This window comes from Lactuca virosa, chromosome 1 (assembly GCF_052849685.1).
Source record: "Lactuca virosa cultivar CGN04683 chromosome 1, Lactuca_virosa_CGN04683_v6, whole genome shotgun sequence".
Taxonomy (NCBI): domain Eukaryota; kingdom Viridiplantae; phylum Streptophyta; class Magnoliopsida; order Asterales; family Asteraceae; genus Lactuca; species Lactuca virosa.
This window is the reverse complement of record NC_136426.1, coordinates 179,959,098-180,102,771: the sequence shown is the minus strand read 5'-3', so window position 1 is coordinate 180,102,771 and position 143,674 is coordinate 179,959,098. Positions and strand designations below refer to the sequence as shown.

Sequence of the window (143,674 nt, the reverse complement as noted above, 5' to 3'; positions counted from 1 at the left end):
CAAATCAGAGTATAACGATCCCCGGCAAATATAGGGACCGCCGTCTCTTTCCTGATCTGGCCCCAGGCTCCCGAATACTCAATCCAATAAGGCTACTCAAGCCTAAGAAGTCTCCTGTGTCATGCTCTAATCAACAAATAATGCGGCTCCCTGCCGCACCATGACACCCCCTTACTAACTAGTGAGTACTACGGCTCCCCGCAGTATCACAACACCCTCTCGCTGACTAGTGAGTACTACGGCTCCCCGCAGTATCACAACACCCTCTCGCTGACTAGTGAGTACTACGGCTCCTCGCAGTATCACAACACCCTCTTGCTGACTAGTGAGTACTACGGCTCCCTGCAGTATCACAACACCCTCTCGCTGACTAGTGAGTACTACGGCTCCCCGCAGTATCATAACACCCTCTCGCTGACTAGTGAGCACTACGGCTCCCCGCAGTATCACAACACCCTCTCGCTGACTCGTGCATGCTGCAGCTCCCTGCAGCCTCACCTCACTTTCTTTTACCACCCACGGTCTCAACCTCAAGTCGGCTCCACACGCTGCATCCATTAACCCACGTTCCACGGCCCGACATAGATAGGTGCACACATACCCATCCAAAAGTAAGTGTCACTACTCCTGACGGCAATCGACACGACAATTTCTTTTCTCGCTGCAATCCTCATTCTTTAATAATCTCATTTAACATCAACTACTCGATATGCTTCCCCGGATACTTTGGTACACCAACACAGAATCTCACGATGTCTTGTCCAATCCAGTGATCTTATATTTACAACCCCGTTCTTGGATACCGCATTACTCTTTCGGAACCTCTCAACCGATCTTCCTCTCGCACCACTTGAACCTTCAGAGTATTCCATCTCCCAACTTAAAACATCGAGGCATCGATAATGACTCCGAACATGTTGTCGAGAACCCGAAACTTCCCCTCTACTGGTCACTAATCATACGGAACTACTCATCTCAACCTTGAAATTGGTTGACGAATCAACTGTTGCCCCTTTCAGGGGTATAGATTACAATCTATACCTTCACTTGCAAATCTCAGCTATTGAATTCGCAATCCAGCGACCCGATCGCACTCGAACTCGACATATGTTAACCCCGAGAAGCACAGGCCACGAAGAATCTTCCAATTCACTCATCCTTTCTCAACACATACCACATGCATTACCTCCCTCTGCACCTATCCTCGGTCACCAATAACCCTGGACTCATGAATCCACACAGCGGGTCTCTATATCCATATCTTTAACCTCTCTCGAACAAATCTCTGATCCCCTCAATAAAATACCTTGTTCTCCCCCACTTAGGGTTCGAACCATCACCAATTGGCGCACCAACAATCTATCCCACTGACTGTTTCCACTAGTAACATCACACCTACTCTTGGAAGGTGCTACGCAACGCTCGATGATCTCCTCGGAAGAGATCCAGCAACTTCCAATACCCTGAATCTCAGATGAAATCCTCAGAACTTCCCATCATGACTACCTCTAGTTAGTCAGAATCTCACTCATTCCATCACCGGACTTCCCAACTGTCCAGTGTTAACCCTGATCTGGAAATAGTGAACTGTCATCCTCCTCATCCTCGACTCCTCAACCCACGCCCCATCACGTCTCTCATGATAGGAGTAGAACCCACATTACCACTCTCGATACCCATCCAAGACAATAAGAGCCACCGCCCTGATATACCCCTCTTGATCGTTCGACACTGCAGCTAACACATGCCCTACTATACTCAGTCGGGTGCATCCTGGTCCTTGACCATCTCGGTCCCCACTGACGACCTGATAAAGCTATATCTTTACCTCGCGGCAGGCCCACTACCATATATTCTGATTGAAGATCACCCTCAGTGCAATCCCACAGAGCTCACCCCCAAACTCAGGAACCGAAATCTCAACACCTCTTACGTCTCCCACAGGTAACGGAATTAGCACTACTCAGGTCACAGAAAGTGACATTTCCACTATCGGTCGGTCACCCGGCCCAGACCGTATTCTTCCATAACGCACCATCCCTACTCATCCCTGAGTCTTGCGACTCCAATTGGCATATCACCAACAATCCCTCGGAGCTAACTCTATTTCCCTCTCCAGGGATGCTCCACTAAAACTCGTTCATCATGGCCTTCTGGCCCCAAACTCTTTCACATCTGATTTCAGTCTAGACACTCACCACGAAATAACCGGTAAAACCAGAAGCACTAACTGCCACATGTCATGGTACTCAAACCATGTGGCCACCTCTCGATCCGCTATGAATCATGGTACCCGTACCATGTTATCTCCTCTTAACCTACTACGAATCATGGTACTCGAACCATGTCCTCTCTTCTCAACCTGCGTTAAATCATGGTACTCGAACCATGACGTCACCTCTCGATCTGCTACTTATCATGGTACTTGTACCATGACATCACCTCTCGATCTGCTACTTAGATCCTCCGGAATACTCCTGCATCGGGTATGGGTCCTCTACTTTCAGTAGTACGGGCCCATACTACCTGCCACATCTACCCATACTCTCTACACGGACCATCCCAGATTCCCTAAGTAGCTGCTCAATCTTCTCAATCGCCAATCCTAACCCGCGTGCTCGCTCCCCAGCGAAATGCTCTACTCTGTCAGCATACTCATCTGACTAAGGTCACATCCTAGGCTCTTCCTAGGCTCCCACACTTCTCCGCCATCAGCTGCTGAGAAACTCCTACGATGTCAGTCATCTACCTCCTGAATATCATCACATTCACTTGGTAGATGGCTCCCATCATCGGGAATTCCACAAAGCACGAAACAAGCAGCATTCGGGCATCGAATAAACACGTAAAACCCGCTCTAGGTGATAACTCCACTTGCTCTACTCATACTAAAAAGATATCACCGAACTCTGCAACTCTACCCCTCGCGGGTATCTAGCTACTCTCTTGATAGGCTCCACAAATGCTCATCTAGGCATTTCTCCTAGATTACTCCTTTACTCAAATCCCTCTCTACAAGGATTCCTGTTGGACACTCTCACTCAACACGTACTCGAAAGTGCATCACAGATAGCAGCAACTCCTAGGCTAAGGCATCACAAATCAGGCCATTCTAGTCCTAAATATGAACACCTAGCCTACTCTAGCATGCATAATATCTCATAATATCTCATAACACATAACGTAGGGGTATTTTGGGAAATCATCGTTCGTGCTCTGGCTGATTGTACACACTGCTCTGTCTCGTTTTCTCTTAGAAACTCTTGCTCGTTTTTAGAAAAATCATTTATTTTGAAAATTTTCCTCAATTCCTCAGTTTGAGTCCAGATATACCCGAAGGTGCATCCAAATCCCTCAAACCAAGGCTCTGATACCAACTTGTAACACTGTAATTTTCAAGACAATTTTTCTTTTGAAAAACATATGATTCTCAATACACATTTCATAAAACATCATTTGTTTAGTTTACAAAACACAATCCCTTCTTAATTACTTAATAATCTCGGATCCTCGAAACATAATTCTTTCACTGGTGTGTACAATCAAGCCGGTGCCGTCCCGAGATACTGAGAAAAACCTGAAACACATAACACATAACACGGTAAGCACGAAGCTTAGTGAGTTCCCCAAAATACCACATACAACACTTACGCCACTCGAGGCTACAGTACGACCCTCCGGTCGATGTGTCTCAGCGGGACCTTCCAGTCTCGTAGCTCTTTGGACCCTCTGGTCCGGTCATAGCTCGTTGGACCCTCCAGTCCGGTCTATATCGTTGGACGCTCGTTGGACCCTCCAGTCCGGTCTATATCGTTGGACCCTCCAGTCTGGTCTATATCATTAGACCCTCCGGTCCAGTCTATATCGTTGGATCCTCCGGTCCGGTCTATATCACACATAGCATACATATAACACAAAGCACATAATCTCAACATACATATATCACATAAGACCCTCCGGTCTGTACATAGATACCACTCTAGGTAATGTATAGTGAGAAGACTCACCTCGTATGAAGTCGGATAAACTTTCATGCTCGACGTCCCGACCTAGCCTCCTCCTATCATCCGAATAACATTCCTGATCAATACCCTCTCATAGTCTCATCTCTGAAGATTGGGTAGAAGGCCATTCTACCCCTCCCTGAACTCTCTTGAATCAGCTTGACCAAAACCCTAAGGTCAACTGAAGTCAACGGTCAAACTTTGACCCGACTCGTCGAGTGCACATGGGCGACTCGGCGAGTCCATGCGGGTCCTCTGTATCCTTCTAGCCTCACTTGGCACGTCGAGTCATCCCTTTACTCGACGGGTTACTCTGGTCACGAATCGCGGGGCAACCCCGACTCGACTCGTCGAGTCGACTTATGAACTCGGCGAGTTGCTTCCATGGCAACACTCAAATGACCTTCTGAGGTCAGATCTGCTTCTCTAACCTATAGATCTGCCCTTCCCATACACAATAACCACATAAAGGTCTGACCTTTACATTCATGCAACATACATAGGGCTCCTTTTGGTGAAATCATCTCTAAAAATGCAACCTAAGTTCATTTCTTCCATGGAACAACATAAAGCAGGTTGGATAAGGCTCTCTGGACCTCAAAAGGTCCAGATCATGAGTCTAACACTCAAAGGGACAATATACTCATCATTTCAAGCCAATAAAAGGGTATAGAAAACCCTAAATTCAAGGATCTCCTACTAAACAGAAGAAGGGATCGATTTACTACCTCAAAGTTGTAGATCCAAGCTGGAAACCCACAGAATAGCAATCCCCTTGACCTCCTCTTGCTAGAAACACCTTCTTCTTTGCAAAACCACACTAACAAGGATCAAAAAGGCTCTCTCTCTCACCCAACTCGCTCAAGCTCTCTAGGGTTTCTCTCTCTGGACTGGTAGCCGCAAATGAGGGCTATAAGGACCCTTAAATAGGGCACAGGCCCAAAGATTTAGGGTTTCTGCCGTCAGCACGGACTCGTCGAGTCACCTCCCCGACTCGTCGAGTCCATTCATTAATCCAGTCAGCAAATCGCGATCCTACTCGACGAGTCTAGGCGTCAACTCGTCGAGTCCCTCTCTTTAACTCAAAATAAATGAATAACATAGAATACCTGGGAATTCCAGATGTTACGTTATGGTTTTAGGTACTTTCTGTTCTAAAGATAAGGGGTCGGCATGACTTCACATTATCCCCCAGAGTTTTCCGCATTGGCAATTAATGGTATTACTATGATGTTTAAATGATATACTCACTTTGATCGGTTTTGGAATAACTCGTTTGTATGATTTATTGTTTTAAAATAATAATAATAATTACCTTGGATTTTCGGGACGTTACAATGATCCTCCGTTATATTCGAAACACCAAAATCTTCTGATTCCAAACCATCCACTCCCAAAGCAACCATAATTATACCAGAAAGAACACTTCGACAATGGACAACTCAGGAAGTAACCCAATAGCCTCTTTGTATTAACTTTTTTTATGTCTAAAAATTCGATCTAAAGTTTGGGTTAATCCACTTACTTTCGACCTAAAGAGGGCTGGAAAACGAGGACCTACATAAGTTTATGAAAGAATTCAATGTCGTTTGTTTCGGGATGAAATTGCATACTTTCATAAAAGATCATATCAAGTTAAGGGCATTTTTCATTCTTACTATAAGATTTAACTGAAGAGTGGCTATATGACCTCCCTTCCGGATCTATTACCACATATGAGCTTGCTAAAATTTTTCTCAAAATTTATTTCCCGAAACCGAGAGTTCCCAGTGTACGTTGAGAGATCTATGGTATCAAACAAGGAAAAAAAGGTTCTATGCACTTACTAGGTGCGTTTCAAAAGTTGTGTGTATGGTGCTTACAACATGGAATCAAAGCCAAAACATGCCTACCTATGTGTGTGTGCCAAAACATGTTGTTTTTTCCTTTGTTTGTCGTGAAATTACCGACGTAAGGCTTGTGGTTGTCTTATTATGTTTGTTGTAAACAATGGTTTTGAAAAGTATTCAACTAACAACAACAAGATAACCGTCACTAATATTATGTCATCTTCTATGAGGAAAATAGTGATGAAAATATTTTGCCGCCAATCCCAGGGTCGGCCCAAGGAGTGTTTAAACTTTGCCCATGAACCGGGCCTACTGAAATCTAAGGGCCCAAAATTTTCTTAGCCTTTGTATTAGCCTATGTTTATTTTTTTACCCCGAATAGTATTAGGTTATGTATCAGCGAAGGAAAGAAATGACACAAGCAAGAATCATGAGCGGGAATTTGAACGTTTTGGGGGGAAAATGTTGCTTAGGTCCCTTCAATATTGACATATCACATACAGTGATTACAATTTAGACATGGGAACAAATTAATTATGCCAACAAAATAGCAAATCATCATCGAGCTCCTTGGTAACGGTCTTATTCTTTCATTATTTGCTTAAAAGCAGTAAAATAATTCATATGAAACCCTTCAAACTTCGAAAAACATTACAAAGATTTCAAATGCATCGAGTTCTTATTTATTTCTTCTTACTTTTTTCTTCATAAATCTTTAATAATTTTCATAAATCTTCAAAATTAGATTGAAATCAGAAGCCTTCAATCGTCAGTAGGAGGTGTTGAAAATCAGAATTCGTGTATTAAGGAGTATAGACGAAAATCTAAAGGTGTTATACACTTTTTTATCTATATGATACATATATGATATTGTTTAGAGGTTGTATGGTAATAATTTATATTTCTTTTTTCTTGAATTTAATTTTTTTGTAAAAAGAAATCAAGATTTGAAAACCAAAAGGTATTACCGTAAGTCTCACCTCAAAATTTGTAGTAAATTTTGTTTTTCCCTTTCATTCATTCATTATGATTCCTATTATTCTTGATATTAGAATCAAAATCTATCAATCCAGCTTCTAGGTTTCGAAGTTTCTGATTCTTGAATTGTTTGGAGTTTCAAAAATTAGAAGCAAATGAGACTTTCTCCTACTGATAATGTAATATAAGATTCCGATTTCTAATTTTCTCTTTATGATTTGTATATGATTTTTATTGGGTTTTAGAGGAAACATGTATTATAATTTTACTACTTGAGTTTCAGAATCGAAGAATCTTTTGGATAAAGATATTTATAAAGATCTTATTGAAAAGATTATTTCAACAAATATTATAAAGATGACTATTTTAGGACCTATATTTTTATTAAATTGGACGGACCTCCGAAATCTCTCGGTCGGCCGTGGCCAATGCATTATATGATCACCATTGATACTCAACTTATTGTATTGTAGGATCGACAAAATAACCTGTTTTAACCGAGTTTGGTTGTTTCCCATTGTGATAACATATAAATTGTTAAGAATTAGTTTTATAGATGTTATTCCTGTAATGTATTAATGGTTTTATTTGTTCAATAATTAATTCTAATACGTATTATTTTTTAAGAAATTGAAAAATATATAAGAAAAATACATGAGTTGTCTTTTCTTTAAAAATAAAAAAATTAAAAATTAAAATTAAAATAAAGAAGTTGAGTTATAGGTGAGTTGTCGCTCTTAAAAAAAGTTAAAACAATTAAAATAACTAAAACCTATAAAAAATTAGGAAATATTACTTTATAATACAGGTCTCCGTTTACCAGATAAAAATCAACAATACAAAAAAAATAAAAAAAAATGATATGAAAAGAACAAACTTAAGAAAAAATAATTATCTTAAACCAAACAAATAAATCTTTAAATTTCTATCGATCATATATTGCTGTGACAAAAAAATAAAAAAAATTTCAGGAAGAAATACTAATCATTTTCTTGCAATTATTTTTTTTTCAAAAAAATAAATAAATAATAAAAAGTCAAACTGCTCCGACGATGGAATTTTTGCGATCAATGCAATGGTTGGAAATGAGGACATAACAATGGCGGATTCCACTATGAAGAAGAAGAAGAAGAATTCAATAATTTCTAATCTTGTCATCTTACTATTAGTTTATCTTCCTCTACGCCGTTTAACTCCCTCCGGAAACCACCACCTCTCTAATTATCCGACTGTTAATCTATTTCTCCGACTTCAATTCCATCTCCACCATGGCTTCACAATCTGACTTAATGCTACAAAACCAACAGGTAACCATTGTTATTCCTTCAAACTTACTCTTCCAACTTATTATTGTTATCGATATAATCTATCCATTTAGTGCATATATTAGTTAATCAAGTCGTTTATGAACAGGAAAAATACATTCGAGGTCGTGAAAACCCAGTTTTTGATGGATTAAGAGGGAATACATCTATGAATCACAGGACATCTATATTCGACTTTTTAGGAAGCAATGGTAAGCAGAAAATGTCACGTTCCAACTCTGTTATCGGACATGCAGGGTGTAAAGGTGGAATTCAAGAAAATGCATCATCATACAGTTCATCAAAAGGTTCACAATTCGACATTAGAGAAGAGCCTTTCGGGTTGTCTTTTTCTCGAAGTCTTGATTTAGGTTCATCTCAGATATCAGGTTTTCACTCAAAATCTAGTATCGACATGAGTGTTGCAATAGATTTTGAAGCAAATGGTGTTCATGGTGATCGAGAAGAGGCCTTGATTGAAAAATCATTTAGTGTTAGTAAGATGAAACAAGTTGTCCATGGAGTTTCACTTCCTCCATCTGCAGCATCATTCTATTATCGTGGTTTACCAAGTATGGATGTTGTGGAGTCTTGTGAAGGTATTCAGAGGCTTAATTTGTATCTGAAAGCATGCAAAGATGCTGTAAATGCTGGTGTTCCAGGACAGTTTTTGCGTGCTGTACTTGGACACTTCTCAGGTACTCATTAACATTGACAGAACATGTTGTACCGATTTTGATATTTATTGGACTGAGACTCATGACAGACTCATGACAATATGACAGATGCTGTAACTTTTTTTTTACAAAAAGGTTTAAATTTCTTTAAATCATAAAAAATAACCCTACTAAGTTTGTCTGAGTTTTTTGCATAAAATGTTGTTTTGCGTTTTAAACATCTTTGTTCTTAAATAAATTGTAAAAATGGCAATTTCAACTTAATTTGTGAAAATGGGTCATTTTGGGTCTTAATGGGTTGCTCTATTTAGATCTGTACCTGAAGAATGTTGTAACAGTGATGTTAAAATGACAATAATGCATAATTATTGGCAGAATTTTATGAAGCAACGGATACACTTTTTAAATGGTTAAATTGTGGCTCAAACTATAGGCTAAATTGAAGTAATCCCTTCAACTTTTAGTTAGTACTAAACAAACCCTAATGTGTTAACTAAATAACAAATTAGTCCCTTAGATGTTCAAAAAATGAAAACCCAGTCTCTCAACATTTAGAGGGTTACAATCAACCCTATGCTTTTTAAAATTACTAGAAATCCCCTGAACTTACAAGAAATGACAAGTTGGTCCCTTTGTTATCCAAACAATAATTAAGAAAAGGTGGTAGACAAGAAGGGAAGATAAATGAGACATGTTTCATAGTACTTCTTTCTCTTTCTTTTTATAGATTCTCATTTATACAATCACACAAATCATTTAAAAAAAATTGTTGCAATAATATGCAGATGCTGGATCTTTTATTTCAACAATCATGTATTCATTCTACTTGAATGAAACAGACAAGAACTCTCAGTTTTGCACTGTGCCTATTATTAACATTAAAAGGGCAGACCTTAAAGCTCATGCTGAGCTGGAATGGTTACTTACTTCGTGTAATATTGATCAATCATCAATTCTATTCATTAATGAGGTAAAGTTTATAACCTTTATATATTTATAAAGGGCAAATTAAATCACTAATATGACCAAAAATGGTAGACTCCATTTAACAAATCGATCACCTTTGACCCATATAAGAAAGGGCTTTTGACATAAAAGTCCTTAAGTTTGTTAGGTTTTGTTGATTTTGTCCCTGTGACAATTTTTTGTTCGTTAATGTCCAAAATTTGCCAAGTTTTTTTCATTTTTGCCCTTGCTACCTATAATAGTAGGTATCCATGGACAAAACTGACAAAATTTAACAAACTTAAAGACTTTAAAGTCAAATTTGGAAAACATACTTAGGATAAAAACATATAAAATTTGTAAACTTAAAGGTTTTTGGCAAATTTGAAAAACATACTTGGGTAAAAACATAAAAAATTTGTAAAAACGACAAAAATGAAAAAAAAAAAAAAAAAAAAAAAAAAAAACTTGGCAAATTTTGGACATTAACGAACAAAAAATCATCACAGGAACAAAACCAACAAAATTTAACAAACTTAATGACTTTCATGTAAAATGCCCTATAAGAAACAACCACCTATTTTGCAATATGGATTTTGTGAACAGTGAAGTTGCTTCAGAAATGATCCCCCACAAGTAACCTTAAAAAATAGCGAAATCGCATTGCAAAATATGATGTCTTTTCCAAAAGAAAAATATATTTAAAATCTTTTAAGATTTTATGAGGTGGGACCATTCTTAAAGTGATATTGCATTTCACAAAATCCATATTGTGAAATGGGTGGTCATTGTTGGTATAATGGTGAATAGGTGGTACATTTGTTAATTGGGGCCTACCATTTAGGTCACTTTTGTGATTAGCATATTTTTAGTATCTTCAGGGTTCACACTTTCACAGTATCTTATTTTATAATAAATTAATAATATATTTTATTTTACATTTTGCTTTCTAAATGAAGGTTTATCTTCCCTTCAGTTCTTGACTATCAAGTTTTGTGTTTATTATTTGTGCAGATTGACCTTTCATATTATAACTTATTTGGAAGTCTTAAAGTTGTTTTACTGAATGCCGATAAGCTCCCAGAGAAACAAGAGGTAAAATATATTTCAATCTCTATTATTATTTATGAAACAGTCAATTTTTAGGAATACCTACTTTGGCCTTCTTTGAACAGGCATTAAAGGAATCTTTAGTTGAAATATTCAAGGGCAGAAAGGTCAGACTCTTTTTTATTACATTGTCTTTTATGCTTTTTAAACATCTTTCATGAATTTTGATTTGTTTTACAGGGTGGTTTTGGTGATCTTTCAGATGATATTGTTAAAGAACAGGTGACCATAAGTTTTGAACTACATAAATTTTTAAGCCTTTTTTTACATGTACTATCATAATATAAAGTGTAGTATGCACTATGCACATATGTTTTGAGGGTAACTATGTACATATAAGAGTCTAATTCCATCTTATGCTAATATATTAACAATTGACGAATAAAATTTTGATGGTGTTTCTAAATGGCAAAATTGTAAAAAACAGCAACATAAGTTACCTTTTATGAGCAATGTACTTTATTTTTTACCCAAAATAGCAACGTTCTTAACATTCTTCTACCAATTATAGCCATTTTTATCCATTTTTGTTTTTGGAAATACAAATACCAAATTTTATTTATTTTTGTAATTATGTTCTTCTTAGGTGCAAAAAAAGGGAATTGAAAGGTATGAAAAGAAAATTAGGTTTGTATATTTTGCAATTTTTCCTTTCTAAGGTTAAAAATTGTAAGTATGTTGCTATTATGGGTTATATGAAAGGTACATTGCTCTTATCGTAAAACACAAAGTACATAGCTATTTATAACAATTTGCACTTGGGTTCATCTCATAAAAGATCATATATTTTGTGTTTTTTCCAGATTAAACGTCATCTTTATTTTTTTCACGAAAAAGACCTTATATTTTTTTTATTTTTTCCGAAAAAACCCTCAACGTCTTTTTTTTCCCAAAAAAAACCCTCAACCTTTTAAATGTTTCCAAATAAATCCTCAACTTTTTTAGTTTTCTTGAAAAACCCCTCGCATTTTACAACTTTTTAAAAAAAATGACTAAAAGGGTCAGATCTGAAAAAAATGAAAAAATGCAAGGTCTTTTATGAGATTAACCTTTTGCACTTTCTAAAAGTATGGAGAAATATGTTCTTTGGCACCACAGGAATGTTCATGTTGTGCCCTTATTGCTGAAAAGTTTGCATCAATATCACCTGAGATATTGGCAGGGAAAGGTTTCTCTCGCCTTCTGGTATGAATTTCTTCTACAATCTTTAAATTTTATTTAATTTTCTTATTCTTTTTTTGTTGCTGCTATCTACTATATACGCAATTTTGTATATAGAACTCAAAAAAATTCTTTTTCTTGGAAATATAAAAAAGTGTACCTTTCTACTTGTTGCAGCTTTCAGGTATCCTTTTGGATACTGAAAATTTGACAAGTCCTAAGTGTACTTCAGTCGACAAGTACATGTCAACTTTATTACTTAATGGAGCTGGTCGATTTGGATGCAATGGTCTTTACAAAATATGTAAGCTTAAAATATTCATATATTTATAAGTTTCATTTCACTTTCTGTGTTTTCCTTTTATGTTTGTTGTCTTTTATTTTCTAAGGATTGTAATTAGTGAAAGTCAAGTTTTCTGATGTTATTGCTTATTCTTGTTAGTGAGTGACAAAATGCACAATGTATCATACCTTAGTGTTGGACAAATCTTGAAGAAAGACTTCAGAAAGTGGACAAAACCAGGTTTGGAATATATTCTTATCTTTTTAGTAAATACTAGTATTTATTTTTTTCATTGGTTAAATGCAAGAATCAGCTATTTAATTTCATCTATTTGTGTAGCATTTTATTTTTGTTTTAGTCTACTACAACATTATACTTGCAAATCTTTTTTTTTATTAAGGCATTTACTTTGAAAAATCAACCCAATTGTAGTAGTGAAATTTCTTATTAAGGTATTTCTTTCTCATCATGTGTTGTTTGGTGATGTCAACTTATTGAAGTAGGTAAAGCTGAGAGTGTAGGGATGAGTGCAGTTGGGATGTCTATTTCTCAGCTTCTTTCACATGATGAGACTTCAATTCAAGAAATTATCCTCTTCCAGCGTGAGTATTATTTCATAATGTGTTATTAGCATTAACTTTTGTAACTTTATATTTAATTTTTGATATTGTACATGAGAACTTAAAATTGCTTTATTTGTTTCTTGCATTCTTCTCTATACTTCATGATATCTCTTGTTTGTGCTTTACTACTTTACCTCCATGAGAAATAGCAAATTGGAGCAAATCCATATTGTAATTTGCTTGTTTGTAACGAAATATTTTTGTTTCTCTTTTTTTTGTGTGCAGAAATGAATAAACTAAGCCTGCTCATAATTATCTCGGGTTATCACAATCTTCATAAGAACTTCAAGGTTAGGGGAGAAATCCTTCTTTCTCTGATTTTGTCTATTAAGTTGTTCTTTATGCATTGAGTCAAAAAGAAACAATCATATATGGTGTTGTTCTTTTAGCTTTTAAAAAAAAATTGAATTAAAGAAAAAACTTTGTTGAGCAGTATGAACTTAAAGCTTTTAATTTTAACAAAAAACTCTTAATACGAAAGCTAAGCTACTTCAAGTAGCTAGCTTCAGGAAGCTTTTAGGAGCTTTTAGCTTTTTATGTTTTATATCATTTTGACATCTTTCAAAAAAGCTTACAACTACTTTTTAGGAGCTTTTAGCTAGTTTTTATGTTTTATATCATTTTGACACCTTTCAAAAAAGCTTACAACTACACAAATAAAAGCTATTGTTTCAACATCCACCTAACAACTAATTTTGCCAAATATACCCATATAGCCTATGGATTAAATATTTCCCCTATCAAACAGGACTGAACTATATGAGCTACTTTTTATGAGTATAATAATATTTGTTTTCCACTTTTATAATAAATGTAAGGAAATGCTTATATCTGCGGAATCTAAGGAACTCATGGAAGACCTGCTTCATTTCTTTAACAATCATCCTCCACGTCTATTGTTTCATGTATTGTATCAATCAGGTCCGATTACTTCTCTTTTTTATTTAACTGTGATTTTATGTTTTCTGCTTTAAAAATGGAGCAATGAGGAAAAAAAAAAAAGAGAATAATCATATCCAGATGAATGAAATTGACCATTCTTGAAGACATTTTATTCCTTTTAGCTAGGGATGTTTTTTTTCATTTAATGATGGAATAGAATGGAAAACTTCAATAAATCCATTTGTATTTATGTAATATCTCATGAGTCATGACAGATCTTTTTTTTAGTTTCATAGTAGTTTTAAATACTTTTAATTAAAATTATAAAAAAAAAAATCTATAAATAACTAGAAATTTTTTTTCATTAACTTAGTTGTGGGTATGATGGAATCAGGAAATGAATGGAATCGATCATTCAATCAGAATGAAAAAAAAAATTTGTTTGTTTTGTTCGATGAATAAAACGGTTCATTCTTAAGAAATGTAATTTCTTCGGTTTTGTTGCTTTTCATACCTAAGCTTCCATCATGAAAATTTTTAATATAACCCAATTTTAGGCATGTGACTTTTAATAACATGTCATTTTTTTAAATGCTATAGTTAAAACAAAATTGTTATTTTGTTTTTTATAAATAACTAGAATTAACTTGTGATGCAGGTCTATGTGATGAGATGAGAGCATTTTCGATGGATAATATTACATCATTGACAATCATGGAGCAGCTCCTAGAAGATTTTTGTAGAGAAGGGAAGTTTTTTAATTATCAACCTATTAAAAGTTTTGCTGTTACAAGATAAACAAAATTCTGAAATTATGGTATTGGCTAAGATTGTATGTATATTTTGTGACATGGGCGGGCATGATTGAAAAGTGTTGCCTTTTTTTTCTTCATTTTTCATAGTTGGAATATATAAAAATTGTGAGAATTCTTTATAAATGTAAAAAGAAGATTGTGATTGTTCACCATATTATTGATGTCTAATTGATTTAATTTAGAAATGACCAGGTTTGGAAAGCAGTCTTCTTGCATGCTAGCTGATTCAAGATATCGAGAGAATGCTATAAAAACTAAGGTTGAGTTGATTTGTAGAGTGTTTTTGGCAAGAACGGAATTTAAAAGAAATGGAATTTGAAATAATTGCAACTACCTTGTTTTTGGTCTGCATTTGAGGGAATTGGAATGGAATATAATGATAAACTAGTATTTAAGTCATTTTGCGTGTTGCCGCGGAGAACTTATTTGAAATTAATAAAAACAAAAACTATAATTGAGAAATTAAATAAGAGATCACTACTACAAAAAAGCTATAAAACCCGGTTAATATGGCTAATAGAACCCGGTTTTGCAATAGGGTTATATGAAGGCGAGTCCTATGTGAAAGTATAAAAAGAACCCGGTTTTGCAACCGGGTCTCATTTGCAATTCGTATATAGAATGTGATTTACATCTATATATAGTATGGTGACGATTATATCATGTCACGGGGACTATAAATGTAACAAAATAAAGTTTCGATCCAAACAACATAAAAGTTTAGAACGTTTAAATAAAAAGTAATATTAATAAAAACTAAAATTATAAAAAATTATATTAAAAACATAACTTAAAAATACATTAAGAGAAAAAAACATAACTTGTAAAATAAAGATAATTTAACATTAAAATTATAAAAAGAAAATTGTTAGATAAAAAATTTTGAAGGAAGAAAATATAAATATGAGAATTTGCTATAATCGGAACCTAAATTTTGTTAGCTTATATATTATTAGCCCACTTGCTTATGGGCCCTTTAGTCTGTAGCCCATTAGGGTTTTGTCTAGCTAGTATTTATATCCGCTTTCTTCTTTGTAGTCTTTATGTTTTTCATTGAGAACCCTTGTATTTTCTCTTTATTATAATCATATGACAACTCTATCATGGTATCAGAGCGGAGGTTTGATACGTTGTTAGAAGCCTTTATAGGGTTACTGTAGCAGATTCGTTCGTAGCAGATTGATGTGTTGATTCGTTGTTGTTGTTGTTGATTCGTTCGTTGTTGCTGTTAATTCATTCGTTGTTGTCAGTATTCGTTGTTACGTTGATTCGTTGTCGCTGTTGATTCGTTGTCCGATTGATTGCTTCCGATGGTTTGTTACTCCTTTCATTCTCAGATTGTTATACTGTTATTGTGGTTATTTATTCGTTGCCAACATGACTGGAAAGGATGATTCCCTTCAGTCAATTAGTACTCGTCTAGATGGAAAGAATTATACGTATTGGAGTTACGTGATGAAGAACTTCCTTCGTGGGAAGAATATGTGGGGCTATGTCATTGGGACTAAAGCCAAACCCTTAGTGCCTCAAACTGAGAATTTTGATTTATTTGTAACATCCGGATTTCTAGGTACTGTATTTATCTAATTATTTTTGAGTTTTGGAGAGGGACTCGGCGAGTAGGCGCTTAGACTCGCCGAGTAGAGCCGCGCATTGTTGGACTGGATTAATGACTGGACTCGGCGAGTCCATACGTGGACTCGGCGAGTCCATACGTGGACTCGGCAAGTCCACGCTGTTTAATGAAACCCTAATTTCTTGGGTTTGGGACCTATTTAAAGGCCCTTAGGGCCGTCACTTGCGGCTACCAAACCCCAGAGAGAAACCCTAAAAGAGCTAGAGCGTTTGTGAGAGGAAAGGAGCCATTTCTTGATCTTTGTGATTGATTCTTACAAGAAGGAGGTGATTCCAGCTTGGAGGGGACCAAGGAGGTTGTGCATCTGGGGATTTCGAGCAAAAGACTTCATCTTTGAGGTATTATGTCGCCCCTTTATCTGTATCCATAGATGTAGAGTTTTTATGTCTTTTATTGGAAGGAGTTGTGAGAATATGGCCCCTATTCACTTTGAGACTTCGGATCTGGACCCATAGTGGTCTAAAGAGCTTATTTCAGCTTGCTTTATGTTGAGCTATGGAGGCAATGAGCTCAGGTTGTTGTTTTTGGGGCTAAATCACCAAGTAAAGCCTCCTAGGCGTCACATGAGTGTCAAGATCCAAGCTTTATGTGATTATCAGGCTTGGGAAGGTCAGATCTATGGTTCTAAGGAACAGATCTGACCTCAGGAGGTCAATTGAGTTTGTGCATGACATGAACTCGCCGAGTCCAAGGGCAGACTCGGCGAGTAGGGTTAGGGTTTCCCGTGAATCACACAGTGAGTGACTTGCCGAATTGGGGGAATGACTCAGTGAGTCAGAAGGGGGATAGAGGACTCGAGTTCACGACTGAACTCGCCGAGTCACATTTGTGCACTCGGCGAGTCTGGTCAAGGGTTGACCGTTGACTTTTGTTGACTTTTTGGGTTTGGTCAACAATGGAACTTGTGGACTGTTTGAAGGGTAAAATAGCCTTTTAGCCTTCTTAGAGGACATGTGAGAGTCTAGTCTAGCCTAGAGAGTCGTGATTGATTGAGATGATTATGTTATGTGTATAGGCAGAGGTTAGATCAGTATATGCACGGGCGGGATATTATCCGAGACATCCGAGGTGAGTCTTCTCACTATACATTACCTAGAGTGGTATTTATGTGTAGACCAGAGGGTCTTGTATGCTATGTGTATGTATGAGATTATGTGCATTGTGTTATATGTATGCTATGTTTTGTATAGACCGGACCGAAGGGTCCAACGATATAGACCGGACCGAAAGGTCCAACGATATAGACCGGACCGAAGGGTCCAACAATACAGACCGGACCGAAGGGTCCAACGAGCTATGACCGGACCAGAGGGTCCAACGAGCTACGGGACTGGAGGGTCCCGCTGAGACATCGGACCGGAGGGTCGTATTGTAGCCTCGAGTGGCGTATGTGTTGTATGTGGTATATTGGGGAACTCACTAAGCTTTTATGCTTACAGTTGTTGTGTGATGTGTTTCAGGTACTAGTGAGGATCGCGGGAAGGCACCGGCATGATTCGTACACACGAGAGAGGATTTATTTATATGAGATCTTGGGACATGTTTTGTGATGATACAGAGATTTATTATGATTTTGTGATTTTTATATGGTGGAAAGTATGTTTTGAAATGAAAAATTATTTTGAAATATTGGGTGTTACATTATTGCTTGATGCTTGGGAGACTGATAACTCCAAGGTTATCATTTGGATTAATAACTCTGTTACTCAGTCCATTGGTATGCAGTTGGCTAAGTATGACACAACAAAGGAAGTTTGGAATCACTTGGAGAGACTGTATACTCAGTCCAATTTTGCTAAACAATACCAGTTAGAATATGATATTCGTGCCCTTCAACAGAATGACCAGAGTATTCAAGATTTTTATGTTGCTATGTCTGATCTGTGGGATTAATTGGCTCTTACTGAATCTAAAGAGTTAAAAGGTTTTGAGCCTTACATTGCTAGGAGGGAAGAACAACGCTTGGTCCAGTTCTTGATGGCTTTGTGTATTTTTTGGGTATGGTATTGGACAGAAAGGATACCATTGCTATGATCCTGTGAGTCAGAAGTTATATGTTTCCTAGCATGCCACCTTTTTGGAACATATTCCTTTCTACTCAATTCCTGCTACAGCCCACAATGTAACGAAATTCGATCTTCTGCATATTGATCCTTTTAATAAAGAGATAGAGGCTCGAGATCCATCTACGCCACCTGATCCTTCAGCTCATGATACACCCACCTCTTCAGAGAGTTCCTCAAGTTCCCCTATTCCTGAGCCTGCTCCTCCGATTGTTGAAATTGAGGATCCACCTCCACCACCACCCTCAGGAGATCTACTCGTCCTGTCAAGTCCATCAAGCTTCCAGATTTTACTTACTCTACATATCCAGGACCATTTTCTTCATTTATAGCCAGTATCCATCATCTGTCTGAACCTGACTCATATAGAGAAGCTGTTTTAGATCCTCTTTGGCAGAATGCTATGGCTGAGGAACTCACTGCTCTTCATCAGACTCATACATGGGATTTGGTTTCTCTTCCTCCTAGGAAACATACGATAGGTTGTCGTTGGGTGTACAAGATAAAAACAAAATCTGATGGGTCTGTTGAGCAGTACAAGGCCAGGCGTGTAGCAAAAGGGTATTCTCAACAGTATGGTTTTGACTATGAGGAGACATTTGCCCCAATTGCAAAGATGACGACAGACCGTACTATGATTGTAGTTGCATCCGTTCGACAGTGGAAGATTTTTCAAATGGATGTCAAGAATGCTTTTTTGAATGGTGATCTCCATGAAGAGGTTTATATGACTCCGCCCCTAGGAATTCAGCACCGGTCGGGTGAGGTTTGTCGGCTTCACAAAGCTTTGTATGGTCTCAAGCAAGCCCCTCGTACTTGGTTTGAGAAACTCTCCACAGTGATTACCTCTCTTGGATTTGTCCAGAGTAATCACGATGTTGCTTTGTTTGTTAGATGCTCGAGTGTAGGACGGATTCTTTTATCCTTAGATATGGATGACATGATTATTACAGGTGATGACCACGGTGGTATTGAGTCTTTGAAGCATGATCTAGCTCATCGATTTGCTATGAAGGATTTGGGCTTGCTGCGTTATTTCTTGGGTATTGAGGTAGCTCAGTCTAAGATAGGATATCTTCTTTCTCAGACTAAATATATATCTGACTTGTTTACACAGGTGGGCCTCTCTGACAATCAGACTGTTGATACTCCCCTTGAAACCAATGCATGTTACTCTCCTACTGATGGTGTTCCTTTGTCTGATCCGAACCTTTATCGCACTGTTGTGGGAAGTTTGGTCTATCTCACAGTTACTCGTCCAGATATTGCCCATGTTGTTCATATTGTCAGTCAGTTTGTAACTGCCCCTACCTCTATTCATTGGGGAGCTGTTCTCTGTATTCTGAGATATCTTTGTGGCACTCAGTTTCAGACCCTCTTGTTTCCCTCGACATTTTCTCTTGAGTTACGTGCATATAGTGATGCTGATTGGGATGGTGATCGCCATGATCGTAAGACCACCACTGCATTTTGCGTATTTCTTGGAGAGTCTCTCATTTCGTGGAAGAGCAAGAAACAGGACGTTGTCTCTAGATCTTCTACGGAGGCTGAATATCGTGCTATGGCTGTAACTACATGTGGATTATCTGGTTACGGTGGTTGCTTGTGGATATGTGAGTTCATATTTCTTCATCTACTCCATCGCATTGTGATAACAAAAGTGCGATACAAATTGCAAAGAATTCTGTTTTTCATGAGCGGACAAAGCACATTTAGATTGATTGTCATTTTACCCGGCATCACCTGCAGCTCGGGACCATATCGCTTCCGTTTGTTTCATCAACTTTGCAGATTACGGATATTTTCACGAAGGCTCTATCAACTTCTCAGTTTCGGTTCTTATGTGACAAACTCTCAATGCTTATTGCAGCAACATTGTGAGTTTGAGGGGGAATGTTAGTCTATATATTATTAGCCCACTTGCTTATGGGCCCTTTAGTCTTTAGTCCATTAGGGTTTTGTCTAGCTAGTATTTATATCCGCTTTCTTCTTTGTAGTATTTATGCTTTTCATTGAGAACCCTTGTATTTTCTCTTTATTATAATCATATCACAACTTTATTAAATTTATATTTCTGGAGAGACTTTTCTTTTTATATTTTGTATTATATGTTTGAAAACTAGGTTAAAACCTGTGGAACCCACGGGTGTTAATTTTAAATAGAATTAAAAAATTGATTATGCAATAAAATAATATATCGTTAATTTAAAAAAACTTATGAATTGTAATATTGTATTTTTTTAATAACTTTGTTATTTGTAAGTATTTAATTATACATATAAATCCACCTATCTTATAAAAGTCAAGAGTTTGTATAATGCAACATAATATCACTTTTGGAGCATTATTCTTATTAAATACATGGAAGTTGTGATGCATTCACAAGGCAAGCTGTAAAGATTTAATTTGAAAAATAATACGAAACAAGTATTTTCTTTATTTTTACTTTTTTTATAATGAAGAGAACTTGTAAATCGTAATCAACAACTTTAAAAAAATCAAGATTTAAGCGGCATACGCCTCGATGGTGTCTGGTTGCTATCAATTCACCACTCATAATCAGTCTCATTTTTTTGTTTTTTGTGCTCATTGTTTTGAATCTGTGTTTCTCAATTATGATTCTCATTTTGCCATTCGACTCTTTTCTCTTTATGTTTCTTCTTGTCTTTTTTTTTATATTTCTTTATCTTTCTTCTTGTCCCTATTATGACTAAAAAACCTAATGTATATTCTATCTCAGATATCACTAACCATCAGCAACTAAGCATCAATCTGTTAATGAAAAAAAAATCAAAAGTAAGCTTTCTTGAGAATCAAAATCTGATCAGTTTCATTCAGACATTTTGTAAAACATCCAACCTGCAAGTCAAATCTGTTGGGAAAATTAGGGTTTGTGGTGGAGATCTGGATACCAACTTGGATCGTGATATCACTTTCCGAACTGATATTTCTACCCTATGCCTGGGTTACAAGAAATTCAGCCTAGGATAATCCAAGTGGACACTTACGTTTCTAGGCACAGAAAACGTAAGCCAATATGCTAAAGTATTCTGTGAATGTGTGATGAAAAACGAGAGCTAAAGAACGTAACCCCTTCTGGAAAGGAAGAGTCGTTTATATAATAAACACGATTAGGGTTTCATTAGGGTTGGGCCGTCATTAGTTGCTTTAGAAGCAAGTAATATTAATCCAAGCGGGACCCCAACCAGGGGCTCTGCCCCTTGGACCCCGCTAGGGGCGCTGCCCCTAGACCCCGCCAAAGGGGCGCTGCCCCTTTGGAAACCCCAGACCCGAGGGCGCTGCCCCCGGACCCCCGACTAGTCGTCAAAGCGGCTTATGACTCGATCTTATACATGCGTGCACTCCGCACAACCCCGTACATATATTAGAGTACAAATCATGAAGCCCCTTAGCTCACATGTTAGTTCCAGTAACTTAAAATGACATGGTGACACTAAAATCACCAACAAAATCATCATATTCTGATACTTAAATTAATACACATTCTCCATTCTAATATGCATCTCCAAATTAGCAGATGAAACAAAACTGATAACAAGCAAATGGCTGAAAAAATTAAAAAATATATTGATAACAATCTAGATAATCGTTCTCCAAAATCAAAGCAAACATGAAGATAAAAATATATATATATAATAAAACCAAATTGTTTTCCCAACCGGCTTAATTTCCTTACCGGAAAGACATGGCAAAGAACTTGTTGAATTAGGATATAATGCGGATAGAGACACAGGACATAATTAAGAGAAAGATAGAATATTTCAAATTGTTGCTAACAGTAACACATGAGCCACAATTGAATGTCTGTATAACCAAAATGTCAATTGAATGTCTGTAGAACGAAGAGGATTCAGCGTTAAATGAATGTCTGTATAACCAAACTGTCAAAATATCAATAATAAGATATAGAATATTTATTAAAAAGAAAATGGAAATCTAATTTGGTCATAAGAAACTAACAGTTTTGGCTCCACTAATGGACTCTCTATCTGAATCCACAACTCTTTGATGCAAACGGTTGTTATGAACATCTACATTTTAGAATTTAGGTTCTGATTATTCACTATGTCATGATTTTCATTTTCAGAATTTTGTTCCCCAAAACCAGTAGGTGGCCTCTCATTAGCTTTTCCCTGTTTGTTATTGTGTCTCTTCTTCTTTTCATGCTCCATGAGTTCAAATTTGTTTCAGGACCAAAACTAAATACTTAGAGGTGAGTTGTCACTTTGAATAAAGTATTATGTCAATATCTCTTTACCTGCATACATTAATAACCACCATTTCAGTGAAAGAAAAAATAAGAAAAATCGAATGATTAATTAATTAACTCTTACCTCAATACCGGGGGGTTGATGATCATCCCACACACGATTGTTTCTCCAATCTTCAAGTTGCTTCTCGATATTGATTTTTGTATCTTTCAATTTGAACATTTTCCTGTTTGTGCCTTCTTTTTCTGTTGGCTTCTTGAACTTTGACTTCATCAAATATGGTAAAATGTTATAGGTAGATAAGATAATTATATGATTTACAGGTTTTCAGAAGAATATATTCACCTTCAGATGCTTCTTAAATCATATGTGAAGATCTAATTTATCAATTAAGTACAACTAATTTCCTGATTGGTAATTGCAGATAGATCAATGAACCAGATTCATGTCAAATCCATTGGAATCCGACATCACAAAGACATATTCATACTATCAACGATGAAGCGAAATACACGCAACTCGTTAAACTTGACATTTCAAACAATTAACAATACATTAAGCAAAAATTAGGTTATTGAGGCTACTAATTCAGCCGAAAAGAATCAAAACAAAGGGCATTTCAGTTACCTATGAGTAGAATTAAATATGTCCCACATGAAATAGCTTAAATATTAATAACATTGTACTCTAAATGTACAATGTTGTAATTGGGAGGCTTTATCTTTCTTTTATACACAAACTGCAACACAAACAAAGAGTGAGTTCTTATAAATATCAACAAATCAAAAACAACTTAAATGATTTCCTCAGGTTGAAGTTCATATAATGAATCCGTACAAAGAACCAAGTGTGTTGTTACATGACGAAATTGGTTTTATTTATTAGATTAGGGGATTCTATTTGTGTAAATTTGTGGTTGACTTTTTGAGAATATATCTTGTATAAACGTGAGTTGTGATTAGATAATATTATTTACTAACTAATTAAATTCCAAACACATATGTAAAAGATGCCACATTTATAAAATTTATGGAATAAAAATCACTATACAAATATTTTTAATCAATTGCCGATATATAATGTTAAATTTAAATTCTAGCATTACTACAAATAAGTTACATTTGATTAGGGACAACACTATATTATCATATTATATATTTAAGTCTCGATTTAATGTACATCTAAAGCTTTTCATTGATCGGTCTTGGTTGAAAAATAAATAATAGCTAACTTTGGCGAAGGTAGAATGTTAACCAAAGCATCGCACAAAAATACTTTATTAAGGCATGGAGTATAAATTTCAAATTTGAAAGCACAAGCCTAAAACACATATCTATCACAACTATATCAGTCGATTGCCGCTTAGTTTAATGCAAATTAAATCAAAACAAACAATAAATTAAAATTATTCTCCAATTGGGCCAGACACAATGTCTTTCCTTTCAGGGTTCTCTATGATTACTCATAACTCATGTTAATAGTAGCATATAATATATATAAATTAAGTCGTTATGGAAAATTTTATTTTCTTACTTCTTGAATATTTATAAACTAAAATCAAACTCAGCAATATCTTAGAATAATCTCACCCCAAATTCTTAAAGTTTTTCAACTTATTTGCTCCACATATTTTCCTCTTACATGCCATCTTTCTTTTGAAAGTTTCTTTCTGTTTTAATATAAAACATGGGAAAAAAAGGGAAATATAAAAGTGGATTTACAAATTTGTTAATTTATACAGTTTTTTTTTTTTTTTGAAAAAATCAGCATACATCATGTTTCCACATTAAGAACCTTTTCATATTGTCCTCTCATGGAATTGGTCGATGCCAATGGCCCTCCCTGGAAATAGCACATCAATGATCTGCATTGACATAAATGTAAGATAAATAAACATACACAAAATTATAGATCAAAGAAATTATAGTTGAAGAAACAGAACAGATATCAATTACATAGTTTTTGCCACTCACATTGTAGTTTCAAGTGAAAATTACATAATTGAGTAGCTTAAATTCAGTTCAGTTCAAGTATTTCCAATCCATTACTAATAAATATTGGACATTTTCAAGTTATGTATGTGTTTAAAGAAATAATTTATACCTCCAATGTCATCTACCATTCCCCTACATATTCTTCTACCATTTCAATCATATTTTCAGCATCACCCTCCTAACTAATAGAATTACTTTGTTCATAATTAAAATATATTAAAATGGATATAAATCATGCACGATTCAAATAAAGTAGCCGCAATGATTTACCTGTTGCATAAGACTTTCTTCTTCTTTCTCTCTCAATGGCTACTACATATCACAATGCTTAGAACAACCTCTTTACCCTTCTTGAGTCCTGCAAATAGATACAATGTAAAGAGGGATCACAACAGGAGGAAGAAAGCAACTTATTTATTATTAATAAATAACTTTGAATCAATCTATTAATGCATCATTTACCTCATCTTATGAGCAAAAAAGAAAAGGGAGCTTTTAATGCAGACCTGAAATCATGCTTCATAATGTACTTTCAGCTACAACCATTTTTTGAAAGAGAAATGAAGTTTTTCTTTGTTACCGATGACACTTTCAGCTATGTCCATAAATGCCTTACAGAGGGGTATAAAACATATGGAAAATCATATGAAAGTGGCATTTAATCAAATACATGTGCTGCATGTGCCTCTTGATCCTGAAGCATGTATGATGTAATTAATGAAATTACACATATCAATAATCCACAATCTGCATATCATCAATCATCACAATCTTGTTCCCAATAGCGTAATTTATAGAACATAATTAGCATAGTAAAAGAAATAATACTAACCTCCATTTCATGCAAATATTAAAAGATTGACATTATGCAAATATTAACCTCCACTTTAATAAAATAATAATAAATAATAATTAATAGAACTCACTGTAATATCATCATCAATTGTCTTTGAGATCCCATCTACTACAATTTGAATGTGACACCTTTCAACCATTCAAAAATTATACCAATTAAAAGATTGAATTAGCTTCTTAGTATCCGATTGCGGTAAGGGGAATTAGAAATAAGATATGGTTTAAGCATTTCAAATTGAATAGGAGTGACTACCTTTTGAGATTGGATAGGGAAAGAAATGGTTTCTGTGAGATTGATGGAGAAGAAGAACTCAGAAAAAAAATAAACGCAACAATTAGAAGAAGAAGAGCAATAATTACGTAATCAGAGGCGCAACCCTAAACCGACACCACCATCGCTGATTAAATGAGAAAATAGTGAGAGATGGTAGCATAGAAGCATCGACACAGGAATATAGTTAATGGTGGCTCTTTTAGGGTTTGTAGATAACGGCGACATTGAGAAAATGGAATGCATGGGCAATTTGGGAAATTTAGTTTCATCATATGAGAGGGAAAAATCAATTTGGGGGGCTTCGGAGAATGTTACGTGGCAAAAATCTACTTATTTATTAGATTATGGGATATGTAAGTTGATCTTAGTGGTTTTTACTTTGGAAATAGAAATGGCAAATAAACAGTAGATTACGTGAGTGGCAATCGACTTTCCAAAATAATATGTATATAATATTGAAAAGGTTTAAAATTGTTCTTATAGTTGGAAGTTTTATTTTATTTATTTCATTGTACATATTAATGAAGTATGTTGGTCATTTAATAAAAAAAATGGAATTGGATATTTCCATATAGGAAAATACATCCAACATGGAATTTAGGAATTTGACACTAATTATGTCCATTTAACAACCAAACAAGTCATGTAATCCGATCGAATTTCGTTGTACCAATAAACCAATAATGTCTTAATTAATAGAAGTGTGTGATTATAAGGGGGTGTTTGGCAAAAATGTTTATTGCTTATTAGTTTATTAGTTTATAAGCTAATAAGTTTTTTTTTTTTTGGAAAGGGAACTTCCCTAACGAGGGTTTCCGGGCCAGCTTTCGCGTATCGACTAATCCCCCGCTGCAAACATGAGGCTTTGCCTCATGCCCTGGAGTCACTGCAGGCGAACCTCCATGGCCATAAGGGTTGAGTGGTGCCAGGAATAAGCTTCTTTGCCAAACACTCTAAATAATACACTTCCTTCTAGCACAGATGCATAATATCATTAAGTTATTATCATATTTTATAAATTTTCATTTAATTATTCAAATCTTTGTTTATATATTTGGCCACTAAACTTTGAATATATGTTTGACTATTGTAAAATTTTGATAATCTTTTGGCAGCATTGAAAGAAAATGACGATAAAAGTATAGTACAAAATTCATTACCATGGTTATGTTCAACTCGTGGTTCAGTACAAAAGTTTCATATATATTTCGTAACAATTGATTCTCTCTAGTGTTAATATTGATGTTGACTGAGGAGCTTAGTCAGATCCATAACATTTTTCATGTCTTTCATCTAAGGAAGCGCATTGATGATGTGACTTTAGTGGTACCATTGGACAATATTCATGTAGACGAGCGCTTGAACTATGTGGAAAGGAAAATCATAATTTTGAATAAGAAGACTAAGACCGTGTGTACCAAGGTGGTTGGATTAGTAAACGTGCATTAGTAGCACCGTAAGGGTTCAAAGTAGACGTAGGAGCTAGAAGATGAGATGTGAGGTCATTACCGTGAGAATTTTGTATTTGCAGATTTCACATGTTCAAAAAAGGTAATATTGCCTATAACCACCAGTAATATTACCCTTTTTTGAACCGGTAAAACAAACGCAATGATCAAATATGTACAAAAAACATGGTTGCCTAAATTTGAACATGAAACAAAATATGTTTCCCTTTTAAGTCATTAATCATAGAAAAAAGTCATAAACTAAGCCAATTATAGTTGTAGTTAAAAGTATATTATTTGTTAATTGACGCTATGAAGTAAAAAAAATCTAATATAATTAAATATTTACTAATAATTATTAATAAAGTTGAAAAAAAAACATGTTGTTTAAAATCAATAAGTCGCCTTATTTAAAATAAAAATAAAAAACTAGACTATGTTATAATCATATTTTTCATTTTCTCCGCTAGAGTTAAACTGATATCACAAAATGAATGCAAATTGAATGAGCCAAGTTACAAGTTCAACCAAATTTGGATTTTAAGTGAATTTTTTTTAGTAGGAATTAAAGTGGTTAGGTCATGTTAGGTGACTTGTTGATATTTTTTAGACATTTGTTGATAAAGAGAAAGAAAGATATGAAAAAGATATATGCATTAGATAAGAGAAAATATATATCCCTAAAACGTGTCATTGATAAGAGAGACTATGACCGACTAACATGAAGGCCATGTTTGATGTACAAACTTAAAAGGTAGTTGTTAGCTTAAAATCTAGTTGATAGCTGAAAAGCTAGCTGTTAAATAAAAAACTAACTGCTAGTTGAAAAACTAGTTGATAAAAAATAACGTTTAGTAAAACTAGTTGAAAAATATAAAATTACATAAAAAAACATTTAAGAAAATGTGTTGTTTCTATAATTAATTAAGGATATATTTGTAAAAAAAAACAAAAAAAAAACAAAAAACAAAAACAAAAGTTAGTTTAAGTAGTTTTTTAAAAAAGTAGATTATAAAATTTGCTTATAAGCTACTTTTTAACTTGCCAAACACGACAACATAAAAAAGCTCGAAAAATAAGCTAGTTGTGGTGCGCCAAACACAACCTAAATTAATAACATAATTATATATTGTAGATTATATATGAAAAAAATAAAAAACTACATCAATAGTGTTTAAAGTGACTATAAATGAAATAATAATGACTACTCTACACTAATGCAAATAAACACATGTTTATTTTTGGTATATAGTAAATCAAAGTACATATCTATAATATTCACTGTTAGTATCATTTTAAAGGTATTGACCACACATTAGTATATACTATTAATTCTCAAAACCTTAGCTACAGTCACATTTTCTCTCTTTCTTACTTGCACACGGAAGTCTTCTCCTTTCTTATTTTGCCACTGAAACTTCTGCTTTGCCTGATGCTTATCTTCTTTTCCTCAAAGTCGGTTTCCGCCATTGTCCACCAATACGGTTCGTTTTTCTTTCTTCTTTACTCTTTCTTCCTCTTCCGGATCCCACCGCCACATCTCTCTTCCTCCACTCAGAGTGTCGTTCTAACTCGTCTTTCGATCCTTCTTCTTCGCACCAATTCTCTGTCTCCTTCCAACTTTCTCCCTCTAATCCCTATTCGTCTTCTTCACCCAAAAATCTATTTATGTCTTAGAGTCCCAGAGACAGAGTGAGATCGGAGAGAGAGAGAGTGTGTGTGTAACACCCCGTTTATTTATTTAATAAATAAATAAATTAATGAACGAATAGTAGTCCTAAAATAAATGATTATATGTAAAGGATGGTCTCCAAGAGCTAATTGTCACGATTTTAGTCGACGACGGGTTCCGGGTGTGTTCGCTGCCACCGTTATGCTCGATCAGTTGAAGACAAAAGCGCCGCTAGCCGGTGGTCAACGCTGCTTCGGTCCACGACGGCCTCCGTTCATCCTCCTCATTGTTCTACTGGTGCTATTTCTCAGTCCGGCCGCTGCTTCCGTATGGTTCAAGTATGTCGCTCTTGTGGTCGTTTGCCACCCCGAGGGGTTGTTGTGTTCGTAGGTTTGGGACTCTGTCGATTAGGAGCCATAAAGAACCACCATGACAGCCAGCCATGGTGGCTGTCATCGCAAATCCCCCCACCTGCCGCTAGTTCTTCTACTTCTAACATCGCCGCCATGTGCCATCTGGTGGTTGTGAGTTGTGTGGGTGTGTGATTATGCTTGAAGTGCGTGTTTAAGTATGTGTGGTTGTGTTTCCATTCGTTATAAGTGTGTTTGGGATGTTTGCGTCGCCGGAGAGCAAGTGCACCACCATGGCAGCCAACCATGGTGGTTGCCGCCGGTTATAGCTTTTCTGCCGCCGTGTGCCACCACCGGCCACCACTGGAGTGGATGTGTGTGTGCTTATGTTAGTGTGTGTGTGTGTGTGTTTTTGAGATTCGGATTGTAAAATGTTGTGACATCCCCAAATTCACGGCCAGAAAAGACCGGTTTAATTTATGCTTTTAAAATAATCTCAGAGTAATCCTTTGATTAAAAGAATTGCGGAATTTGTTCTCAGAACGAAATATGATAAAATAAGATTTACCAAGGCATTTCTTAAAGAAATGTATTTTTATTATATAACAAAACTCGGGATGTCATGTTCCGATACAGACCAAAAGCATAAACGGAACATTATACGCCTTACAACAGTTATATACACTACAGGCCTATAATCAAAATATCTTGATAAGTCGTTCAACTTATGCTCTCGCGCCACTACCTGTAATACAAAGAAAAGTGAGTGGGTCAGGCTTGGGAGCCTGGTGAGCATATAGGATTTTCAACCCACAATAAATAAATTTATTAATTTCATCAAACAACAATAACCCGATTACCTATTCCCGTTATCCTCACTTTACGTCCCTAAAACAACTATCACAAGGGACCTAGTCTAAGGATTTTCATCGGGGCGACAACACTGCTTGGGGAGTTTCCCAGCAATTTATGTCAAATAAGGCAACCATGTGGGGGATGGAGTACAGCAAATGAACACCCAAGCTCATTAACACCTACAGGTTGCGAGCCTGTCAGCGTTCCACTGGACTGTCTAGAAAGGTCTGTGGTCGTCATTCATACTCTGCTAGATGACTATCTGGATCACAATAACATCGAGGCCTCTCATCATTTTATTTCATCACACATCAACTATCTACCCATGTTTTATCCAACATATTTGTAGATAAAATACATATACAGTTTAATTTATTTAAAAATCTGTATAAATCATTCTTTCATTATCCATTGCAAATAAATAAATAATATATAATCACATAGCACGTATTTTATATAAAATACTTCATATCTATGTGTAAGATGAAAGTGACTATACACTCACTTGATTTAACGATAATCGGGCAGCACTTCGTTTCCTAAAACAATTGTTTCTAATAAAACCGGGAGTTTTATTGAGAAACCGGGCTCTGCGAGGGTTAGGCTTCAAAACCGAAAAGATAAAATTTTCTGGGTCTTAGGGCACTTCGGGGCGTGTTTCGGGTGTTGGAAATGATCTCGGGGCTTCGGGGGAAGTCAAAATAGTGAAAGTATGAGTTTAGGGGTAAAAAGTGGCAAAAATCCAAACTTACCCGGAAAGTCTCGCAGCCCTCCCTTTTATAGGGTGCGAGCTTCGGATCTGAGGTCTAAGAAGCGAGCACGTGGCAGCAGATGCGAGGGGCTCCAGATGGCTCGCATGCGAGGCGGGGTAGGTGGCGGGTGCGAGGCTCGGATGAGAGGTGGCTCGGTTCGGATGAAGGCACGCGTCCGAGTTCGGAGGCTACAGCGCATCGGTGACTAAGCTGCTTCGGACACGAGGCGACACACGGCCTGCTTCGGTTGGGCCTCCCTTCGGTCGAATCACAATCCAACACGGGGCATGCATGCGAGAATCTGGGTGACGTGGCTGATCCGGATAAGGCTTATCCATGCGAGATTCCTCGAAATTTGTGCCAAAATCTTATAAAAATCCATAACGTTCGCATACGAGCTCCATTTTTGACGTTCTTTATATGCACGCGTAGAGAAAATTATGCTCTACAACTTTCGTTTAGACTTCGTCAGCTAATTTTGATTTTATTTTTAATATTATTATTTTTAACAGACCGGGACAGGAAAATCCGTTAAAAATTCATAACTTCTTCATCCGACGTCCGTTTTCGTCTGTCTTTTTACCGTTGAACTACTATTGAAGAGACCTTCGATTCTCGTTTAGATTGTGTCGGATAAAATAACTCGATCTAAAATTCGAGTTTTTAGTTGTCTACTGCTAAGCTGAAACTTAGAAAAATCATAACTTCCTCATACGAAGTCAGATTTGGGCGTTCTTTTTACGCATACTCTCGGTTTAACGAACACTACAACTTTTATTTAGATCACCAAGGCTAAAAAGTAGTTTATCAAAAACTCACTTTTTATGTCATTCGGCGTCGTGCTGGTTTTGTCGCGGAACTTCGACAAGTCATAACTTCTTCGTTATAACTCGGATTTCGATGAGGTTTTCGCCTAAATGTTTCTAACGAGATTCATTACAACTTTATCCTTAGATATCGGCTTTATTTAATATTTATTTTTGACGCTTATTTTTTATTCTTAATTCATTAATCATAATAATTAAGCAGATAAGCACATAATATTCACATAATTCTTCTTTATTATTTCAAAATGAGTTACAAAGGTTAACCTAGACTATTACGTCAATATTAATGCCTAGCCTAGAAACACGGGCGTTACAATTCTCTCCTCCTTAGGAAGATTCCGTCCCCGGAATCATACATCAGCAAACAAATGCGGATAGCGACTCATCATATCACTCTCCGTTTCCCATGTGAGATTTGGCCCATTCGTATGTTTCCAACGCACAAGCACTAAATCGACCTTCTTGCGTCGCAACTTTTTATTCTTACGATCAACGATTGCCTCTGGTTCTTCAATTAACCTCTTGTTTTCATCCAACCTTAATTCAGAAATTGGAATTATGTTGGGCACATCTCCCGTGAACTTCCTCAAATAACACACATGAAAGGTGTTATGAATACCCTGTAGTTCTTCTGGTAATTCTAGCTTGTAAGCTTGATTCCCGATCCTCTGAAGAACTTTAAATGGTCCAATAAACCTTGGACTCAACTTTCCCCTTTTACCAAATCTTATAAGTCCCTTCCACGGCGAGACTTTTAAGTAAAACCGAATCTCCAACTTCGAATGATATCGGTTGTATTTTCTTGTCAGCATAGATCTTTTGACGATCTTGAGCAGCTAACATCCTTTCCCTAATCACTTTCAACTTTTTAGTAGTCTGATGGACTATTTCAGGTCTCATAAACTGCTTTTCCCCAACTTCCAGCCAACATGATGGCGTTCGACACTTTTCTCCATACAAAGCTTGGTAAGGTGCCATCTTGATGCTTGAGTGGAAACTATTATTATAGGAAAATTCTACCAGAGGTAAATGTTCATCCCAGTTACCTTGGAATTCCATGGTACATGCTCTCAGCATATCTTCAAGTGTTTGTATCGTTCGTTCGCTCTGACCATCAGTCTGTGGATGGTAAGTTGTACTCAAACACAACTTAGTACCGAATTCCTCTTGTAGACTTCTCCAAAACCTTGAGGTGAAACGGCTGTCACGATCCGATACAATCGTTGAGGGAACACCGTGTAGCCTCACAATTTCCTTCACGTAAGAATTCGCAAGCTTATCCATAGACCATTTCTCGTTGGCTGCTATGAAATACACACTCTTAGTGAAGTGATCAACGACCACCCAAATCATGTCGTGACCGTTCTTTGTTCTGGGCAGTTTAGTCAAAAAATCCATGGTGATGTCTTCCCATTTACCCATGGGTACAGGTAAAGGTTCTAAACTCCCATACGGTTTCTGATGTTGTGCCTTAACCCTAGCACATGTTACACACTCGGCCACATACTTAGCAACATCAATGTTCATCGTCAGCCACCAGTAGTAGGGTTTTAGATCCCTATACATTTTTGTGCTGCCGGGATGAATCGAGTACATGGTCTTGTGAGCTTCTTCCATCAGAAGTTCTCTTATTCCTCATGTCTTATGTACCCAAATCCTATCTTGGAATACCTTCAACCCTTGGTCGTTTGTACCGAACATTAACGTTTTTCCTAAACGTTCTTCCTTTCAGTCATTTTTCTCTAAAGCTTCCTCTTGAGATTTCTTTATACTTTCCACAATTGTCGAGACAACTTCAATTCTCAACGTTCTTGGCCTTTTCATTTCAAGGTTTACCTTCCGACTGAGAGCATTAGCAACAACATTTGCTTTACCAGTGTGGTAAAGTATATCACAGTCGTAGTCCTTGAGTAAATCTAGCTAGCGTTGTTGCCTCATGTTCAATTCCTTCTGATTAAAGAGATACTGAAGACTCTTATGATCAGTGAAAAGTTTGCATTTAGTGCCAGATAATGCCTCCATATCTTTAAGGCGAATACCACCGCTGCCAACTCCAGATCATGAGTGGGGTAGTTCTTTTCATTCTTTTTCAACTGTCGAGATGCATACGCTATCACCTTTTCTCTTTGGGTCAAAACACAACCCAACCCAACACCAGACGCATCGCTATAGACAGCGAAGTCTTCAACTCCGTCGGGTAGAGAAAGAATCGGTGCTTCACATAATTTCTTCTTTAGCAACTCGAATGCTTCTTTGTACTTATCACTCCAAGTATAAATAACTCCTTTGTGGGTCAAATTTGTTAATGGAGTAGCGATCGAAGAAAAGCCTTGGATAAACCTTCGGTAATATCCAGGTAATCCTAAAAAGCTTTGGATCTCGGTAGGACTTTTTGGTTGCTCCCACTTCATCACAGCTTCAATCTTTGCTGGATCAACCATTATCCCTTCTTGGTTAACCACATGACCCAAAAATTGGACTTCTTGAATCCAAAAATCACATTTGGAGAACTTTGCATATAACTTCTCCTTCTTTAAGACTTCTAACACTTATCGCAAGTGTTTGCCATGCTCCTCTTGGCTTTTCAAGTAAATCAGAATGTCATCTATGAACACTATCACGGATTTATCGAGGAATGGTTTACAAACCCTATTTCATCAAATCCATGAATGTTGCTGGAGCATTGGTTAGCCCAAATGACATAACCAAAAACTCGTAGTGTCCATATCGTGTTCTGAATGCAGTCTTCTCGATATCCTGCTCTCTCACCTTTAGCTGATGATATCCTAACCTAAGATCGATCTTCGAGAAATAGCTCGAACCTTGCAACTGATCGAACAGGTCATCAATCCTTGGCAACGGGTACTTGTTCTTTACTGTTGCCTTATTCAGCTCTCTGTAATCGATTCACATTCTCATGCTCCCGTCTTTCTTCTTTACGAATAACACCAGAGCTCCCCATGGTGATGAACTAGGTCGAATAAAACCTTTTTCCAATAATTACTGAATTTGTGTCATTAATGAATAGTAGCGTCTCACTCAAAAACCATTAACGAAAAGTTGTGAATAACTCTTAGCCCTAACTTAATTAATATTAAGTGCCAGGCATAATGAATTTCATAGTATAGCATTCGTAAAAGTCGTGTATGGTTGCTGTATTTATAAAGGTATAAATTACTCGCTTTTATAGAGAAATGTAGTTCAACATAACGATCTTGTATAAGTGTGTAAACCCTTATGCATAAAAGTATTCATGTATAGAAGTCTTGAAACTTTGAAATACTTTAAACTTGTATATGTGTGTAAAGCCTTATGCATAAAAGTATTCATGTATAGAAGTCTTGAAACTTTGAAATACTTTAAACTTGTATATGTGTGTAAAGCCTTATGCATAAAAGTATTCATGTATAGAAGTCTTGAAACTTTGGCATACTTTAAACTTGTATATGTGTGTAAAGCCTTATGCATAAAAAGTATTCATGTATAGAAGTCTTGAAACTTTGAAATACTTTAAACTTGTATATGTGTATAAGCCTTATGCATAAAAGTATTCATGTATAGAAGTCTTAAAACTTTGAAATACTTTAAACTGGTAGTATGCATATCATATAAGACTAAAAATGAATGTTTCAAATTAAAGAACATATGTATGTATAAACTTTATGCATATAAACATATAAATATACATGTATAGTAATATCTTGAACCATTGAAATACTACACAGTTTCATAACGTACTTGTTATAATATAAAAATCATAAAACTTATACTTGTTATAATATAAAAATCATAAAACTTGTACTTGTTATAATATAAAAATCATAAAACTTTGTATCGTGTAGTATTTATTATGTGAAATGGTTATTTCACAATAAAACAATAAAATAATCGTAATACGTATACGAAAAATATAAACTAGTTTATTGGTAACCATATAGTAAATTATTAAATAATAATATTTTTATAAACTAGGTTTTTCGCATAAAAAGGTAATTTGTATGTATAAACAAAATATATTGGCACATGTATTCCCCCCCCCCCCCCCCGGAAGTAATTGAAATATTAAAAAGGGGCCGTAAGCACTCACCCTTGAAGCGTGAGTTCGATTTGTGCGATATTTGGATTCCTTTGGGGAACTTTTCGTGAGATTTGTTACGTGACATTCCTTGTTCTTAAGACGAACCACCGAGTATATTTGTATTTCCTAATGAACCAAAGGGTAGTTTTGGTATTAATTATTAAGTATATGGTGGTCTTTATTAAAATGAATAAACTCTAGGGTTTGATTTTGCCAAAATCATACTTTAGGGACTGATATTGAGAATTATTCTCAAGACAGGGGTTAAACATGTGCATTTGAAACTGATTTGGGGTTTTAGGACTGATTTATTAGGTTTTTCTGGGGGAGGGACCATTTCTGTTTAATATAAATACAAGTTTGATTTAGCTTTGACCTTTGACTAGGTCAAAATCAAAACCCATTTGTTTATCGGGGCTCCAAGTACGATCCACATAAGTGGATTGTTAGGTGCATTTTGTGCACCTTTTCGCACAACCTTTAGCCCTTTGTATGCATGTTTTTAGCATAATTGTTCATTGCTTTTATTCCATTTCATCATATTTAGGTTAATTTCTGGAACAAACTTATTTGCACTCTTTAATGACATTTTCAGGTAAACCGGAGGTTGGAGCGCACTTTTGGAGGTGCCGGGGGCATTGGTGAAGATTGCGGGATGATCGGGCGTAAAACGGAAGAATTGAGAAAATCAAGTTTGGACTCAGAGTCAGAGGGCAACACGGGGCGTGTTGGGTTTGGCCTAGAAATCCAACACGGGGCGTGTTTGACCATCCCAGGCATTTTGACCTCACTGAACACGACCCGTGTTCATTTACTCTATATTGACACGGGGCGTGTTGGTCCATTTGAATTTTTTTTAGCATCATACTTTAGACTTGGAATCGAAGTTGAAGGGTGTGTTTTCACTTAACACGACCCGTGTTGATTTACTCTATATCGACATGGGCCGTGTTCAACTTAAAAACTGCTTTTTGGCAGTTTTTCCCTTTTTCCTTATGTCGGGAATTGGGTCATTTTTTACACACACAGAGCATACCAGAGCACTTTTGGAGAGGAGAAGTCAAGGGTTTTGGCAAGGGTTGTTCGTGAATCATTGGGAAACATTTTAATTTCTTCTTTGTAAGCACTTTAGACTTAATTTCATCTTTTAAACTTGTTGATCTTGTTCTAGCCATGTGTGGCTAGAACCCTAACTCCTCCAATTTCATGTTTTGACTTTTTGGTTGTGAATCAAATCATATGACCTGATGTTTGTGTTTAATTTCTATCTAGTGAAACTGATTTTATTTTAATCGAATGTTTTGTTCTAATAATGATTCTTATTGGCCATTTGAATTAGGGTTACGTCATTCAAGTTATTCATTTTGCAAAATCCGTAATTGTTTTGTGAATTGAACTAAGTAACAAGCATTAAATTGATTTCTTATGAATGAATTTAGTGTAAATCTTTTCACACATTCTTACGCTCCCGAGCTTGTGAGGAGTATTGGGTGTTGTTGGGAGCATTCACAATAAGCTTAATGCAATCTTTTAATCTAATTCTAAGAGCTTGTTTAGATTATGTTAGTAAGGTTAGGATTAATCAAAGAGCTTGTTTTGATTGATTAATGTGGTGAATGGAAAGTGTTACAGCTTGTTAACACTTTCAAGTACCAACTTAGATAGAATGAAACAAATGCCTTGTCATCTTTGGTTCACATTGCTGGATTGTCATACATGAAGTTGGAGTCCCTACAAAATCTGAACTTAATTCATTCGTTTAGTTGTTTACTTGTGTTTTAAATTTATCTGTTTAATCATTGCATTCAAAACCCCCCTCTTAATCTTTTGTGAACAAATACCTTACGCAAAACAGGTATAGACTGATTGTCCCGTGTCTCTGTGGATCGACCCTGCTTGCCCTGTACTACCTTTCTAGTGCAATATAGTGGGATTATTTTGGAGTATATCGTACCCCTATATTTGTTGGTTTTGACACGCCTAAAAAATTGGCGCCGTTGCCGGGGACACGGTGTTACTAATTGTTTATGCCTAGATCTTTTCGTACAGGTACACCACTGCCAATTGACTCAGAGATAGAGAAGACTGCAAAGAAGTTAAGGAAGCAAGCCAAGCTTCGTAAGAGGCAACCGGTTTCCGGTACTTCTTCATCATCCAATCCCCCGGTCATCAACATTTGGGAGGACATACCCCTCTCAAGTGTATCAGCCTCAGAAACAGAAAGCCCATCACCCTCACCACAACCATCCTCACCCATAAATACCACTTCACCCTCTTCACCTGTTCATAATATCCTAAACACTTCACCTACAGAAACATCACCCACTTCTCAATCCATGGCAGACAACCCTGGAGGGAATCAACCACCTCCAAACCCACCACCCGAACAAACCCTCCGCCAATGGTCAAGACAAGAGGTTACTCAACAACCTCTTTGCATCACATACCCAACCGCCACCAAATTGGAACTAAAATCCGGCCTCATTCACTTACTCCCAACATTTAGGGGCCTGGAAAATGAAGATCCTCACAAGTTTCTCACAGAGTTCCATGTAGTATGTGTGGGTATGAAACCACACAATGTCACGGAGGATCAGATCAAGCTTAGGGCATTCCCCTTTGCAGTGCAAGACGCAGCCAACGACTGGCTCTATGACCTCCCACCGGGGACAGTGACTACTTGGGTAGACCTTGCACGGTTGTTCTTGGATAAGTACATTCCCGAAATGAAAGCTTCAGCCCTACGGAGGGAAATTATCGGGATCAAGCAACACAAAAGAGAAGCTTTCCACACATATTGGGAAAGATTTAAGAGACTATGTGCCCGTTGTCCAAAGCACGGGATTACTGAGTATCAGCTCCTACAATACTTTATTGAAGGCATGACCCCAATGGAAAGAAGACTTCTCAATGCTTCTAGTGGCGGATCTTTACCCGATAAGACCCCAACCAAGATCTGCAATCTAATCAAGAACATGGCTGAAGATTCCAAACATTCAAGCCATGATGAAGAATGGTACACGGATGCACCCCGAGGTGTAAAGGAAGTTCAAACTCCTCAGATTGAAACTCAATTGTCCGAGCTCACAAAAGTATTAATGATGTTGGCCAAAGACAAAGGTGTGCAGCCCACACCCCGCCCATGCGGTATTTGCACTCAAGTGGGGCATCCAACCGATATGTTCCCACAACTCCAAGAGGAAGATTATGGAGACGCAAAAGTCATGGGAGGCTATTCCGGGTCAAATCATAGGGGTTATGAGTAACCACGAGGTGATCAGAGATGGAACAATAATCAGGGTTGGGGAGGAAACCAGCAAGGAAATTATCAGTCAAATCAATCACATCAATACCAACAAAGACCACCATTTCCTCAAAATCAACAAAAACCACCCTTCCAACCTCAAAATTACCAGCCAAGGCAGCCACAGCACCCTCCTCAACAAGCGGGTTCATCAAGTATGTCCTTAGAGGACATAGTGAAAAGCCTTGCCACAAGCACTCAAAGCTTCCAACAAGAAACCAAAGCAAGCATAAAAAGCTTGGAGCAACAAGTGTCACAACTTGCTCAATCCGTAAGTAAGATGGAATCACAAGGCAAGCTACCATCTCAAACGGAGAAGAACCCGAAACACAATGCTTGTGCCATTACTTTAAGAGGTGGGAAGAGCTATGAAGGTCCAAAGATGCCGGATGAAGAAGAGGAAGAGAAAGAGATAGAGGTGGAAGAAGCTATCAAAGAAGAGGAAAGGAAAAGTACTTCCAAGTCAAAGAAGCCCATAGAGACCGAAGTGAAAGTCACACCAGCTCCATTTCCTTCAAGGTTGGCAAGCACCAAAAGAGAGCGGGAAGATGATGAAATCATGGCCATGTTTCGAAAGGTTGAAATCAATATCCCTCTTTTAGATGCTATTACACAGATTCCTAGATATGCTAAGTTCCTCAAGGAACTTTGCACATCTAAGAAAAAGCTTAAAGGAAATCAAAATGTGAAAGTTGGTGAAAATGTCTCAGCCGTGTTACAAAAGCGGCTACCAAAAAAATGCAAGGACCCGGGTGTTTTCACGGTTCCTTGTAAAATGGGTAACCTTTTTGTACCACGTGCCATGCTTGATCTTGGAGCATCAATCAATGTTTTACCCTATTTAAGCTATAAGACAATGGGAATTGGTCCTTTATCAAAAACCGGAGTTATCATTCAACTTGCCGACCGGTCTTTGGTACACCCGAAAGGTGTATTGGAAGACGTGTTAGTGCAAGTTAATGAACTTGTATTTCCCGCTGAATTTTATGTTTTGGATATGGGTGATGAAAACATCCCACAATCGAACTCCATCCTTTTGGGGAGACCTTTTATGAGTACCGCAAAAACAAAAATAGATGTAGCCAATGGTACTTTGTCTATGGAGTTCGATGGTGAGGTGATTAACTTTAATATCTTTGAAGCCATGCGTTATCCTAGTGATATTCATTCTTTAAACTTCATAGATGTTATTGATACATGTACTAATTATTGCTTTGAGATGTCAAGCCAAGATGTGCTAACCACCATCTTGAGCAAACACTTTGATGAGACAGGGATTAAGAATTTGGCTGACAAGTACACATTGGAGGATGAATTGATTGAAGTAATCAATTCCTTGGAAAAAGCACAACCCATGAGAGTTGAACCACCCCACATGAAGCTAAAAAGTTCCAATCCGAAACTTCTCCCATCCATAGTACAACCACCGATTCTTGAGTTGAAGGCTCTTCCCGACCATCTCAAGTATGCCTATCTTGGAGAGGAAGAGACATTACCGGTGATAATTTCAACTAAGCTAGCACGAGAAGAAGAAAAAGAGTTGGTTGGAATTTTGAAGAAGTACAAGGAGGCTATTGGTTGGACCATTGCGGATATAAAAGGATTGAGTCCATCATTATGCATGCACAAAATACTGATGGAAGAGGACTTCAAGCCAACCCGTGAAGCCCAAAGGAGGTTGAATCCACCTATGATGGAGGTGGTTAAAAAAGAGATCATGAAGCTCTTGGATGCAGGTGTAATATACCCCATTTCTGATAGTAAGTGGGTAAGTCCCGTGCAAGTTGTCCCGAAAAAAATCGGAGTCACCGTTGTCAAAAACTCCGAGGGGGAATTGGTACCCACCAGTGTGCAAAACGGGTGGAGAGTTTGTATCGATTATAGGAAGTTGAATGCTTCCACCCGCAAAGACCACTTCCCTTTTCCATTCATCGATCAGATGTTAGAACGATTGGCCGGGAAATCCCACTATTGTTGCCTTGATGGTTTTTCTGGTTTTCATCAAATTCCGGTTGCCCCGGAAGACCAAGAGAAAACCACATTCACATGTCTCTTCGGCACCTTTGCGTATAGACGCATGCCCTTCCGCTTGTGCAATGCACCCGCGACCTTCCAAAGATGTATGGTGAGCATATTTTCAGAATATGTCGAAAATATCATAGAGGTTTTCATGGAAGATTTTACTGTTTATGGAAATTCTTTTAATGAATGTTTGTAAAACCTCACCAAAATCTTACAAAGGTTCATTGACACGAACTTGGTCCTTAATTATGAAAAATGCCATTTTATGGTTGACAAGGGCTTGATACTTGGACATGTGGTGTCACAAAAAGGTTTAGAAGTTGACAAGGCCAAAACAGATGTTATTAAGAGCTTACCACACCCGACAAATGTTCGGGAAGTGCGTTCTTTTCTTAGCCATGCAGGTTTTTTTCGGCGGTTTATAAAGGATTTTTCCAAGATCACGGTGCCGATGTGTCAACTTCTACAAAAGGAGGCTGATTTTGAGTTTGGTGATGAATGTAAGAAGGCATTTGATCATTTGAAAGACTTGTTGACATCCGCCCCCATTATTCAACCGCCAAATTAGGATCTTCCATTCGAGATCATGTGCGATGCTAGCAATACCGCGGTTGGGGCGGTTTTGGGACAAAAGGTTGACCGGGCACATCATGTCATTTACTATGCATCAAAGACCCTTGATAGTGCACAAGGCAACTACACCACAAAGGAGAAAGAGTTGCTTGCTATTGTCTTTGCTCTAGAGAAGTTCCGAAAGTACCTCCTTGGAACTAAAGTGATCATATATTCGGACCATGCAGCCATAAAGCACTTACTTACAAAGAAAGATTCGAAGCCGAGGTTAATACGGTGGATGCTGCTTTTGCAAGAGTTCGATATTGAGATCAAAGACAAGAGTGGAAAGGAGAATTTAGTTGCGGATCATCTAAGCCGCATTGTATCACCCGAAGATGGTATACCAATCTGTGACACATTTCCAGACGAGCATCTATTTGTAGCCAAAGAAGCACCATGGTATGCAGATATCGTCAATTATTTGGTCACAAGTCAATTTCCCCCAGATTCATCCCGTTGGCAAAAAGATAAAATCAAGAAGGAAGCCAAGCGATACATATGGGACGAGCCGTACCTTTGGAAGTACTGTGCAGATCAAATGATCCGAAGGTGTGTGAGCAAAAAGAGGTACAATCTATCCTTAATTTTTTCCATTCTTATGCTTGTGGTGGTCACTTTGGACCCCAAAGGACAGCTAGGAAAGTTCTAGATAGCGGATTCTTTTGGCCTTCTATATTTCATGATTCTTATGTGTTTTGTGCACATTGCGAAAAGTGCCAAAAATCCGGGTCCTTAAGCTCTAGGAATCAAATGCCCCTTACTCCCATTTTAGTGTGTGAGATATTTGATGTATGGGGTATTGACTTTATGGGACCATTTCCGCCGTCTTTTGCTTGTTCATACATTGTATTGGCGGTGGACTATGTGTCCAAATGGGTAGAGACTAAGGCCACCCGTACTAATGATTCCAAAGTTGTGGTAGATTTTCTCAAGGTACAGATTTTCTCACGGTTTGGCACACCAAAGGCGCTCATAAGTGACCGCGGGACCCATTTCTGCAATAGGATGCTTGAGGCTGTTTTGAAGAAGTATGGGGTGACACACAAAGTCTCAACAACTTATCATCCTCAAACCAATGGACAAGCCGAGATCTCAAACAGGCAAATCAAAAGCATCTTGGAGAAAACGGTCAACCCAAACCGCAAAGATTGGAGCATAAGGCTAGATGATGCCTTATGGGCATACCGTACTGCCTTTAAAACCCCCATTGGTATGTCCCCATATAGGCTGGTGTTTGGAAAAGCATGCCATCTTCCGGTTGAACTTGAACATAAAGCTTTTTGGGCTATAAAGAAATTCAATATGAATGAAGATGAAGTGGGAAACAAAAGGAAGCTAGACATTCAAGAGTTAGAGGAGATTCGGAGTGATGCGTACGAAAGCAACATAATTTATAAAGAGAAAACAAAAGCGTACCATGACAAAATGATCTCCCGGAAGACTTTTGTGCAAGGACAAAATGTGCTTCTTTACCACTCAAGGTTCAAGTTAATTCCAGGGAAGTTAAGTTCAAGATGGGTTGGTCCTTTTGTGGTCACAAGGGTGTTTGACCATGGTGCGGTGGAAATCACGAGCAAGCAAACCGGTAAAACATTCAAAGTTAATGGTCATAGATTGAAGCCGTTTTATGAAGGATTAGAGGTGAAGAATGAGGAGGTTGATGTGTTGGAGAACCCCACGTACCAAGATTGAAGCATATTCGGGGGCAAAGTCGAGCCAACGACTTAAAACAAGGGCAGCTAACCGGGAGGCAACCCGGGGGTATTTTCGTCATTTTTCTTTAAAACATTTCGTTCTTTGCATTTTTATGGTTTTTAATGTTCCAAATGTGTTTTGTCATTGTTTTCAAACCAAAAAACGGACCTTGGGATGCAAAAGCATTTCATTTCAATGAGAGGGAATTTTTAAGTTCAAAAAGTGGGGAATTGCAAACAGAGAGCAACACGGGTCGTGCCCCACTGAGCCTAAATTTAACACGGGTCGTGTTCATGACAAATGTACCATTTTTCATCCAGAGAGCAACACGGGTCGTGTTGGCTTTTGGCCCAAAGTGAACACGGGTCGTGTTCATGAAAAACTGACCTTGACCCATACAGAGAGCAACACGGGTCGTGTTGAGTTTTGCCTTATGCTCAACACGGGTCGTGTTCATGCTTCAGTCAGTATAAAAACCCCCAACACGGGGCGTGTCAGTTTGGCCTGTGGGAACACGGGTCGTGTTCTCGCAGCAGACCTGGTGGTTTTTAATGAAAAAAATCGAGACTTGGCCTCATTTACCCTCACAATCACCTCATAACAGCCCCTCTCTCCCAACAAAAACCCAGGTCCGATTTTCATCAAAACCTTTCAATTTCTACAAGATTTTGGCTTGCATCTCCAAAAAGGTTTGATTTTTATCATCTATACTTCATCTTCTCCATCCTAGACATCATTTTCTTGCATTCTAATGGTGGATTTGGGGGTTTTGACAAACCCTCGATCCGAAAATCTCATATGATTTTGGTGTTTTTGTGCCTTAATCTTCAAAAGGGCAAGCTTGGGGAGGTTGAAGAAGGTCTTTCACATCAAGAACAACACAATCCCACGCACGATTCGGTAAATTCCTTCAAACTCTTCACTTATGAGATTTGTGTTCTTGAGTCAAATTGCTTGCAATTGTGGTCAAATTGGACTTGATTCTCAAGAGGAAATCATTCAAAACCAAATTTCCCGCGAAATTTTGGTGGTTGAATTCCTGTTGACTGGACCCGTCAACAGTTGACTTCTTTTGACTTATTGACCGGTTGACTTTTAATTTGTCCCAAATTGACTATGGAAGGTGAATCTTCTAAAAGGCTTAGGCGCACCAAATCATCCGCCCGCCGTAGTAGGCCTAGGACCCCAACCCCATCACCTCCACCTAGGTCCCCATCACCACCACCCAACCTGGCTCATGGTGGTGTCGTGTGTCTTGGCCCAATTCAAGAGGGCAAATTTGAGGCATTCCTTCAGCGGGGTCATGCCATCCAAAAGTTTGCGCATGTGCCATCCCTTAAAGAATTGCACATTTATAAACAAGTCCAAACCCTGTTTCGCAACATAGGATGGCACGGGTTATTGAGGGCCCACGAACTGAGTTACAAAGTCCAAATAGCTGAGTTTCTATCCTCAGTTTATTTGGACCATAGGATCCTCTACTTCCGTCTCATGAATCAAGATTATGAGATTTCCTTGGATCAAATTAATGCCATTGTTGGGGCCCCAACTGAAAACACATTTGGCCCCACTGACCCAATTCAAGGATACTTTGATTTGACATGGTGGACCCAACTCACCCATTTACACCCATACGTCTCTAGCGCTGCTAAAGCCTCATCACTTATCCATCCCGTGATGAAGGTGGCCCATAGAATCATTGCTTCGCTCGTCGCCCCTAGAGAGGAGCGAAGCACCATCAGCGCGCTAGAGCTCAAAATCCTTTATGCAATGGCTCATCCCGAGGACAACCTCGTTCCTCATTATGGTAAATTTTTGTGCCATAAACTCATCCGCCTGAGCACATACCGATCGGGAAGGATTTATTGCGGGGGTATTGTCAGCATGCTCGCCAAGAGCGCCCAAGTCCGAGCCCCATACCCCGGTCCCCACCAGCCACTGCCGGGTGAGCCTTATCTCACCACTGTTGTCCTTGAGTCCATGCGACTATTCTGTTCGGCAGCGGATGGCACACACCACTGGACCATGGGTCAAAATCATGATCCAAAGCTCCTCATCACACCAGAAAACAAAGGCATTCTTGATCTCCGGAACCCCATTCACATGACCGATTGGCAAATCATGCCATACATCTTCCCCCATTCATACTCCACCGAGGTAGATGAGCAAAGTGAAGAAAACGAGGAAGGCGGTGATGATGATGATGAAGAGGAGGAGGAGCCCCACCATGCTCCTCCCACCGGTGGTGCCAGCTCATCCCATTATGTTGCGCCCCCGTCTTATCATCAGCAGTATATGGATGAATTCCAGTCCATCCATACCCGCATTGGCACCTACCAGCAAGATATTGCAAGCCTCACTCAGAGTTTCTCTTCCTTCACTACCCAGTACGCTCGGGATCAAGAGCGTCAACGCAAACATGAGGAAGATTTTTGGGCTTGGACCCGAAATTCCGGTTATTATCCTCCTCCTCCTCCTCCGTTCTAGGTTGTTCCGCCCTCTCCGAGTATCGGGGACAATGCTTATCTTTAAGCTTGGGGAGGGGTAGAGTTGTACATTAGGTTTATCCATGCATTTCATGTTCATATTCATGCATAAAAAAACTCAAAAAGATTTTAGCCTTCTTATTTTCTTTTTCTTGCATTCTGCATTTTAAAATCTATAAAACCCAAAAATATTTTCTACTTTTTGCATCCCGTTTTCATTCATTGTGTTTAAAAAAAATGTACGAGATGATGACACTCTTTACATACAATAGCTCCATGAAGTGGGAAAACGAGAAATCAAATGAAAAAAAAAATACCCGAGGCGACCGGATAGTTACCGGAAGTGTAGATTCAGCTGCCATAACTAGGGGACCCAAACACCGTAATTCGAGACCCTAGCCTTAGATAATAAAAAAAAAGAAATTATATTGAAACGTTTTTTGGGCGGTAATAACAGCTTTAGGATGATTTGCTTCTGAATGTTTAAAAAGAATCTTTATCGGCAACTTTGGACCCACAGAACACGGACCTATTTGTTGACACGCGTCACCCTCGCGGTGACAGAGAGCTTAAGTATCAGATCCACACAGTCAAGAAAGAAGGAAGGGTACAACTGTCATATCTAGTACCCAAATCAGAATTTCAAGTGCCAAAACGAAGAAATCTCAAGAAATTCCAAAAATGAAGATTGAAGAATCCAAATTCAAAACGAAGTACAAATCAAAGTTCAATCAAATCAAAAGCCAATTCAAAGTCAATTCTGGCAAATGAAGAACTGTGTGATATGATACTTGTGGCTCTCGAAAAAGTGAAAGCATAGGAGCTGGGCCCCTTCGGGTGGGCTCACTGTTTCAGCGAAAGCTGATTCGCCGTGACGGGTTCTTAAGGATGCGTCGATTCTGATTCTTGGCCATCTAGTCTTAAGGACATGAGATCCGGACTATGTTATTTTCGCCCATAAAGCTTAGTAAGGTATAAAGTTTTAATAAAACTAGGGTTGGATTATTGGGTTACACCGTTTCGGGTCTTCCTCACTTTGGGAGTCTGTGATATATGGAAGGAAGCAGGATGGTTGCCTAGGTATTAATGATTGGAGCAATATTGATGTAAAGTCTGATCGTACTTATATAGATTATTTACTTGTGCCTTAAATTTCTTTTTGATACATTTTGTTTCTTTAGTGCTTCTGTACATATTTTTTCTTTTGCTTTTTTCATTGTTTGCATAGCATGCATTCATCCCGAGTCCTTAGAACCTTCCCGTCCCCTTTTGTTCTAAGTTTCTTTGTGTCATCTAGAAATCGTCCTGTTTCTTGTTCTTTCTTGAGGACAAGAAAGGTCTAAGCTTGGGGAGATTTGTTAGGTGCATTTTGTGCACCTTTTCGCACAACCTTTAGCCCTTTGTATGTATGTTTTTAGCATAATTGTTCATTGCTTTTATTGCATTTCATCATATTTAGGTTAATTTCTGGAACAACCTTATTTGCACTCTTTAATGACATTTTCAGGTAAACCGGAGGTTGGAGCGCGCTTTTGGAGGTGTCGGGGGGCATTGGTGAAGATTGCGGGATGATCGGGCGTAAAACGGAAGAATTGAGAAAATCAAGTTTGGACTCGGAGTCAGAGGGCAACACGGGGCGTGTTGGGTTTGGCCTAGAAATCCAACACGGGGCGTGTTTGACCATCCCAGGCATTTTGACCTCACTGAACACGACCCGTGTTCATTTACTCTATATTGACACGGGGCGTGTTGGTCCATTTGAATTTTTTTTAGCATCATACTTTAGAGTTGGAATCGAAGTTGAAGGGTGTGTTTTCACTTAACACGACCCGTGTTGATTTACTCTATATCGACACGGGCCGTGTTCAACCTAAAAACTGCTTTTTGGCAGTTTTTCCCTTTTTCCTTATGTCGGGAATTGGGTCATTTTTTACACACACAGAGCATACCAGAGCACTTTTGGAGAGGAGAAGTCAAGGGTTTTGGCAAGGGTTGTTCGTGAATCATTGGGAAACATTTTAATTTCTTCTTTGTAAGCACTTTAGACTTAATTTCATCTTTTAAACTTGTTGATCTTGTTCTAGCCATGTGTGGCTAGAACCCTAACTCCTCCAATTTCATGTTTTGACTTTTTGGTTGTGAATCAAATCATATGACCTGATGTTTGTGTTTAATTTCTATCTAGTGAAACTGATTTTATTTTAATCGAATGTTTTGTTCTAATAATGATTCTTATTGGCCATTTGAATTAGGGTTACGTCATTCAAGTTATTCATTTTGCAAAATCCGTAATTGTTTTGTGAATTGAACTAAGTAACAAGCATTAAATTGATTTCTTATGAATGAATTTAGTGTAAATCTTTTCACACATTCTTACGCTCCCGAGCTTGTGAGGAGTATTGGGTGTTGTTGGGAGCATTCACAATAAGCTTAATGCAATCTTTTAATCTAATTCTAAGAGCTTGTTTAGATTATGTTAGTAAGGTTAGGATTAATCAAAGAGCTTGTTTTGATTGATTAATGTGATGAATGGAAAGTGTTACAGCTTGTTAACACTTTCAAGTACCAACTTAGATAGAATGAAACAAATGTCTTGTCATCTTTGGTTCACATTGCTGGATTGTCATACATGAAGTTGGAGTCCCTACAAAATCTGAACTTAATTCATTCGTTTAGTTGTTTACTTGTGTTTTAAATTTATATGTTTAATCATTGCATTCAAAACCCCCCTCTTAATCTTTTGTGAACAAATACCTTACGCAAAACAGGTATAGACTGATTGCCCCGTGTCTCTGTGGATCGACCCTGCTTGCCCTGTACTACCTTTCTAGTGCAATATAGTGGGATTATTTTGGAGTATACCGTACCCTTATATTTGTTGGGTTTGACACGCCTAACATGGATCCATTTACAAAAAGGGATCAGGACTTTTACCCCGTTTCTTTGGTTTGACCGGGTAAAGGAATACAATCCATCCCAATTGAAGCCACGAAGGAAAACAGAGGCAGTCGGGCAATAGAACGAATACGGCTGAACGAGAGAGGAACACGAGGGAAATCGAAGGTGACAATCGGGTGGGGTCTTTGATCCATCGTGTATAACCGAACTCAGTAGCAATCGCCGATCCCACGTATGGAACCACCAATGCTTGGATTGGTTGGGGAAGAAAGAAGAAAGTGATGGCAGGTGCGGTGGTCGATGGTTTTATGGGTGTTTGGCTGTTGTTGATTGTAAGAAAGAACGAGGGAGGAAGGAGTTGCAGCCATCGACGTGGGTGGCGACAATCAGCATCTTTGATGCGCTCCTCTTTCCTTTCCTTCGTCGCCAATAGTCATGTTTTGAGGGGATATCAGATCCTCGATCCTTGACTGATCGAGATGGAGAAACAAGAAGGGAAAACGACCATTAGTGGGGATGTTTGTGGTATTTCTTATCAGATCGTAAGAAGGGCAGCCACCGGGGCAGAAAAACTCAATGGAGACCAGGTAGCAGCGATCGGCGGTAACATCACCGCTTCCTTCCTCTTCTCTGGCTGCAGTAGACCGGAAACAAGCAACAACAGCAACAGTCGACGGTGGCTAACAGGTAAAAGAAAGTTCTTTTTCTCTTTTCTGTTGTGGATTGAAATCGATGGGGGTATTTGGGATGTTTTTTCTTGATTATTTTGATAGAAAATTGATGAATGAGTAACTATTTGGGTGTTTTATGTTTTACAGTGGATCGATGGGCGTACAAAAATGGATGTTTTGGTTTGACAGGACAAGAAAATAGACGAGAAGTGTTCTTGTGTTCTTGACTGGAATCAATGCAGAATGAAAGGAAATATGGAGGTGTTTGGGTGTTGATGTGAAATCAGTGGGGGGAAGAAGAAGGATTGAAAGAAAATTGAATATAGATTGGTGATTCATTGCAGTTGTATTCAAGGAAGGAACACGTTTGAGTGTTCTACAAGGTTGAAGAAGAAGAGTGCAGGGTATATTTTTATCAGTTACAGCTTGTATTTGTACGATGATTGTGTTGGAGTGTTAACCTTCCCTTTTCCTTGATTGACAGAAGAAGTTTCCTTGATTGAAAGAAGAAGTGTAAGTGTGGTTTTGCTTAGGGCGAAGCTTGGAAGAAACATAGAAGTTGTCTTTATTTATTTATTTATTCATTTATTTGTATCTATTTATTTATTTGTATTTTGTAGATTGAACAAATGTATTTGGTTGAATTTGGGTATATATTGATGTATATTCATGCTATATCTATGTATGTATTATGAGTTTGTTACATAACTTGTATTTTACATGTATATAAATTTAAACTCATACGTTAGGAATATAAAATTTATATATATATATATATATATATATATATATATATATATATATATATATATATATATATTTAGTGTTGTTATATAAGATTTAATTATATAACATATATACATTGTGATTATACTATTAATATGGATTATTTTGAAGTTGCATAGGACACCAAAAATATATATACATTTATAGTGGCCTTGCCAATATATATCTTATAAACATTTTCACAAAAATAACTACAATATATTTTTGTATATATTTATTTATCGTGATGTATACCTCGATTCTCATGTCCTCGTAGCGGTTCATATAAATTTTCTAAAAATGTCTGCTTAATTTTCAGGTCGTGGTGATTCCAAAAATGCAAACGGGATTGAGTTTTGTTATACTGATCTTTGTGAAAATACGTTTAAAGTTCCGCGTTTAATTAAGCTGATTTTCGACTTTTATAAATATTTTGTATAAAAATATTTCAAATATGAAATTAAATATTAGGCTATAGTCTGAGTCCAAAAATGCTTTCGGAATCTCTATTTGAGGTGTGCAAGTTCCTCAATTGAAAGAAACTGTTTTAGTGGTTTTTAAGAAAATCAGTATTATGATGATTCTTGATTCTTAAAACAGTCGTATCTTTTGCATACGAACTCTGTTTTGGACGTTCTTTATATTTTTGGAAACAGAGAAACACGTACTACAAGACTTGAGTGTTTGTTTTTCTCACAACTGCTTAATGCGAAATTTCAGTTTTTCAGACGCATTCCTAAGGTTGCAGTTTGAGTTGTTAGATTTGTTTGCCAGATTACATATTCGTAAGTAAGATATCATCTTGTATCTTATAATAGTTGAAATAACTCATTTATTTTATATTATATGAACTAAAACTCAATGAATTAGATTACAAAGAGATTTACTGTGAACTTGACCTTTCACAGTCTGTGACCTAAATTCCGGGATGTCACATCTTTCCTAAAATAAACTAGTGCTCGTGTCTAAAATATGGTAGACACTCATCTCACAATCATCACTTAGCATTCTAAGTTTAAGTCTAGAAATCCTACAAATTCCTAGTTCACTTAAACTGATGCTCTGATGCCAACTGTGACATCCCCAAATTCACGGCCAGAAAAGACCGGTTTAATTTATGTTTTTAAAATAATCTCAGAGTAATCCTTTGATTAAAAGAATTGCGGAATTTGTTCCCAGAACGAAATATGATAAAATAAGATTTACCAAGGCATTTCTTAAAGAAATGTATTTTTATTATATAACAAAACTCGGGATGTCATGTTCCGATACAGACCAAAAGCATAAACGGAACATTATAAGCCTTACAACAGTTATATACACTACAGGCCTATAATCAAAATATCTTGATAAGTCGTTCAACTTATGCTCTCGCGCCACTACCTGTAATACAAAGAAAAGTGAGTGGGTCAGGCTTGGGAGCCTGAGCATATAGGGTTTTCAACCCACAATAAATAAATTTATTAATTTCATCAAACGACAATAACCCGATTACCTATTCCCGTTATCCTCACTTTACGTCCCTAAAACAACTATCACAAGGGACCTAGTCTAAGGATTTTCATCGGGGCGACAACACTGCTTGGGGGGTTTCCCATCAATTTATGTCAAATAAGGCAACCATGTGGGGGATGGAGTACAGCAAATGAACACCCAAGCTCATTAACACCTACAGGTTGCGAGCCTGCCAGCGTTCCACTGGACTGTCTAGAAAAGTCTGTGGTCGTCATCCATACTCTGCTAGATGACTATCTGGATCACAATAACATCGAGGCCTCTCATCATTTTATTTCATCACACATCAACTATCTACCCATGTTTTACCCAACATATTTGTAGATAAAATACATATACAGTTTAATTTATTTAAAAAACTGTATAAATCATTCTTTCATTATCCATCGCAAATAAATAAATAATATATAATCACATAGCACGTATTTTATATAAAATACTTCATATCTATGTGTAAGATGAAAGTGACTATACACTCACTTGATTTAACGATAATCGGGCAGCACTTCGTTTCCTAAAACAATTGTTTCTAATAAAACCGGGAGTTTTATTGAGAAACCGGGCTCTGCGAGGGTTGGGCTTCAAAACCGAAAAGATAAAATTTTCCGGGTCTTCGGGCACTTCGGGGCGTGTTTCAGGTGTTGGAAATGATCTCGGGGCTTCGGGGGAAATCAAAATAGTGAAAATATGAGTTTAGGGGTAATGTCAAGGAAGCCACGAGTAAATGGTTTTCTTACCATTTACTCTAACCCATTTGGCAATTGTGATGGAATAAGCTTGCACTGCTGGGAGGTTTAATGAAGATGAGGTTCTTTTCTTTCTTTTTCCTTTTTTTTAATTTTATATGAAGTCATTTATTGTTTTTCTTTCTTGCAAACATTTAATTATGTTGATTATGAGAAGAGTCGAATCTTCTTTCAACAACTCATATTTGATGTCAGCTACTGTCACTCTATGGTAATTGAAAATTAAAATTTTTTAGTAAATAGTAACAAACTTTTATATTTGTTCAAATACATATCATAAACTTACTGAACATTCAATTTTGTTTCATTGTTATGAAATTTTTTATTTTTGTTTGTTGAATGTGGCAAGTTTATGGAAAAAAATTGTTAAAATAGTAACCACGTTTCAATTTTGTTATGATATTATGAAAATGATGAAAACATTAAAGTGATTATGTGGCATGTTTATTGAAACTATATAATGAAACTGTTTCAATAAACCTGTCACGTCAACAAAAAAAAGTTTATAACCATGGAACAAAAAATACAAAATATCATAATACTAGAATAAAATTGCAAGTTGGGTGGCTAATGCTTTCGAAAATTAGTTTGAGGTACTCACTTGAACAAAGTTTAAATTTGGTTACTTTTTAATGAAAATAGTTTTGCTTTTTTATATTATTATTATTATTTGGGTAGTGGCTAATGATTTGAATTTATTTTTTCATTATTGAAGCAACTTTGTGTACTCCGTGGCATTCAAGCAGTGAAAAAACATTGATGTGAACAAATTTCATAAAACTTATGATACATTTGGATGAAAGTTAGCACCTATATTAGTCCAAATTGCATCCCACATCAGGTAATGCCAATTGTACCCCTATTGACCTGCAATTTGATCGGACCGGTTTTACGAATGCGGGACTGATTCAGGTATTAACCGGGTAGGATCAAAAACCATGACTAATTTGCTTTATATGGTAGTCACTTTCCAACATATGTGATTGCCAGTTTTTCTCTACAGTTTCACTCTCTGTTTTTCAACAATGATTTCATGATCAGGACTGAATTGTTATACATTAAAAAAAAACAATGATTTTGACTATTTTAACACTTAAGAATTTCAAAAGTTTTCATTTTCATTATACTACCTTTTATCAACCACTTATTTATCTATATTGTAATATAAACTTATTATTTTATATTTATAAATTAGATCGGCCTTTTGTTTTATTAACTTTTACTTTCTGTTGAACAGGAAAGGGCTTGCATAGGATACCATTGTTAGATAAAAAAAACAGACAATATTAGATGAAAAGGGATTTATAAAATATTTTAAGATAGATAAGGCTAATTGTCTAATTGTTGTGTTTTTGTTGCAGGTCGGAGACAATTGGTGTCGCTAAACTAATCAACTTCCCAAGTAACAAGTGAAGGATGGAAGCATCCAAAGGTGAATCTAATTCCATCTAGTTATATATAGTTTGTTATATATTTCTATTAAATTAAGTTAATATAACAATTTTAAATACAAGTGGTTTCATATTATGTTATTTTTTTAATGGTTTACACCACAAAAAGGGAAAACACCAACAATAGTATGAAAAAAATCATATACAAAAAAGGGTTAATGACTAACATATTTTGTTCCGTGTTCATATTTAGGCAGGGGCGGCCCATGGGCCTCGGCAAGCTGGGCGACCGCCCCGGGCCCCCAAATGCCATAGGGCCCCCATTTTATATCTCTTATATTAATTGTATAGTATTAGCCCATTAGGTTTAAGCTTATTGGACTGATTATTATTGAAGCCCAATACAACAATACTCTGTCTCTTAGTCTCTTATCAGCGTGCGTCGTCAACCAAAAAGAAAGCGGGAGGAAGAGGAATCAGGAACGACTGGGCGTGCGAGAGTGCCGACTTCCAAGGCGCAATTAAATCTTCAACGATCGGCTATGGAAAATCAAAATGTTTTCTCCAGATTCTAAGGTAAGCAATGGTCTCAATAATCAGATTCTTCTATTTCTTCTTCAGTTTCAATTTTTGAATCGATCTCTTATTTCTTCCCCAATTCTCCCTTTTCTAATTTCCGATTTAGCGATTTAGTACATCTGATTGCTTCTCCTTCTACCGATTTCTTCCCCAATTCTCCCTTTTCTACCGATTATTGCCTTCTATTTTCGATTTTCAAGTTTAATTTTTTTTTCTGCTATAGAACTAGACCATTAAGAATCTGTGAAGACCACTTAGTCGTCACAGTCTCACAGACGAAGACAAGATCACTCGAAGAAGCATTAATCCCACTTAGTCGCTGTCTCGTTGTCTTCTCGGTTGTGAATCTTCTCTTTTTTTTATCTGTAAGTTCTAATTTCTAGCATTCATATTTCTTATTTTTCTGTGATTTTCTATTTTTTTATGAATCTGATATTCATAATTTTATGCTATGTAGAATCAATCCAGGAAAATGACCTTCTGATTGTGTGATTGTGAATCCCTGTAACTCACTAACTCTGATTCTATAACTGTAAGTAGCCTTCTCGGTTTGTTTTAGAGATAATTTATTATTCATTTGCTTAATTTCAGTTATTTAATGTTAATATTTCTTTAGTTTTTCTTTGATATGTTTATGTATTAGGGTTTAGAGCATGTTTTGGCTTTTTTATTTTATTGTTTTGTATTTTATTGTTTTGTATTAATAGTTGATAGGTTGTTTGGCTTACGGGGTCTGTCTCGAAGTCTTTTCTTTCTATAGGTGGGAAATCCCTAGCCTTCAATTGTATTATTTTTTTTAATTAATAAAATTTCCGGAGGTGCTGCCCTCTTATTTTAAGAAAAAAAAACAATATGAGAGCCCCAATTTTGTTTTTGGCCCCGGGCCCCATTTGGTCTAGGACCGGCCCTGTATTTAGGTAAGAATTTTTTTTAGATATTTGACCATGAACTTGTTTCACATGTTAAAAAAATGTATTATTGCTTATAACGATCGGCAATTTTATATTTTATTTTAACATGCTACGTAATTTCAATAATAACATGTATACAAAAAAAACATTATTGGCTGAATTTAAATACAAAACAAAATTTTTAAGTCATTAACCTTTTTATATGTCTAATCTTTGAAACCTACTATTTTCACAAATGCCATTTGCGAAAAAAAAAATCTGCGAATTTCATCAAGACGAGATGATTTTGGAGATGGTCTATCAACTTTATAGATGTCGATCGCAATAATTTAACTAAAATATTAGTTATTTTTTAGAACATTTTTTTTTGATATTCAAATATATTTGTTTATTATTATTATTATTATCGATATATATTTAAATAGATTCATTGTAAAAGACAAGAAGGTTGCAAACATCTTTCCAAAAAAAAAAAAAAGTTCGGTTTTGACAAGAACATATTTGACTTCATTATCGTTGTTGCGACTCGTGTATGAAAGCATTAAATAACACATCCATTTACACCGCCCCCTTCGTGACCCAACTGGTCACGGAGCACGTTCTCATCACATCCCTCTTACCTTCCATTCCAACGCAAACGTTAACAGACACGCTCAATTCACAATACCCATCAGGTAAAAGTTCAAACCTTTGGATCCTTCATCGCGATTTCTGGTCCATTTCGTTGACATCAATTTGATTATACTTCGTCAAATCTTAATTAACTTTCGCCTATATCCGTGATTGCAACTCTAAACTCTTCGACTTTGAAGGATTCAAGTTTTGTTCAATTTCAACTACAAACTAGTTCGATCGAGTTGGATTTGGAGAAAGAAGGCGCGACTTTGAGAATCCGTTGTGGATTGATTAAATCTGATATTGCTTTTGAACTTTTTCTGGATTTTGGTGTGGTGTAGAGCTGCATAGTTAGAGAATTAAAAGTTCTGTTTGGTGATTGTGGTCTGTATTCTGTAGGCAAAAGGATGAGTCACCATTCGTCTGCACTTGGGAAAACACCTTCTGGTATGATTCATATACTCGATTGAGCATTTTGATTTTTTACGCCCTGTTATCAATTGAATTGTCCAAAAATTGTAGTATAAAATGATAAACTAAGGAATTCCAATTTCCCCAAAAATCGGAAGAAAACCATAAACCATTTCTAGATTTCGCTCCTTCTGTAGATTGCTCTTTTAGTATGGAATCATCTGTTAATGTCCTTACTTGCTATGTGTTATTATATATAAGATATAAGATACAATAAAGTTTATATTGACTACTAACTTTTGGGGAAAATTGGATTACTACACCATAAAAAGTACAATTGTTATATCTTATGAATGTAAAATAAAAGGGCATTCAAGTAATCTTATGTAGACGAGGAGGGCATTGATGTCTTTTTCACGCACAAGAGATCAAGAAACAAGTCTCTTTCCCACCTTCTAAATACTTGCAACTTTTGTCCCATTGACTTAAGAGTCTGAGTCCTATTCATGTATATTTAGCTTCTTGAATATTAACAGTTGTTTTAATGGCTGATTTATTAGATTATATAACTCTTTTTGATAATGTAGGCAACAGAAGATTAAAAGATCTATTGCAGCAACGTGATAATCGAACATGTGCTGATTGTGGTGCACCTGATCCTAAGTGGGCGTGAGTTTTTTTTTTTTTTTTTTTAATTTTATAACTATTAGAGTTAATTTAAATGTAAGAAATAGTAATGTACTTCTATTTGTTTGTTTATTATAGCTATAATTGAGTTTATATTTCAATGTTCAATGCTTTAATAAGAAAAATATAATCAAATTCAATGTTGTAACACAAAGAAATAAAAATATGATGCTCTATAATAAACAAATAAATGGAAATAAGTTGCTGTTTCTTGCAATTAACCCTATCTATTTTCCTCAATTTACACTCCTCATATTTACATTAGAAATTTTATAATGACAAAAATGTCCATCTTATTTTACCTCCTTATAATATTCAAAATTTCAAATATTTACTTGGTAAAAGCAAAATGATAAAACTTTTAAACTTTTCTTTCCTTCCCTTAATTCAAGAACACTAAAAACTGTCAGCTTTTCTTCTCTTTCTTTCCAACTCTAGAACATGAATAAAATAATTAGTTTCCTTTCTTTTCCTTTTTTCCTTTATTTCTTTTCCAGCTCTTTTCCTCCAAAAGAAAATTAGAGAACACAATGTTATTATTACTTTGTTAATGATTACATGTCATCTACTTTATGCACATAAAGTTATATATCACTCTTTCTCATCTAATATCTGTTCATTTATTTTAAAGTCCGTAAAATATTCAAATTTGATTCTATATGTAGCATGTTTATATGCTTGACATATTTTCTAACTTTAAAAGGACTGCTATATACATATAATTGTGTTTTATATATTATATAATACCAAATAACTATATACATTTTCTCTTTCATTATTATATTCTTGCACAAAACTCAAGGACCTCATTATATTTTCAAATTCACAAACACTTGAACAATATTGGAAATGGTTGGATTATAATTTATGAAGAAAAATAAATCTTCTTTCATGGAATTGTATCAAATAAATAAAGAACATAGCCTACTAATTTATTTTTCTTTCTCTAGATTTTCAAATTTCAATACCTTAATAAGAAAAAAAACCAACAATACAATGTTGTAATAAAAATTAAAATAAAGTAGGATGCTCAAATAAACAAAAAGACGAAATTCAATTACTATTTCTTTCATTTATCCCTTCTTTTTTTTATACATAAACAGTTTTCTACATTTTTTTTTCATGTATAATCATATGAAAATATTTCATCATGACTTTCAGGTCGGCTAATATAGGAGTGTTCATATGCTTAAAATGTTGTGGTGTTCACAGAAGTCTTGGTGTTCATATTTCCAAGGTTACCCCTCTCCAAATAAATAAATTAAATACATTCTTGAACCTAATTTTAATGATAATAATCTGAATTTGACAGGTTTTATCAGTGACATTAGATTCATGGAGTGATGCTGAAATTGATGCCATGATTGAAGTTGGAGGAAATGCATCTGCAAATTCAATCTATGAAGCATATATTCCTCAAGGAATTTCTAAACCTAGACCTGATGCTACTCAAGAACATCGTTCAAATTTTATCAGGTGGACGATTTTGCCCTTGGCATCTAATTCATGCCCTTTTGTTCATCTCTTCACAATTTATTTTTTTGCCTGAAAAAGACTTTGTATTTTTTCATTTTTTTGAGAAAAGCCCTCAACTTTGTATTTTTTTTTTCCGAAAAAGACCCTCAACCTTCTAAATGTTTCAGAATAAACCCTCAGCTTTTTTAGTTTTTCTTGAAAAAAGCCTCACATTTTACAAGTTTTTTTTGGAAAAAAAAATGACAAAGGGTTAGATCGGAAAAAATGAAAAAATGCAAGGTCTTTTTCAGACAAAATATAAATTTGAGGTTTAATTCAGAAAAAACACAAAATATAAGGTCTTTTTTGAGATTAACCCTTTTTGTTATTATAAGAATTGTACTTTGAATCTTTTTTCTTAAACCCATTTTATAATTGTCTTCATTAAGATCTTAAATCTTCACCAACATATAAAGAAATCAAATTAGGATGCTATAAAAAATTCACGATTTAAATTAAATTTCAATACTTTTTTTTTTTTTTTTTTTTTTTTTTTCTAAAAAGGCTTTTATGCAGAAAAGTCCTATTATTTTGGGAAAATTTTTGATAAAGTCCTAAATTGTTTTTAACAAAAAAGTCCTGATCATTTAGCATTTTGCCTAAATTAACGAAAAAATCTTTTTTTTAAAAAAAAAAAAAAAAACAGGAAATGACAGATTATGTGATTTTCACAAAATAATGAGACTTTTCTGTTAAGAAAAAAAGATTTAGGACTTTATTGAAAACTTTCCCAAAATAATGAGACTTTTCTGCATAAAACCCTTCTAAAAATACCTAGAAACTATATCTTTTGTTATAATCTTATGGGGAAATCTACAGAAAAGTCCCAAACTTTTGGGAAAAGATTCAATAAAATCCTAAAAAAAAAAATTTAACAGAAAATCCCGATTATTTAACATTTTGCCCAAATTAACGAAAAAGTCATTTTTTATATTTGAACAGGAAATAACAGATTATATGGTTTTCTCAAAATAATGAGACTTTTCTGTTAAAAAAAAAAACAAATTAGGACTTTTTTGAAACTTTTCGTAAAAGTTTGGGACTTTTTTGTAGATTTCCCTAATCTTATGTGGGTTATAAACTTTTAATGGGTTTCTATTATGGGTGTCTTATCTATATTGGTCAACTCAATCTTTGACCATTTTCCATGAAGGTCAAAGTATGAGCTTCAAGATTTCTTGAAACCAAGTTTAAGGATCTCATCAAGTAATTCTAGCTCTCTAAAATCAAGTTTATCAAGAAAGATTATGGACAATGTTCCAAGTAATGTAAGTTTATTAAAAACTTATACATGTCATAATATATTTATGAATTTTTTCCAATGAATTATTATTTTATCTATATTTATGATTATTAAAAAATAATGACAGAAAGGCATGGTGGAATTCATTGGAGTCTTGAAAATCACAGTGATAAGAGGAAAAAATCTTGCTGTTCGTGACATGCTTTCAAGTGATCCATATGTTGTCCTTACTTTAGGACAACAGGTCAGTTTCCATTTATACCCCTGCCATAAATTGAAAATTAAAAATATAGATATAAACAATATTCAAAGTACTATTAAAAGATAGGGTTAATCTCATAAAAGACCTTATATTTTGTGTGTGTGTGTGTGGGTGTTTTTTTTTTTTTTTTTTTTCTGGATTAAACCTGAAGTTTATTTTTTGCCTAAAAATGACCTTGTAGTTTTTCACTTTTTGTGAAAAAGCCCTCAACTTTGTATTTTTTTCCTAAAATACCCCTCAACCTTCTAACTGCTTCCAAATAAACCCTCAATTTTTTTAGTTTTTTTTTAAAAAACCTTCACATTTTGCAATTTTTTTGGAAAAAAAGGGAAATTGTCAGAAAAGTCCCAACATTTTTGTAAACGTTTCACTTTAGTCCCCCAAAAAAAATTTTGAACAAAAAAGTCCCGATTATTTGATTTTACACGATAATATGTCATTTCCTGTTAAAAGAAAAAAATGACTTTTTTGTTAATTTGAGCCAAAATAAAATAATCGGGACTTTTATGTTCAATTTTCTTTTTTGGGACTAAAGTGAAACTTTTCCGAAAATAAGGTCTTTTATGAGATTAATCCATATATAATATTTAAAATACTATTAAAAGATATATACTTTTTAGCATTCTATTGAGTTGACCACTTAACAAATTTTTGTAGTGATTAAATCATTATACATTTTTTGACCACTCAAAAACCATTTTTCCTGGTTTTAAAAAGTGTTAAAATAAGGGTTAATCTCATAAAAAACATTATATTTTGTATTTTATCCAGATTAAACCTCAACTTTATTTATTTTTTCCTGAAAAAGACCTTAGATTTTTTCATTTTTTGATCCGAAAAAACTTGTAAAATGTGAGGGTTTTTCTGTACAAAACTAAAAAAGTTGAGTGTTTTTCCGGAAACAGTTTGAAAGTTGAGGGTTTTTTTTGGAAAGAAAGGTAAGTTGAGGGTTTTTTCGGACAAGTTGAAAAAGCATGTTTTTTTTTTCAGGAAAAAAAATTAAAGTTTAGGTTTAATCTTGGAAAAAAACACAAAAATTAAGGTCTTTTATAAGATTAACAGTGGCTAAATCGATAAATTATAAAAGTACCTTGCAAAAATATATTAAAAAAAAAAGTAAACAAAAGCATAATGTTTCAATCACTACATAAGTGGCTAAATAGAATATAAATTTTCTTTTCTTTTTGATACTTTTCACATAGAGTGGTTTCTTATGTTTCCTTAAACCAAGAGTAAATTACACAAGTGGTCCCTATGGTTTAGGGTAATTTGCGTATTTGGTCCCTAACTTATTTTTTTAACTCGGAAAGTCCCTACTGTTTGTTTTTGTTACGCGCTTGGTCCCTGTCTTACCTAAAAAAAATTATTATTTAAATAGGGAAAAATGGTGGGGTAGGTAAGGTAAGATGAGGGGGGTGGGGTTGGAGGTGTGTTTATTTAAATAAATTAAAAAATCAAGGGCAAAATAGTCTTTTTAGGTAAGATAGGGACCAAGCGCGTAACAAAAACAAACAGTAAAGATCTTTCGAGTTAAAAAAATAAGTCACGGACCGAACGCGCAAATTACCATAAACCATAGGGACCATTCATGAAATTTACTCTTAAACCAATAATATTATATTTTAATTAATTAATTAATTTATTTTGGCTGGATTAATTGAAATAGAAGGCACAAACAACTGTAAGAAATAGCAACTTGAATCCAGTTTGGAACGAGGAGCTTATGCTTTCTGTTCCTCAGAATTACGGGCCTGTTAAACTGGTAACTATATAATTTAAATTATATTTTTTTTTATTCATATTTTTTGCTGACGTGGGAAATGAATAAAATGTTTCCTCAATGAATGTAGCAAGTGTTTGATCACGATACATTTTCAGCGGATGATATAATGGGGGAAGCGGAAATTTATATTATGCCATTAATAACATCCGCAATGGCATTTGGGGATGCGGGAATATTAGAAAATATGCAAATTGGAAAATGGCTAAAATCACATGATAATGCACTTTTGGAAGATAGCATTGTCAATATTATCGATGGGAAAGTCATACAAGAGGTTAAATTAAAACTCCAAAATGTTGAATCCGGTGAAATGGATCTTCGAATAGAGTGGACCCCACTTGACCAATAATAAATAATTGTGTAAAATATTCTAACGTTTTTATATGTTTCTTGGATTTCTAATACTTATCTTGTTGTATTTATTGGTTTTGGGTTCTTTACGTTATTATGAAAGTTACGTTTGATTTCTCCGTTTATTTTAAAGGGTTGGATGTGGATAATGACGATTTATTCTAATTTCGTTACATATAGTTTATGGTCCATGTGTATGATGGTGATGATTTTTTTTTTATCCAAATAAGTTTAAGTGTTTTATAATTAAGTTTATCTATTATAACACATAATATAGTAAAAAAACATTTTCTATTATACTTAGTTAAAGGTTAGTTTGATTTTTTATATAAATTTTATTATGTAATATGTAGTATAAATTTGAATATATCATTGAGATTGTTTTATTTTATCTATATAATGATATGTATATGTTTCAATCCAAGATATATAAATCCAGTTTATCTTTATGTTGGTAAAAGTTCACCGGTAGATTTTTCTAAACATCTGCGAAGTGCTTCTGAACTTAGTTCCCCGGTAGATCTGACTCAGTCAGCGACTATTAAACAGCTCATGAGGTGCCATGTTGAGGAACTGCTCTTGATAACTAATGTGAGGAAGTGTTTAGGCAAGGTCTATGGTAAGCTCTACAAACCCTTTGCCTTAGCAAACCTTCTACTTCTAACTTTAGTCGGCCAAGTCAAAAATGTTTCTTTGAATAACTTTTACATGAATAAAAGGCTAAGTTTAACCAATAACCATTTCTAAAAAATAATATTAAAAAATATATCATGATCTCCTACTCATAAAACGAGCTAATCAAGAACTTTGTATATCTCATTTACTTCGACACCACGAGATACTTCCAATTAATTTGTTTTTCTAGCATCCGATGGTCCAGAGATTGAGTGGGCCATCATCACAGACAGCGAACAATTATCTATAATCCTATATTTTATGAAATAGTTTTCTAAGCATTTGGAGTTTTGTGACAAGTTAACGAATATACATATACATAATAGAATAAAATAAAGACTAAAATATAATAAACTGACTTTTTCTAGCCTTCAACTCCTTTTCATATAATAAGGATTTAAGATTGTCTAAAATATGTTAGTCCAACTTTGTAGACTCCTCAATGTTGGAAATTACTTTGGTAATTGACCAATAAAGCCTTTATATACATGGCCTATAGTAATTCTTAAACGTTTCTACTTGAAGAACAAAGAGCTATCTGCCATGGCAACTTCCTTAAAGGTGGCTGTAATCGGTGCTGGTGTCTCTGGACTAACGGCTGCTCGTGAGCTTCAAAGAGAATCCCACCAAGTTGTGGTGTTTGAAAAGTCGCACCAACTTGGTGGAAATTGGGCCTATGATCCACGAGTAGAATCCGATCTTCTTGGACTCGACCCAAATAGAGATATTGTTCATGGATCTCTTTACAACTCTTTGTGCACGAATCTTCCTCGTGAGCTCATGAGTTTCACCGATTTCAAATTTAGTGAGAAAATATATCGAGATGCGAGAATGTTTCCATGCCACAACGAAGTTCTAATGTTCTTGGAAGATTTTGCAAATAATTTTGAACTTATCAAATTGATTCGGTTTAATACGTTGGTAACCCAAGTTGAGGTAATAGACTCGGGGATCACCAAGTTTGTGGTCGAGTCAAAAACAAGTGGGGTGAATAAGGTAGAGGAATTCGATGCGGTTGTCGTCTGTAATGGTCACAACTTTGAACCTCGATTGGCTACAGATATTCCATGTATATATAACATATAATAATACTTAGAGCATCTCCAATTAGAAATCGATATAGAGATTGGATATTTAAAATCCACATCAAAACTAGCATTTTAGTATTGGAAACTATGCATATTTTTGTCAAATAATTCAACCATTCAATATGAATTAAATTCTTTGATATTTAATTCAACCAACTAACCCAAATGCATTGTATTCCTAAGTTTATAGTTAAACTTTAGATCTTTTTTATTTATTACCATTTTTTATAAATATTAAATAATATTTCATTTTAATGTTCGATGTTAAATATTAAATTTTTAATTATAATATAATATATTTAGTATTTCTTATAAGTATGTAACAATTTATTATCTTTCGTATTTTTGGACCGCTCCCCTTGGAGAAAGTTATGTTTTTAGTTTTGGGTTTTTGTGATACTGTGTTTTTTTAAATACTCATTTAATTTAGTTAGTTTCTATACCGTTATATATTATTTTAATTAAATGTTTTTTTTCGTGTAACATTTCATTACAAAGAAAATTAAGTGATGCTTGTGTAAAATATGGAAAATTTAGATGAGGGACTTTTATAATATAACTTTTCAAAATGTTCAATGATCGTATAAAATTGAAGTTAATTTGTTTTTGTTTGAGAAAAAAATTATTATAAAACTATGAATGCTTTTATTAATAAACTCACGACTTTTATTTACTACTACACTAGGTGTAAAACCAGTGTAATACACGGGTTGATTAAAAAAAATTAAATATCAAAATATAAATAATAAGTATTTTTTTAAAATAAAATTTTAAAATAAAAAATGAAGAAACGTATTAATTGCAACTTATTATTACATTTATTACATTTAATACTTTACATATATATAATAAATAAGTATATAAGTATTTTGTGGCTTTTTTAATTTTAAAAATTGAAAACCTAGAAATTGACATGTGGATATTATATATTTTAAAAATATTATAAACTGACAAGTGTCAAAACTCATGAAAGATTGACAAGTGGCAAAATTATTTTCATTTATTATGGAGGATAGAAGATGCAATAGTTTAGTTTACCGACTTGCTTGCTTATGTTTCATAAGTTTATTTAGAAATTTGTTTTATTAATTAATAAATATTTATAGTGTTGCAGTTTGGAACAAGGTTGTTAAGATCGAGATCATATATAGGATCGTTTTTTGTTTTGCAAGATCGTAATCATAAGATCGAATCGGATCGTAAGATCGCACCCAAAGCATTTTAAAACATAAAAAAATACATATTCATCGATCAATTAACTATCCAGTTAAGAATAAATACTTTAAAACATAAAAAAAAATACATTTTTAATATATTATTTAACGATAAACAATTCAAAAAAGGTATTTTAAGTAGTCAGTCTAAAAAAATATTTGCTTTCAAATATATATATATATATATATATATATATATATATATATATATATATATATATATATATATATATATATATATATATATATATATAGGCTTAGGTTATTATATTCAAAATAATTATTGTGTTATTATATGCATAAATGTGGGCCAATCATTTTACTTATTCTAAGAAAGTGATTAGTACATATTATTGAATTAAATATAGTTGAAAAATACCATCTAATTTAACTAGAAGGGTATTTTAGTCAATTAACATAGATTTAGTAAAGGAAATTTGCATATTTTAAGGGATCATATATTCTATTAATTTTAAAAATCTGATTTTACGAATTATAAGGTTTTTAATTCGGACATTCTGACAGAATATGTTTGAGTATGTTCAAAAATAAAAAAAAAATTCTTGAACCATAAAATAATAAAAATATTCTTGAACATATTTTCTTGATCATGACTTTAAAAATTTCTTGTAGAATAACAAAATTCTCGAACCATCAATTGAAGAATTAAATCAAAAATTACATTAATTCTTATAGAATACATGTAACAATTGCTAAGAATTACATTTATTGTTAAAGAATAAAACTAAAAAAACTTTCAAATCTGGAAAAAAAACATCAAAATCTAACAAAGACACTACTACATTCTAAACGAATAATGTTGCTAAGAGGCGTCGTTCAAATTTCGTGGTCTGTTCTTCAAGCATCAGCTTCTGTAGAAACAAATCCAATAATAAATTAGTGAGAAAATATCCATATTCCATTCCAACATAATTGGAATTCGTGATTCCATTCTGATAGAATTGGAATTCATTTACCAATAACTATATTAATTCGGGGAATTCTAACAGAATATGTTCATGATTATCATACAAAACATTCTTTTCTGATAGAATAATATAAACGAAGAAATACCATTCAGTTGAAGCATTTTAGCGAGCGCTTGGTGCGCATCAAAACAACTTTCAATTTCGGATGAGAGGGTGCTACAGCTGCCGCAATAAGAACCCTAACCCTAGGAGGGTGCTACAACTACCGCTTATACCCCATCCTTCACCCTCCTAGGCCGCCGATTGTAACTATGGCAGCAAGCGATCGGAAGAAGAAAGATATTGGCTGTCGCGTTGTGTTTCACGTGAGTACGAGTGTTTCTGCTCGTGTTTGGATGCGTATTCCAGAATATGTCGTCGTGTGTGTGCTTGGTCGGCCGGAAGTGGAGTGTGTACGAGAGGGAGATGAGAGGGAAAAGGTTGGGGGCGACGATGAATAGAAGAGAAGAGGGAAGAGGCGGACGTGAGGATATATACTAGAAATTGGGTTTTAAAACTGATATTCATAAATTAAAGGGATATTAATTGATTTATATATTTACCATAATTAATTAAATGTATGATTACATATTTACCTTTTTGAAATGACTGGCCTATATTTATTCATACAATAACACAATAATTACTTTAAATACCTGAACCTAGCTCTCTATCTCTCTATATATATAAGACTTTTTCATTAAAAATCTTAAAATGAAAAAAGTAATTGTATCTTTGACTATACGAGAGATTTTCCCCTTTGATGTTTTTTTTGTTTTATTATTATTATTATTATTATTATTATTATTATTTTGTTGTCGTTGTTTATTTGTTATTGGTTAAAAAATCATATGACCCATGAGATTATTGAAAAAGCTCGAAGAGAAAAACTTGCTAATTAATAAGTTTTGAAAAAACTATTACATCCTGTTCCCGAGTTCACTTATTAGAGAAAAGAAAGCAAATTGGTGGAAATTAAAAGAAAGTAAAAGAAATTGATGCTTCCAAAACTAAATAAAGGAAATTGAAAGAAATGGAAATACCGTTTTCCCTTCTAAAACACTGCATTTTTTTTTATTAAAACGAATGCAAGTTGTTCGTTGAAAACAATAATAGTTTGTGAACTATTTTTTCGTTCAACAACGAATGTATTTTTTTTTTTGTTAAATGTAGTATTTGTTTGTGTAAAATCGGTGCAGTCTACTTAAAAAAATCTATTATTTGGATTTTAATTTTTTATAGTATTACTGAATCAGTCGTATGTCGTAGCTGGAACATGAATGGCTCATGCATTCCAAAAATTATTCGGTAATGCAAGTCATCTCAGTGGTACAAACTTATATATTATGTAAAACTCACATTCAATAATTTTACTAAATTATTAACTAATCATTTATAGCAATAATTGTTGTGTAACAGAAGTTATATATTAACAGTGTTCTGGTAAAACAACCATAAACCTATTGTTCAGTTTTTATGTAAAAACATATACTCATTGGTGATACTAAATCATTGATATATAATTATCGACACATTAATATATTGTCATTAAACCATATTAATAATCTATTGTTACTAGATGGTGTTAGTGAATCACTGTTTTAAAATTGAAATGTTAAATAAAAAAAAATTATTAATAAAAAAATAAAACTCTGTAAAATACCAATATTTTAGCCATGTTTATAGAAAAGTGTCAAAATAAATTTTATTTACAGAAAAATACACAATAAAGGCTAAAGCTTCGGGAAAACCCTTTTTTGACAGATTTTTTAGATTTAACCGGTACCCTGTATTTTTTTTCGTAAATTTGGTCAAAATATTTAGACTTTTTTTGAAAATTACCTATTTTTAACAAATAACCAAAATATTAGGACATTAATATAGTTGTCGGTGGACTAAATATTATCTTAGTGCTTGTTGACCACTTCAAACCCTCTACTTTTCCCCTGTGCATCGTTTGGGTGTCATGGTAAAATGCATTTTATTGTATTCCTCTGATGTTGGTGTTCCTTTAATATTCTTTAACCTAATTAGGACTCAACCTTAATACCTTACTTAGTAATAACCATCGACTAACACATATCTATTGAGAGTGAAAAGTGAACATTAAATAGAAATTTAAATTGAAACCAGTTAAGAGTAATTTTGTATTTAAACTGTTATTCTAAGTTCAATTTCCACTCTTGATGGATTTGTGTTAGTCCATAGTTGTTACCAGGTAAGATATATAGGCTAGGTGATAGTTAGATTAAAGAAAATAAAAAGAACACCCACATGGTATGAAACAAGAATGCACAAGAGGAAGATAGAAAATTTGAAGTGGTAAGCAAACAATAGAGAGTATGTAGTCCATTTTTACATTTCTAGAAATTAACAACAAATATATTTTATAATAAAAAGATATGTTATAATTAAAAATAATTTGTTCATAATAATATATATTAGTTAATGTTAATCTTTATAAAAGTCCTAATATTTTGATTATTGGTTAAAAATAGGTTAATTTTCAGAAAAGTCTCAATATTTTGACAAAATTAACAAAAAAAAAAAAGATGAGATACCGGCTAACTCTGCAAAACCGGTCAAAACTAATTTATCCGAAGTTTTAACCGTTTTCCTATGTTTTTCTATAAATAAAATTTAGTTTGAGATTTTTTCATAATTAAGGTAAACTATTGAGATTTACTAGAGATTTCCCATAAGAAAACTACCAAAATTAACTATATTATTTAATTTAGACATAAAAGTGAACAAGAACTGTATTGTTTTTAAATAAAAAAATTGCAATATATTAAACAAACAAAAATCACACAGAAACCTTAATAAAAATAATTTGTAGCGATTTCATATCCAATTAACTTGAAATATTGTAAACATTGGAGCAGGTATTGAGACATGGTCTAAAAAACAAATGCATAGCCACAACTATCGTGTTACTGAACCATTTATAAACCAGGTTAGTAGCACAAAACTCCATGTAAATTTTCAAAAGCTCTACATATTCATTTTTATTCCTTAATTTTGTGTAATCACAATGCATTAAACTTTAAACGTTTTTAACAGTGCTTGCCAGCTTATGTTAACTAAATAGGCCCTTTTCTTTTTTTTTTTTTTTTTTTTTTTTTTTAATTTCAGATGTATCAACTTCATATTATGTGTATGATATACATTTTCACATCAACAGTCATTTTTTATTTATTATGCATATTTTGTGTCACATATGTTACAATATAATATGTGGTCTGTAAATGAAAAGATTGTAGTTGTAATCGGAAGTGGACCAAGCGCAACTGACATATCAAAAGAAATAGCAATGGTTGCAAAAGAAGTTCATATGTCGTCAAGATCTCCACTTGTTAACATGTCAAAACTGGAGAAGTTCGACAATCTATGGCAACACTCCAAGGTAATATAATTTATATACTTTAGTTTATAATCGTAGTTTTCTTAGTTTGAATTCTAATATATGTTTTCCCTATAAAATATTTGGTCCTAAGGTATATAGTTAAAATCTCACTACTAGAAAACAGTGGTATTAGCAACAGAATTTTAGCCATGGAAAATATCCGTTGAAAATAAAGAATGTCCGCGGGTAATCCATTACAATACTGCCTATGGATTACCAATAAATTTATAATCGTTGGTAAAATTACGTTCTTAAGAAAAACCATAGCAATGAATTAGCAATGAATTCCGGAAGAATAATAATGATATAGCACTTCTTCCTTCATTTGAGTTTATAAATTAATAATCCCATGTGCCTATAGATTGATGAATGATTCAACAAAAGGCTTTGCATAAAACTTCAGGTTAGCTTAGATAAAAAGTACTCATGACTAATTCACTATCATCCAAGACCATATAACTATACCTTATGATGCTAAAAAAGAAAACATCATATTTTTCTTTCCCTTATGCTTATATATAAAATGGCTTGATATTTCTTCCGTGGTTATTTATAAATGCAAGAGATAGACTATTGTATATGTTAGGATATGTTTTGGTAATTTCGTATTATTTTGGGCTACTTTTGTTTATACTCCTAATTAATGGTAGTTTTCACAATTTCCCTAATTCGCTACGTATTATTATTGTCATGGTACCATGGTAATTTTATGCTTCTTCCTTACAATCAAAGATTCAATCCAACAACTCGACAAGTTCTATGAGTATACTAGCGACATTATTTCATCTTTAGGTAATACACGGGTCTTTGATTTTAGTTGTTGCAATCATATAACATTAAAAGAACACTATTCATTACTAAACAGTCACAACATTCTTTTCCCTTATTCTGCACCATTGATAGCCTGCACAATTGATGACACATAATTACCGATAAGAATTGGTGAACATACATCCACTCCTCATTTGTCATTACCAATATTACCTATGTTCATAATCCAAATTTTAGCATTTCATTTATTAGTAAAGTACCTAACTATGGTCTCTATTTTCCTTTCACCCCTTTTTGACTCTCTTTTGCATGATCGAATGACTAAGGAGACTCTTGAAAACACTTTTTAGAATTGGTAGGATGTTTTAAGTGGTCTATATTTGTCTTATAGAGTCATCTTTAGATTTAACAACCTTTACATAAATTCCATGTGACACTTAGTTATCATAAGTGAAGATGAATAAACCATATTGGTAACAAACAAATTTCATTCATGAGAATAAAATTCAACCAAACATAAGAAACAAATTCAATTCATATGAAACAACTATAATTTGTACCTTGAATTGTATTTCAATCGAATTAGGATGAAATCATTCTGTCGGAAAAACATCATTTTAATTAATTAAAAAATATAAGTTTTTTTTGTCTAATTTAAACATGTGTAAATCTAGATGTTTATTATCTAGTTGTATATTATATAAATGGATCTTATCTTCTCTTGAAGAGTGATATAACAACAATATATCACACATCCGTATTTGACCAAAAGTGAATAAGATATCCACTCTTAAACTAGGGTATTTGTAATAGGAAAATAAAAGGCTGAGAAAAAGGGATCAGGTTGTCAAACATAGGTGGGATGCCAGACTTTTAGTGAGTATATATGGAAAGTAGTTTCTAACCATCTATTTGAAAAACGTGGAAGTTATAGTGAGAGTACAACACATGTATATGTAGCGTAGACGCGATTGACGACTCATGTATGTATACACACTTTGTGTTTTTAAGATACTCTAAGGATCCCTTAATTTTCTACAAAGAAAGTGACAACTAGGATGCCTTGATAGCTCAAGTTATCTAAGGCTAGGCTAACCTATGCAAGTTGACTTCATGATTGATTGATTTCCAAGTTTGTGTTTCCATGTTTGTGTGTCATGGTTGGCTTGGTGATGCTATGTAGCAACTTAGGATGCCTTTAGGACTACCTAGGAAACATTATAATATAATGTTAGATTATTTGACAAGGTGAGTTTTGTTACATAGGTCTTCCTTGGCAACTCGATTAGCCTAATGTCAAGTTTGAATTTTTCGTTATGATTCCAATCTTAGGTTTGTTAACTTTCATTGCCAATTAATGGGTTAATAAGGAATTATTTTCCAAATAATTTTTGGTTGTTTTAGTTTTAACTCCATACCATAAGTTGATATTTTTTTTTATTTTAATTATACATTTCTTACACCATATATTAAAAAAAAATAAGAGAAACCACACAACAAATAGAGACTTGATATTTCATTTCACTTTCGGTGATTTTCCAGACAATGTTCGATAAAAATGTCAATAAATACTACTTTAGTTGTTTTAATCGAGAAACAAATACAACAAGACAAATTTGATTGGATAAAGTCCTATGAAAGAATTATATACATGCTTTTAATTACAAGAAATTTACTTTGTGAATTAAATTTGTGTATAAATACAAAGTAATATTATGTTATAAATAGATTACATGAATAAATGATTCTTGTTTTTATTTTCATATATGCACACTTGACAGATAAGTTATGTAAGCACAGATGGTACATTGACATTTCAAGATGGTTTATCTGTTGTTGCGGATGTTATACTTCATTGTACAGGGTAAGTACAAGTTTATCTTACTTACAAATGAGAATCACACAAATATTGAGAATCTTCATGAATTTCATTATTTACATGATGATGGAATTCATATGTGAATGATTATAATGTCATCGAATATGAATGAGAATGACCATTGATCATTTACCCATAAATTTCATTCATATGTGCATGACGAATGACTCTCAATATTTATTTAGATGTAATCTCTCTCTCTCTCTCTCTCTCTCTCTCTCTCTCTATATATATATATATATATATATATATATATATATATATATATATATATATATATATATATATATATATATATATACACACATCAAACCATGATTCTAATTGATGATTAATTTCTAAATTAGTAATATAATCTGAATTATAATGTACCACTAGATTAATTTTAATATAAAATTATAAAAAACTCCATTTGGAAGCTCAAAACTCTATAAAAGCTTATGATATTTCTTTTTAACTTGATTGAATGTTTTAACACCATGGCTTGAACTTTGTCTAAATCAAGTGTGAAACTTAATATATCACATAAATCGTCAATTCTTACCGTTTGTAATTAAGTTTGTTTCTTAAATTCAAATTTTATCAAATGTCAACTAAAAAAAGTGAAGTTTTTTGTGTGTTGATGTGCATAGACATGTAGATATGAAAATGTGTATATATGCTACAAAAAAATCACATTTTTTCCACCAAATGAAGTGTTTAATAAGCTACTTAATGTCTAATGTTGTTAAAAGAACATATATGTCTCAAAGTATTTAAAAAAACAATAGAAAAGTTCTCGGGTTTTAACGAATCTTTGAGTTCTCAAATGATCATATATATATATATATATATATATATATATATATATATATATATATATATATATATATATATATATATATATATATATATATATATATGCTTCTGATTGATGATTAATATCTAAATCAGTAATATAAACCAAATTATAATGTACCAGTAAATCAATTTTAACATAAAAATGTTAAAAACTCCATTCTAAAGCTCAAAGCTCCATAAAAGCTTATGATATTTATTTTTTACTTGATTGCCTGCGTTAACACCATGATCTATACTTTGTGTGAATGAATGTTAATTAAACTTAATATACTATATCATGTCATTTCTTATCATTTGTAATCAAGTTTGTCTCTCAAATTCAAATTTTATCTAAAGGTAAACTATTTCACATAATCTTTTCCTTCAGTTCAACTTCTTTAATTCATTTCATTTTATTTGTCAATACTATAATTTCACCTTTTACACATAATGGTTACTTTGATTTTCTAAGTTCCTCATGTACTCTTAAAGAATATTCTTTCTTTTTAGATCCATGGTTGGAAGCTTTTTTCTTATGTTTAGCTCAAAATGAAAAGTAATGTCTTTATAATAATTATATGTCGAGATGAATGTACTCCTCACTTTTAATCTTACATAAATCATCTCACTTAAATCTTATCTTAGACTTAGTTCATCGGCAAAGCTAAACACAAATTTGAAAGGGTCCTCACATTAGTTTAAATCAATTATTAGGTGCAACCAACTTCAATACATAATGAAATATTTCAAAATTTTAGGAAACATCATTCATTAGGTGTACCTTAATAATTAAAGTTCCATTTTAGTTATTACAAAACTATAAGTTATTTAGATGTTAAGCATATAATTTAGTATATATTAAAAATCTTTATATCCTTGGTCAAAATAATAATGTCAAAAATATCCTTATTTTAGATGTTTAATTTAACAAATAAGGTTATCTTGCCCTTATTCTTATATGTACATCTTGTAGTTTATATCAAATTTGAACTATAATGGTAAGATTTTTTAGCATCAGGAAAGAGAAATCATCTATTATTTTTACATTTATCAACAACCATGACCATTATTCATCTCATTTCGTAACATGCGAGCCTAACCAACTAAGGGCAATTTGGTAATTTTGATACTAATATAATCGGATAAATTTTTGTACCAGAGTTATTTAGTGGATTGAAACCAAAAACACCTAAAGAAGGCGATATCGGTTGATCAAAAAATAACCCCTACAATTAGCAAAACACGATTTAAATGATCAATTTACTCAAATACAAACATTTACACAATGCTTTTGTCAAATATAAACATTTACATGATGTTTTGGTCAAATATACATGACAATTTGATCAAACAGAAACATTTAAATGAAAAAAAAGTATAAAATAAAACAAAATCATTTTTGACTCTAAACATTTTTTAGAATAAATGTGCAAATACAAAATAATGACTTCTTTTACTTACAAATAGCAAGATTATTCCAATTTTCAATTTTGACTCTATATTTCCTTCCATGAATGACCAATACTCAATGATTCAACAAAACCACATATAGGTGAACAAATTTTTCCAAAAGACTGTAGCAAATCAATTCATTTGCAAAAGAAAATAACCACACAAGGGATCAATCTAAAACAAAATTGATAGTTCCACCATATAAGTACATCGATCTGATCACCCTCCGATACCACCTGAAGGCAAGTGATAGAGCATAAAATTTGATTAAGTAAACAGGACTGAAACCATAACTTTAGGTTTGATTCAACTTTACCAAGTAGAAACACTGTTGACCAGATTTTTCATTGAGGATTTTTGTCAAGCAGCTGGTGTTCAAAAAAAAAAACATAAAGTTATATTCCATAAGTGAATTCCTATTCTAATAACAAAGGTCAAATCCAAATAAACAGTAAATTAGCACAATATAAGAATGTCACACCTTTAAAATCAATAAGATTCAAAAACACTAAAAAAATTGCAAAATTAAGAAACAAATGGTGATGACAAGAATGAAAAACTCACTTGTTTCTTAATCATGCTAAAACGAAAGGAATTTCGTGGATAGGTGTTGCTCTGATTAGTCTAAGAAGTATTCTTGATGTTTCATCTCCGTCTTGAAGCCCCGTCAATGGTTGAGTCGAAGTTTGGTGGCCACCTGTTTTCTTCTCCATGCTTATAGCTAAATAAAACGACGAAATTTCTATTAAAATTGATGAGAAATCAGAAGCAGACAGAAAAGCACATGATTTGATTGCAGAAAATGGAAGTGAAAGTGTATACACGAAGGTGGTCGTCTGTCATACCCCTCGGATTATTTCCCTTTTCTGCGTCTGTCATACCCCCTCAGATCGCTTCATTTTCGAAATCCAGACCCAAGCCAAGCCACCGAGGGTTTTTTTTTTCCAATCGAAAGGTACGCAGACGGAGCTAAAGTTCCCTAAAAATCCTTGATCCCGGAAACTTAGGGCAACACAGAGCCAAGTGTAGGATTGTTGATCGGATATCCAAAGGAAGATATGAAGAATCGGAATCAGAGAGTCGACAGAGTTTTGAGGAACAATACATCGACCCCTACGATTGTTGTTGTTCGTCTTCCTGGTCATCGGCGTACCCATCTGGAAGGTAGGTGAAATAGAAACGAAGGGGTATCGAATGGAGTGTAAAAGAGCGTTTAACTTTTGTCGATTTTTGTTGGATGATATATATGGCGGTGGCGGTGCAGCAAGTGACTGGGTGAGGGAGGCGGTGGAGGGACCAAATCTGGTATGCTTAAAAATTTAGGCGCGAGGGAAAAATCGGCAGCCCATATAAGATACGCGCCAAAACTGTAAAACAATAGAAAGAAGAGACGGTTGTTGACAAAAGCCGAAAATTGTGTGGCCAAAATCCTAAACAGCAAGACTTTAGGCCAAAATCCTAAATAGTGAGAGTTTACTGTTCTTAAGTGTCCTCTCAATTTATTATATATATAATTATTTATAGTGATCATCTTTAAAGTTACATTTCATCTATTGCTAAGGACTAGTAATAGTTTTGTGACATAATTTCATCCAAAAAAATTTAGTTACTTCATTTATTCACAATGTTCTTGTATAAACTAAGAGTTAATTCTAGATATCAACTACAACTTTAGCACCTAGAGCCTAAAATATAAAAGTAAGAAATGACAGGTCTAAGATCTTAAATCCATGATAATCAAATATTAATCTGATCACTAGGTTCATCAAGGGGTTGGCTAAAAAGACACTCATTTTTACCATTTAGACAACCCTAATTAATTTTGAAGTATTTTTATTGGTTGAAATTGCATTGTTTTCCGAAAAAACTGATTACAAGTAGTTTATTATAGGTTGACTTTTTATAAAAATGATGAGAGAGTGTCTAAGGGGTGTCTTATTAGCAGCACCCGTTCATCAAATACTAAGGCTAAGTTTTTCTAACCATAAAACATGTAGGTAGGAATTTCTAGGATTAAATCCTATACTCATGATAACCGTCTATTCAAATTCAATACTTGAGCAGTTGAGCTTTGTGGTTTAAATCCTATACTCATGATAACCGTCTATTCAAACATGTAGGTAGGAATTTCTAGGATTAAATCCTACACTACTTTAACTACCAGGTGCACTTAAACCAAAGATCTGATATCGATGAAACACCCCTCACATGAGATATTTTACACAATCTTTTAATACAAAGGTTTCAAATTGTATCTTTTAAAAAAGAATACATTTATAGAAAACATTTTGTGGATAAAGGTCCCCAAGCGATCATGCCCTTTAATAGTTGTACATATTTACTATGTCACATCATATTAGGGTACAAAAGTGGCTAGGAGATAAATGTAAAGCAAACGAACTTATATATATATATATATATATATATATATATATATATATATATATATATATATATATATATTAAATCTTAATTACAAAATCTTATATGTAGCACCCTATCTTTTATCATCCTAAACTAGCATGAGTAATTGACATTATTTTCAATGACGTTGTGTCTAATGGAAAAATGGTCCACAAAGTACGATATATATACATGTCTAATATAGGGGTTACAAAAACATCAAAATCCCTAGAGAGGCACTATATTACAAAATGTTAACTAAGATCAAAGTAGTTTAACTAATGCTTTCCCTTGCCAAACCTTGGATCCTTTATATTCGTCAAAAGAATCATATAAAAAGATTATTTTCACTTATTTCAACTCGGCACCTGGAACACATGTCCATATAATAGAATATATAAGAGAATAATAGTTTGAAAGGCATTATATTACAAAATGTTAACTAAGAACTAATGTTTTCACCATTACTTCTTAACTATTTCCATTTCAAGCATTGTATATTAAACTATTATGCAACATCAACAAATATACCATTCATTAAATATTATGTACACCAATATAATTTTTATCAATATATATATATATATATATATATATATATATATATATATATATATATATAATGTAAGTATAATGTATGAGTCCAAGTGCAATGAAATTTAAGGATCTAATTAACATTGCTTATCTCTTAACAATCATCCCTTAATATAGTACTTTGCTCCAACTCCCAATATTGGCACTGTAACGTCCCAACAATGCTAGATAAAATTTTGTTTTTAAATCAACCAAAACATTTGTTCATTACTTTCAAAAATAAAGATAGTATCAAAAGTATTTCTACTAACATCAGAGTAGTAACAAAAATCATAAGTATGAAATCTCCTGGGGATGCGATGCAATCATGTCGAACTCTTCCCCTTGGAACCAGAAGTACCTGAAATATTTAAACCATAAAAACGTAAGCACAAAGCTTAGAGAGCTCCCCAAAATACCACATACCATACATAACGGGTCTATTTCAACCCTAAGAAGATGTTATGGGACAAATCATATGCTTACCCCTGCCATGGGCCAAATCATGGTCTTTACTTGTACAAGTGCCAGAGGCCAGATCTTGGTCTTCCATATAATTTCCAGGGGACAAATCCTTGTCTTTCATGAAAATGCTAGGGGTCAAACCTTAGCCTTCCATACAAATTCCAGGGGCCAAACCCTGGTCTTCCATGTAAGTATCACAAAGACAACTAGCATCCCACATAGTATAGTGAGAAAACTCACCTTGAAACGAAGTCGTCAGCTAAAAAGCTCACACAGCTGGAAAGCGGGTGCTACACGCTTCCTACAGAACCATACAAGCTAAACCATTAGTTTACCTTCCAAAACTATCAATTTTACTAAAAGTCAAAGATCAAAGTCAATGGCCAAAGTGAAAGCATTTGACCTCCACTTCGTGGCTAACCGATGGCCACGTCGTGGTGACGTCCAACCAAAACTGCCGTGATTTATCCCTTTATAGACATGCATGACCCATGCATGTATTCCACTTTTATAGGTAAAAAAGGTAAAGAAGATGGTCTAACTTCATGAAAAACTCTGAACACTCCCTCAAATTCGATATCCATAAGGTATATTGCTCTAGGGACTATGGAGAGCCATAAAGTTGCAAACTTTATCTCTTCTAACCATTCAAAATTCAGTTATAAAGCAAAACATGACATGAAACCTAGATCTAAGAAGAGATCATCAAAAAATGAAAGTTTGAGGACTTACAAGGAGTCCAGAAGATACACACAAAGATGGGGATGGATTGCTTGTTGGATCTATGCACCAAACTTATTTCTTATTCCTTCAAGATCACCAAAACTTGCAAAATGAGCTCCAAAATCTTCAAGGAGGTTAGGGTTTTCTCAAAGGTACATTTAGGAGGTGTTGGAGGCTGAGGGTGGAGGAAACCCTAGCCATCAATTCCTTTAAATAAGCCTAAGCCCGAAAACTTAGGGTTTGCCCAAGTGCAGATACCACATCATGGCCAATATAATGCCACGTCATGGCGTCTAAACGAGATATGCATCTCATGCGATCCATGACACATCGTGGTGATACCTCCACCACGTCGTGGCCATCTAAAACTCATAAATTACTAAAATATTCATACCTCAAAGGACCATATGTTATAAACACCTTATTTTAGATCTTATTCCCTTGGACTGTCCTAATATTTTAGAATGTGTTTAATTTAGAAACTAGAAAACTATTTTGGGAAGAGAGGTACCATTCCAGTAGTGTATTAGATGGCTTCTAGACAAATAATATATATTTCATGTAAGTCACACACTATGATGTACAAACCAATCCCATTTTCTTTTTAAAAATATTCATTTGGAATGTGTTGGGAAAATATCACCAAGTACTCAACTTAAGAGGTCAAAGTTAAGTAAACCTCAAACTTCAAGCTTACAATTGTCCTTCATTGGTTCCAAATAGGTTCATATGTTTAATCATACATATTATGTATCTAATACTTCAAAAAAATGTTAAACTAGCACCCTATGCTAAAACCAGTTCATCATTCTGTTTTTCCATCTTTTGGCAATCTAATAAATTTATTTAATTCAGTTAATTGAGGCTAATACCTTAACATAACATAGTTCATATACTTGTACCAATGCTACAAAGTTATTCTAGTAATTCAATACTTTAAAATTCTTGTCTGCTTTTATCATACAACTATGTTCCAATGTCATATTTGTAAATGCTTGATACCAATGTGATATACATATTTAATCTAGTTATTTTTCTCATTTCTATATCTAGTTACATGATTTAATACATAATCCTAAACTTGACATTCATTAGTCAAATATTTACCTTTCATTCATGGATCTATTCCAATAATCAAATATATATTATCATATAACTGAAAAATACAACTAATATTATATATAATTCATAACCAGTTGCAACTTACATTCACACTTTAACCAAATAGAATTCTAATTAAGGCTCTTATCCAATTTACCAAAATATTAGAAATACAAGTTTCACTCTTGATATTGTAATAAAATCACCTGTCAAGATTACCTAAATTGTTTTTAAGCAAACTTTTATCAGGAAAATAATTTTAGTTGACATAAGGGTTTATGAGAGTACAACCATGATGTAAATAATGGTATTTTAACTTAGCCCATGGTAATATATACTTGATTATTATGTTCAAGGATTCCACAAATGCTTTGGGTTTAATACATACCCCAATCACATCTATAAAACCATTCAAATGTAAAAATTAATTTGGTTTACCTTTAATCAAATGCTAGGTTTTGATAGTATTTTTTCCCTTTTAAAATTAATCCTTACATTAAACAGGAAGGTAAACATACATTTTTCACACCATGGGTTGCACACACAAACTTAGAGAGGCTTTGGTAGAACAAGGGTTAGTTTTTTGGTCAAATAAGGGTCAATTGTTAGACACATCATCACTTACATGACCCCTACAATGTTAACATGCATCACTCATTCTCTTTCCTATTTGGATTTTATTGGAATGTAGATCGAGTTGTACATGGCCAAAGGCTTTACTTGTATAAGTAAAGGGTTGGAACTACCTTTATTTTAGACCATGGTACCCTTAAATGGCCCATGCAAACCCTAGAAATCTTTAATGAACAATAGGTACTTCAAACACGTATAACTTTGGCATGTTATATCCAAATGATATGATTCCTTTTGTTATGCATTCCTTCTTATATTAGATTCATGTTGGAGTATTTAAATTATTGATTTAAGGCATTAAAACATGATTTCCATATCCATTTCTAAAAAGGTATCTCACATGGAAATTCTTTGTTTATATTTCAACCAATGTACTTATAAACTACTCAAGACTCGTATGAATAGTTTTATTAACTATTTTTCACTACATATAACCTCATTTTAAGGTTCCTAACTGGTTCTTTATGTATGAAAAGCTCTTTTTAGGTATTCTTGTGCCATTACTTTTTTTGTTTTCTCAAAATCAACCTAAGTAACAATCATATTATCATATTATATTTATAAAGGAGGCATTTTTCCTATCACCTCATGCATTTGAAACCCCCACTCAAATTTCCAAGCACCTCATGCATTCGAGACCCCCACACCTTTTCACCGTCAAAGTAATTAATCACACATTATGAAAAGTTTTATCACTTATATCTTATCAGTTTATTATATAGTGTATGTTTCACATTTTAATAGTAATATTAAGTGTTTCTTAAAAGTTTTATTTAACTTATTAATAATAATAAGTGGTTTAAAACTAAAGAACAATAATTTTAAATGATAATAACATCAATTTATAAATTACATAACGTTAACAACAAATAAATTGTATTTTAAATGAACATCATTATTGAAATTAGAAAATAATTGAATAAGTAAAAAATTTAAATTAATCAATCATAACAATTGTTAAAAATAATAATTAATAGATAATTATATTTAATTTTATTAATGAGGAAGGTGGGTTGATGTCAATAAATAATATTGTTCAAAATATTATGTCAAAGTTAATGTCAATAACATAACCATTTTAAGCATATATTTTTCAACATTTTAACAATATATTTTTAATCTACACTGTGCAACGCGCGGGAATTCGTCTAGTACTCTTTATATAATCGTCATCTCTTCATATTATTACATGTATCTGTATTCCATTATCATAAATTTGATATAATAACAGGTACAAACCTCATTTTCATCATTTCAAATCGTTTAATCCATAATAAGGTGTAATACGTTTGTAAATCCACCTTTTGGCCCATTTGAAAATATAATAACATTATACTTTAGGAATTTATCCAAACCACCTTTTGGCCCATTTGAAAATATAATAACATTATACTTTAGGAATTTATCCAAACCATGTTCTTATCTTCATATTCTTGTATCTATATCATCCTATTATCTATAATAATATATTTTATTATTATCTTCAACTTACAGTTTTAACAAAAGTTAGAAATAATGCTGTAAACAAGCATTCTTCTTAGTTTTCTTCCAATATTTCTCTTAATACTTTAGCATCTTTAAGTTGAAAACTTTAGGATTTTACAAGAAAATGTCCCAATGGTAAATTCGACATTGTCTTCAACTAAGTATTTCAATCTAAATACATATGAAAATAAGCAAGGTGTGCATGGGAAGCCTAGTAAGAATTGTCGGGGACAACTTTTAAGGGTGTTGGATAAATTCCACAATCCCAACCCAAAGTCAAACCCCTAATAAAAAGGTTTTAAAAAGATTAAAATATTTGTATAGATTTAATATTTATGGAAAAACTTTCCAAAGTTAAGCATTGCAAAACAACATCAAATTGATCAATAGTAAGTAAAATGTTTAAAAAGAAATCAATGTGTATTCTTTTAATCCTAATATCTAAGTCGATCTCAAAGTCCAAATCTCATAACGATAAAAAAGATTAGGTCTCGTATATACATGAGAAATATCACACACTAATCTTCCAAGTCATATTTAAATCCACTTTCAAATATGTATTAATGAGCCATTAAACTAGACCATGCCCGAGGTAGAAAATCACACATGAAAACAAGGTTATTATAGAATGTCGTCACACTTAATCAAAGTTTCAAAATGTCTACCTATGAGTGCTAAAAAAATCTCAACCTACCCATAAGTAGATTCATAGGTTCATGATCAACATGTTATTTCCCAATACGTGAACTCTTTAATAAATATTTTCATGAATAACATATAGTTTCTCAAGTAGAAACTGTACATATAAAATTAAATCCAGGAAACTTTCGAAGTAAACTATATAATAAGGACATGTATTATTGGGTGACAAACTCAACTCAATTGTATTACCTATTCTAATATACTTCCAATGATAAGTAGCTTTTTAGTTTCCAAATAAGGACAATATTAATTGACGAATTAGTTAATGATTAACTTCTAATTGTCTTAGATCAAGGTACCTAAACATTCTTATCATGTTTTATTATCTAAAGACTAGATACAACTTTATATAAGCCTTTAGGGTTTTTTGGGATTTCCCTGAAGAGTACATAAGTCATGTGCATTATAGACAATTGCATGGGCCGTGTAATTTATTCTTGGGGTAATAAGACAATCATGTGAAAAAATGTCATAACAACATCCTTCTTTGTCAAATTTGATTCTAACACTTCCAACATTGATTTTAATGATTCTAATGATTTTCTAGGTTCAAGAGACTTTTAATAAAGAAATAATAATCATAAATCACAATTAACATAATCAAATCATGGATTAAAGTGATCATATTATAAAATCCATTTTAAAGATTTAAAACTCCAAGATGATTAATAGATTAGGTTTTGATTTGCATCAAGGATGATACTAACTAACTTCTTATCATAATGAAACCATTTTAACATCACGAAAATCAAGATTAATGAATTATATTAAATTTAGAAAATTTCTACTTCAAAATGTAACACAAAGCTTGATAAATCAACATCTGCTTCATTTAATGACCTAGTAATTAATATTCTATTAAAAACTTTAAAACATTATTCCAACTTCTTATTAGTTTCTAAATACTTAATACAATCCAAATAGACTTAATACAATCCAAATTCTTTTGATGAGTTCATTATTTTCAATGCACAAGTTTCAATATCTAATGTTGATTCCACAAAGCTAGTGTGTCAAAACCACGTACGAAGCTTCATGAACTCAAATTCACTTGTAGGAATGGAATTACATTAAGTGGGTATTTGGTTTGCAAATTGTTTGAAGTGGTTTGAAATTTGTAAAGTGAATTGGAGTTTAAGGGTTTTGAATTTGAAAGAATTCTATTTTATCACGTGTTGTTTTTGGCACAAATGGAGTGAATTTTAAATCTAGTCTTCTCAATATTTATGGCTGGTTTGTACCATTTGTCAAAGGATTTGGAACTTAAATAACGACAAATGACGATTGTTAAAATTGACATTTTTTTCATTTAAACTATTGTTAGGTAGATATAAAATTATAAATTAGCTTTTTAGTTATTTATTTTTCACACAACTTTTATGTAACTATTTTTCTATTTCAAATCAATGTAAAATTATAATAAATTGTTATATTCTGTAATTAAATCACCATTTCTTAAATTTGACTATGTATTCATGAGTCATTACCCAATAGGCGATTCTTCAATTTCACACCTTCCAGAAGATACATCATGAATTGTTTTTTTTAGCCAAAGATATTCACGAAGATGATGAATATGATCATTTTAACCATATGGCAATTTGAGAAATTTTAGAAATTATAGGAGAAGTAATTTAATCAACACACAATAAAACCTTAACCAACACACACAAAATTTTAATTAACTAACGAGGGATGCACAATAGAAAAAAGATAAAAATCAACAATACACATGAATCCAAATTATTTATCAATCAAAATCAACAACAAAAAGAAAAAGAACCAAAATTCTTGAATATAATTTAACTTTTGACACGACCCTTTTTGTTATTCCAGTTCTATAGTGAAAGATATTATACATCAATCAACACATAATACATATGCAGAGTATCAACAAACTAACCACGTAGAGCATATTATAGTGAAACAACAGGAACAAATTGTAGATTTGAGGAAGGAGTATTCATCAAGCTTGAAATACATATAGAAAGAGCAGTCTTTTTAATAAAATTATAGGTACAGTTTGTTCAGTTTAGGGTTAATTACAATAAACACATAATGTGGAGTTGAGGATGGAAGTTATGGGTTTTGTTTGGTTGAATTTAGAAAAGAAGTGTTTTTGTGTAAGTTTAACATTTTATAGAATGAAAAAAATTTATGTACTTTGATATGTAATGCCTGCGTTTCTTGGCTAAACATTAGTATGATGATTTAATAGTTAGGGTGAACAATTATAACATATTTTGAAGTAATAAAGAGGAATTATTTGAGTATTATGGTATTTATGTGATTTATGTGCTTATAACGATATAATAAAATAATAATAAAAATATGCGTCAAAAATAAAATGAAGATTTGACCCAATATCTTTAAAGAAAGTTGAAGTAGTCGTAACAAGGATTTTGGGGATATAAGGAACGCTGAAATCCGACTTATAGCAAAGAAGTTATGACCCGTCGAAGTTTTGCGACAAAACCGGCACAACGTTGTGTATCGTAAAAAGAGAGTTTGCGATAAAATACTTTTTAGCCTTAGCGATCTAAACGAAAGTCGTAATATACGTTAAACTGAGAGCGTGCATAAAAAGAACGTCTAAATCTGACTTCATATGAAGAAGTTATGATTTTTCTAAGATTTGACATAGTAGTATGCAGCCCAAAATTCGAATATTAGATCGACCGATTTTTAGTTGACATAACCTAAACGAGAATCAAAGATCTCGTTGATAGTAGCTCAACGATATAAAGACAGACGAAAGCGGACGTCGGATGACGAAATTATGAATTTTTAATGGACTTTATCTGTCTAAGCCTGTTAAAATATATATTTAAAAATAAAGTCAAAATTAGCTGACAGAGTCTAAGCGAAAGTTGTAGATTACATCACCACCTACGCATGGATATAAAGAACGTCAAAAATGGAGTTCGTATGCGAAAGTTACAGAATTTAGAATTTAAAGGGATTAGGATGCGAGGGTGACACGTGGCACGAGTACGTCCCGTGCAGTCGACATTACGCCCCGCGTACTCGCATGCGCGGTCCCAGCATTCTCCACGTCGCTCCATCCGAAGAACGACACCTGGCCCTCGTACGATCAGTGTAGAGCCTTGTACACGCAACGTACTGAGTACGCGCAGCATATTCCGAGGATACACCCAACATTCTCCGCATCTCTAGCCTATAAATAGGTGCAAAGAGCACCCTATTTCTTCACACCAAAACCCTTCTATCTCTCTCTCTCTATACCCCCAAACTCTCCCTCCCAATCCCTAGTACTTCCCAAGGGCTATAGGCGAGTCCCGGAGCGCCAGAAGGTTCCGATAATGAAACATGCGTGGAAGTGACAAATTCTACAAATGACAATGCCTACAAGGTGGAACTCCTGGGAGAATACGGAGGGCACGCAACTTTCAACGTCGGAGATCTCTCCCCTTATCTTGATGATGACGGCCTTGCGGAATTGAGGTCAATTCCTTTCAAAGGGGGTGGAGATGATATATGTTTGGACCTAGATAGCCCAATTATAAATGGATTACTTGCTAAGGAGGTGAGCTTTACTAATTTGGGCTTTGGAGTGTGCTTGATTTCGTGGATTTGGGCTAGAAATGGAGTGGGCTTTGGAGTGTGCTTGATTTCATGGAAGAAATTTGAACCATTTCCTAATCTTGTGTAGCATGGACGAAAATTGAAGAGTTTTGGGAGTTTCTAGTAGTTATTGGCTAGTAGTTAATGAACTAGTTAAATAAAAGCTCTTAATGATGAGCCTTTTCACTTTTGTAACTCATGGTTCCTATCAACTATATATAGGGACGATTTTCCATGAATAAAACATGACTTTGAAGCTTGTTGCACTTTGCTCTCTTATTCACATAAGATAGGTCTCTTAATGTGCTTTTGGTTGTGTGTCAATAGGTCTTGGCATTCAACCTAGTTCTTGCTTCAATAGGTCTTGAGGTAAGAACTAACCCTATCCTCTTCTCTACCCTCAAAATCTCGTGTTCTACCCCTCTCTCTCCCTTCCATCCGAAAATAGTCCCCATACACGCATCAGATAAGAAGAGCTTTCGGCTTAGAAGTTCTGCCCCCGCAGAGCCCTGCTCCTAGCAAAACCCCTTTGTAAGTGAGTTATGCTTACCCTACTCTAAGTATAACTTATGTTTAAGTTTATTATCATTATTTTGAACCTATAAACAATACGTATGCTAAGTATTATAAATAATACAAGTTGTTATTATAATACCTTTTTAACTACTCACGGTACGGGGAATCCGGTTTGAAGGGTCGCCTGGGTTGTTGGATTTCAGAACAACTTAAATGCCAAAATGGTCCCGCCCTCTGGTGTTTCATGTCTGGCCCTTGTTTGTACACAGTAGTTGAAAAATATTGTCTAACACTTATATAATACAAGAAAAATAATAATACCTAGACTAATAATTAGTCACGATAAACTTCAGACTAAAATCTAGTGATAATTATATTAGGTTTCGTCGAAGGAAAATAAATTATTAGAAGTGAAGCGCTACCCGAGTTTGGAATCATCACTTTAACAAGTGAGTGCATAGTTACTTTCATCTTACACATAGATATGAAGTATTTAATATAGATTACATACTATGTGTGCATATTATCTGTGTTCTTGATATCTATGCTGAATGAACAAAATATACATGTTTTACTTGATTTAAACTGTATATGTATTTTATACCTATGGTTATGATGGGGAAATATGTGTAGATGATGTAGATGATGAAATAAAATGATGAGAGGCCTCATTGTTTACGATGATCCAATCATCTAGCGGAGTATAGATGACGACCACGGACAATTCTAGACAGTCCAGTGGAACGCTAGTAGGCTCACAACATGTAGGTGTTTTTGAACTACGTTTTCACCAGGTGTACTCCATCCCCCTCGTGGTTGCCTTTTTGACATAAATTGTTAAGGAATCCCTTAAGCAATGTTGTCCATCCCGATGAAAATCCCTAAGAGAGGATAACGGGAACGGGTAATCGGGTTGGATGATTTGATGAAATTAATAAACTTAATTATTATGGGTTGAAAACCATATGTGCTCACTAGGCTCCAAAGTCTGACCCACTCAGTTTCTTGTATTACAAGTAGTGGCACAAGAGCATAGATGTGATGATCGGATGAGAGATGATGGATTATAGGCCAGTAGATATAAATAAATGTTGTAAGGCCCATGTTGTTTCTGTTTATGCTTTTGATCTGTATTGACAATGACATCCCGAGGTTTTTAATATAATGAAAACTCATTTCTTAGGAAATGCTTTGATAAGTTACTTATCATATGTAACGCCCGTGTTTCTAGGCTAGGCATTAATATTGACATAATGGTCTAGGTTAACCTTTGTAACTCATTTAGAAGAAATGAAAAGGAATTATGTGAATGTTATGTGAATTATGTGTTTTATGCTTAATTACTAGGAGTTAATTAATTAAGATTAAAAATGAGCGTCAAAAATTAAATTTTAGATAAAGCCGATATCTATTAAGAAACTTGTAGTGGGCGTGACAAGGATTACAGATATATAAAGAATGCCGAAATCCGAGTTATAACGAAGAAGTTATGGCATGTCGAAGTTTCACGATAAACCGACACGGTGCCGAATGTCGTAAAAAGTGAGTTTTCAATAAACTACTTTTTGGCCTTAGTGATCTAAATGAAACTCGTAGTGTTCGTTAAACCGAGAAGTTCGATAAAAAGAACGCCCAAATCTGACTTCGTATGAGGAAGTTATGATTTTTCGAAGTTTCAACTTAGCGGTAGACAGCTAAAAACTCGAATTTTAGATCGAGTGATTTTTGCCGACACGACCTAAACGAGATTCGAAGGTCTCGTCATTAATAGCACAACGGTAAAAAGTCTGACGAAAACGGACGTAGGATGAAGAAGTTATGATTTTTTAACGGATTTCGTGTCCCGGTCTGTTAAAAATAATAATATAAAAATTAAATTCAAAATTAGCCGACGAAGTCTAACGAAAGTTGTAGAGCGTAATTTTACCTACGCGTGAACATAAAGAACGTCAAAAACGGAGCTCGTATGCGAAAGTTATGGATTTTAGAAGTTTTTGCACAAAAACCGAGAAAATTCGCATAGTCACAATTGCCACGTCACCCTCGCTTAGAATGTGACACGTGTCCGAAATCAGTGACTCATGCGAAGCCACGTGGCGAAGCTGCTGAGTCATCCGAGCACATGGCCTTATCCGAAGCGGTCCAGTAGCCATGCGACATGTACCCTCTTAGCACGAGACCGAACCCTCGCTGACTGCCACGGTGCCTAGGCTTCGGACCAGTAGACCTCGGTCCAATAGGAGACTGCCAGCGAGCCTTCGCAGGTGCGACCCACGTGCAGCCCTCGTGCGAGCCTCCTCTGCGAGCCGTCGGATCTCCGGAGCGTGGCCACTTCTCAGCCGTTGGATCAAGACTTCGGACCCTATATATAGAAGGGGACCTGCGAGCCTTCCCGGTTAGATTTGGATTTTTGCCATTTTTAGCCCCTTTCTTCATCTTTTCTTTACCTTAACCTTCCCCGAAGCCCCGATATCAATTATAAGCCCCGGAATACGCCACGAAGTGCCCGTGAAGCCCGGAAAATTTATCTTTTCGGTTTCGAAGCCCGACTTTTGCAGAGCCCGGTTTCTCAATAAAACTCCCGGTTTTATTAGAAACGATCGTTTTAGGAAACAAATTGCTGCCCGATTTTCATTAAATCAGGTGAGTGTGTAGTTACTTTCACCTTACACATAGATATGAAGTATTTTACATAAAATACGTGCTGTGTGAATATTTATTGTTTGATTATTTGAGTTGGATGTTGAAGGTGTGATTTATACATGTTTTTAAATAATTTAAACTGTATATGTATTTTTATCTACAAAAATGTTGGGTAAAACATGGGTAGATGAAATAATGGGTGTGTGATGAAAGGTGAGTTGGATAAAGGAGATGATCAGTAATATTGATCATAAGTTGAGGGTAAGTGGTGAAAGGAGATCATGAGTTGAGGGTGAGTGGTGAAATTTGAGAGAATCACTTACCCAAAATGTTGGCCCCCGTCATTCAGCAGAGTAGGGATGACAACCATGGACTATTCTAGACAGTCCGTGGAGCACTAGCAGGCCCGCAACCTGTAGGTGTAATGAACTATATGTTCATTTGGAGTACTCTAAAAACCCATTGACATGTATGACAGGGGTGAATACTGTCAATAATACTGTCAATAAATAAGAGTTATGAATTTAGCCCCTGTTGTATAAACCCTGGTGATGGTGTGACCTTGTGTCTATTCCGTAGGATGAATCCTTAGGAAGGAGTGATAGTTGATTCTTAGGGTAAACCCTTAAGAAATAAATAAGATAATGGAGTTGGGGTAATTTGGTTGATTGATTGATGTTTAAGTACAATAAATTTATTTATTGTGGGTTGAAAACCCTATATGCTCACCAGGCTTCCAAGCCTGACCCACTCAGCTTTTTATGATTACAGGTAGTGGACCCCGAGCATAGTCGGATGATGATGATGAGTGATTTATGGATTATAGGCCAGTAGTTATAAATTAACTATTGTAAGGCTTATAATGTCTTGTTTATGCTTTTGATCTGTATCGAAACATGACATCCCGAGGTTTTAATATAAAAAGGAAATTATATATTTCTTAAAGAAAGATTTTGATAAACTTTTATCATATGTTGTTTTGGGGACCAATTCCGCAACATCTTTTAAAAAGATTCTCTGATTTTATTTTAAAAAACATAAATTAAATCGGTCTTTTCTGGCCGTGAAATTGGGGATGTCACAGTTGGTATCAGAGCATTAGTTTAAGCGAACTAAGAAATTGTAGGATTTCTAGACTTAAACTTAGGATGCTAAGCGATGATTGTGAGTTGAGTGTGTCTATTATATTTTAGGTAGTACACCTAAATTGACACGAGCACTAGTTTAATTTAGGAAGGATGCCTAAAATGCTTTTACGTGCTAAATGTTTTGTGTTATAGCTATAACGATGCTATTATTTGTTCGGATCTATGGTCTGTTGCCGACCGGATCTGGAAACCTTATGTGTGTAGGATTCTAAACGCATGACTACGATATTAGAACTAACATATAAACGTTTCGGAGTATTAACGAAGACTTAACGTCTAACGAAAATAAAGATCTAAATTCACCTACGATTGGTGTATAGATCGAAATGACGAGTACTCAAAATGGGTTCGGAAGCGATAATCCACATCATGAGCCAATCACGATGGCTGGGGTGCAGGTAATGGTGCGTACGATGTTGGATGAACAGATGGAAGAAACAAAACGTTTACTTCAACAAAGTAAGGATGAACTTACTGTGCCAGTATGTCAGGCATCTTTTCTCGAAGCAACTATCAGGGTTGCCAAGTCTGTTGAAGATATGATCAATGACAGGACCGCCAACAAGATTGAAGTTGGCAAGAAGAGGAAATTTGAGGGGTCTTCAAGGCCCAACAAGAGCAACATATCCTCAAAGTCTGGAAAAAGAAGAGGTAGAGGAAAATGGTGCGGAAAGTGCAAAAATAAACACTCTGGGAATTGTGACGGGAAGGTGAGGTGCTTTAGGTGTGGAGAAATAGGGCATTATGCCAATCACTGTACGATTCCCAAGAGGGTGTGTTATGTATGTAAGGAAGAAGGCCATATTTCTAAGAACTGTCCGAGGAACAATGAAGTAACAAGGCCAAGTGCACCGCCAACGCCAAGGGAATTTCAGAATATCCTTGACGAAGCAATTAATAATGCTAGGAAGTAGAAGTAAAGACTTAATACCCGAAGATGAAGTTACGAAGTAGTAATGTGAATAGTAACAAGTGGTTTAGCCTATTAGAGGCATAGTATAGGGTAAACTTGAACCTTTGTGTAATCGTTTCAAGGAAATAATATAAACCCTGGTTTTGTCATCTGATGAATGGAATGGTTGGTGTAATTTTTGAAGTTATCCCAATCGTCTGGAATTTCCATCACCAACCAAGTTGAAGCAGAATTGATGATTGAAGATACGAATGGAAGAAGTCCTAGTAGAGTCTAGGAAAATTTTATAATTAATTGGACACATTCGTATGTGTTAAATTTTTTTTTTTTTGTGATTTTAGGACTTGGAGACTGCGAGACCGTACTTGGGACGAGTATGAGTAGGTGTGAATAGTAGTAGAGATCTATACTACTGGAAGCACAGGACTCACACTTGGATCAGGGAAAGTCACAAGGTTACCAAGGAGCTATTATTTGATTCCGTCTTATTCTAGTCTGCCGTTACCATCGTTTCGGTAATGACTAAGAAAATGATTGTTATTTCGACCTTAGAGGTCATATCGAATCGAGTCCGACTAAGATGAGTTTATTATGTTGTTTAGAGAACCAAGTTTGATGTAGTAGTTGACTTAAGCCAGAAGATTGAAGTGAGAAATGATCAAAGCGATCAATAGAAGTATCGCACTCATTGTTAAAAAAGTTGGTAGTTAGAAATGATACATGTTGAAATGTGATTGTATCACATTAGAACATGAAGGAAGGTATAGTTTGTTCCGAAATTTGTCCCTAGGTGATCTGAGTCTAAGTAGTACAGTATACAATGAGAGATCATTAGAACATGACCCATCGGTCTGTTACAATAAACGAAGGAAATTACTTATTCTAAGAAGAAAAAGGAGTCCTCAATAAGGATTTATTTTGTAACTCGAAGGTTACGATTGAAAGTCCTATGGAGATCTGAAGCTTTTTAGGATTAGCTGGATATTATCGCTAATTTATCCAAGGCTTTTCTTCGATCGCGACTCCATTGACAGCTTTGACCCATAAAGGAGCTGTCTATACTTGGAATAAGAAGCATAGGAAGCTTTGAGAAGTTAAAGAAGACGTTGTGTGAAGCACCGATTCTTTCGTTACCTAAAGGAGTTGATGCCTTCACAGTTTATAGTGATGCCTCTGGAGTTGGGTTAGGTTGTGTTCTGAACCAAAGGGATAAAGTGATCGCGTATGCATTGAGACAATTGAAGGAGCATGAAAGGAACTACCCCACTCATGATCTGTAGTTGGCAGCGGTAGTGTTAGCCTTAAAGGTATGGAGAAGAAATTAAACATGAGGCAACGGCGCTGGCTAGAGTTACTCAAGGACTACGACTGTGAAATACTTTACCACCCTGGTAAAGCAAATGTTGTTGCTAATGCTCTCAATCGGAAGGTAAATCTTGAAAAGAAGAGGCCAAGAGCATTGAGAATTGAAGTTGTCTCGACAGTTGTGGAAAGTATAAAGAAAGTTCAGGAGGAAGCTTTATAGAGAAATGACCGAAAGGGAGAAACGTTTGGATAAAACGTTGGTGTTTGATACAAACGGTCAAGGACTGAAGGTATTCAAAGATAGGATTTGGGTACCTAAGACAGGAGGAGTAAGAGGTCTTCTGATGGAAGAAGCTCACAAAACCATGTACTCGATTCATCCCGGCAGTACGAAAATGTATAGGGATCTAAAACCCTATTACTAGTGGCCGACGATGAAGCTCGATGTTGCTAAGTATGTGGCCGAGTGTGTAACTTGTGCTAGGGTTAAGGCACAACATCAGAAACCGTATGGGAGTTTAGAACCTTTACCTGTACACATGGGTAATTGGGAAGATATCACTATGGATTTTGTGACTAAACTGCCCAGAACAAGGAACGGTCACGGCATGATTTAGGTGGTCGTTGATCGCTTCACTTAGAGTGCGCATTTCATAGCCACTAACGAGAAATGGTCTATGGATAAACTTGCGAATTCTTATGTGAAGGAAATTTTGAGGTTTCACGGTGTTCCGTTAACGATTGTATTCGATCGTGACAGCCGTTTTACCTCAAGTTGTTGGAGGAGTCTGTAAGAGGAATTGGGTACCAAGTTGTGTTTGGATACAGCTTACCATCTGTAAACCGATGGTTAGAGCGAATAAACGATTCAAACGTTAAAGGATATGCTGAGAGCATGTACCCTGGAATTCCAAGGTAATTGGGATAAACACTTACCTCTAGTAGAATTTTCCTATAATGACAGTTTCCACTTGAACATCTAGATGACACCTTATCACACTTTGTATGGGGAAAAGTGTTGAATGCTGTCATGTTGGCTGGAAGCTGGGGAAAAGCAGTTTATGGGACTTGAAATAGTCCATCAGACTGCTGAAAAGTTGAAAGTGATTAGGGAAAGGATGTTAGCTGCTCAAAAGAGCTATGCTGACAAGAAAAGACAACCGATATCATTCGAAGTTGGAGATTCGGTTTTACTTAAAGTCTCGCCATGGAAGGGACTTATAAGGTTTGGTAGAAGGGGAAAGTTGAGTCCAAGGTTTATTGGACCATTTAAAAGTTCTCCGGAGGATCGGGAATCAAGCTTACAAGCTAGAATTACCGGAAGAACTAGAAGGTATTAGCGATACCTTTTATGTGTGTTATTTAAGGTAGTTCACGGGAGGTGTGCCCGACATAATTCCCATTTCTGAATTAAGGTTGGATGAGAGAAGAGGTTAATTGGAGAACCTGAGGCAATCGTTGACCATAAGACTAAGAAGTTATAACGTAAGATAGTCGATTTAGTGCTTGTGCGTTGGAAACATATAAATGGGCCAAATCCCACCTGGGAAACGGAGAGTGACATGGTGTGTCGCTACTCGTAGTTGTTTGTCGTTATGTGATTCCGGGGACGGAATCATCCTAACGGGGAGAGAGTTGTAACGCTCGTGTTTCTAGGCTAGGCATTAATATTGACATAATGGTCTAGGTTAACCTTTGTAACTCATTTAGAAGAAATGAAAAGGAATTATGTGAATGTTATGTGAATTATGTGTTTTATGCTTAATTACTACGAGTTAATTAATTAAGATTAAAAATGAGCGTCAAAAATTAAATTTTAGATAAAGCCGATATCTATTAAGAAACTTGTAGTGGGCGTGACAAGGATTACGGATATATAAAGAATGCCGAAATCCGAGTTATAACGAAGAAGTTATGACCTGTCGAAGTTTCACGATAAACCGGCACGGGGCCGAATGTCGTAAAAAGTGAGTTTTCAATAAACTACTTTTTGGCCTTAGTGATCTAAATGAAACTCGTAGTGTTCGTTAAACCGAGAAGTTCGATAAAAAGAACGCCCAAATCTGACTTCGTATGAGGAAGTTATGATTTTTCGAAGTTTCAGCTTAGCGGTAGACAGCTAAAAACTCGAATTTTAGATCGAGTGATTTTTGCCGACACGACCTAAATGAGATTCGAAGGTCTCGTCATTAGTAGCACAACGGTAAAAAGTCTGACGAAAACGGACGTAGGATGAAGAAGTTATGATTTTTAACGGATTTCCTGTCCCGGTCTGTTAAAAATAATAATATAAAAATTAAATTCAAAATTAGCCGACAAAGTCTAAACGAAAGTTGTAGAGCGTAATTTTACCTACGCGTGCGTATAAAGAACGTCAAAAACGGAGCTCGTATGCGAAAGTTATGGATTTTAGAAGTTTTTGCACAAAAACCGAGAAAATTCGCATAGTCACAATTGCCACGTCACCCTCGCTTAGAATGTGACACATGTCCGAAATCAGTGACTCATGCGAAGCCACGTGGCGAAGCTGCTGAGTCATCCGAGCACATGGCCTTATCCGAAGCGGTCCAGTAGCCATGCGACACGTACCCTCTTAGCACGAGACCGAACCCTCGCTGACTGCCACGGTGCCTAGGCTTCGGACCAGTAGACCTCGGTCCAATAGGAGACTGCCAGCGAGCCTTCGCAGGTGCGACCCACGTGCAGCCCTCGTGCGAGCCTCCTCTGCGAGCCGTCGGATCTCCGGAGCGTGGCCACTTCTCAGCCGTTGGATCAAGACTTCGGACCCTATATATAGAAGGGGACCTGCGAGCCTTCCCGGTTAGATTTGGATTTTTGCCATTTTTAGCCCCTTTCTTCATCTTTTCTTCACCTTAACCTTCCCCGAAGCCCTGGTATCAATTATAAGCCCCGGAATAAGCCACGAAGTGCCCGTGAAGCCCGGAAAATTTATCTTTTCGGTTTCGAAGCCCGACTTTTGCAGAGCCCGGTTTCTCAATAAAACTCCCGGTTTTATTAGAAACGATCGTTTTAGGAAATGAATTGTTGCCCGATTTTCATTAAATCAGGTGTGTGTAGTTACTTTCACCTTACACATAGATATCAATTATTTTATATAAAATACGTACTGTGTGAATATTTATTGTTTGATTATTTGAGTTGGATGTTGAAGGTGTGATTTATACATGTTTTTAAATAATTTAAACTGTATATGTATTTTTATCTACAAAAATGTTGGGTAAAACATGGGTAGATGAAATAATGGGTGTGTGATGAAAGGTGAGTTGGATAAAGGAGATGATCAGTAATATTGATCATAAGTTGAGGGTAAGTGGTGAAAGGAGATCATGAGTTGAGGGTGAGTGGTGAAATTTGAGAGAATCACTTACCCAAAATGTTGGCCCCCGTCATTCAGCAGAGTAGGGATGACAACCATGGACTATTCTAGACAGTCCGTGGAGCACTAGCAGGCCCGCAACCTGTAGGTGTAATGAACTATATGTTCATTTGGAGTACTCTAAAAACCCATTGACATGTATGACAGGGGTGAATACTGTCAATAATACTGTCAATAAATAAGAGTTATGAATTTAGCCCCTGTTGTATAAACCCTGGTGATGGTGTGACCTTGTGTCTATTCCATAGGATGAATCCTTAGGAAGGAGTGATAGTTGATTCTTAGGGTAAACCCTTAAGAAATAAATAAGATAATGGAGTTTGGGTAATTTGGTTGATTGATTGATGTTTAAGTACAATAAATTTATTTATTGTGGGTTGAAAACCCTATATGCTCACCAGGCTTCCAAGCCTGACCCACTCAGCTTTTTATGATTACAGGTAGTGGACCCCGAGCATAGTCGGATGATGATGATGAGTGATTTATGGATTATAGGCCAGTAGTTATAAATTAACTGTTGTAAGGCTTATAATGTCTTGTTTATGCTTTTGATCTGTATCGAAACATGACATCCCGAGGTTTTAATATAAAAAGGAAATTATATATTTCTTAAAGAAAGATTTTGATAAACTTTTATCATATGTTGTTTTGGGGACCAATTCCGCAACATCTTTTAAAAAGATCTCTGATTTTATTTTAAAAAGCATAAATTAAATCGGTCTTTTCTGGCCGTGAAATTGGGGATGTCACATCATATTTTTAGGAACAAATTCCGCAACATTTTTCTTAAAAAGGATACTCTGATTTTCAAATAAAGAATAAACAAATTGGTCTTTTCTGGCCGTGAAATTGGGGATGTCACATGATATAACTTAGGAATGTTGAAATTAGCGAAATGAGGTATTTTTATGGAATATATGGAATTTAATTCCATATAATTGTACAACCATACATGAGACTTTATCATAATTGATTTCAATTCCCATCAAATCCCTTGAATTCCTAGATTTGTGTTCGAATTATTGAATTAAGCCTCAGATTAAATTTATCCAACGTGTTAACTATAATATTTAGATACCATTTATTCCAAGAGATTAGATTAAGAAAGAAAATTATTGGATTTCACATGTCATGATTTTATAGGATTAAGAATATAAGTAGGAACAAATGTTAGGAGGATATTTAACTTTTCATCTGGATTTGAAGATAATCCTAACTTGTGGAAACTTAAATAACAATAAATGGTTGGTTTTTATTACTGTAGGAGTTTCTATTCGAAGATTAAGTCTAAAAACATTAGTAATTTAGCCTCCAATTTCATCTTCAAATTTCAAGATCGAATTGTTCACTCTAGCTTCCAATGTTCTACAATGAATGAATTGAGGGAATTGACTTATCAGCCAACTAATGAATTTACTTTTAATTCAATCTTAAAAAGATTTTAATCTTAATTAAAGTATTGTTATTTAATTCAACCTAAAAATAATTTTTTATTTTCTAAATAATTTTAATTAATCATAAGTATCTTGCCTCAAATTACGGATGTTACAACTATCTGTCCCTTGAAATTATTCGGTCCCCAAAATACACCAAAAGAATACTAAAGTTGGTAAATTCTTCAAACTTAATAAAATTTTGAATTCTATAAGTACTACACTTTAAGATGTACTCTAAACGATAAATGGTTACCAATAGATAGATTCTTATGATACATATACATAGGTAAGAAAGTTTATATCTCAAATTAAAAGATTATCTTAAGGTCAACTATTTCACAAAATCTTTTCCTTATGTTTATATCCTTCAAATATAAATCTTTACATTTTCATTTTTCACCATAGATAGATTCTTACAATAGATATACATAGGTAGAATCGATATTGTTATTTGACTTTATTCATCAATCCTCTAAGGTCACATTTGATAGATAATGGAACTTTAATTTTCTAAGTTCCTCGTCCACACATAAACAATAATATTTCTTGTTTGACCATTGTTATATGCTCTTTTCTTATGGTTATTTCAATACCGAAGGTAAAGCCAAAATAATATTTATACCTCAAGCTGAGACATTCCTTGACTTCAACCTAACTTAAATCTCTCTTACTTTCTTCATATGTCATTAATGAATGAGGTTTAACTAACTATATCATAGGGTATACGCTGATCTTATCTTAGACCTGATTGGCTAATTCATCTTCAAGGTCAGAACTCAAATTCTAAAGGGTCCTCACATTAGTTTAAATCATTAATAGATTTGTTTAGACATTCCAAAAAACATTCATTTGTGTAAAAAGTCAAGGATATGGCCATTTTATTTAAATTGTTCTAAGTTTTTGTGATTTTGTCTTACAACAATGTTTATGAAAACATGATAAGTACTAATACATAGATTTAGGAAGGAACTACATTTTCATTAACTTATGATTTAACATATGTGGTCTTCTAATAGTGTAATATTAAAAGAATTGAATATTATAAGTATTTATTAATTAAATAAGAAGAGTCTAAATCAAATATTTTTTTATATGTATTTCCCACTGAAAGCTAGGCTAAACAACTGACAAATCGTCATATTAAATATTTGAGAGTTAACCATATACATGTTATGTTTTAGGTACAATTATCATATTCCATTTCTTAAAGTAAATGGTATTTTAAGTATCCAAGAAAAGTGTATCGGGCCTCTATACAAACATGTTTTCCCCCCAAGACTCGCACCAAGACTCTCTTTTGTCGGAATACCTAAAAAGGTAACATTTACCTCTATTCAAAATTATTATGTTTGGTTGCACTTATGTAACTAATTAGATTTTCAAGTTGTAGACTCTTGCATTTCCAATAGCAGAGACTCAATCAAGGTGGATAGCACACACATTGTCAAGGAAAGTTTTGTTGCCATCAGAAGATGAAATGTTGAACGATGTCGAAGAATATTACCATGAATCGGAAGGAAAAGGGATCCCAAAGCATCATATTCATACTCTTGGATTTGAGGTATTTTTATGCTATTTTTCTATAGTTGTTGATATATTTTTGACATAATCATAATTTTTTTCTTCAATTGGTAGACGCACTACATAGATTGGATGCTTGCTCAATCTGGAATGGTCATGGAGAAGAAAGTAAAAGAAATGACCAAATATCTAATCCATTGTTTAATGATGGCTGGTCTAAATGGGTATATTGAAGCATTCTTGCAAAAATATAGGATATGATTTGGTGATGTTCCGCACAACATCTGCATTATACATGAAAAAAAATTTATGTAACGAAAAGAAATTCTCATCACTTTCGGATTTTTAATAGCTAAACTGAGTTAACTAGCAATGAGCTAGATAAAAAGATTACAAATAAGAAAGCGGAACTTAGGTTATAGAATCAAACAACCAAGTTGATTATAAGTTTGTAGTTTGCATTGGAAAACAAAAATATGACTGAGAAACAATGAAATCAAATGTCCGTGTGATGGTTTTTGTGCTAAATAACGTATAAATTATGAATGGCCATGGTGCCCAAATTGTTGTTGAAACAACCGCGTCTAAACACTTTCTTTGAATTGTTGGAAGACCCGATTTGTTTGCCTAAGATGGAAAGTCTAAAATCATAGAAACAAATGGGCAACAATATCTCATCATATACTAATAAGGAGCCAATTGGAAATAGCCACTTCACAAATAATGAAGAGATAGTCATTCATATCTATGTGTTTATCACTTATAAGGAGCAAAGTATGAGTCCAAATTATTCCCTTTATAAGCCAAACTCAATTAGGTATGAACACAATCCCATAAAATACACCACCCATAATGATAATTTTAATTGGTGCCTCGACAATACCTTTGTTAGGGTTAATAAGCATTTCAACAAACAATCAGGATGATCGGCTATGTCCACAATGAACACGGGAGAAAAAGATATATATATATATATATATATATATATATATATATATATATATATATATATATATATATATATAGGCTTAGGTTATTTTGTTTAAAGTAATTATTGTGTTATTGTATGCATAAATGTGGGCCAATCAAATTTACTTATTTTAAGAAAGTGATTAATATATATTATTAAATTAAATATAATTGAAAAATATCATCTTAATTAATTACAAGGGTACTTTAGTCAATTAATATAGATTTAATAAAGGAAAATTGCATTTTTTTAAGGGATCATAGATTCTATTAATTTAAAAAATCCGATTTTACGAATTATAATTCTTATAATTCGGGCATTCTGACAGAATATGTTTATGAGTATATCAAAAATAAAAATATTCTTGAACCATAAATAATAAAAATATTCTTGAACCTATTTCTTGATCATGACTTTAAAAACTTCTTGTAGAATAACAAATTCTTGAACAATCAATTGAAGAATAAAAACAAAAAATACATTATTTCTTATAGAATACGGGTAACAATTGTTAAGAATTACATTTATTGTTAAAGAATAAAACTAAAAAAACTTTCAAAACGGGAAATAAACCATCAAAATCTCACAACGACACTAATACATTCTAAAAGAATAATGTTGCTTAGAATCACTTTCAATTTTGTGGTCCGTTCTTCAAGCATCAACTTTTGTGATTCCAACAGAATTGGAATTCGTAATTCCATTCCAACAGAATTGGAATTCGTGATTCCATTCCAATAGAATCAATGCTAGTTGTTAATCGGGAAAGTAAATCAATGGCATCAGCTATATTTTGCTGCTGATTTTCAACATACCCTGCATCTTTATTCTGTACCTCAATTAAAAAGAATCAATTATGTGGTTGATGGGATGTTAAAGGCTAATAATGTGATAAAAAAGAAAAGAAGAAGAAGAAGAAGATTACATTAACATTGTTGTTTGAATCGAATAACCTCTCTGCCACTAGTGAAAGTAATTTCTCCTTAGATTGCTCATTCAAGTCCACCTGACCATTGAAAGTAATCAAGTTAACCAAATGCTGGTTTGAACTACAAATACTACTGGTTTTACAAAAGTAATAATCATATCGTGTTTAAACTATAATTGTTGGATACTGTCAGTAAGCACACACAATAAAGAATCTCGACACATAAAGTGCCCTTGCTAATGATGTTCCTAATACAGCAATGAAAGATTGAAATCATGAGCTCGAGGAGCCACTTTTGAGAGGAACTTCTATGACTCAATTTGCATATCCCTAAATTACCTTAAGAAGCAATTAACAAAGATAGCAAACTGGAAGCACATGTTTTACTGCATACTATTATATACACCAGAAATTAAGCTACCTCATTGTTGATACTTCCATTGATTTGTGGATTCCTGCAAGTCTCCTGAATCCAATAAAATCTGAATGCGAAAAGCATAATCCTAGAAAGAATCCTTCCCGACCAATAGAGAGCCATTTTTGAGGGAGATCGTCATTATCGGAAGCGCCTTCGAGATTGGGTTGAGAAGTGGGAGATTGGGGTTTTGAAGATAAGTCTTTGAGCTGTGAATCCATTTAAGATGTGAAAGCTGATCTTGCTGGATTTGATGTTGATTGTTTGTATTTCATAGAAATGCGGGAGAGTGACAGTAGACGTGAAGATCGATGGTGGTGCCGGATGTAGGTGGTGGAGCTGGCTAGATATAACCCAAATACGAGAAGAGAAGTCCCCACCGCGATCGATGGTGGTGCCGAATATAACCAGATTTCACTGCTCTTCCGCCGGCGAGGCCATCTCCAATGAACGTTCTAGCAAGTTTCATTCTCTCTTCTGTTCCCATGCTCGATTTTATGGCGATGGGAATCGATTTTTGTAGAATGATCGATTTTGTCAATTCCAATTTTGCAGATCGGCCGCCAAGATTTGGTTTTTAGATAAAGAGGGGAACGAGATTTAAACATGAGAGATTAGGTTAAAAGTCAATACCATACCATGATTATATGGATTATTTTTGGAAGTTACTAAACAAATCACTAAATTACCCTTATTTATTTATTTATTTAATTTTTTATTTAATTTTGGTTGGCCCACATTTATGCATACAATAACACAATAATTACTTTAAATACCTGAACCTATCTCTCTCTCTCTCTATATATATATATATATATATATATATATATATATATATATATATATATATATATATATATATATATAAATTTTATGTCATACCTGAACCTATCTCTCTCTCTCTCTCTCTATATATATATATATATATATATATATATATATATATATATATATATATATATATATATGTATATATATAATTTTATGTCGTAAAAGGCTTCAATTATAAAATATAGTGGGCTTACAATAAATGAGATTATTTATAGAGAGGTTGACCTAAAAAGTTATGGGCTGAAACATCATGGGCTTTTTTCAATACTTGAATATCTTCCCCCACTGACCAATATAGTCAAACTTGCTTTCCGAAAAATTCTAAGTCAACTCTTACGCTGCTACTCGAGCACTACGGGCCGCTTAAGCACTACTAAGTACTCCTGCTCCAAGAATAAGCAAGTGTCGACTGCTCCTGCCCCAAGCATAAGCACTTGACAGCTACTCATGCAGACTACTCCTACCACAAGCATAAGCAACTGTTCCAAGTATAAGAATCTCCTCCAAGCATAAGCAGCTGCTCCAATCATAAGCATATGCTCTAAGCATAAGAAACTCGGACTCAACAGTTAACAATCTCACACTAAGAGGATGTGAACAATAAGTTTTCATCCAAACTAAAACACTATAACCCCCATCTCTCTCTAGTTCGTGCCTTCGCTTCAATTATATGGAAGGTGAGTTAACTCCCTGTACTACTTCAGCTTCTATGGAGTCACCACCTTGGTAAACATATCTACTGAATTCTTCGTAGAATATATTTTCTTCATATTCAAGGTCATATCACTTATCTATTCACGAATAAAGCGATACCTCCTCTGAATGTCTTTCATCCTACTATAAAACACTGGATTCTTAGTCAAGTGAACTGTATTCTGGTTTCACAATGCATTACACGCTCTTCCTACGACATCCCAAGTTTTGATAGGAAGTTCTTCAACTATATAAGCTCCTTGAGTGCTTCTACAATCGCCATGTATTCTAATTCTATGGTTGAAAGAGCAATACTCTCCAATAATATGGACTTCAAACTTATTTTGGTACCCCTAATTAAGAAAAGATACAAGAACGTGCTTTTTCTCGAATCCATAACTCTTCCCCCCCATCTAAATCTACATTAGCAAAGCCTTCCAAAACTACCCTTTTCTTCTAAAACATAAAGCGGCCTCAAAAGTACCCTCTAAGTAGTGTAAAAACCATTTGACTCCTTCCCAATTCTTTCTCCCTAGATTAGACATAAATTGGCCCACAACTCCTACTACGTGAGTAATATCTTATATGGTGTACACCATTTCGTACATCAAGCTACCAACTATTGAGACATAGGGAACTTTAGCTATCTCTTCTTTCTTATTTGGGGACTTTTCCTTTGAGATTCTCAAGTGACTCCCCAAAGGTGTACATCTGGATTTTGCTCCTGCCATGTTGAGCTTCTCTATAACTTTATTGAAGTACTTTGCTCGGTAGAGTTTCAAGATAATTGCTTTTTAAGCTTGTTGATCTTCTGCATGTCTTCTCCAACAATTAACATGTTATAAATATACAATAAACTAATAATATGTTAGGAGCTGAACTTGTTCAGGTAAAAATGTTCCATCTTACATCTCTTATACACATTCCGCTGCATGAAGTTATCAAACTTCAAGTGCCACTATCTTTGAAGATTTCTTCAATCCATTCAAACTGTTCTTAAACTTGCACACTATATGTTTATTTCTATAAATGCAAAAACCTTATGGTTTTTCCATGTAGATGTCTTCTTCCAGGTCATCATGAAGGAATGTTGTTTTCACATGTAGTTTCTCTAGATGCAGATATTCTATAACCACGATAACCAAGACCAATATAATAATGGTCATCTTCACAACTTGAGAGAATATCTCATAATACTAGACCACTCTTTTTCTTTTGGAACCCTTTAACCATCAGTCTAGAATTATACCTCCTGCTTACCTCGATCTCATATTTTACCCAAAACACCCATTTGTTTTACAATGCTTTCTTCCTTACAAGTAGCTTAACCAACGACCAAGTCTGGTTCTTGTCAGGTCAGCTCAACTCTTCTTCCATGATCTTCTTTAGATGTAAGGTAGTTTTCTGATGGAGAATATCATATTAGAGGTCTGTTAAATCGAGTGGATATGTGGAGTCCTCCTATAGTTATTATCGAGGCTGCTGACTCAGTAGCTGCAGATTCATTATCTGTATTCTCTTCATCTGCGTTGCTCTCATTGAATCCAAATTCTTCCTCCTATTATGAGCCATGATAGATGCCATTTATGCATATTTTAGGGTAGTTTTTATTAGCTTTTTACATCATATTTTATTCTTTTTCATGAGTATTAGTTTAAATAATGTTCAACTCATGTTTATCGTCAGAATTCCCGTACTACTCATGTTTTTATCTAATTTTCACATATTTCGAGGGAGCAGGGAGCTTTTGGGAGCAGCTTGGATGCATATTTGGAGCTTATTGTATCTAAAATACATGAGGAAGATAGAGCCGAGGTTGGATTTGTTAAAATTGAAGAGTTCACGGCCAAAACACGCGTTTTATGAAAATTGCGATTGTGCTTCTCACTAAAATGTGATCGCATTTGTGCTTTGAGGATTTGCTGGACCAAAAATCAGTCTGAAGAATTTATCTGAAAAACGTGATCGTTGATTCCCTAAAAATAACATCACATTTCTCCTTGGATGTCTTTAAAAGTTTGAAAAATAGCAACATACATTATTAAATGGAATTTCTGGAGTTTGACAAAAATGCAATCACATTTTTGCCTAAAGTGCAATTGTGTTTTTCATATTTTTGCTCCAGATATTGATGTCTTGCATAAAAATATAGCCTCTCTGATCAGTTTAAAACCCTAGACATTCTCAGACGACAAAATGACTTCTAAAGGCGATTTTCTGCACTATTTCATCACTTTCTTAAGACCTGAAGGCTATGGATCATCTCAATCATTTAGTTTAGTAAGAATTAATGGCTTAATGTCTCTTTTCAATAGTTTTCATCATATTTAATCCATGTCTGGCTAAACCCTGGTTTCAGTTTTGCATATATTACTACTTTTCATGAAATCAATCATTAGACTTGGTTTTTGATTTGTGATTCTAACTAGATTTTTCACTTATTCACTTAATGAATGTTTTATTTTAGTTATTTTTAGACTAATCACCTAATTTAGGATTAAATCATTCTAGTTAATCAGTTAATGGAATCCGCAATTGTTCTAATCAACTAGTAATAAGTAACAAACATCAGATTGGTTCCGTGTTCGGATTTAATTTTGATATAAATTGAAATTCTAATGGTTCATCAGAATTTGTATGTTTATGTTTATGTGTATATATATTTTACATTTTATGGTATTTATGGAGAAGATGAAATTAGGATGTGGTCCACCACATAGTGAACTGTTCTTGTATACACATACAAGAAATCACGATGGAGTCGCATTTACAAATGAAAAAGATAGAAAATTTTATGTAACATTCATTTCAGAGCTATGTTTTATATTATAGACTTCATGTTATTCACAACTTTGATATCTTTTTTTAATTATTATTATTTTGTAGGCTGCCTTAACTAGAAAAAAAAGGAAGATTGGAAGTTGTAGGTGGAGAAGTTGAGGATGGCCTAATATTTTATGATGTTGTTAGTGGTCATAACAAGAAAAGAAGACTGTGTGGATTTGGCTCATATGCAAAGTCCGTTACCATGATTAACGATACAAAATAAGTATCTAATTACATTCTGGAAAAAAAAAATGTTGAACGGGAAGAATTGAGAGAGCTTGTTTGTCACACCCCCGGTCGGCGGCGGAAACGTCGAGCGGTGCGAACATGGGGAAATTAGACTGAGGCATACATATATATAAAGAACATAACACAAAGGTGTATTGCAAACATTTCTTTTATTTATTAAAAATTATATTGGGATAACATTGTTTTTAAAAGTCAAGCACGCTTCCTAAACAGGACTAAAAAAAATAATCAGACGGAACTAAACTCCATCAACTTCCTTGATGACCTCCTCTTCCTTGACACGAATATCCTCCACACTCATCTCCCTGAGAATACGTGTATTTTTTTAAAATGTCAACATAATGTTGGTGAGTGCACATGTTTTTAAAGTTTTCAGCTTTTATTTTGTTGTATTAATTTAAGACATTTTTCTTTGAGAAAAACATTTCCTAAAGTATTTTATCAACCCTAACTTACTATCTTTTTCGGATATCTAATGATCCTATCTTATTATCTTCTTAGGATATATTTATTAATCCTAATTTACTGTCTTTGTAGGATATCTAACGATCCTAACGTATTTTATCTACCACTCTAAGGCGTCCCTAATGCCAGTATGATCTTTAAGGTTTTTGTAATGTATTACCATGAGCCCCCATAATCGACGCTGTTTGACTAACAATTTTCCCCGCCATGATGCTTCATCGGACATCGAATAGTGAATAATAATAAATTTATCTTGTCAGGATTGTAGCTATCAATCGCTGGTAGGGTTGTCAAACCCTGTATAGATCTATACATATCTTCCTAGCTCTCGCAAGATTAACGATTATAGGTATTATGGAATGCCGAATTTAATCAAGGCCTTTGGATGAATATTAACAGCTCACTAACGCATTAACCTTAGGTATTTATCTTTTATCTTCTATCCTTCTTACGAATTTCCTAAAACTATCACAATATAAATCTTTTATCTTATATTTGATAATTATAAATTTTGATCTCATAATTATTTTGTATATATAAGTATTCATATATATACACCAGTTATGCTTATTTGAAAACATGATATTTTGGCAGAGTAACAACTAGGTATGGTGCATATCCCTACATTTGACCAGTATGACTTCTAGGTACTATGTTATCATAGGGATTTAGTCATTATAACATCTAGGCATTATCTCTTCCTAGACTATCGGGCATCATATCTGTTAGGCATAATATCATAACTTACAACTAGGCATAGTTTCTATAACTACATTATCCTAAAGGCTCTAAGCTTAATTAATGATTCGATATTTATAGATATAAATATATTTTGATAAAACCATTTGATAAGCATGTATTCCCCCCATAAAACATTTAAAATAGTGAAAATAGGGGCCGTAAACTCATCCCAGTCGCATGAAACCTTCGATGTAGGGTTGAATTGGGCTCAGGACTCCGGGGATCGCTCCAAAGGGCAGCTACTTCGAGAAGAGAGTGAGAGAGAATATTGAAGGTGTACAGAAATGGAATGACATTGCCTTTTATTTATAGTCGAGTTTTTGTGGTACGCGTCGGGCATCTGCGCATGTCTCGCGTGATCATTGTGGCTCCACAGGATGTTGCCACATGTCACTCCCCCACTCGGCCATGTCTATTGCAATCTACTCAAATTCGGTGTCAGGTGTGCGGCGTGTAGAGAAGCGCACCTGGCGGTCATGAAAAGATTTTGCAAAAATCATAACTTCTTCGTGCGAGCTATGATCTAATCCCTTTTTGTATCTATGTGATGATCTTAATGGGCACTACAACCCCCCTTTAGGTTATTTTGGCTAGTTTTGACTTTTATTTTTGTGCCTAACGAGGGTAAAAATAAATGATTTTTCAAAACTCATATCTCTCATACGAACCCCATTTTTAGCAAACTTTTTCTTGAACTTTATATCTTGAGGAGTACTATGAAACTCATTTTTGCACATTTAGTCAAAACTTAATCAATATCTAAGTACCGTTTTGACATAATAAATTTTAATTATACGGTTGATTTCTATTTTTACCAAAAATCCATAACTCTTTCCTTTAGAGTCAGATTTTTATAAATCTAATACCCTTGAGATCACGTTAAGGGCTACAATCCAAAGATGTTAACCAACGTAGAAAACGTTAGAACTTTTTGGGCTCTACTTTTTTAGCCTAATGGACGTTTTAACAAATAAATGTAATGACACATTTGATTCTTATTATCTCAAAAATCAAATATTACAATGCTAAGCTATTACATATATTTTCCTACTTTTTCCTAATGATGATCAGTGACGGAAACCTCTCGATTATCATAGTCTCCCCCTGTTTAGGAAATTTCTTCTCCAAATTTTATCTTGTCGTTGGGATTCCTTCTAACAAGTGAAGGTACTTGTCCTTCATTTGTTCCTCTCATTCCTATGTATACTCTAGTCCTTGCTTAGAGTTCCAACGTACCTTGACTATGGGAATCCGACTCTGCTTGAATCTTTTGACCTATCTGTCCATTATTTCGACTGGCTCTTCGATAAAGTTCAGTTCAGGGTTAATCTGAATTTCATCAAGTTGATTGATGAGCGTATCGTCAGAAATGTACTTTTTGAGATTTGGCACATGGAAGACGTCATGCACGTTATGAAGCTCTTGGGGTAACCTAAGTTGATAGGCAACTAGACCTTTCATATCAAGGACTTCGAATGGTCCTATGTACATCGAATTTAGTTTACCCCACTTTCGAAACCTTATAACTCCTTTCCAAGGATATACTTTGAGCATCACCCTATCTTCGACTTGGAACTCTAGGGGCTTACGCCTTACGTCGACGTAGCTCTTCTGACGGTCATGTGCTGCTTTAATGCGCTCTCGTATTTGCACTATCTTTTCAGTCGTCTCGTGGATAATCTATGGGCCCGTTCATAGGGTATCCTCTGCGAATTTCTCTGCCAGTTGGGTATCACCAACTTCTGTCCAACAAATGGGAGATCAACATTTTCGGTCGTATAGTGCTTCGAACGGTGCTGCTTTAATGCACGTGTGATAGAACAAAGGGAACAGTAATTCTACTTAAGAAAAACTAGAAAAGGATTTTTAATCAAAGATAAACGGTAATTCTATTCAAGTTCAGAAAAACTTAATTTAAACACTTAACTAATAATACTTCAAATAAAAGCAAACAACTAGAAAAGGATTTTTAATCAAAGATAAATGATACGTCTGTTTAGCTTTCAATCCCTAATTTTTCTATGATTGATTTCAAGATAATGGATTAATTTTGTTGGTTACCAAATTAGGGTTTACTAATTATCTTGATCCAATTAACTAGCATATATCAATTTATGAACTTTAATTACAATAATCAAGTAAATTAGGAACACCAAATTGATTTTAAGGATTATTTGGACTAAGAATGATAAGATCTAAGAATTATCTGTCACAACTCATTGGATAGCAGTGAAAAATATACTTGAGTAGTTTCAAAAAACAAAAGATATGATCTTAGTTTTTGGTAGAAAAGATGAACTTAAAGCGAGTGGTTATAGTGACGTCAGTTTTCATATAGACCGAGATAATAGTTATTCGCAATCTGGCTGGATTTTTCTGTTGAATGGTGGAGCAGTAACTAGGAAGAGTTCCAAGAAGAAAACGGTGGCTGATTCGACTTGTGAATCAGATTACACCTTAGCAAGCGTGGCGACAAAGGAAGTGGCATAGTTAAAGAATTTCATTGGAGACCTTGGAGTTGTTCCATCAATCCAAGAGCCCATGGAGATTTTTTGCGACAACGAAGGTGCGGTTTCTTTGACCAAATAACCAAAGGATCATGGTAGATCAAGACACATCGAAAGAAAATATCATTATAGCCGACATCAAGTTGACGAAGGAAAACTTGTGGTGAATCGTGCATCATTACTGGAGAATCCTGTTGATCCTCTCACAAAGGGTTTAAGCAAGATCAAGCACTTCAAGCATGCTACGAGCATTGGGCTAAGAGATTATATTAGATTATAGATTTTGGTAGTTAGTTGATAGTTTGAAACATATATATTTTATGTGGAAGAATTAAATTTTTAAATAAAAGAATCTACGTCTCTTATTTATTATTTGGAAATGCATAATTTTGTTTTTTTTAAAACATGTCTCATATTAGATGGCTCTACCATTTTTCCAACCTTTTCCTCATATCCTTCTTGTTCTTCAAGCCTTCAACCTTGGCATGTGCATCAAATTTATATTCTATATATTCGTAATCAAAAATGATATTTGAAGTGTTTCCTTTTGATATAACAAAATAAAGTTCTTAGTAATAAGTTGCCTTAATTTTATTTTTCTTCAACTTGTTGTAGCACATTTTATATATGAAATGGACATGGTTATGTATGACATAATAAAAAGTGTTTACTTATGATACATATGTGTTTTATAAACAATATGAATGGTTTCATATTCTGTGAAGATAATAGCAAGCAATGAAAAAAAACATTAAATAAAAATTTATAAAATAAGATATTCAAATTTCCGACTATTCAAAATTTCAGATTGAATATTCGGATAATTGAATCAGATTTCAAAATTCAAATATTTTTGAAAAATACTAGCCGTGGTGGCAATAGTCCTGCAAAACGTTTTATCAACATTGCCTTAGACCATCTACAATACTCACCACTAAGACCAACCGGTATACATGACACAAATGGGTTCGTGGTCTAGCTGGCTACGACCGTGGTCCGTGCACACCATGTCGGCCAGCTGTGGTCCAACGTTTTCATTGTATATCGTGGTGGGGAGAACGGACGGGAACGAACCAATGGGAGGAATATGACCGTTTAAAGCCATTGAACGGCTAATTTTCAAAAAAAAAAATCTTTTAAACACAAATTTTACCTATAAAAACCACACTATACAACCATATTTTTTACACAATTATTTTCTTTCACTATACTTACACAATTTACACACAACCTTTTTACAACCAAAAAACCTGGATCCTAACCAAAATACCCCCACCCTCCAAAAACAAACTTTAGAAATCGCAAACCCGATAATGCTTTTGTGTTAAATACAACCCCTCGTCAATTCCCGGCCATGGAATCACCTCAAATCTATCCAACAAACACCACTTTTTCCAACAACAATTCCAAACTTTGCTGTCTTTTTAACAACAATTCCACCAATTTTAACAATTCCAACAATTTCATCCACAATTGTCACAACCACCACCATCACAACCACAACAATCACAACCACCTCATTTCCCAGATTTTGTTTCGAAAACACAACCTTCACCACCACCTCAACCAAAAAAGAAGAAAAGAAAAAAAAGAGCGCGACCCACTACCACTCAAGAAAGGGTGCCATAAACAAAAGAGCAAGAATAAAAGCTAGCGGAGGCATGAGTTTCGGCTTCCCAAGACCCAACTAAAGGAGATAATCAAACCTTCAATTGTTTTTGGGAGAAAGTTCGAAGCGTGTTCTATGAGTTAACGGGAAGTGAAAGTCGAAATCCCGATCAAATTAACTTCAAATGGGGCAATATTCGACTAAAATGCACCGAATTTGGAGGAATTTACAACAATCCCATAAACATACTCAAAAGTGGGTCAGGCGATTTCGATGTCTTCAAGGAGGCCTTGGGACAATTTGAAAAAATAACGCCAACTCGCAAAGCTTTTCCGTATGCGAAAGCATGACTAAAATTGAAAGACGCTCCAAAATAAATACAACAAACAGAATGACCTTCACAAACCTCTTACGGTTCAAAGCGTTCAAGAAACCCAGATGCAACTTCCCAACATTCAAACGGGGAAACACACATCAACATCAAAGATGATCTGCTTAATCTTAAAGACGAGCAACCACTTCGTCGGCCGCTTGGAAGAACTAAAGCAAAAAAGCGGGTTTGTAGGCTTCGGGTTCTAGTGATATCGATAATTTTGGAAAAATATTTGATCGATATGTTCACATTCAAGAAACCAAAACGGAGATTTTGAGTCGGGTGGAGAAAAAAAATGATAGAAGCACAAACGTCATTTCAAGAGGCATAAACGACGCTTCAAACAAAAACCGACATGTAGATTTTGAAGATGAAAACGGACGATATCAAAGGCGAAGATTTGGAGATTTTTCTCGCGATGAAAGAGTCGGTTCGAACCAAATATAGGAATACGGGGTAGTTTTTTTTAGTTTGTTTGGTATTTTCAGGCATTTTATTTCTATAGTTATTTTTTTAATTAATGTAAATTTTTTAATGTAATGTGTTATTTTAATTTAATAAAAAACTAGTATTCAAAAAATATATATATGTTTTTTTATGTATTTTTGAATTAAATGTTACTAAAAAAAAATAAGGTGGCATGGTATGTTTAGTGGCAAGAAGTATGGTAATGATGCGACACCCACCACTATAGTGGTTAATGGTGGATATAATAACCATTATAGTGATGGGTGTCACATCATCACCGCACATTACTACTAAACCATGAGATACCTTTCACTACAACGTCATTCCACCTTAATTTTTTTTAATTATATTTAATTTAAAAATACAATAAACACATATTTTTTTTAAACTAGTTTTCGTTAATTTAAAATACTACATTATATAAAAAAAAACTACATTAATTAAAAAAACGCAAATGTTAAAAAAAAACTAAAAAAGACAAACAAAACTAAAAAAAAAAACTACCCCATATTTCTATATCAGGCTCAAACGGATTTTTTCATCGCCAAAAATATCTTCAAATTTTCGCCTTCGAGATCGTTCGTTTTCATCTTCAAAATCTCCACATCGGTTTTGGTTTTTGTTTGAAGCGTCGTTTGCGCCTCTTGGAATGACATTTGTGCGTCTATCATTTTTTGTCCCACCCGACTCAATATCTCCGCATTGGTTTCTTGAATGTGGACATATCGATCAAATTTCTCTCCAAAATGATCGATAACACTAAAACCCGAAGCTGACGAACTCGGTTTTTTTTTTCTTTTTTTTTTTTGTTTTATTTCTTCCAGCGGGCCGACGAAGAGGTTGCTTATCTTCAAGATCAATCGGGTTGTGAGGGGGTTGTGTAATGGAGAAATAAAAGAATGCCATAATTGTTATGTAAAAAAATTAAATTTTTTTCAAAAGTTAGCCGTTTAATCAAACGTTTAAAAGAAAGAAGAGCTCTCATTGGGCATTGCTATTCGTTGTGTGCAACACGAACCATCACGAAAACGGGTGACCACGAACCACTAGGCTAGTGTGCACGAGCATTGGTTGCGGCCACGTAGACCACAACCCTTATACCGGTTAGCCTTTTAAAGTTTTACTGTAATATTTGAAATGTTGGTTGCCTATATTTAAAAAAAAGGAATAATTAGGCTTTTTTATTCGATTGTAATATTTACTTGTTCAATTTATTTATGATATTAGTTATTATTATATAAATATAGGTATATATTAAAATTTTAATATTTTGTATTTTACTAATATTACATAACCAAATTGTACGCTATAAACAAATTTGAATTGAACCATAATAACAAAAAAATTAATATATTTTATTTTAATAATTACTTTTCATGCAAATACTTGATAAATTAAATAAAACTAAATAACTATTGTCATCTTATTATTGTTTAGTTCGATAAGTATTAATTTTCTATAGACTAAACTAGGGATGAGCTTTAGAACCGGACCGGTTCGGAAATGGAACCGGTTTTCCTATATTTTAAGAACCGGGAACCGGACCGCCGGTTCTAGCGTCGGTTCCGGTTCCGGTCCCGGTTTTTCGGTTATTTTTCAAAGTAGAACCGGTTGAAATACTATAGATTATATGCTATCTTCCGGAGCTTGTAAATGATTCAATATTTAACCAAATTATGACTTTTTACATTCTAAATTGAAGTACAAACACTAAATTACATGATGAAAAAAGAATCAGGTAATTCCGACTCCATATGAGTGACTTATGCGCATTTTAAAAGCGGGGGCAGATTCCAAAAAAAAAAATGCTGAAACAGAAAAAACGCAGCATTGATATGTTGTCTTCCGGGGTCTATAACTGATTCAATATCTAACCAAAGTATGTGTTTTTATAGTCTCAAATGAACTACAAACACCAAATTACATGCTGAAAAAAAATTAAGTAATTCCGACGTCATATGAATGAGTTATACACATTTAAAAAATAGGACAGATTCAAAAAAACTAAAAAATAATGCTGAAATATAAAAAACGCAGCATCGATATGCTTTTTTCGGGGCATGTGTCTGATTCAATATCTAACTAAAACATATGTTTGTACCGTCAAAAATGAATTACAAACTTCAAATTACATGTTGGAAAAAAAATCAAATAATTCTGACTTCATATGAACGAGTTATGCGCATTTTAAAAAATGAAAAAAATGTCAAACCGATTCCGGTTTTTAGAACCGGGACCGGTTTTCATAAAAATGGAGAACCGGTAACCGGACCTATTACCAATTCCGGTTCCGGTTCTGGTTCCGGTCCGGTTCCGGTTCCGGTTCCGTTCCGGTTCCGGTTCCGTTCTGGTCCGGTTCCGGTTCTGGCGATTCTAATGCTCATCCCTAGACTAAACTGTACAAATGGTCCCCATGGTTTGTTCAAAATTGTCACTTTGGTCCAAAATCGTTTGGACTAGCACCAGTGGTCCAAAATTTTCATTTTGTTGCGAATTTGGTCCAATTTAGTTTGAATCTTTTTATAAAGACGATTTTGCCCCTTATTATTCAATATTTCATTTTTCTTTTATTACTTGCAATTAAAAAAATAAAAAATAAAACAAAAATAAAATACTTCTCTCTCTCTCTCTCTGTCTCTCTCTCTCTCTTCAGTTCGGAGTTTTCATTAATTTACTCTCTATCACCACTGTTCCTCCCTACCCCGGTATTTCATTTGTTCGATTAGAGGGAAATTTAACCTAACAAATTGAGAGATTCACAAGCTTGCTGACTCTCCTAGTGGTTTGGCGGCAAGGAAAGGGGCATTCGGGAAGCGACTAGTCGCTTCTGGCGAAGCTTCTAGAAGGCCAGGGTTCATTTCTTGAAATTTTCTTTAAAGTAAAGGGATTCAATAGATACCCATTTCAAAATCATGTCAGAACCATTGGTATCATCGTCATTGGTATCATCCGTCTACATCTTCCAATGAAAATATTGACAATACTTTGCACAAAGAAGAAATCTGAAGAAGAAATGGAGCGCAAACCATTAGTTCCACGACTACATAGAAATACCTCCAGAATGGGGAATCGTACATCAAAAGCTTTCCCGATAACGTGCCTTACAAATCTGGGAAATGTTTGTGGTCTGATGGGTGTACGTACGAAGGTGATTGGAAGATAGGTAAAGCATCTTGACTCATTCTTACAGATCTTGAAACAAGAAGGGTGGCGGGTTAGGGTTTCAGGAAACCAGAAGGGAAGAAGCAAGAGAATGACATATAGGCTTAAGTTATTCTATTCTAACTAATTATTGTGCGGACGTATGGACAATGATATTCTTTAAGAATGATAAAGAAAATATGTTGTTTGATAATATAAATTCGTTCAATCTTACATAACTATTGTCATTAATACACATTATCACTAATTAAATCGTTTATAAGGTTATTGTACACTTATTATTATTATTCTCATTTCTGTCATAATGTTGTCAGAATGTTTATTGAGTCGTATTCTGTCAGAATGAAAACGAGTGAAAAGCGATGTGTGAGAACACAAATAAATAATAATTAGCGAGAATGCATGAAAATGACAATATTTTTGTAAGGTTGAACGTATTCGCATTGTTAAACAACTTATTCTGTTAGTAATTCTCATAGAATAACATTGTCCACACATCCGCATAATAATTAGTTAGAATACTTGAACCTAGCTCTCTCTCTCTCTCTCTCTCCATAATAGTTTCACTTCCTTGCTATTTTTAGTCCTTGTAATTGATTTGGTCCAGAGTCAATGTTTACTTAATGACACCTCCCATCGTTTTCACCGACTTTATGATCCAACTAGATTTGGATTGGTGTCATCACTTTTTCAAAGAACGCTTATCAGTTCATCTCGATCGTTTCTCACTACCTGCTTCCCTCTCCACTTCCCATTACTTCCAATTAAGATGCGTTTGAACCATCGAAATATTGGAAATGGTGGGCAGCCAACCGATTTTTAATTGTTTAAACTTCAACCAACATCGTATTCTTCAACGTCGCCCTAGACATCGTTCACAAATTCATTGACATCGCCTTCGATCATCTTCACCAGATCGATGGTGTTTGCCTCTATCGTTGTTTCCGCTGTCACGTCGGTAAGAACTTCCATAATCGTCCATGTCGACCTTCTCCTCCGATCAAACCACAACCTCACTCTCTATCTCGATTTAGAACCCTAAAGCACAGCTAGGTAGCATCAGGTGACGTTTTTTGCCCGTATCAGCTTATCGCCCTCAAACTTTTGGGATCTGAACGATCATTTGGAGTTGTTGAAGGTAATTACTACTCTATATCACTCTTATTTACTGTTAATTATGTGTAAAATTTATATGATAATCAGGTAAATATTGTGTTAACTTAACCTTTTTTTATTCAAAATTAGAACTCAATTGAGAATTTGTGTACTGATTTCCCTTTTCTCTCTTATGGTGGATAATGTTATTATGTTTGATTAACTATGGCAAGGCTTTTAAAGTGGTTGATTCCATTTCTATTAGGTACACTTGAGATAAATTATATACATTTCAGGTTTTATGTTTGCTATACTTCCCATTTGTGTCACATTTCCTATTTCATGATTTTGAACCGGTGATGATTAACCATATAATTATCGTTTCCCTCATTCTGTGTCAATTGAGAGAAATCATACCGATTTTAGGTTTTATTTTTGCTTTCCACAAAATTGGCAGTTTGGTTTTCATGGTGATGAGATATTTAATTTTAAGTTTTTAAAGCTTTATTCCAGTTTTTCTTTGGAAAAACTATAAGTTCATTGTTAGAGTTCACAATATTAAATCTTTTTGTTAGCATCTTCCTTTTTCTCTCTCACTAGTCTCGACAAACTATTATGTTATTAAATAAGCCTAAATGCAAAAGAAGAACAATTGAAAATTCCATCCAACTATAGCATTAAGCTTTCAAAATTTTCTCAAATCAGCACTGTCAGAACAATATACTTTGAAAATCACTTTCAATTATAGCAATGCAATTAAGAAATAGCAATGTCCATTCATTTTTTATAGCATACTACAACAATTTGATTTTTTTTTTCTTATTAACACATTGTCCTATGAAAATCCTATCCAATTATGGCATTCTACTTTCAAAATTTTCTTATTATAACATTTACGTGTTTGTAAATGGGCGAATTGCAGAGAATGGCAATGTACTTTACTGTGGCTACCAATTCAGGAAATATACTTTACTTTCACACAAAAGCAACACTTTCTATCCCCAGCAACGTGGGGGTAATCTTTCTAGTTCAAATAAAAGTTTATGTTACACTACTGTATATAACGATGAACATTTGGACCAGATCGGATAGGAACGATTAGTTTTAGTACTGGTCAGTTTGAAAGTATTATGTGGATCGTAGACCGGACCTATTGAGACATACAAGTGTTGGTACCGGTTCTAGTGTCGGTACCGGTTTCCTGTTCTTGGGCCGAATGGACCGGTACTACATTCATTGTGTATGGTACAAGTCGTTGAAGCATTAACGTAAGCTATTTTTTGATGCTAATGTTAATTTTTAGTGACGAATAATAATGTGAGGCTTAAAACAAATATACAAAGAGAAAACATAAAACCTGAAATTTTTTTCTTTAATATCCTGAATTCTTGGAAAAGTAACTGATTGAATATGGAATAAAAATGATGAATTTATAGCCTTAAATGAAGTACAGACTCTTAAATGAAGTGCAAACTCTAAAATACATGTTACAAAAGATTTCATTTCAATCCGACTTTGAACGAATGAGTTATTCAAATTACACATAAAAGCTAAAAAGTTGAAAACTTTCATCTTTGATATTTCAACTTTGATGGACTCATTGAATATGGAACCAAAAATGATGCAAATTATATCATAAATTGAAGTACAAACTTTAAACGACATGCTAGAAAAGATTTCATGTCATTCTGACTTCAAACGAATAAGTTATGAAATTTTTAAAAGTTTGACTCACAGATTACACATAAAAGTTGAAAAGTTGAAGAATTTTCAGTTTTGCTATCTCGACTTTGGGGACTGTAACTGATTGAAATTGGATCAAAAAACAATGAAATTATAACCTAATCTAAAGTACAAACTCTAAAATATATGTTGTAAAAGATCACATGTCAATCCGACTTCAAAAGAATGAGTTGTGCAATTTTTATAATTTCACAAAATATACATAAAATCGAGAACTGTCCAAAACCGGGAACCAATGTACCTAACCACTGGTTGAATGTGATTTCATGTACCGAGAATTGGTTTGATAGTATATGGTTTCCGGTCCGGATGCTCACCCCTAAGTGTATATGTAATTGCAAAAATTGGTGTGATACAATTAAAAATGTAATGACATTGCAGTGATGTTAATGATCTTAGCACACTTATTATCTTCCAAAAATAGCACACTAGTTTTCTTCAAAAAAATATTATCTTCCAAAGATATTGAACGGGAGCAACCCATCTTAGTCAAATAGGTGTGACATGTTGACATAACAGCATTATATGCCGACCTATGTAGTTAAAGTGTATTTTCACTTGAATTAGGCCAAAACATTTCAAAGTTCCTTCAAACATTATGTTTGAAATGTATGCATACGAACTTTGAATCATTGCGTTTGGACAAATCAAGAAGTTCTCATTTACTTTTCATGTGAAATGCATGCTGAACTCATGTATCTTGTTTAAAACATGCCTCTTGAAAACATAACCATGCTTTTAAAGAGTTACATGCAATATAACGACGGTGCAAAATCGAGCATATGTCAACATACTCGAAGTATGGAAATCTTGTGTAAAGGCTATGGATTGGCACCTCTCAAATTAATTTGACATCAATCTCAACTTTTTAACATTTCATTTTTTTAACTGATGCCAACATACAAACTGTAAGCTTAACTTTTTTATATTTCATTTTTTTGAACTGCAAAAGCTTTTACCGATAATCATGCAAAAATAAATAAGTAAATAAATAAATAAATAACATTCACCAAAATGACCACATTATTGGACCATAAACCCCCAAAATAATGATCATTTTAAAAAGCAGCCTAAATAAAAATAGCCTAAATGACTGTTGAATTCGTCGACAATATCTCGTCGAACTTCGTTATTATTTTTGAACTTTTTTTTACAAAAGACGAGGTCGAAAATTGTTTTTTATTTTAATTTTGAAATGTATTATGATTTTGATCTTTCTTTAAAGGTTGTTCAAATTTTCAAATTGGATAATTTTTTCTTTCGAACTTCAGATGGATTTAGGGTCAATTTGGATGTTTCTTCTATAAAAATGCATAACCTTTTTGATCTTCTAAGTTTTCTGTATGTTATGGAACACAATATATCAAAATAAATAATATAGTTGTTTTCCAAACTACATAAGTGTAAAATGTTCGTTTTCTAAACACAAATTTTTCTCAACTGAGTTGTCATCAAATCAAGAGATGTCATCTGGTAAGCGAAATCGGCCACGAGGGAGTTGCAGGCTAATGACTGCCTCACAAGTAGGTGAACCTCAATTTTAATGACAGTTATCCGAGATAGGTACACGTAGGTTGTTTGTGACCGGTGATTTGCACAGTAGTTGGAAGATGGTAGAAAGACAATGAAACAATAGGTTAACTTGCATTAACCTAGCCGATGGTTGAAGAGATAATAAGATTTATAAATTTATATCTACTTCTTGGTTTGATGGAAACTTGTGTGAAAATGTATGAGACTAACTTTCATGCGAGTTCTTATTGTTCAACGAATAGTTATTTATTCCTAGAATTTTGAGAAATAGTTACAAAACCAACATGCGTCCATTATAGGGAAACCATTATAAAGCGTACGCCTTCGTTTCGAGTTGTCATATTACACATTAATTTCAATAATTTATTATGACAGTGAGTTATTATTTCTTATATATTTACAATCATTTCATATAAATTAAGCAATTGACTATTGTTAAATGTGACTTGAGAATTGAATGCCTGAAATGATAGTTGGAGCAGTTGACAATTAAATGCAACATCTAGATATTGAATGGAATATCTAGATATTCAATGGTGCATTTAGAGTTCAATGGAGCATCTAGATATTGAATGGGGCATTCAGATACTCAATGGAGCATCTAAAATTCAATGGAGCATCTAGAACTGAATGGAGCATCTAGATATTTCATTTAATTATTCAATGGAGAATCTAGAATCCAATGGAGCATCTAGAACTGAATGGAGCATCTACAAATTCAATGGAGCATTTAGAAGCACAAAGGAGCATCTAGAAACTCAATGGAGTGTTTGGAGTTGGGATGAAGCATCTGACAAAAGACTGAATCATCAGAAGAAAAACCATGCACAAGATGTGCCAACAAGTGACAAGGTGTGCCACTCATGGCATAAGGTGTAACACTTATAAAATCACAACCAATTTAAACATTTCAAAACAACCCATTTACTAAAAAGAAGTGTTTACAAAACCATTGTTTCCAAAACATTATTTAAAATCAGAGCCTCTCAAGATCCAATCAGTCATAAAACCAAGGATGTGCATGGTCACGCCTTCGCCTTGTCACGGTCCTCTGAAGTACCTGAAACAAAACTGAAAATGTAAACCAACGATTAGTGAGTTCCCCCAATGTACCAACACACCACATAACAAACAAGCATGCAAACACGAGCCTTCATGTAACACCAGGAATCCAGGAGACCAAGATAAGGAAGGAAAACCCTAAGTCAAGAAGTCAACTCGTCAAGTCCAGGTAGAACTCGACGAGTCGGAGCGGTTTCTGAGTCACGAGATTAAGTGGCCGACTCGACGAGTCGGGGGACCAACTCAACGAGTTGGTCTGGGTTTGGGAAACCCTAAATTCGGGTCCTTGTGCCCTATTTAAGCAACATATTCTCAGTCCCTCAGCCTTATCTTCAGCCCCCAGACCCCAAACCCTCACCCACAAAACCCTAGAGCATCTTGTGAGTGTTTGAGCCATCTTTGAGTGATTTGTGTGCTCTTGAAGAGGAAGAAGAAGAAGAAGAAGAAGAAGAAGGAGGTTGGAGGTTCAAGAAGGAAGAAGTAGATCCTGAAGATACACTCCATTTGTTGCATTTCCTGGTAATCAAGTCTTCATCTTGGCTTTTGGTTTCTTAGATCTCCTTATGGTCCCTTTTGAGGGTTTTTGGTCCAAGAATGGTTGTTTTTGGGGTTTGGACGTCCCCAAGCAAGATCCTTTCAGATCTGGAAGTATTTGGGGTGGTTAAGGCATAAATGTGCAAGCTTTATGCCATTAGGGACCTCCATGCAAGCTTTAAGGGGTTGTTATGGTCCTTTAAGCCCCAAAGGACTATGCATGAGAGTAAAGTTCAGGACTTTACGTGGTTATTGGATGTCTAGAGCCTATATCTTGGTTTCCCTGTTTTGGATTGGAGTAACAAGGGTTTTTGGACCATAGAGTTATGTCTTAATGAGCTAGGGTTTTGTCTAAACCCATTAAAAAGGATTGAGGGTGGGTAAAGTTGGAAGCTTTACCTTCATGAGGTCATATCTAGCTAGTAAACGGAGTTTTAGGTTTGAATCTTGAGTATAAGGGCTTAATCCATTAAGAGAGCTCAACAGACTGAGGTACTCGGCGAGTCCAGGGAAAGACTCGACGAGTTTAAGTGGTGTTCTCCCATTTTCTGTTATGGAAGAACTCGGCGGGTTAGAGGGAAGACTCGGCGAGTTGACCCGTAGAATCGCGACCATGAGTAACCTGGGAACTCGGCGAGTCAGGGGCTGACTCGACGAGTTGGTTCAGGGTTTCAGTGCTTTGAGTTAGAACCGAAGAGTTGATGGAGCAACTCGGCGAGTCAAGTCAATTTGGAAGTATTGACTTTGATCATTGACCGTTGACTTTGACCTTGTCCAAGGTTGACCTGGTTGACTTGAGGACATTTTGGGACTAAGTGTTATTTTGGTATTGGTAGCTCGGGGAGCCGAGGGATCAGCAGTTCAAGGAATTGCCAGTTAGCAGCCAGAGGCGTTTCAGCAGGACTTCAGTAGTGCAAGGTGAGTCTCCTCACTGTGTGAATGGGTCTAAGGCCATAATGTCGGCGCATGTAGTTTATGAGTAGGAAGACCCGGGGGTTAGCCCTAGGCACTGTATGCTAGTATGATATTCCGGACCAAGGTCCGATGTCGGGCGGGAGCCCAAGGAATGGTGGTATGTTTGATTATACTTGTTGTCTGTGTGATACTTGTATGTGTCGGGTAGGGAGGTGAGTGTGGGCGAGGTCTTGTATCTCACCACTGGCAGAGTATGGACGGGGTTCCGTATCTCATTAGTAGCAGAGCAGGGGCGAGGCCCGAGACAGGAGAGAGGTGAGTGTGGACGGGGGCCCATATCTCACTAACAACAGGAGCTTAGATGGGGTTCCATGACTCACCAGTAGCAGGGCAGGGGCGGGGCCCAAGATAGGCGAGGCCCTAGAACAGAATACAGTAGAGTATGTTTAGTTGATGTGTTATGTGTTATCTTATATGTTTGTATATGCTTAGCGGGCGGGGCCCAGAGGCAGGCGGGGCCTAAAAGAAATAGATATGTATACCGAGCGGGGCCGATGCCAGGCAAGTCCCGATGCAGCGGGCGGGGGCCCAGTATGTGATTATGTGTATGGTATGTGGTAGGTTGGGGAACTCACTAAGCTTCGTGCTTATGATTTTCAGTTTTGGTTTCAGGTACTTCCGGTAGCGGAGGGAAGAGCTAGGGTTGACTGCATCGCACACACCAAGAAGTTTTAGCCTGGGATGTTTACTCTTATATAAATAAAATATGTGTTTTGAAAGGATACTCTGAATTGATACAATGACTTGTGTTTTGGAATGAAAGGGTTTGATAATTATGGTTTATTAATAAATAAAAATGAAATTTTTGGTGTTGATTTTTGGGATGTTACAAGTTGGTATCAGAGCCTTGGTTTGAGGATTCAGGCACACTCTCGGGTGTGTTTGAACTCAAACTGGGGACTTGGTATGAAATTTTTTCAAAAGAAATCATTTTATAAGAAAACCTTGAAAAAAAATAAAGGAAGTTTGAAAAAGAGAAAAATAAATTGGAAAAGAGAAAAGAATTTGAAAAGACAAAAGAACTTTGAAAAAGAGAAAAGGGTATCGTGCATGCAATCGGCCGAGCTCAAGTAAGTATCCCAAAATACCCATGCAAGTTATGTTATGTTATGATATGCTTATGAGAACTGCATGCTAGATTAGGACTAAAGATCTAGGAAGGATGCCTTATATGCCTGTTATATGTGTATGAGGTTTATGAATTGCATGCTAGTACACATTCTTGAGTAGGGGATAAAACAACTTGATTGGATTATGTGCTTAGTTTGTTTACCATTGTCTGAATGCTGCTTGCTCTGTGCTTTGTAGGACTCTTGGTAATGTGAGCTAGCTATTAAGTGAATATGCTAAGTCACATGTGGCATAGGCTGGATAATATCAGAGTGATAGAGTTGACCCAATTATGCAGCTCTTGTTTGAGTCTAACCGTTCTAGGGATGAGTCTTTTACTCGAAGGACTATCTGATCTCTGTTGCATGTGGCTATGTTCATAAGGTAGCTAGTTGACATTACCGGGAAGTTCTTCGGCAACTGAGGACGGAGTGAGTTGGGAGATACCCTAGGGCAAGCCTAGGATGAGATTAGTGATGAAAGTAGTGTTAGTAGGAGGGACTTGGTGGAGTCGAGGCAATTCTTGAGGAAAGTACAGATAGATGTGGAAGGTAGTATGGGCCCGTACTACTGAAAGCAGATGATCCGTACTCGATTCAAGAAGGGCCGAGATGAGATCAGGGAACTCGTAGTGCGTGTGTGACCCCTCGTTGGTGATGAGTATTCTGATGGTCGTTATGATATATTTTCATCGTGGTGACGTTGCGTAAGAGACCAGTGGGTGGATCGGGCGCCGAAGAGGGGTCGGGATCAGGTTCAGGAGCCGAGCAGCTAGAGGAGCGAATGAGGGAGTTTATATCAGTTGAGATTACGCGCAGTATTCTAGACCAGACTCCTGTGATCTTTGGTACGGTCAAGGAGGGCATACTGGAGATTTTGGATGAGAGGCTGGGAGCCTTCCGTACTGAGATGGTGGCCATGATGGGGGCGCGTACCCTGAATTTCCGAGAGTTCAGAGCTTGTGGAGCTCCAGATTATCATGGGGCTCGGGACCCCATCGCTAGCAACAGGTGGTTGGCCGATGTTGCCAACGCTTTCCTTTCGAGCCGGTGTCCCGAGGGGGACAAGGTCCGACTGGCCTCCTGTCTTCTGAAGGACAGAGCATGGGATTGGTGGGAGGAGGTTGGACATACCATGGGGGATGATGCCGCGTTAGACGCGATGACATGGAGTGATTTCTCGACCAGGTTTAGGGCCGAGTTTGCACCGGTGATTGAGGTGCAACAGCTAGCACGAGAGTTTCAGGATTTACGACAGATGACCGAGACTGTGGTGGAGATCACCGCCAAGTTTAGGGAGAGGGCTCTTCTTGTTCCGCAGTATGTGGCGGACGAGGAGATGAAGAAGGCACGATATCACGAGATGCTGTGGAGTGACATTTGGCAGTTTGTGAGCAGGTCCAGCTGTAAGACGCTGGAGGATATGATTGCTCGAGCCAGGGAAAGGGGGATCGACCTGGAGCACATCAGGAAGAGGAAGGCTGAGACTGAGCAGATGATGGGGGTTTCGGGTAAGAGGCCCAAGGGGTCATATTCGAGATCTAAAGATTTTCAGGGCCGTAGCCGTTGTGGCAGGTGTGGCAGGACACACGAGGGTGCGTGTAGGAGCGGCAGTGGTGGTGATTCCGGCTGCTTCAAGTGTGGCAGGACTGGTCATTTTAGCAGGGATTGTACTGCTACTACCACCCAGGGATCAGACCTGATCTGTTTCCATTGCAGTCAGCGGCGCCACAAGAAGGCCCACTGTCCGAGTTTGGTTCCGGCAGGACAAGTGATAGCACCTGCCCTTGCGACTTTGAGGATCACTGATGGCCGTCAGGGCCGAGCAGAGGCGCATGCGGTGAGGAGCAGGGGTTTCCAGTTGTCTACAGTGGAGACGCGAGCAGCACCGGACGTTGCAGGTGTGTATATTTTGATTTCATGTCAGTTTTATTCATGATTATATTGTTATGGTACTGCATCTATGATAGTGAATGTACGTTAGAATTCCATTTCTGTTCGTGTTCGGATTATATGCCATCTGCATACCATGAATTTTAGAGTGGTAGTTAGTAGTAGTAGTAGTACCCTTCCAAGAGCGGAATTTCAGGATGAGGCAGCTATAGCAAATGTGAATGGAACTCTGGGAATGGTCAGTCAATCTTCAAATGTAGCACGTATTCGATATTGTTTAGTTTTGGATCTCAAGCAGTGGTGAACATTTGAGGGCCATCAGATTGATCAAGGGATGGTAATAGGGATTGGGAATATTTTCCAAGCAGTGAACTGTAAGGAGTTTGTTGAAACAAAGTAAGGGAGAACCCTCCAAGTATACAAGAGCAGAAGCATGCGAATCCAGGATGAGTTTGCGACCTTTGAGAAGGAAGGAAATCAGCCCGAAGGGCTATGGGGGTGGAGGGGTGCATGAGCTGGGAGTTTGGGGAACCCCCAAATGTTGAGTTCGTGCATTGCGATAGTTGATGGCTGGTTTGGGAAAAACAGGTTGGAGAGTCGCCAGAAGGACTCGAGTGAGTCAGGATGCTAGACTACGGGAATATACGGCATGGAATGTCTCGGGTTAAAAGGCAGTGGTTGAGATAGTATGGGGAGTGTTGTAAGACTGCGGGTTAGATGCAACATTCACTAGTGATGAGATAGAGGAGTGTGGGCGAGGGCCCGTATCTCCTAGTTGGCGGAGTGTGGGTGAGGCCCGTATCTCCTAGTTAGCAAGGTAGGGATCAAGAAAGGATAGTTCATTGAGATTCAGCATGGAGTTGGCCTGCATAGCCATTGAGAGGTGAGACCTTGGGAGAGGCCACTCCAATATATATTTTGGGTGAGACCCGTGGGCGAGGCCCGTATGTTGGTAGTAGTGCAGGTGGGACCTGGTAGAGACCTTAGGGTCAGGTTAGGGGATCGAGGATCCCAGAGCATATAGAGAGCTCGAGTGGCAAGGTAGATAGAACAATTACAGGTAGCCGGAGTTTCCTTTGGAAGTCGCTGGGAGCGACTGAGAAATTAAGCTGGGGTTCAGTAACCGGTGGGAGTCCGGTGACCCATGTAACGGCAGATTAGTTGGGACCAGGGTGGTCTCGATCCATCCGGAAAGCGGATAAGAGACAGTAGTACCTACAGATAGGAGTAGGGATAAGGAACCCGTGCATGGAGTGGTTAGTTGCTGTGAGGTGCTAAGCAGCTAGCTGTAGGATTAAATAATCTCAGAGTGAGTGATCTGACTCTATTACGCAGCTCTCGTATGAGTCTAACCGTTGCAGGGATGAGTATTTTACTTGAAGGATTATCTGATCCATTCGCTGGGATGGGTCTTCAACTCCAGGATATAGTAAGAGGAAGCATTCAGCGAGTATCAGTGAAAGTGACCAGCATTGGGAGTGGCTGGAGATGTGGATACAGCGAAGGGTATATCCTTCACAAAGAAAGAGAAGGTTGTTGTTTATGGAAAGTTGCCTTGGGAAGGCCATGTACCGCGCGGGGAAAAGGGGGTGAACCCCTAGGATGTCCAGCATAAGTACTCGAGGAGTACCAAAGGGATTGTCGGTTGGATAAAAGCCATGCTCTCATGATTGTTGGTGATTAGAGTGCTCTCGAGGTTTTTCTCTATCTTTAATGATTAGTTTTGGATGAATGACCGGTCAGAAGGTCAATAGATGTGGTCCCTCAAGGATCGAACCCAACAGGAGATGTGTTCATCGGGTAGGAATGTTGTGAGCAGATTGCAGGATAGTTGGCCGTAGCGGACTTCGAGGACGAAGTCTAGTTTAAGTAGGGGAGAGTTGTAACACCCAGAATCCAGGAGACCAGGATAGGGAAGGAAAACCCTAAGTCAAGAAGTCAACTCATCGAGTCCAGGTAGAACTCGACGAGTCAGAGTGGTTTCTGAGTCACGAGATTAAGTGGCCGACTCGGCGAGTCGGGGGACCAACTCGGCGAGTTGGTCTGGGTTTGGGAAACCCTAAATTCGGGTCCTTGTGCCCTATTTAAGCATCATAGTATCATTCCCTCAGCCTCATCTTCAGCCCCCAGACCCCAAACCCTCACCTACGAAACCCTAGAGCATCTTGTGAGTGTTTGAGCCATCTTTGAGTGATTTGTGTGCTCTTGAAGAGGAGGAAGAAGAAGAAGGAGGTTGGAGCTTCAAGAAGGAAGAAGTAGATCCAGAAGATACACTCCATTTGCTGCATTTCCTGGTAATCAAATCTTCATCTTGGCTTTTGGTTTCTTAGATCTCCTTATGGTCCCTTTTGAGGGTTTTTGGTCCAAGAATGGTTGTTTTTGGGGTTTGGACGTCCCCAAGCAAGATCCTTTCAGATCTGGAAGTATTTGGGGTGGTTAAGGCATAAAGGTAGCCCCACAGACTGAGGTACTCGGTGAGTCCATGGAAGGACTCGACGAGTCTGAGTGGTGTTGTCCCGTTTTCTGTTATAGAAGAACTCGGTGAGTCAGAGGGAAGACTCGACAAGTTGACCCGTAGAATCGCGACCATGAGTAACCCGGGAACTCGGCGAGTCAAAGGGCTGACTCGACGAGTTGGTTCAGGGTTTTAGTGCTTTGAGTTATAACTCGACGAGTTGATGGAGCAACTCGGTGAGTCAAGTCAATTTGGAAGTATTGACTTTGACCATTGACCGTTGACTTTGACTTTGTCCAAGGTTGAACTGGTTGACTTGAGGACATTTTGGGACTAAGTGTTATTTTGGTATTGGTAGCTCGGGGAGCCGAGGGATCAGTAGTTCGAGGAATTGCTAGTTAGCAGCCAGAGGCGTTTCAGTAGGACTTCAGCAGTGCAAGGTGAGTCTCCTCACTGTGTGAATGGGTCTAAGGCCACAATGCCGGTGCATGTAGTTTATGAGTACGAAGACCCGGGGGTAGCCCTAGGCACTGTATGCTAGTATGATATTCCGGACCAAGGTCCGATGTCGGGTGGGTGCCTTAGGAATGGTGGTATGTTCGATTATACTTGTTGTCTGTGTGATACTTGTATGTGTCGGGTAGGGAGCTGAGTGTGGGCGAGGTCCCGTATCTCACCACTAGCAGAGTATGGACGGGATTCCGTATCTCATTAGTAGCAGAGCAGAGGCGAGGCCCGAGACAGGACAGAGGTGAGTGTGGGCGGGGGCCCGTATCTCACTAACAGTAGGAGCTTGGACGGGGTTCCTTGACTCACCAGTAGCAGGGCAGGGGCGGGGCCCAAGATAGGCGAGGCCCTAGAACAGAATACAGTAGAGTATGTTTAGTTGATGTGTTATGTGTTATCTTATATGTTTGTATATGATTAATGGGCGGGGCCTAGAGGCAGGTGGGGCCAATAAGAAACATATATGTATACCGAGTGGGGCTCGATGCCAGGCAGGTCCTGATGTCGGGCGGGGCCCGATGCCGGAGCAAGTCCGATGTCGGGCAAGTCTCAATGCAGCGGGCGGGGGCCCAGTATGTGGTTATGTGTATGGTATGTGGTAGGTTGGGGAACTCACTAAGCTTCGTGCTTACGGTTTTCAGTTTTGGTTTCAGGTACTTCCGGTAGCGGAGGGAAGAGCTCGGGTTGACTGCATCGCACACACCAAGAAGTTTTAGCCTGGGATGTTTACTCTTATATAAATAAAATATGTGTTTTGAAAGGATACTCTAAATTGATACAATGACTTGTGTTTTGGAATGAAAGGGTTTGATAATTATGGTTTATTAATAAATAAAAATGAAATTTTTGGTCTTGACTTTTGGGATGTTACACTTCTGCCTGACTGGACCGCCTCGCAGGGCCTACAACCTATCTAGACCGCTCTCCGAGCCTTTAGCATGAATGGAGCGCCTTGTAGGCCCTAGAGCCTATTCAGACTATTCTCTAAGTCTTCTGCATGACTCGACCACTGTCACACCCCAAAACCATGAACGGCGGAAACGTTTTGGGGCGGAGGACGTCATGTACAGTATCACAACAATGAATAGTAGTAAACAAGCAACAACATCATCCATTGCATTAATAATATAATTTTAATACAATTGTGTTCTGTCAAGTTATATAGACACCAAAATATAAATCAAAATGAAAGATGAGTCTTGAACGGGCTCCATCTTCTCTAAACCTTGCACCGGTACCTGTCTACTGGTGACCTGAGGATACAAGTTATTTTGAAAGAGAGTATCAGCTTTAAAGCTGGTGAGATCATAAGCATTTTAGTGTCTGTATTTGTAAGAAAGTACTTGTAAGTATGTGAAGTATAAGTATGTAAAAGTTTTGAACCTCCTAGAAAACCCTATGTTTCCTACTAAAAGTAGCCTTCTACCAAGGCATCTAGTATCTGTGTGTGTCTCTTGTAAGAGTGTGTATTTTCCCAAATCTGACTATCATTTATCAAAATATAGTTTTCGCATTTCTGTATATCGTGTGAAAATCACAAAGTGAATGCAATGGGAAAATGAAATAGTACTGTAGTATTGTAATAAGTAACTACTGCTGTACTAACTACCTTAAACCAATTACAATTTAAAGTACCATGTGATCGGCCTGTATCCTGCTACCGACTATAGAACGCGACAATGTAAGATGTCTGAGAAAAATGACATTTGGCACCCGTAGACTTGCAAGTCCCACTGTAGCTAGCAGCAAGGTGTAGGATAGTCAATCCAGTATAGCTATACGCAAACTCATACGCTCCCCAATTAAGGAGATTCTGGATACATGAACGGTCATGGCAGGTAGTGCCATGCCCCGTTACGTGGCTCACATAACTGAAAAACTGTATATGTAATGAATGTGCTAGCTGTATTGTATATTCTCTCCCTGTCTAGCATGTATTGTAATGTACTGTGTGTACTAGCTGTATTGTGTGTTCTCTCTATCTAGCAGGTATTGTAATGTACTGTGTGTACTAGATGTATTGTGTGTTCTCTCTATCTAGCATGTATTGTAATGTACTGTGTGTACTAGCTGTATTGTGTGTTCTCTCTATCTAGCAAGTATTGACTCATGTATGAACTGACTCATTTTATGATTCATAGTTCTAGTAATAGTATTAGTAATTCCCTAAGCTACACCTATAGTAGCTTACTAGTAATATGATCTGAATGTATAAACATCTATGTATGCCTTTGCTACCCAAAGGTATTGAACTGAATGAAAGAAGGAACTTTTATGTCTATATATCTATACATGATATATAACTAATATTTAGACGACATTCGGACGAATAACTGATACCCTAAGGCCACATCCAAACGAGGAAAAGGGAATAGGGCGAGCTAGCCTTCCTAAGTCCTTTAAACATTACTTATATAACTATACATATATAGGCATGCATTTGTCAATATAACAGAATATAAGTTTAAAAGAGTTTAATAAAAGCATTTGATATGAAAACGAGTTTGTAAAACAGTTTGAAGTAAAACGGTTTGGTAACACAGTTTGAAAAGTAAGAAATCCACTTGTTTGGTAGTTATTAATCACATGTGATTGATATAATAACTAGAATTTGTTCAACTTGTATCCCCCCATAAAAGCATTTAAAAACATTTAAAAGGTTAATTAAGGGGTATGAACTCACCTGTAGTGAGTGGTTTGGATGAACTGATGATATAGGATTGCTAGGTGTCAAGTGAATACTTGTACACACTCAATGATCCTAGTTAACATATAATAACACATATATGTATCCAATTAGTCATTAAACAACTAATTAACCAAGTTAAGACATCCTAAGACATGTAAAACACTTTATTTAAGTGTTGAAAGTCCTAAGGATTGCATCTAATGGTTGCATGGCATGGCATTGGAGTTTATGGCCCAAGAACCACTCCTTATGGAGTTTACGGCCTAAGGTCACTTCCCCCATGAGTTTACGGCCGTAAACTCATGGTACTTAGTGCCATTTGGTGATTTAAGGTCTTATAAGTCAAGAGTAAGCATTCTATGATCAAGTCTAAGCCTTAGGAAGCTTTAGGGGCACAATAACACCTCTTTATAGAGTTTACGGCCTAAGGACCATTTCCTTATGTGTTTACGGCCGTAAAATCTTATGGGGACATGTTTTCTTTGTTGTTTAAGGTCTTAAACACTTCTAGGAAGGAGCAAGACTAGTATCCTAGGCTTAGGAAGGGACTAGGGTCCATTAAACCCCCTTAAGAAGGGTTTACGGCCCAAGAACATCCTTGGCCGTAAACTCCTTTGATCTATTGATTTTTGATGATTTTCAAGTGTTATCAAGTTCATATTAAGCACACAAGAAGCTAGGGCAAGTGTACTTACAAGATAGAAGCTTGATTGGGTGTTTAAGGTCCAAGAACACTAGTGTGTGTTCTTGGTGTTTTGAAGATCTAAGTGAAAATCAACAATGAATGGATGAAATGATGTATAAACACTAGGTGATAGGTTATAACAACAAATCAAGTCAAGTAAAACTTACGTTTTCGGAGAATCGGGTGAAGAACGGGATGTTACTTGAGAGAGAATGGTAAGTGTTCTTGAGTTTGGAAGTTAGGAAGTGAAAGAATGGGGAGTAAACTCATGCCTAAGGCATGAGTTTGCGGCCTAAAGAGAGTTCACGGCCCAAACCCTCTTTGTTTGGCCGTGAACACCAAACCAAGGTGTTGATTGTTCCATTGCTATCCCGATATTCTAGAAATCACTTCCTTTTATCCGTTCGATTCATGAATAATTAAATAAAATACTCAAACAGACTTTAAACTGGCTAAAAATTAGCAGAAAAGTATTTAACTTTTAATTGAAGTTCTGGACTGTAGGGTTTGTACGAATGAAAATTTCAGGTTGTCACATCATCCCCCCGTTAGAAGGAATTTCGTCCCGAAATTAGAGTCTAAGCAAATAAGTAGTTACAAATAACTAAGTAAAGAGATGAGGATATTTCAATTTCAATTGATCCTCGTGCTCCCATGTGAATTCAGGTCCTCGCTTGGCGTTCCAGCGAACCTTCACTATCGGGATCCGGCTTTGCTTCGTTCGCTTGACCTCACGGTCCATGATCTCTACAGGTTCCTCCACGAAGTTGAGGCTCTCGTTGATCTCGATCTCGTCGAGTGGGATTACAAGAGTCTCGTCGGACAGACACTTTTTCAAGTTCGAGACGTGGAAAGTAGAGTGTACATTACTGAGTTCGCGCAGTAAGTTAAGTTTGTAAGCTACAGGGCCGATTCTTGCGAGAATCTCGAAAGGCCCTATGTACCTTGGATTTAGCTTTCCACGCTTTTCGAAGCGTATCAAGCGCTTCCAGGGTGAGACCTTCAATGGAACACGGTTGCCCACCTGGAATTCCAACGGTTTCCTTCGTTTATCAGCGTAGCTTTTCTGTCGGTCTCTAGAGGCTTTCAATCGTTCACGAATCTGAACGATCTTCTCTGTCGTTTCCCGAATGATCTTCGGACCTGTGAGAGTGCTTTCAGGAACTCGTCCTTTAGCTAACTGGGTATCACCCACCTCAGCCCAGCACAGAGGGGATCTGCACTTTCGGCCATAGAGGGCCTCGAATGGAGCAACCTTTATGCTCGTGTGATAACTATTGTTGTAGGAAAATTCGACAAGGGGTAAATGAGTATCCCATGCTTTCCCAAAGTCGATCACACAGGCTCGCAACATATCTTCCAAGGTTTGGATAGTCCTCTCACTTTGCCCGTCTGTCTGTGGATGGTAGGCTGTACTCATGTCCAGCCTAGTTCCTAGGGAACTTTGTAGCGACTGCCAGAACCTCGAAGTGAATCTACTATCTCTGTCCAAGATAATGGATATGGGAACACCGTGCAGTCGTACAATCTCCCGAATGTAAGTTCTTGTAAGCTTCTCCATCTTGTCTGTTTCCTTGATAGGCAGGAAGTGTGCGGACTTGGTCAATCTATCGACGATGACCCACATGGTATCAAGTCCACCCGTTGTCTTGGGCAACTTGGTTATGAAGTCCATAGTGATCCGCTCCCACTTCCATTCAGGTATCTCCGGTTGCTGGAGTAATCCTGACGGTTTTTGGTATTCGACCTTGACCTTGGCGCAAGTAAGGCATTTACTCACGAAGGTAGCAATCTCTGCTTTCATGTTAGGCCACCAGTATAGCTTTTTGAGATCCAGATACATCTTATCTGAACCCGGGTGAACGGAATAACGAGAGTTGTGCACCTCGTTCATGACCAAGTCTCTGAAACCACCGCGTTTCGGGGTCCAGATCTGATCCATGAAATAATAAGCTCCGCCACCCTTAACCTCCAAGTTCTTATCCATTCCTCTCAGGGATTCACCCGCCACATTTCCAGGTTTCAAAGCGTTAAGCTGAGCCTCCTTAATTTGTGTGGACAAGTGTGAATGGATAGTCATAGTCAAAGGTTTGACCCTACGACCAGAATATTCTTTCCGACTTAGGGCGTCAGCTACTATGTTGGCTTTACACGGATGATAACGAATTTCACATTCGTAGTCACTGAGTAGCTCGACCCACCGTCGTTGTATCATGTTGAGCTCTTTCTGGTCGAATATGTGTTGTAGGCTTTTGTGGTCTATAAAGATAGTGCTTTTTGTTCCATACAGGTAGTGTCTCTAGATCTTCAGAGCAAACACAACTGCTCCTAGCTCAAGATCGTGTGTGGTGTAGTTGACCTCGTGTGTCTTCAGCTGTCTCGAGGCATAGGCAATGACCTTACCTCACTGCATCAGAACACATCCGAACCCTTGATTTGACGCATCGCAATAGACAACGAAGTCTTCTATCCCTTCAGGGAGGGATAATATAGGTGCGGTGCACAAGGCTCGTTTGAGCGTTTGGAACGCTCTCTCCTGTTTCTCTTCCCAGTCAAAGGCCACGCCTTTCTGGGTCAGTGTTGTAAGAGGTTTCGCGATGCGGGAGAAGTTCTGAATGAACCTGCGATAGTAGCCAGCGAGGCCTAGAAATTGACGAATTTCTGTAGGCGTCTTCGGTGCTGACCAGTTCTCGATGGCCTTGATTTTGGAAGGGTCCACGTGTATTCCCTCTTCGCTAACCACGTGACCTAAGAATTCGACTCGTCGGATCCAAAATTCGCATTTCGAGAACTTCGCATAGAGCTTCTCCGAACGTAATGTTTCTAAGACTAGTCGCAGATGTTGACTATGTTCCTCCTTACTACGAGAGTAGATGAGTATGTCGTCGATGAAGACGATGACGAACTGATCCAAGTAAGGACGACACACCCTATTCATTAAATCCATGAATACAGCGGGCACGTTTGTTAATCCGAATGGCATCACTACGAATTTGTAGTGCCCATAACGAGTTTGGAAAGCTGTCATCGGAACATCCTCCCCTAGCACTCGTAGTTGGTGATATCCGGATCTTAAGTCGATTTTTGAAAAGAAGTTCGCCCCTTGAAGTTGGTCAAATAAATCGTCAATACGAGGCAAGGGATAACGATTTTTGACGGTCAGTTTGTTGAGCTCCCTGTAGTCGATGCACATACGAAACGATCTGTCTTTCTTCTTGACGAACAAGACTGGAGCTCCCTAGGGTGAGAAGCTTGGTCTTATAAAGCCCTTGCTGAGCAGTTCGTTAAGTTGACAGGACAGTTCTTGCATCTCTGCAGGTGCTATACGATAGGGCGATTTGGCTACGGGGGTAGCCCCTGGAACTAAGTCGATTCTGAACTCGACTTGACGTTGCGGAGGTAATCCTGGGAGTTCTTCTGGAAAAATGTCGGGAAAGTCGCGTACTACTGGAATGTTCTGAATGTCCTTCGTTTCTTGGCTCACATCGACCACATGAGCAAGGAATGCGCGACATTCCTTTCGTAAGAATTTCTGAGCTTGAATGCTTGAGATGATACGAAGGTTCGTGCTGGGTTTGTCGCCATAAACTACTAGAGTTTCGTCAGACGGCAGATTAAGGCGAACAACCTTTTCATAACACATGATATCGGCACGATGAAGACTCAACCAATCCATGCCGATAATGACGTCGAAACTTTTAATAGAGACCGGCATGAGGTCGATCGAAAATGAATGGCTATCTAGTGTTAGGGTACACCCTATGTATATACTGCTAGTGCTCTCTGTCTTTCCGTTAGCCATTTATACAGTGAACGGTTCTTTAAGTGCTCGTGATTTTTGCTTAAGTAAATGAGCAAATTTTTGGTTCACGAAACTCCTCTCCGCTCCACTATCAAACAAAATGCATGCATAAGAGTTATCGAGGAGAAGCGTACCCGTGACCACTGTGGGGTCGGCAACCGCCTCCTCGTGGCCTATGGCCAGCACTCTTCCCACCCTACCGGCATTCCCTGCCTTTGGGCAGTCCCTCTTGTAGTGGCCCACCTCGCCACAACCGTAGCAAGCTTGGCCCACACCAGCGCCGGGGACTTGGGTGATTGGTTTTGCTGGAGCCTTGCAGAAGCGGGCAGTGTGCCCCTTCCTATTGCAGTTAGAGCACTGCATTTCACGACAGGCTCCAACGTGGTGGAAGTTGCACTGATTGCACTTAGGCAAATTTCTTGCGTACTGCTTTACCGGAGCAGCAGCAGTAGTGGCAGGTGCTATCGCAACATGAACTGCCACGACCCGCTGCTTTTTGGCAGCCTTCTTCTTTTTCTTGTCATCCCAAATCTTCCGCTTGGAATCAGTGGTTCTAGCGGGTTCTGAGATGGTCAGGGTCGTTGTTGCGGCCGGGGTACGAACCCCATGGTCTATGAGCCGCTGTGCTAATCGCTTGGCACTGTCGAATGTAGTGGGGTTTGAAGCCAAAACATTTCCTTGGAATGGAGGCACCAGCCCCCATATGTATCTTTCAATCTTCTTTCCCTCTGTATGAACCATGTTGGGACAGAGGGCCACCAGTTCGCAGAACCTGGCGGTGTAAGAGACTATATCGGAGCCCTTCATGGTTAGGCTCCACAGTTCCTCCTCTAGCTTTTGGATCTCGCCCCTCGGGCAGTACTCTTCGATCATTAGATCTTTCAGAGTTTCCCAGCCCATAGCATTTGCTACTACGAGAGATAGTGACTTGACATGGCTATTCCACCATGTCAGGGATTTGTCTTCAAAGGTGCAAGCGGCGAACTTGACCTTGCTCCCCTCTGGACAGGAGCAGATTTCGAAAACCGAATCGGTTTTCTCGAACCATTGCGAGAGGGCAATGACTCCGCCAGTCCCTCTAAAGGACTTGGGCTTGCAGTTGGTGAAGTCCTTATAGGAGCACTCTCTCGAGCGCACATGAGCTTCACCCAGAGTAGATTGAACAGGGGTTCCTCCCCCAGTGGAACCTGAAGAATGATATTGAGCCATGGCTGTAGCCACAGCTGCAGCTACAACAACATTTAGAGCTGTTGTATCGATTTGAGGAGCAGGTGGTGTCGGTGCGGGAGGATCGCGTCTTGTTGATTTACGTGGAGGCATCTTTTAGCTATAAGTTTAGAAAGATGAAGACATTTGATAAGAAATTAATAGGAACATGATAAGAATGACACATAAACTAACTCTCCATAGCCCAACAGCACAAATGAATAGCACGAGTGATTGTAACGAAAGGATTTGGATATAATTTCCATTAGATTAGATATCTGTCAATAATACTGGAATTACAGATGTAATGAGTTTGGGAAAAATGACCTAGAAATAGGTCTTACATCGACCAAGATGGGAAAATTTTGACAGAACTACGACCTAATCAAGACCTAACAGGTCTAAGATTTACAAAGATAGGAAATTAGATTAGAGTTTTTACACAAACTAGGTTATATCCAAAAGAGGAGTCGATGAGACTCTATCGGCGACGAGAACTGCTAGAGTGAGTTCTGGAATCCGACAGAAGGCGTTCTATGTCTCTCACGCGCCTATCAAACCTTGCTTGCTGAGCTCGAAGTTCCCTGACTTCAGCTTGGGTTTTAGCAAGTTCCCTCTGCAGAACTGCATTGCAGACCTGAATCCTTTCATGAGCAGACTCAAGTTGGCGAATGCGGACGGTGTTAACGCCAGAGTTGGCGTCAATCTCCACGACTCGATCGACAGTCGCTTGATCCAGTACTGTGTTCCGAGAAATCTTACGAACCATGATGGGTAGGACTCTGTCAGCTGAACCTCCCTCGGTGAGGTTGTAGAAGCTTCTGTCTCCATTGTAGGGCATGGGCTGCCCCTATTCCTGACTACACCTATTCAAGTTTGTGGCCCACAAAGGTGTGGGTCCTTGAAATGCGGGACGGTGGTTTGGGTTTTGAACAGCTGGGGGTAGGTTGTTGACTCCCGACTCCGAGTCAGAACCATCAGAAAAGCCTTCAGCTTCGTGATCATCCAAAGGGATTGGGTGATCATCTTCTGGCTCTTCCCCAAGCCATCCAACATTGCCGTGGTTGGGAAAGTACGGGTCTCCGGGAAGATGGAATCCAGCCATGTTATCTACGCGAGAAAAGGGATATAAGAATCTAGCACATAAGTAGTTTATAGTAACACAAAATACTCCTATAGTATTTTAAGTTTATGTTCTATTGTTCTCATTGTGGTATTGTTGGTAAGTTTTTAGACTTGTTGCAACCTCACAACCACACTTAGGCACATGCTAGTCAACCCTCAGATAATATAGTTGATCAGGCTATATCTTCCCAGTTTTGACTATATGTCTCTAAGTCTACTTATGCTGCCCAACAATTGTAATACTTTTGTACTGTCCTAGTGACACTGATTTTAGTATGAATGCAGGCGCATATACTTAATTAAGTATTTTATTATTTAAAAGTATCAACTCTTTGTCAGAGTATTTTAATCCCTTTTGTATTTATAGTCTGTATATCTTTTATGGGTTGATATACTCAATTCACTATAAACAATGCTCTGATACTAATTTGTCACACCCCAAAACCATGAACGGCGGAAATGTTCTGGGGCGGAGGACATCATGTACAGTATCACAACAATGAATAGTAGTAAACAAGCAATAACATCATCCATTGCATTAATAATATAATTTTAATACAAGTGTGTTCTGTCAAGTTATATAGACACCAAAATATAAATCAAAATGAAAGATGAGTCTTGAACGGATTCCATCTTCTCTAATCCTTGCACCGATTGCTACCCAAAGGTATTGAACTGAATGAAAGAAGGAACTTTTATGTCTATATATGTATACATGATATATAACTAATATTTAGATGACATTCGGACGAATAACTGATACCCTAAGGCCACATCCAAACGAGGAAAAGGGAATAGGGCGAGCTAGCCTTCCTAAGTCCTTTAAACATTACTTATATAACTATACATATATAGGCATGCATTTGTCAATATAACAGAATATAAGTTTAAAAGAGTTTAATAAAAGCATTTGATATGAAAACGAGTTTGTAAAACAGTTTGAAGTAAAACGGCTTGGTAACACAGTTTGAAAAGTAAGAAATCCACTTGTTTGGTAGTTATTAATCACATGTGATTGATATAATAACTAGAATTTGGTCAACTTGTATCCCCCCCATAAAAACATTTAAAAACATTTAAAAGGTTAATTAAGGGGTATGAACTCACCTGTAGTGAGTGGTTTGGATGAACTGATGATATAGGATTGCTAGGTGTCAAGTGAAGACTTGTACACACTCAATGATCCTAATTAACATATAATAACACATATATGTATCCAATTAGTCATTAAACAACTAATTAACCAAGTTAAGACATCCTAAGACATGTAAAACACTTTATTTAAGTGTTGAAAGTCCTAAGGATTGCATCTAAGGGTTGCATGGCATGACATTGGAGTTTATGGCCCAAGAACCACTCCTTATGGAGTTTAAGGCCTAAAGTCACTTCCCCCATGAGTTTACGGCCGTAAACTCATGGTACTTAGTGCCATTTGGTGATTTAAGGTCTTATAAGTCAAGAGTAAGCATTCTATGATCAAGTCTAAGCCTTAGGAAGCTTTAGGGGCACAATAACACCTCTTTATAGAGTTTACGGCCTAAGGACCATTTCCTTATGTGTTTACGGCCGTAAAATCTTATGGGGACATGTTTTCTTTGTTGTTTAAGGTCTTAAACACTTCTAGGAAGGAGCAAGACTAGTATCCTAGGCTTAGGAAGGGACTAGGGTCCATTTAACCCCCTTAAGAAGGGTTTACGGCCCAAGAACATCCTTGGCCGTAAACTCCTTCGATCTATTGATTTTTGATGATTTTCAAGTGTTATCAAGTTCATATTAAGCACACAAGAAGCTAGGGCAAGTGTACTTACAAGATAGAAGCTTGATTGGGTGTTTAAGGTCCAAGAACACTAGTGTGTGTTCTTGGTGTTTTGAAGATCTAAGTGAAAATCAACAATGAATGGATGAAATGATGTATAAACACTAGGTGATAGGTTATAACAACAAATCAAGTCAAGTAAAACTTACGTTTTCGGAGAATCGGGTGAAGAACGGGATGTTACTTGAGAGAGAATGGTAAGTGTTCTTGAGTTTGGAAGTTAGGAAGTGAAAGAATGGGGAGTAAACTCATGCCTAAGGCATGAGTTTGCGGCCTAAAGAGAGTTCACGGCCCAAACCCTCTTTGTTTGGCCGTGAACACCAAACCAAGGTGTTGATTGTTCCATTGCTATCCTGATATTCTAGAAATCACTTCCTTTTATCCGTTCGATTCATGAATAATTAAATAAAATACTCAAACGGACTTTAAACTGGCTAAAAATTAGCAGAAAAGTATTTAACTTTTAATTGAAGTTCTGGACTGTAGGGTTTGTACGAATGAAAATTTCGGGTTGTCACAACCGCCTCGCATGGCCTATAGCCTATCCGGACCGCTTTCCAGGCCTTCGGCCTGACTGGACCGCCTCACAAGGCCTACAACTTATTCGGACCGCCCCGGGTATCTTCGCCTTCTGCGCAAAGCAGGACCGCCTCAACCTGATACAACATCACATATCAACATATACCATAACAATCAATAGCTAGCACATACATGTGGTCGTACAGATCTAACAGATCACTACAGCATAACAACATCCTATATACCCGGATACAGATCTAAGAGATCACTATAGCATAGCAACATCCTATATACCAAGATACAAATCTAACAGATCACTATAGCATAGCAACATCCTATATACAAGGATACAGATCTAACAGATTACTATAGCATAACAACATATAATAAACCAGGATACACATCTAACAGATCATTATAGCATAGCAACCTACGATAAGCCAGGATATCAATCCAATGGGTTGGCCTTGGTGTCTTCGACCCGTAAGTACAGTGAGGAAAAACTCACATCTCGATCTGATCAATAGCTGATGTGGTCCCACCTCCGAATCTCAGCTCTAACCGACACCTATCCATCCAAAATACCAAATTCTCAACCACCATCCAAAAGACCAATTCTCAAACACCAACCAAAATACCCAAAATACCCTTGGTCAAACTTGGTCAAAGTCAAAGTTAAACTGATTAAAATCCATAAGTCAACTGAGTCAAAATAAGCAAATCAACTGAGTCAACTCAGCCGAGTCGACACAACGTGCGTACGCGAGGCATACTCTGGGGGTATGTGGGGCGTACTCGCGTTGACTGGAAACGGGGTGGCTGACTGAGTACGTGCGGTGTACACATAGGTATGCACAACGTACTCACAGGACTTTCTCTTTTCATATTAAGTTCTTAATAATTCGGCTTAATGCGTCCAATTGCAGATCAATGGCCAAAATATCCCCAAGAGTCATAAAGTTTCCAACCTTATGACTTTTCATGACCATTAGGTGCTTAACTCAACCGCTTAATACTTTAAGAGCTTCTAAAGAATGCATGGAGCAAAACCAACGATTAAGATCCTATTTTTATAACTCAAGACCCTTCCTAAGGTCTGAAAGGACAGCTTAATGGGTCAAGAACATGCTATGCTCAAGAATCACCATTTTAGGACAAAAAGTGACGTAAAAGAGTGAAATGTATAGATCTACAAGATGGAGTGGTAAATGTAACGACCCAAAAATCAACGGTAAAAATTTCATTTTTAATATAGCTAAAACACTGATACCATTTATTTCAAACATTTCAAATCATCGTTAAGTAAAACATTTATCAGATTTCATCCCAAAATCATTCATTGCGGAAATCGTAGGTGTGTGCACTGCGATCAATCCGAGCCCTTCTTTTCCAAATCGATGATACCTGAAACCAAAACTGTAAACTGTAAGCACAAAGTTTAGTGAGTCCCCCAGAGCATACCCCACACACAATCCACATAACACATATCATATTAGCTGTAAAAGCTATCTCTACCACATAAGCCCTGCATATAATCATATAAGGAAGCCATGGAAACCCTCCAGAGTCTTTCACCTAGTGCCACGGGAACCCACACGTGGTCTTATCTGCCATGTGAACCCCCACATGGTCTTCCTGCCTTGGGAACCTGTAACATCCCAAATTACGAGACCAAAAATTTCATTTTTCAATTAATATTTTATAAAACATTTTACCAAAACATTGTCAATAAAACAACACTTTACAAAATCATAATGTTGTGTCGCAACCCATGACATCAAAAGTAATGAAAATCAGAGTACAATCCCAGAAACCCAATGCGGAAACCATGTGTGTGTGATGCGCTGCTATACCGCCGGCTCCTTCCCCTTCGACGAAGAGGTACCTGAAACCAAAACCAAAACTGTAAGCACAAAGCTTAGTGAGTTCCCCCATCATACCACATATAATATCATGCCATCGGTATCTTTCAACCGGTAATCGCCATCGGTATCTTTCAACCGGTACCTGTCATCGGTATCTTTCAACCGATAATCGGGGACTATTTCATCCCCTATTGCTATCATACAATATCAAGATATAATCATACATTCAGGCCTATCTGGGTACTGACCTACCCTTCGATCCTAACGACCGATGTCAGGGAAAAACTATTCCCCACTACTACCACTAACATACACATTGTATATCATACATGCATATCTTATTACCATATAACATAAACACACGAAGATAATTATCACAGAGAAAATTATCCACCAAATACCCCTGATGGTGGGCCAGCATTGTAGCCGTAGACCCACCCCTACTGGAAGGTAACTCACCTCGATGTCGTGCAGTGTCTGAACTATCTTCGGCGTACAAGTCGACTACCCTCGACTCCTCGATCCCTACACGACAATACTTCAAAGTTATTCATTTGAGTATGCAACCCTAACCGGGGTCATACCAAAACCAGGCAAAGTCAACATTGGTCAAATTCAACACCCAGTTGACCTGACTCGCCGAGTTGGTCTACCAACTCGTCGAGGCCATACTCCACTAACTCGATCCAACCCCGACTCCACTCGTTGAGTCTAACAAGAACTTGACGGGTTCTCCTTCATTCAAACCATCGGGACCACCTTCATCCGACTCGCCGAGTTCTTCCTTGAACTCGGCGAGTTCATCTCCCTCATAAGAATGTGTCCGGTCTACGACTCGCCGAGTTGTATGAACAACTCGTCGAGTCCATCTTCAAAGATTAGGAGATTACCTTGGACTCGCCGAGTCTGTTCATACACTCATCGAGTCCCATGATTCCCAGGTCCCTTTTCGTGTCTAAACATCTACGGGACTTTCCTCCCTAACAACTGGTCCATCCACAGAAAGGATTTGGTAGTCAATACACCGCGACTCGCCGAGTCCCAAGAACAACTCGTCGAGTCCATCCTTGACCAACACTATACAGTCGATATAAATGGGTCTTAACACCACAAAATCATAGATCTGGCCTCCTAATGTCCAATTTATACGTAAAGTTTCCAACTTGATGCACATGCAAGGGGTCTTTGGCCCAAAAGCCATAAAAGATGGCCTCCATGGTGCATGGGGTGTTCATGGCAGCAAAATGGGCACCTTTGTGCCATAAAACCCCCCAATAGACCTGGATCTAAAGCATACACTGACTTCCAACACTTAATCCCGAATACAACCTCTCTAGGGCTTAGAAAGATGTAGGAAAAGGCCCAAAAATCAAGATCTATAGACAAAGGTTCAGCTTCATACCTCCAATAAGCTGAAAATGAGCTCCAAACTCCGGATCTTCTTGTTTCCCCTTGGTCTCACAAGTCTCCTTCTCCTTTCTAAGCTTCAAACACAAAAGGTAGCACGACAAGGCTCAAGAACACAATAAGAACGGCTAGGGTTTCGATATACAGCTTTCTGAGAGTGATAGGGACGATGGAGGCTGAGATAAGGTGTTTAAATAGGGTGCAAACCCTCAAATTTAGGGTTTTACTCAAACAACACCTACTCGCCGAGTCAGTCTTCCGACTCGTCGAGTAGGTCACTTAAACTGTCCGCGGATCTCGACTTTACTCGACGAGTTGGGCCTCCAACTCGTTGAGTCCCAGAGAAAAACACAAGAAATGCTTGAACTAACTGTGTACCAGGAATCGGGTGTTACAAATCTCCCCCACTTATCTTAGACTTCATCCTCGAAGTCTGCTGCTCGATCCGGAAAAAGCTCGTGGTAATGCTCCCTTATCTCGTCCT

General features: G+C 36.1%; 3 protein-coding genes across 5 annotated transcripts; all 3 read left to right on the top strand.

Moving 5' to 3' along the window:
• The first annotated feature begins 7,985 nt into the window (after positions 1-7,985).
• Positions 7,986-14,718, top strand: LOC145107611 (uncharacterized). The gene is made up of 13 exons (XM_079044531.1): positions 7,986-8,118; positions 8,225-8,813; positions 9,578-9,762; positions 10,752-10,832; positions 10,913-10,954; positions 11,028-11,069; positions 11,946-12,032; positions 12,186-12,312; positions 12,451-12,531; positions 12,795-12,893; positions 13,140-13,204; positions 13,733-13,835; positions 14,455-14,718. The coding sequence occupies exons 1-13, from the start codon at positions 8,080-8,082 to the stop codon at positions 14,592-14,594; spliced, it is 1,680 nt and encodes a 559-aa protein (XP_078900657.1). The 5' UTR covers positions 7,986-8,079; the 3' UTR covers positions 14,595-14,718.
• A 41,059-nt stretch (positions 14,719-55,777) lies between these two features.
• Positions 55,778-62,237, top strand: LOC145162179 (ADP-ribosylation factor GTPase-activating protein AGD12-like). 3 transcript variants are annotated; one of them, XM_079081413.1, is made up of 9 exons: positions 55,778-55,919; positions 56,260-56,307; positions 56,859-56,940; positions 58,120-58,195; positions 58,271-58,434; positions 59,627-59,741; positions 59,844-59,960; positions 61,645-61,740; positions 61,857-61,952. In XM_079081413.1, exons 1-9 carry the CDS (start codon positions 55,778-55,780, stop codon positions 61,866-61,868), a joined length of 852 nt encoding a protein of 283 aa, XP_078937539.1. In that variant the 3' UTR covers positions 61,869-61,952. The 3 variants fall into 3 exon arrangements, with proteins under 3 accessions (XP_078937539.1, XP_078937532.1, XP_078937534.1); XM_079081406.1 differs by having other exon boundaries at positions 55,781-55,919; positions 61,829-62,237; XM_079081408.1 differs by having other exon boundaries at positions 55,803-55,919; positions 56,058-56,307; positions 61,829-62,237.
• A 993-nt stretch (positions 62,238-63,230) lies between these two features.
• On the top strand, positions 63,231-99,235 carry LOC145162203 (flavin-containing monooxygenase FMO GS-OX5-like). Its single transcript, XM_079081416.1, has 7 exons — positions 63,231-63,856; positions 68,943-69,013; positions 69,314-69,463; positions 72,016-72,098; positions 98,594-98,729; positions 98,803-98,973; positions 99,048-99,235. The coding sequence occupies exons 1-7, from the start codon at positions 63,331-63,333 to the stop codon at positions 99,192-99,194; spliced, it is 1,284 nt and encodes a 427-aa protein (XP_078937542.1). The 5' UTR covers positions 63,231-63,330; the 3' UTR covers positions 99,195-99,235.
• The last annotated feature ends 44,439 nt before the right edge of the window (positions 99,236-143,674 follow it).

Coding starts and splice junctions, on each gene's coding strand:
- LOC145107611 (XM_079044531.1), top strand. CDS start 8,080: ATGGCTTCACAATCTGACTTAATGCTACAAAACCAACAG. Junction 10,955..11,027: donor AAATATTCAAGGGCAGAAAG/GTCAGACTCTTT, acceptor TTTGTTTTACAG/GGTGGTTTTGGTGATCTTTC. Junction 12,313..12,450: donor CAATGGTCTTTACAAAATAT/GTAAGCTTAAAA, acceptor TATTCTTGTTAG/TGAGTGACAAAATGCACAAT.
- LOC145162179 (XM_079081406.1), top strand. CDS start 56,268: ATGAGTCACCATTCGTCTGCACTTGGGAAAACACCTTCTG. Junction 58,196..58,270: donor TTGGTGTTCATATTTCCAAG/GTTACCCCTCTC, acceptor TGAATTTGACAG/GTTTTATCAGTGACATTAGA. Junction 59,961..61,644: donor TCCTTACTTTAGGACAACAG/GTCAGTTTCCAT, acceptor TAATTGAAATAG/AAGGCACAAACAACTGTAAG.
- LOC145162203 (XM_079081416.1), top strand. CDS start 63,331: ATGGCAACTTCCTTAAAGGTGGCTGTAATCGGTGCTGGTGTCTCTGGA. Junction 69,014..69,313: donor CTGAACCATTTATAAACCAG/GTTAGTAGCACA, acceptor GTAAATGAAAAG/ATTGTAGTTGTAATCGGAAG. Junction 98,974..99,047: donor TTCATACTCTTGGATTTGAG/GTATTTTTATGC, acceptor TTCAATTGGTAG/ACGCACTACATAGATTGGAT.